The sequence below is a fragment of the Chironomus tepperi genome, unplaced genomic scaffold, assembly GCF_022539635.2.
Source record: "Chironomus tepperi strain 1889 unplaced genomic scaffold, CSIRO-AGI_Ctep_v1 contig_298, whole genome shotgun sequence".
In the NCBI taxonomy this organism is placed as follows: Eukaryota; Metazoa; Arthropoda; class Insecta; order Diptera; family Chironomidae; genus Chironomus; species Chironomus tepperi.
In genome coordinates, this window is record NW_027226420.1 from 275,877 (window position 1) to 384,642 (window position 108,766).

The 108,766-nt window shown below is 31.6% G+C and overlaps 7 protein-coding genes across 13 annotated transcripts; 4 read left to right on the forward strand and 3 right to left on the reverse strand.

Annotated features, from left to right (window-relative positions):
- Nucleotides 1-11,279: 11,279 nt before the first annotated feature.
- Nucleotides 11,280-12,970, reverse strand: Mfap1 (Microfibril-associated protein 1). Its single transcript, XM_070642497.1, has 3 exons — nucleotides 12,832-12,970; nucleotides 12,588-12,765; nucleotides 11,280-12,521 (listed from the first exon to the last, which is right to left on the reverse strand). The coding sequence occupies exons 1-3, from the start codon at nucleotides 12,881-12,883 to the stop codon at nucleotides 11,351-11,353; spliced, it is 1,401 nt and encodes a 466-aa protein (XP_070498598.1). The 5' UTR covers nucleotides 12,884-12,970; the 3' UTR covers nucleotides 11,280-11,350.
- Nucleotides 12,971-13,963: 993 nt separating this feature from the next.
- Nucleotides 13,964-48,905, forward strand: spri (Src homology 2 domain-containing protein sprint). Of its 5 annotated transcripts, none has more exons than XM_070642422.1 (10): nucleotides 13,964-14,121; nucleotides 22,936-23,380; nucleotides 25,232-26,494; nucleotides 26,892-27,084; nucleotides 27,169-28,456; nucleotides 28,538-28,726; nucleotides 37,428-37,876; nucleotides 39,360-39,752; nucleotides 41,791-41,980; nucleotides 42,176-48,905. In XM_070642422.1, the coding sequence occupies exons 2-10, from the start codon at nucleotides 22,941-22,943 to the stop codon at nucleotides 42,289-42,291; spliced, it is 4,521 nt and encodes a 1,506-aa protein (XP_070498523.1). In that variant the 5' UTR covers nucleotides 13,964-14,121; nucleotides 22,936-22,940; the 3' UTR covers nucleotides 42,292-48,905. The 5 variants fall into 5 exon arrangements, with proteins under 5 accessions (XP_070498523.1, XP_070498524.1, XP_070498527.1 ...); XM_070642423.1 differs by having other exon boundaries at nucleotides 27,193-28,456; XM_070642426.1 differs by having other exon boundaries at nucleotides 23,057-23,380.
- Nucleotides 48,906-53,846: 4,941 nt separating this feature from the next.
- On the forward strand, nucleotides 53,847-66,186 carry LOC139092417 (uncharacterized). The gene is made up of 7 exons (XM_070642802.1): nucleotides 53,847-54,127; nucleotides 54,194-54,525; nucleotides 61,940-61,998; nucleotides 62,214-62,337; nucleotides 63,391-63,574; nucleotides 63,687-65,552; nucleotides 65,962-66,186. Exons 1-7 carry the CDS (start codon nucleotides 53,919-53,921, stop codon nucleotides 66,086-66,088), a joined length of 2,901 nt encoding a protein of 966 aa, XP_070498903.1. The 5' UTR covers nucleotides 53,847-53,918; the 3' UTR covers nucleotides 66,089-66,186.
- Nucleotides 66,169-81,096, reverse strand: sdt (MAGUK p55 family member stardust). The gene is made up of 13 exons (XM_070642801.1): nucleotides 80,848-81,096; nucleotides 79,648-79,827; nucleotides 79,533-79,590; nucleotides 76,044-76,174; nucleotides 75,075-75,692; nucleotides 74,234-74,340; nucleotides 73,550-74,139; nucleotides 73,264-73,478; nucleotides 72,925-73,185; nucleotides 71,999-72,863; nucleotides 71,807-71,938; nucleotides 71,481-71,662; nucleotides 66,169-71,371 (listed from the first exon to the last, which is right to left on the reverse strand). The coding sequence occupies exons 1-13, from the start codon at nucleotides 80,887-80,889 to the stop codon at nucleotides 71,192-71,194; spliced, it is 3,561 nt and encodes a 1,186-aa protein (XP_070498902.1). The 5' UTR covers nucleotides 80,890-81,096; the 3' UTR covers nucleotides 66,169-71,191.
- Nucleotides 81,097-81,585: 489 nt separating this feature from the next.
- On the forward strand, nucleotides 81,586-85,634 carry SIDL (SIDL trafficking protein particle complex subunit 10). Its single transcript, XM_070642409.1, has 4 exons — nucleotides 81,586-81,750; nucleotides 81,820-81,871; nucleotides 81,934-82,166; nucleotides 82,229-85,634. The coding sequence occupies exons 2-4, from the start codon at nucleotides 81,844-81,846 to the stop codon at nucleotides 85,346-85,348; spliced, it is 3,381 nt and encodes a 1,126-aa protein (XP_070498510.1). The 5' UTR covers nucleotides 81,586-81,750; nucleotides 81,820-81,843; the 3' UTR covers nucleotides 85,349-85,634.
- Nucleotides 85,397-95,436, reverse strand: slpr (mitogen-activated protein kinase kinase kinase slipper). Of its 3 annotated transcripts, XM_070642410.1 has the most exons (14): nucleotides 94,967-95,436; nucleotides 94,827-94,854; nucleotides 94,569-94,759; nucleotides 94,029-94,505; nucleotides 93,909-93,960; nucleotides 93,679-93,845; nucleotides 93,448-93,623; nucleotides 93,270-93,290; nucleotides 92,835-93,029; nucleotides 92,523-92,679; nucleotides 91,819-92,025; nucleotides 88,629-89,001; nucleotides 88,233-88,543; nucleotides 85,397-88,173 (listed from the first exon to the last, which is right to left on the reverse strand). In XM_070642410.1, the coding sequence occupies exons 1-14, from the start codon at nucleotides 95,055-95,057 to the stop codon at nucleotides 87,245-87,247; spliced, it is 3,375 nt and encodes a 1,124-aa protein (XP_070498511.1). In that variant the 5' UTR covers nucleotides 95,058-95,436; the 3' UTR covers nucleotides 85,397-87,244. The 3 variants fall into 3 exon arrangements, with proteins under 3 accessions (XP_070498511.1, XP_070498514.1, XP_070498512.1); XM_070642413.1 differs by lacking the exon at nucleotides 91,819-92,025; XM_070642411.1 differs by lacking the exon at nucleotides 93,270-93,290 and having other exon boundaries at nucleotides 94,967-95,435.
- A 390-nt stretch (nucleotides 95,437-95,826) lies between these two features.
- Nucleotides 95,827-98,919, forward strand: dpa (disc proliferation abnormal). The gene is made up of 5 exons (XM_070642487.1): nucleotides 95,827-95,979; nucleotides 96,035-97,959; nucleotides 98,072-98,219; nucleotides 98,322-98,626; nucleotides 98,689-98,919. Exons 1-5 carry the CDS (start codon nucleotides 95,940-95,942, stop codon nucleotides 98,779-98,781), a joined length of 2,511 nt encoding a protein of 836 aa, XP_070498588.1. The 5' UTR covers nucleotides 95,827-95,939; the 3' UTR covers nucleotides 98,782-98,919.
- Nucleotides 98,920-108,766: the final 9,847 nt, after the last annotated feature.

Consider the following 108,766-nt stretch of genomic DNA (forward strand, 5'->3'; position numbering starts at 1 on the left):
AATAAAATTATATATTTTTATGTACACATGTCATTTGCAATGCCTTAAAAATAATTTTAATTGTATCTTATTTATGAGTGAATAAGCTTCCATTTTTTAACATAAATAATTTATTGTTGTGGATGTATCAATGTTAAATAATAGAAATATTTACGATTTTTGGTAATAAAATAAGTTAAAATGACGTCAGTAAGCTTTTTATTGAATTTATATTGATTTAAACTTTATGTTAAAGAAGATCAAATTGGATCTAAACGTTCCTAGGATTAAGCTTTTATTGATAATAAACAGAAGACAACCAGTGACAGAGCTAACTTCAGACATCGATTTAGAAAGCCAACTTCAGGCATCAACTAAGTAGAGCCAACTTCAGACATCAACTAAGGGAGCCAACTTCAGACGTCAACCAGGAATCACAGTTGATCTGTACGGCCAGCGAAGTAAGTAACAAAAAGCCTGATGCCATCAGTGCAGCTTCACGTCTTGATACGGCAACTTATCCATGCCCTAACAAACAAATTGTGCTGTTCGGATAACAAATTTGACATTTCTCGAGATTTTCCTCGACGTAAGAAGACATATAACTACAAAATATGCATATTATGCAGCCAAGGATCTCCCGCTCCCTCTCCACTCTGTCAAAATTGTTGCTTACATTAGATCCAAGGTGAATCTTTCATCTCTCATCACTATATGCAACCGAACAAAGGTTCCTTGACTTCTCTAAAACAATGATAAATTGAGAGCATTAACGACATCCATTCTGCAGTAAATTGGAAATCCTTATGCATCAACGATACTACTTGAATGAAGCATACATCCCAGATTACATTACATAACCTCATCTTCAAGATTTTTCATTGTTTGTATATCCAATAAGATGCATTTCCCTTGAATATTCATTTACATCATACATCTCAACTTTCATCCAAAAAAAGGAACTGATGTGTGGCAATTTTTTATTATTATGTTTATATTGGCAAACAATTGCAATTATTTGTGGGATTACAGATAAAAACAGATTCCCTCATGAGCAAATGGCGCCCCTTATTGAATTCGGAAAATTTGTAACTTGAATCGTAAAATTTTATTGGATGAAAATTCTTTTTGATTGCATTAGGATTTTTGGTTGATTTTTCCCCATCGGTGATTTTCCAATATGTACCTGTACATATGGAAATATCGACAGCAAAACATAACATTCACATAATCTTTATATTAAAGAAGATATTTACACGTTCATGACATTAAATCATGATAAACAAAAAATATCTTTGAGGCTTTAAACATTTTTTTTTTTTTGATGGAAATGGAATAAAATTAAACTCATATGTCTAAATTCTTTTCTTTTTTTGATGATTTATGCTGAACATTTTGATGTACGAATTTAGCACAGAAGGAATATGGAAGATGTGAGATTTTTTTTTTCATAAATGTGAAGAAGCTACAGTCAGAGTTGGCAGGGTGTGAAACTGATCAGGAAATGATTGACTATCTGAAAAGCAAGATTCCTCCTCATGTTACGCCATAAAATTGGGTCGAAGAACGTCGACCGTTGAAGTGACGACAATCAAGCGTCTTGCCGTAAACGCTGCATTGCCCTAGCGATCATGATTGTATTATTTTGGTTGATTCCGAACTTTTAGGTTAAGAATGTTCATCTATTGCTTTACCAGGATTAGAATGCTCACTTCCCTTTGACTACATCCTTGTCAATTGTTATGATAATTAAGTGTTGTCCAAACTGTGTGCAACAGCAATTTAGTGCTGTCGAAATTTTTTGATAATGCCATAACCCACATGCCGTGTCCGCTTTCGGTCGTGGTCTATCATCATAATGTGCCGTGGTGAATAAAAGTTTGTACAAGATTGTGTGTTTGGTAGTTAATTTTTAGCTTAATCCAGTGATTAATCAAATTCGAGTGATTTCTTGTAATTTAATGCATAAAACTTGAATTATTATCACAAATTGAGCCAACACTGTTCTCTTTGAGACTGTTGAATTATCTAATCAACAAATAACTATTCATATCACTTGGTTAATTAAATAAATGATTAAGATCTTTATTCTTTGAAAATCCAAAATAAACTAAATGTTTATATGAAGGGGGTTGAAAATATACAAGGAGAAAAAAATCAATTCCAGTTGCAAATACAATTCAAATATTAAACGACAGTTGAAACGACAAAAACATATCGAATGCAGAACTCAAAGTCGACTAAGATTTTATATGGAAAAGTTGACTCAATTTGACTGGACTCTAAGATTCGAGTCAACTTTAAGCTCTGATCGAGTTCAACAAAATCCACCAACTCTGCAATTATTACGCATTTTTCAAATTTTATTATTATTTCCAAAAAAAAGTCTACCCCTTCCTCCATATTCTCTATCTCTCAGATGCTATATGTTTTTTCTTGCGTATTCCTGAGCATGTTCAAGGATATTAGACCTTGATTTATTCATTTTAATATTCTCTTCAAACACTTTCATTCCATTTTTGGATGCTTTCGCTTTTATGAAGCAAAAAAGCAAAAAAAAAAACGAAAAGAACAAACAATAAAATGACATATGTATGTATACAATAAATTATACAATCAGGATAGGAGATGAAATAAATATTATTGTAGAGGCAACAAGCTCTTGTGTATGAATCATAAATCAACATATATCTATTAAAGTAGCACTTAAAATATTTCAACAACTTGTATTGCTGCAGATAAATTTTTATAATACATAACTAAAGATGAGAAAGCTTTTTTTGGTATGCTTGCATGCATAAAACCTACATACTTCGATCTTTACACTGAATTAAATAACGATTTATTGCAATGGAATAAATATTTGAGTATATCATATTTAAATATTATATCTATTGGCTAGAGAAAGTTAAAGGCATTGTGAGAAGCTATAGAGATTGGCTTTTATGGATTCTAATCTAATTATTTCTTGTTTGATTGCTTATAGATACAGTATAGTGTATCTGTCGGAACTTAATTTTGATACTTAATAACTTAAAGTTTGACTTTATAGTCAGAGTGTTATTTAAACTATGTAGAACAGCACATTGGTGTTTTGAAATTGTCATGCCCTGTGTGGCTTTGGGTTAGAACAATAAGCAAGGTATGCCGTGGTACAAAAATGTTTGAACTACACTTGGATAATCAGAAAAATAACAATTTTCCAACAACTTGATCCGAATGGGAATTGAACCCGCGATCTACGACTTCCGGACATTTTTTCTTACCACTGAGTTATCGGAGTTGCTTGAATGCTTGACAAAATGACAATTTAAACTAATATTTTGCTCTGAAGGTTTCTAGACAGGATATAGTTCTGGACTGTTGATGCCATCTTACTTGGAAACTCCATCAATATCTCATTCAAATGATAGAAGGTTTCCCGATCGGCACATATTGAAATGTTGACACCACGGCGACGACTCGGTCGTATACTTAATCCGGTTGTTTTCGCCAAGTGGCAGCCACACCAAGTCAACCAAGTCAGCCACACCGATCGGGTTTGGAATCAATTCCGACGTGACATGAACTCTTGTGCAGCTATAGACTCTCACCGAATAGTACAAGTCAGTTACTTCACTGGTTGTACAGATCAATTGTGATTCATGGCCTCTCTTTGACGTCTTATGAAGCTGACTCTATCGCTAGCTTCCGTCTGTCAATTCCCGAAACCAAATACAATGCTATCCCTATTGACAGCTACTTTCCCTGACGCACAAGTCGGTTAATTGATCCAAAATTCTACACCAGCCCGACATGTTTCTGGTCAATAGATTTAAATCGAATTTGGCATTGAATCCAGCAGAGTCACGTCAGCCTGTTACCGGATCCAAAATTAAACCCAATTCAAGCATGACTCTGACTAACTGATTTAAATCGAGTCCGACATCAATTCAGAATCACGTCACGCAAGAACCGCATTTTCAATCGTTTAACCGATTTGTGTCATTTGACCTCATAATCTGGACACCTAATGGCTAAAATTTCGCATTTTTAAAGAACTATAAAGCCACATCCAGTGTAACACTAAAATATTCATACTCTGCCTGGATAGTGAAATCGGGAGAGAAGAGAGAAAAAAAATCAAATTTCTGCCAACACCACTCGAAAGCTCAAAATACGGTGTAAGCATTCTTCACATACCTTCAATATTAAATTCATATGCGAACGACCCTTTTTAAAACATGATATAAATCATGCATAATTTATTGAAAATTGAATTCCAAAAAAAGAAACTGTACGCAATCGACAACTGCTTGAATGAATATGCGAAGGATGGAGTAGGAGGATGTATAATAAACTTTTAAGGAGGTAAGTATTCAAATGTTTTATATTGCATATATTTATCATTGAATATTTTGCAATATAAATCAATTGCAACATGGTAACCAGCACAAAAAAATATTACATTATAGTACAATCTACAGTAGAATGAATTCTATTATGGTCTGGTGAACATATTCAGCATAAAGAATTGAAGCAATTCTTGAAAGTTCCTTAAAAAAGTCTAATGGAAAATATTTAGCCATTAAAAGTTTGAATTAAGAATTTCAGGATTGAATACAATTTTCCTTCTAGGAAGTCGCACAATTTATTGGCTGTATTGTTGGTCAGAAAGGTCTATGACAGTGGTGGGCAACCTTTTATTTTTCGCGGCACGCTTTGATTCTCCCCTTTTATAATTGATTTTGTTCTTTTGTAGTTGATTCTCCCCTTTCACAATTGATTTTGTCCTATTGTAGTTGATTCTTCCCTTTCATATGTGATTTTGTCCTTTTGTAGTTGATTCTCCCCTTTCAGAGGTTGAACCTCCGCTTTCTTAGTTGGTTTTCCCCTTTCATAGTTGACTCTCCCCTTTCATATGTGATTCTCTGCTTTCTTAGTTGATTCTTCCCTTTCTAAGTTGATTTTCCCCATTCTAAGTTGATTTTCCCCTTGCAAAGTCGATTCTTCACTTTCTAAGTTGATTTTCTCCTTCAATAATTGATTTTTTCCCTTCCTTAGTTGATCTTCCCCTGTTTTTCATTTGTTTACTTCTCATTGAGACTTTAAAGTGTAAACATCTTGTAGAAGACGTGCGGAAATATAAAGTTATTTACATTGAATTAAGCATTTACTTATCATCATCGCGAACAACCGTATAAAAAGGAGGGAGAATATCAACAAGAGAAACTAGCACACGTTCAGATGCTACAGCTCGGGGTAGAATCTTGTTCTTACTTACTTTGCTGGTCGTGCAGATCAACTTTGAACCATGAACTCCCTCAGATGTCTGAAACTGGCCATTTCGCTGGCTACCGCTTGCCAATCTCCACTAGCAAATGCAATCCTGTCTTTCTCAACAGCTTTCTTCTATTCTTGTTCAGCTACTTAAAATCAATACTGGATCATCATTATCATCATATATGATAAATAACCATGTAAGTATGATGAGCAGTTCAACCCCTAAACAATATTTATTTCAAAAATTCTTTCCAAACTTCAGCCAAATTCAATTTATTCTCGAAATCTAAGATAAAATTGCTCCAAATTGAAGGTGATTGTCAGCACTTGAGGAAACTCGATCAATAACTTTCTATACCTATTTTCCTTTTTCAAACACAATTTTCTGAATTTTTTTATTTTATTGACATAAAAAATCTGAATACATGCATTTGCAATAAACTTAAATCAATTTTGAATTGGATGCGATGACATAACACGTAAGTAAATCATATCGAGAGAAGTAAAGTAGATGTAATAGCTGCCATGAAAACGAAAGAAGAATCCGTAAATGTGGATCACATGTTTTAAAGGAAATTTTATTGATTTATTCAATCCAATATTTAAATAAAAGATTCTATATAGATATATAAAATTTGTTATATTTAACTAACAAGAGTCACAGCTGCCATGCTGACAAATACTGGTGAAACCGCAATAGTCTCTATGGTGTCGTTATTCATACATTTTGCAAAACATTTTACATATGCGAAATAATTTGTATTACATTCCATTTATGGTTAAGCACTGATAAAGCTAATTGAAATAAACTTACATAATTAGAGATTCGTTCTTTTTTTTTGGCTTCTTCTTTTGTTAATTAACTAATTTTCTGTTGCTAATATCGGCAAATGTAAATGTGTGTTCAATTTTATACAGAAAATTGGAAATGAATTTTCCGCTTTATTTCATTTTCAGAAATGAAGGTTGGAGAAAAATATTGGAAAGTGAAAAGCTATAATTCAATTTTATGGCGTTACGATAAGGTCATTAAAATATTTTTTTGTGATAAAAATTGTTAACAGTAAATTAAATTTTCTGAGAATCTGGCGAGAGTGGGTCACTGTAATTAACATTTTGACCCGGACAATCTAATAGCTCAATATGTAAACAGAAAATCGTGATCTAATTAGTAATGAAAAGCGTTTGTTTGCCAAAAATGGTAGTAATGATTGAATATCTTCATTTAACCTTGCCATTTGTGAATTATTTGACAATTTTAGTGTTTGTTTAAAAAAACTCGACCTTATAAACATCGTAGAAGGTTCTAGTTTGAAGCATTAGCTCTGTTCTATTAAGTTGTTTCAGTATCGATTGATCCAGAAGCTTAAAATCATCTCTAAGCACTTTTAATTATTAATTTTCACTTCGCATTTCACTTCAAAAATGTCTCGTTTTATACTAAAAAATTACAAAAGTCCTCGTGTTATTGATCGAGGGACTTAAGCGCATTTTTGTCCCAGCGATCAGTAATTGATTAATAAGTCACTTCCAGACCTCAAAAACAAGATCCAGTAGGATTCTGGTCACTTCCTTTCCCACGAAATGAGATCCAGTAGGATCCAGTTTACTTCCTGACCCACAAAACAAGATCTGGTAGGATCTAGGTCACTTCCAGAACTAAAACACAATATCCGGTAAGATCCAGGTCACTTCCAGAACTAAAACACAAGATCCAGTAAGATCCAGTTCACTTCCAGACCTAAAACACAAGATCCAGTAAGATCCAGGTCACTTCCAGACCTAAAAACCAAGATCCAGTAAGATCCAAGTAACTTTCAGATCTTAAAACAAGATCCATATAAAACTTCCACAAATTTAAGAACTTAATCATTTAACGGATTTTCATAATTCAAAACTCATAACGGTCAAAAAAAATTCAAACATTGTTCTGTAAACACTGAAAAAAACATCGACAAACATTGAAAAACACTGTAAAACAATGAAAAAACGTGTTGTTGTTTTTGTTGTTGTTGTATTTGAAAATGAAAAACTGTTAATTATAGTATTTATGCGTTGATTTGAAACTTCTAAATGACCGATAACCCAATAACTTGATAGAACGAAGCTATTAAAACAAACCAGAGCTCTCTACGATGTCTAGTTTTTGAGATCTCGCGTTCCAGCCGACCGAACAGACGAACGAACGAACGAACGAACGAACGAACAAAGTGTCTTATTAAGCTACCTTTTTGAAAAAAATTTCAAAAATGCGCTAAAAATTCCCGACAAAAATTCTCAAAGTTCAAACTTTGAACTTCACCTTTGAATTTTGAACTTTCGTTAATTTTTGAATCCTGAATGACCGTTATCTTATTTTTCCTTTAATTTCAATTTTTAACACAAAAATGCGTTTAAGTTGCTTGACTAGATCCTTTAAAATTTTTTTAAAGATTTATTATCACGTGTCAAAGACATTTTGCCTTCAGATGAGAAGAGATGTAGGTGGAATCTCTTTAAATCTATCATTAAAAGTGAAATTTCATGTTTTCGAAAAAGAACTAATTTTCATTTCTAAGAGTGCTTTTGGGCTCTTCTAAGGTTTCAAAAAGGCTTTTAAATATTTTGAATAAACACTTAAGGATCTTATTAAATTTTGCAAGGTGAATAATATGTATGTTCGAATTTTGGAATAATTAAATTGAGTATTTTGTTGTGAAAGTTTCTCGAAAGTATGTTTTGTATCGTTAAGTGTGATTTGGGATCAATTGTAAGTTATGTATGGGATCTAAGGAGGGGAAAATCCAGTGTTTTACTCTTAAAATTTAGTTAAAAGATTCTAAATAAAGAATTTCGTAATAAAAATCAAGAAAATAGCTGTGCAGCAGTTTCTGAGCAGCACAACGTTGTCATTAGGATGCTGTTACATTGCCACATCGACAATAATACGCAAAGAACCCCTAACAACTGATCCTGGCCCTTTTCTAGCTCGAATAATAGAATTTTCCAAATTGCACTGTTCAGGTAAACAAAACAATGATCCAGTTAAATTTAAGTTTACCAAAATTACAATAAAATCCTATCATTACATCCCATATCGCCATAAAACTCTATTTCTGACATTATTTAACACAATGCATAACGTAATCAACAATAATTTTAATTACTTACCTTATCAGTTTCATCTAAAATGCCTCTCGGAACAGATTTTAAAATCATATGAGAATAAATTAATTTAATATAATCAAACATGTTACAAAAAGTGATTAAAGTAAACCACCAGCATTGTCGAATATTTATATCCATGACTACCATGGGCAATGATATCAAAATTCTGTTAAAAAAAATTATGTATTTACATTTAATAAGCAAATAGAGGCTTAAATTGATTTTACAGAGGACAAAAAAAAAGAGTTTTTTAATCTGCGTATATGCATGTATATGGAATATCTACAAATAAACGATATCGTATGTGCAATAAATATCACCGCAGGTACATTACAATCTGAATGAAATAATGCACACCCGAGAGAGAGGAAAAGGAGTCCTTGTCGAAGAATAATATGTCATATGAATGAGATTTAATGTATAGTGACGCAAATGTGAATGAAAATACTAATTACTGCTTATTGTTCACTTGTAAAGAGCTTAAAAGCCTACATTCTTTAGAGAAAAATTGATTTATTTAGTTACTTTGTGGTGGATTTATAACACCTTTTAAGCGGATTTCTGAAATTCAAATGAACGGAAATGAAATGAACTAAATGAAATAAAATAAGCTGAATTGAAATGAGATTCAAGATTTTCTGAACGAATTTCCTCACTTCAAAAAAGATTTTTTAAATTACGCTTTAATTAAGCAATAATACAGCGAAAGAACTGAGTTTTATGGATTTAAAACATGGCAAGCACCTTCCTCAACAAGCTAATTAAGGTAAACATCTATTTCTAACAGTTTTCTGAAATTCAAATGAAATGAAACAAAATAAAACAAAGTCAACTGAATTGAATTGAACTTCAAAATTTCTGAACGAATTTTCCTCACTTCAAAAAAAGTTTCTCAAATTTCTCTTTAATTGTGCAACATTTTACCAAAAGAACCAAATCATATGGACCTAAAACATAGCAAATACCTTTCTCAACAAGACAAATTAATTAAAAAAGCTCTCATCCAACTGTTATCGCGATGATAATTTGCATCCGGTCAAACAATCAAAGCAATCCGTTTGTTTAGGAGAAGACAAAAAAAAAAAAACGAGAAAAGAAATGCGGTAAATGGATGAATGAGTACGAATAGACGCGATTTCAGAAGACGACGACAATGATAAAGCAGAAAAAAAAATTATTGCTGATAAAACTAATTAACCAGAATTAATCAGGCAAGGAAGAACGGATATGTGAATGAACGAGGCATATAAATCGCTTCATTTGTTGTTAATGTTCGAGCGTCTGATTTAATGTAAATACAGCAAAAAAAAAGGAATATTTTTTTATATCACAGATTTTCCTAGGATGAAAATTTTATTGTGGTGGAATACAGCATAATGTGTTTTTTTGGTGTATATGCTCATACATGCCGTGGGTGCAAGTTAAATTCCATAAATCACGTTTCACAAATTTATGATTTTCTAAAAAATTTTGTATTTTTGGTTTAGATTTTGGACTAAGGTCAATTATGTGATACCGTTCATTATATTGAAAAAAAGTATAACAACTGCTGCAGATTTTTACATCAGCCTTAGCTTGCTGGCACACATTACAATAGAAAAGTCATTAAAAGCATGTGCATATTTTTCATCGAGGAGAATAAAACTTTTTCTTTTATTAAAAATAGCGCCATTCATTATTCACAGAATATATATATAAAAAAAAACTTTATCCGTCTCTCTATTTCCTTTTTATAATGCTCTATGTAATTTTCAAAAACACACTTTGGAGACAAAAAATTCACAATGAATAACTTGTTAGAAAATTTTTGTATGAAAAAATTTTTTTAATATTTTTTATGGGCACCAACTACATCGTGATGTGATTGAGGATTCAATCGCGTGTAATTATAGCGCATTAGAGGAAAAATTGATTTTTAACGGTTTTGAAAAAATTCAAAAAAAACAACGAAAATTTGAAATTTAAACGAATTGAACTGAAATGAAGTGAATTTCTTGTTTAAATTTGAAAAATGTCCGTTGAAATTGTCGACTGAACTGAAATGAATTGAATTACTGAACGACTCCTTTATTAAATTCAAAAAAGTCCGTTAAAATTGTCAACTGATTTGAAATAAATTGACTTACTGAACGATTTCTTGTTTAAATTTGAAAAATGTCCGTTAAAATTGTCGACTGAACTGAAATGAATCAAATTACTGAACGACTTATTGTTTAAGTTTGAAAAAGCCGTTAAAATTGTTGAACTGTCAAAAAATATGAATTGAACTGACTGAAACAAACTGAATTAGTGAACGAATTATTCAATCAAATTTGAATATTTCCGTTAAAAATTATAGGAAATCTAATCCAAAACTTCCAAAATGACATAAAATGACAAAGCAGATGCTTTTAACTACCAAAACATGCTCTCCACAATTTATAATGTTCCTGCATGATTCATGTTCTATCAAAGAATATCTGATAATTTAATATATAAAAAAACGAAGCTTTTGTGAAAGCTTTCAAAAGCATCTTAAAAGCTATTAAAAAATTCATATATTAAAAAAAGAAAATTTCTTCATATTCACAAGAATGGATTTTTCCACTTTAATAAAAATTCAGTCATGTCATTGCTTAAAAGTATTTTTTTGGTCCATAAAATAAAATAACCCAAAAAAAGAGAGAGAAAGAATTAAGCAAGACCAATTCACTGACCTTTCGCTTTCGCTTTCAGCCCCAATTTTTTTGCTCACATAAAGCAAAAATTGTTTTGTATGCAAAATTTATGGAGTCAGCATGCTCCCTATTTCATAATTTATTTCCATTTTTTTTTGGTGTGTGTGTAGCCTCCGGATAGGAAGTAATCCACTCCAAAATAAAAAGCTTTAAATTTAATAATAAAAATGAATATTCAATTTTACAAGATAATATATTATCGGGATTTATTCATAATGCCTAAAAAAATTATTATTAATTATGCCTTAATCCTTTTTCTTTTCACGTCTGTATGTGGGCCGATCAAATGTCTGTTTCATGCCGGCAGCTTTCGATTGAATGAAATTAATATTATTTGATGTTTCCGCCATCCATGGACTGTCAAACTTCGTCGTGTCTTGATCAACCAAATGTGTATATTTCGTACGTCCACAACGACCGAAATTTTTAACTTGCATAACTTTCGGCAATAGAGTTTTATCGAAATGATCCTCAAGTGTTGGTGATGAGAAGTCTTGCCGTAAAACAGTTTCTTCTTTGTCGAGGTAGAATGCACCTCTGTGATAATATTTCTGAAGGAACTTGTACTTTCCTTTTGATGTCTTGTTTGTAATATCTTTTGGATTAGCTTGAAGCTCTTTACGTCGTTCCTCCTCTGTCATATTACGGAGACGTTCAATCTCTTCACGCTCCTTCTCAGCTTGTTCTCTTTCATCACGTTCACGTTTAATGCGTTTTAATTCACGCAATTTCCATGCTTCATATTCCAACTCATCATTTTCATCGTCCGTTTTAACATCATTAATGTGCGGATCCTTTTCAGCCTTTTGACTTTCCATATCATTTTTGATGCTCTCTTCAACCATCTTCAATGTATACCTACGACGCTCTTTTGCCTGCCTTTTTGCTTCTTGCTCCATCTGCTTTTGCTTTATTAAATCTTTTTCCTTTTCAATTATCGTCGTACGATCAGTTTTTCGAACAAATTGAGGCTTTATTCTTGGCTCGTTATCCTCTTCACTTTCTGACTCTTCTTCATATTCGGATGTCTCGTCGCTGGATGATTCCGACTTTTGTTCTTCCTCTTTTGTCAAGACTTCTTCCTCTCGTTTTTGTTGCAATACCTTTTGTCTGAGCATTTGACGACGTCTTTCGATTTCAGAATCACTCGCCTCTGAGTCAGTCTCACTTTCTGACTGGATTGAGAATCGTCGGGTTCTTCTAATCTCATTACTGGAATCGTAATGGATATTGTCATTTCGTTCCTCTTGTTCCTCATTCTCAGACGATGATGAGCTTGAACTGTCTACACGCTGTGGCTTATGAACAAATCGTCGATGTCTTTCCAATCGTTCGTCTGGATCATCATAACGATTTGCTGCCTGTAATCTTCTCAATCTTGGATCATCGATATCTTCTTCGGATTCTTCGTCACTTCTGAATTGCATAAAGTTTAATATTAGTATATACCTAAGGTTAATTAATTAAGTGATTTATACATACTTTTCCTTTTCCTGTTGCTGATTCCCAAAGTCCTTAACTTTATTAATTATAATGGCTTTTTTATTTTCAATAAAATCTTCTTCCTCTGAACTTTCATCGCTAGATCTCTTTTTCGCGTATTGTGGCTTCTTTCCAGATATATATCGATGGACTTTAACTTTCTGCATAGATATTTCACCTAAAATAATTAAAATTTTTAAACGATTATTAATTTTCGATATTTTTGTGGATTTTCTTAACTTACCTTTCTCATTTTTAACTGGAATTGCACCAGCAGTGGACTGTGTTGATAGCATGATGAAAACAATCTGATTTAAGCTGCTTCAAATGTGTAAATTAATTAAAAGTTTAAAATTTTGTGAATTTTTCAAATAGTAAACAAACTGAAGGGAATTTTTTTTGTGTGTGTTAATTCAAATATTTTATGGCCGTTATATTGATTTGAGAATGGTTGAAGTTAAGCATCTAGAATTGATAGGATTGTTTTTTATCATGAATATTAAAAGGTTCATTAGGTAATATTATGATTTAATTGGGAAAGAGCTGATAAAATGGCAATCAAAGTTTAATTTCCGAGATGACTGATTTTAAATTCAAAATTTCCTCAACGAATCCTTTTTTTACGTAAAGAATTTAAATTCTTTTTGACGGTTTATTTTTACGTAAGGATAATTTATTTTTACGTAAGGATATTTTCAATTTACGCAAGGAAGTTTCCGAGAAGAGTGATTTTATTTTTGAATGTCTGGCGGGAAATCCGTTATTTTTTGGAAGTGTGATGATTTGTTTGATGTAATTGGCATACGATTGCCAGCTTTAGAGCCAGATGAATAATGATCCATGGCTTTCTAATTTTTAAAAATACTGTATAAAAGTGTCAAATCTCTAGTTCCGTTCATGCCAAAATAGGTCAAACTTCCTATTTACTTCCTTGATGGGGTACACGTGGGCCCTTAGCGGTGTTGAGAGAAGACTGTCGGCTCTAATTTGGATAGTTCAGAATGTCAAGAACTCAAGCATCATTATCTTCACATCCAGGAAAAACATAAATTATGTAAATTGCACAAGATGTCATAACATTATTTCCATCCACGTGTTTAACGGTTTCTCCCAGAAAATCACAAGAACATCAATGCATGCCAACATGTCGGTACGAGTCGGTACCCAGTCGATAAAGCAGACCGCTGACTTATTACTTACCAACTCTTATTTACCATTTTTATCACAATATCCAAGTCATGAACCATGTCTGTCGTGGGATGATTCGTTGTCTTATAAGAAAAACTGATTCATTCAGTTTTTTATTGGATAAATCCACCGAAAGTCTTGTAAAATCGACAACCTCTATACATTCATTTTATGATTAATCAAGACAATAAGAGTGTTTGTGTATTTAGTATATATTTCGATTTCGTCCTGAAAGGTCCTGTAAAAAATTCATTATCGCGTAACAGACAGGTTGTCTAAAAAATGTGAATGATTTTTTATGTGAATTAAAGTTATAAAAGTGCATCAGAATCTTAAAAAAAATAAAGTAAATATTTTACAAAAAATATATATTAAGGTCTAGAATAAAGTTTCATTGACTTTATAAATTTAGTATTTTGCATGAAGAAATATATAAAAAATTAATAATACTAATGTGGGAGTGTGTGACTGAGAATAATGAATATGAAATTGGAAGCAATTCAATTTAAATTAGATTTAAATAAAATATTTAATTATGGATCTCATATCAAGTGAAAGTTCAAAAAATCATAAAAAAAAGTCTTTAATATTTATATTTATAGCCATTGTAAGCACAAACAAACATGATGTGTGTCTGTAAAATAAATGAAATTGTGCAAGAACCTTGGTGGATTTGCATTGTACACCGTGTGTGAGGTTCCAAAGAAACTACTTGTGATGTTAACATGAGTTCAAGGAGGGATTTGTGCGACTAATATTATTTTTTTGTGTGGTAAAATGTGAACAGTGTAGAATCCAATTAGTAATGACAATTTACTAATCCCGAATGCTTTCATTCATTTATCAGAACATAAAAAAGAAATTATTCATAGAGTTTAGCAAGTTAAAGTCTTTTAAAGCGCAGTTTTTGGATGTTTAGAAAGATTTTGTCTTTTAACGGTATTTTAGAATTTGAATTTTAACCGCTTTTTGAGATTTGAACTTTTCAAAACAGTTATGTTTTGAACTTCGATTGTTTTTGAACTTTTACTGTTTTTAGTGATTTTCTGGAAGTTCTGAAATTTTGTCGGCTTTTGAAATTCAAATTTTAGTTTGGGATTCAAAAATCAAAGTTCAAAAATTTAACAGTTTCTTAAAATTCAAAATTTCAATGATTGCTGAAATTCAAACAATTTCTAACTGTTTTTTTAGAATTCAAATTTTGAACTATTGCTTACAATTCAAAGTTTCAACCGATTTTTAAAGTTTAAAAACCTAACTATTTCTTAATATTTGAACTTGCAACGATTTCTTAAGGTTCAAAGTTTCAACGTTTACACAATGATCTAGAATTGAAAAAAATGTTCACAAATCAAAAGTGCGGTCAATATATATATATGTGGTCATACGAAAAAGTGACCGTTAAATTCTTGAAAATTACCAACACTATTATGTGTATTTTACACGGAGAACAATGGAAAATTGTGATAGTGTTAGTTTTGTTTGGGGCGATTTTGGGGCGAAGTTTGTCTGTATGACCACATATATAAATATTGAGTGCGGTATTTACTTTTGGAAGCATGAAATTTTTAAAAACAAAATAACCGTTATTTTTGTATTTAGAAAATTCGCGATTTTCTTGGTTTTCTAACTATTCTTACTTAACTTCTATTAAAGATAACTAATAGTAAAGCAAAATGTGAACATTTAATGACAAAATTATTGGTAAACGACGTTTATTAACGCTAAAAAATTTGCCTAAAAATTTTTTGAAAAGTAAATTTCATGCAAACTTTGAGACTCAATTTCTCTTTAATGGGCGAATTTGGCATCTTAATATTAAGATCACAGCAATATCAAAGCTCAAACTATGTGTTCTTCCTAGTTTCGCTTGTCTCCCGTTGTATCATAATAAGTTCTTTAAGTTTTTAAAATGCAAATTTTACGAATTTTCAAAAATATTTTTTAAGCATTTTTACTATTATATGCTATGAATTTCTCGTTTAATTATAAACTTTTGATGATTTAAAAGATAATAATCGATTAAAAGTAAGTAAAATAAGTCTAATTAATAGAAATATTTACGATTAAAAATTTCACTGAAATTGTAAACAAAAAAATTAAGAAGTTCAAAATTAATTTACACAAGTTAGACAGCGAATTGAAGCTTCATAAATGGATAAGAGATAGTTTCCAATATCATCTATAATAAGACTTAACGAAGAACTAGTTAATTTTGCATGAAAAAAATCAATTTGTGAACATTTTTTTCAATTCTAGATCATTGTGGTTTATTAAGAATTAAAATTTAATTTCTCAAAGTTCAAAATCTTAACGCCTTTCTTCTTGAACATTAACATATTAAGCCAGACAAATCGTTTTAATTACCAAAACATCCAAAAACTAAGCTAAAAGAGCTAAAGAAGTAAAATGTGAAAGAAAAGAAGTTCCGTAATTTTTTTTTATGTTTGTGTTTATCTTGCTTTATGCTGCTGACTGTTGCCACAACAGAACATTTATTTACTTTAATTCCACAACGTGTAGTATAATTAGATTAAAGTCTTTAAAATGAGAAATTTTCAGCATTTTTTTATATTTTTTGTTTGTTACGAGATGAATTTTCCTTTTTTTTCTTATTTTAATCTCATATTTTGGATTTTTTATTTATCATGTATGATCTTCATTCATCTGTGGTGTAGCTTTATAGCTTCGCTAAATTATAGAGAGATGAAATGAATGATAAAAGACATGCAGGCCACAATATGTGTGTGAGTCATCATTTAACTTAATTGTTTTCTTTCTCTGCATCATCATCATCATCCTAAGTATTCATTCCATACACATATGTGTATTGTTTTTATGCGATGAGTGGAAAAAGTGTTATTTATTATCGTTTGTCGCGACATTTCTTTGCAAAAATATATACGAAATATTAAACGTATTAAATAATACAAGCGAGCGATTTCGTTGCCAATGTCTTTACACTGAAAATGCAAAAAAAAAAAAACAGGAAGAAAAAGAAGAAGAGAGAAAATGAAGGCAAGGAGAAATGCAGTCTGTGCATGTGATTTATGTGGGCGCATTTTTAATGAGACGGGGTTATGCAAGCGAATGTTAATGAATTTTATTGATTTTTCACGGGTTTTGGGATTTTGAATGAGTCTGAACCTATCTGAACTGATCTGAACTGAATCTGAACTGATCTGAACTGATCTGAACTGAATCTGAACTGATCTGAACTGATCTGAACTGATCTGAACTGATTTGAACTGATCTGAACTGATCTGAATGATTTTCGTGATGGAGTCAACAAGTTTTTGAAATTTGAATTGTCTGAACTGAAATGAAATGAAGTCAAAGATTACTGAACAAACGTTTTTCTTTGAAATTTTTAATCTCAATTTTAAAACCTTTTAAGAGCTCATTATGATAGTATTAACTGATGATCTGATGAAGCAGCTTGCATTGTCACTCAACATCATCCATAAAACCTGCAATAAACTGTCTAAATCAAGATAAATCGATTTACAAACTCATATAAACAAATCATCGAAAAAATTCAAATAATTTCCGTTAAATTCTTTTCTCAAAAGAGTCATTGTGTCATAAACCCATTAGAGAATCCTCAAAACGACTAAGACGATTTACATTCGTATAAACTGCGCTAGAAAGAATAAAAAAATAATAAAAAATAAAAGTTTCCTTCCTCATAAGCCCGAAAGGCAAAAAATTTCGTAAGCCTCCAACGTTTTTAATTAAATTATTTGAGAAAGAAAAGAAGAAAAAAACTTTTTCCTTTCCCAAACATAGATAAAATGTGACTGTTATGGTCGAATGGTATACGACAGAGTGAAAAATATTTTTCCGCTTTTCAGAACATTTCCACAATTCGCAATTCCATGAATAAGTTTCTATTGAAGCGTCCACTTTTAATCATTTTGTGGAAGGAAAAAATTCTTGAAAATTAATTGAGTGGAAATCAGATAATTCCATGAATAGCATCAAGAAGTTCATCTTTCATTGGATATGGTCTCAAAAGAAGCGATGTAGAATGAATGATTTAGATCTGTGCAGTTTTTCGCATTTATTTAAATGACTTTGCTCTTATTAAAATAAGCATAATCTTTGTTGTTGCCATTTCTAATGCCTCATCATCATCATCATCATCTTGATTGCTTTCGAATGTTATGACTATTTTTTTTATGCAATAGCTGTTCATTTTCTTCTTATGCTCACATCTACATCGTAGCTCATGCATTCATTCATACTATTTATTTATATTCATTCAATCGTGTATGAATCATAACATTAATTGCTCCTCACTTCGAGGAATGTCCGAATGGAATCTGACTAGTTTGTGTTCTGCCTGTTTCAATGGAAAACGATTCTGAAACATTTTTTTTCTGTCTAAATTGCTTTGTTTTCGCAACAATTACGATATGATTTATTAATATCGCGAAATAAAAAGAAGTTTCGTGTCTTCGTCACTTTGGCTCGCATTCTCACATCACTTATTAAGTAATTAAGCGAGAACCCAAATGATTCAGTCAACATAAAAATTAAGAGTGTGGAAAATGGGGTTTCTTTATCTATGACGTCAATTTTCAATTTATAATTTGAGTATTAAATAAATATTGAGGAATAACGGACTCTAAATATTTAAAAATTTAGCTTCAATAATAATAACGAACATATATAATTTGAAAATTCAGGTTCAATATTGATAACGGTTACTAAATATTTGAAAATTCAAGTTCAATATTGAAAACAGCCTAAATATAATTGAAAATTCAAGTTCAAATTCGATAACGGCCTCAAAATTTTCGAAAATTCAAGTTCAATATTGATACCGGATACAAAATATTTGAAAATTCAAGTTCAATTTTATAACGGTCACAAACAAGCCTCAAAGTATTCAAAAATTCAAGTTCAATTTCATAACGGTAATGAATTTTTTGGAAAAATTTGAACATTGAAAGTTCAAAATATTCAAAAATTAACTTCCAAAATTTCTTATCATCATTTCATCCAATTTGAGCCTTCAACATTTACCCCATAAATTAATTAACATCATTTATAACCAACCCATAGCAAAAATTGGCAAGTTTATGTGAAAACTTTTTTATTTCGTCTCTAACATTTTATGGTATGAGTAACTTTATTTTCATACATGTATTCAATTTAATTTGGTTCCCATACGCTTGTTACTCATTCATTAATGTATCATTAGCATGAAAAAAATGAGCGAAATAAATGTGACACAAATAAAATATTAAGAAATCAACACGAAAATTGACGCTAATACATAATGATGGAAGTGAAAGAAGATGAAGAAAAAGGCATACAAGTGTGATAATTAAATGATTCAACTCCAATGTGTACCATATGTTGAATGTTTTGATAGCATTAAATTCCTATACGATTTTATTTTAATTTATGAAAAGGTCATTATAGATTTCCAACACACATAGTGTCAGTCATATAATTTACAGCACTCAGACTGTGCTGTGTATATCTGCTGTACACTAATGAAATACAGAAAAAGTCGTCAAAAGGTCTTTTTTTTATGTAAAAAGAAATTTTTTTTTTTTGTTTTGAACGAGACGCGATTTTTAAGCTGTAGGCGTTCTTCTTTGATCAAACGACATTCTTTATGTATTTATATATAAAATTTTTTCGTGTAAAATACTTCTATGGGATTATTGTTTAGCGAATATATATATGGATATTAACCTCAGTTTGTCTGCATGTTTTGATATTATCGTCATCATTCTTAAATTAGACAATTTTTATCGCTTTCCATTCAGTCTGTGGATTGTCATTGTTGACAAACTACTTTTTTCATTCAGGTGTTGAATATCGCTTAATCAACGGTTATTTTATATTTAAATCTGTTAGTTCAAACTTCAATTAGTTGATTTTCCCCTTTTAATAGTTGTTTGTCCCCTTCATATAAACATTTAGTTCTATTTTGATCATTGAATAATAAACATTGTTGTTATTTAATACAATCCGTGAGCAGTCTTTAATTAAACTTATTAATAAATAAGCATTGTTGATTTACAGTCCAACAATTATAGCTTATTTGCATCAAGACTTGTTTCATTGGATGTTCTTTGTTTGGAATGTTAAAAATCATTCAGACAAGTTGCTTGAAATTCCAAAATATCCACCAGACCGTTAAATTTCGAGATCATCTGCGTTCCAGACACCAACGCACAAATACTTGCTATAGTTTTTCTACACATGATCAACTGAATAGAAGCCAAAAGGAAAGAAAACGAGAAAATATTCGAATGTTACGGCTTTGCATAATTTCTTCAAATTCTAATGTTTTTCCTTCTTTTTTCTTTTATGTATTATTGTGAGTATTTCACAGAGATTTAGGCTCATATGACTGCATCGACAATGACTTTTGAGAAACAACATCCGTATATGTTGATGTAAATCACATATTATGCAAATCAAGTTCAAGAAAAAATGTATAAACAAAATATAAAATTCTTTTGCGTTTGTCGCACTTCCAGTTTATGTGACTCTGCTTATGATTATGCTGATTTAAAATAAGATATGGCATTTTTCATTTTCATTCATCCCCCCTTTTTTTTTGCATTAACCCGGAAAATACATTCATTATAAAATTGAATCAACCGAGAAGAATGTTATATGTATCCTAAAAGGAATGCTTTTGATAATGCTCGAGGGGATTTGGAGATCCATTAAATTCACTTTGATACAGAGAGCATTTGAGGTTATATTTTTTTGTCTCTGCTTTATTCCTTTAAAATGTAAAATGACTATAGAGGGAAAATATTGCGAAACTTTGTGTTATTGCATTTGGGAATCAAAAATATATAAATTAAACTTACTTTGCTGAGATTTATGGAAGTGAATTTGATTAATCAAAATGATTCATATTTCTTTATCAGATGATTTCATATTTCTTGCTTGTAACTGAGATTTGGTTTAATTGCGTTATTACGCCATCGTAAATCACATTAAATTACGCATAAATCGCATGTTAGCTTCATTTTGCTCCAATTGCATTGAATTTTTCTGCAGTTTATCTTGAAAAGATTCAAAAAATTTACTGTTTAGCTAAATATGGCACAGCTGTGCTGAATTCAGCTTAATGTGGCTAATAATATGCTGAATTCAGCTTAATGTGGCTAATAATATGCTGAATTCAGCTAAATTTTGGGTTGCAATACGCTGAAATTTTGTTGAGCAAAATTTGGCTCAATTGGGCTGAATTCAGCGAAATATGGCTCAATTGTGCTGAATTCAGCTAAATATGACTGAACTGTGCTGAATTAAGCTAAATATGGCTCCTAAAAATGCTGAATTCAGCAAAATTTTCGATTGAAAAATTCTATCATATTAAAGAACTGCTCAAAATTGGGAGGGAAGGAGGGGAATTAACCCCAAAATTCCCCCTGGATACGCTTCTGTATCGAGCTGTAAAGTGTGGAATGAATGACATTAAGCTCTATCCAATTGAACACAACATTCCATTTAATTTTAAGCATCATCAGAATGAAATTCATCAAGCCACTCAACCAACATTCAAGAACAACATCACCACAATGTTGTCGTATCAAGTGCATCTCTTATAATGCACCTCCTACAATGAAATAACTCACCACATTCTCCATATCACTATCGAAAAAAAAAAAATTTGTCACAAAAATCGAAAATGTGGCAAAAATTTTCTCACGAGCAGACCGAGACAGAGAAAGATTAAGTCTAATTGATGATTCACGTACACACATAAATGCATGTGATACAAAACTCAATAGTGTCGTTGACTCTCCCTCCAAAAAAAAAATCAAAAGTGTTTTACCACACGCAATCAAATGAAAATATAATTATACAAAGTATTTCGATTTTCAACCTTACTCTTGGGGCAATTTGAATCACAAATAGGAAAATTTAATTTTAATATTGTCGTTCGAGGGTGATAGTAATGCATAATGAATTGAACTATAGGACATAACGAGAGAATGAAAATATAAATGTATCTAGTGACATGATTAATGATAAAATTCCTATGAAGTTGTTCACTTGTTATGTGACGTGAAAAAATGTATTGAATGCACTCCTTGTCCTTGCTTTCTATTAAGGGTTCCCGATTTTGAGTATGTCCGGGATGGACTGCTCCCGAGACCCGAGTCGGACTACTCTCGAGACCGAGACACGAGTCGGACTACTCCCGATTTGGAGTGCCGAGTCGGACTACTCCCGAGATCGAGATCCGAGTTGGACTACTCTCGAGATCAAGACCCGAGTCAGACTATTCCCGAGATCCGAGTCGGACTCCTTCAGAGATCCGAGTCGGACTACTCTCGAGAACGAGACCCAAGTCGGACTACTCTCAAGATCGAAACCCGAGTCGGACTACTCCTAAGACCGAGACACAAGTCGGACTACTCCCGAGATCGAGACCCGAATCGGACTACTCTCGAGATCGATATCCGAGTCGGACTACTCTCGAGATCGATATCCGAGCCGGCCAATTCTCGAGATCGAGACCAGAGTCGAACTACTCTCGAATCGGTTAATCTCGATCCCGGAGTAGGCTGACTCGATTAATGACTTAGGTAAACCCTAGTGTCTATGAGATCTATCCATTCCCCTTCCATCCCTCCTAATAGCGTTACATAATAAGTGAATGAACCCACAACATATAACATGATAATAAATTTCATCACAAAAACTATTGTTGTAATATGTTGAGCATCCACACATAGTTCAGCTACTGTAGTAAATCTTTACGGGTAGAAATGCTACTCATTGACATCAAACTAGCATTTTCTGTCTCGCTCAGAAATTTATATCTTTTAATTTAATTCCAAAACATTCTTTTTTTTATTTCTATCTTTCTTGCTTCCACTACACTATGCTGTATTTGCCTCTATGCTCTATGTACATATATGGTTTTGGATTTTGTAGAAGCGACTAATTGAAAAACTTACTAAATGAAATGATTTGAATGGAAGATTTGTCTGCATATATTTAAAAAAACAAAACAGAAGAAGAATTAATCCAAGCATCTAACAGTCTGAATGAGAATGGAATATAAATTTGTTTGTTTACGAATCGTGAGCCTATTGAGTTGCGCTGTGTTTGATGCATACAATTAAAATTTCAAATCACATACTAACCAAAAAAATATAAACAGTAAGAATGATTACAAATGACAATCACAAATTAGTTGATAATCAATCAAGTATAAATAATTGCACATCCAATACTAACACAGTAGTTGCTAATTATTGTGAGAATATGAGTTTAAAAATTAGTGAATTTATTGCATCATCCAGGCATGGTTATGTTAAAGATCAACCACCCGCTTCCATTACATCTGCTGCTGTTGTATTAAGCTATAGTGAAGATAGTATCAATAATAATATTACACTGGCTAAATCATCACACGGTGTGGATATTATGTCACATAAAAATTTCACATTGACATTTGATCAACACCAAAATTCATCAACTGTATCATCAACGACATCTCAAATGTTATTAAGCGACAGTGAGACTCTTTTGAGTCCTGCTGAAGCGCCATTTGGTAGACGTTATGCTGAAATATCACAATTTAAAAATCATCCCAATGTAGAATGGTAATTAAGCTTTATGGTTTTTATTATGCTCTATTCATATTCTATTCATGCATCCACCTTTTTATGCAATTTTTTTTTATTTACACACATATATAGGAGGTATGGCAATCGCGTGTGTTTATCCACAAATGTATTTTTTTTTGCAATTTTTCATTCATCCTCTTCTTTTTTTCGTGCACAAACTTTACTTCTGTCTCTCTTTATTTTCATTTTATATTCACACTGTATATTAGGTATGAATAGGTAGATCTATGTATGATTACTTTTTCCTTTTTCGAAGAATTTAAATTGCTTTTTTTTTTTTTACAAAATTGGAAGCTCAATGAATGTTCATGTGTAAATGACTCTCGAGTTACGTCTTTATTTTTTACATACTGGCGCTGGTTCGTTTGAATTTTGAATAATATTAGTTTGGATATTCGCTTTGAGTATGCTGAACCGAGTTAAGTGGAATTTTAAATTATTCGTGACTTTTTTTGGGTACGTTGAACCAGTCTTTGTCGTGCTTATGAATCTCTTTTGAGAAAAACCCACGAAATTATGCTTATCTAAGTTTAAATCAATCTAGAACAATGAGAATAAAATACGTTAATTTTTCAAAAATTTGAATTTTACCGCACTTTTTCTTTTTGTTTGTTTACAAACGTTAAAAAAGAAAAATTGTGTTCAAAAATATAAAAATTGAAAATTTATAGTTTTTAGTCTATTAAAAGCAGTTTATTAATACATAGTGACATCAATTGACACCCATTAAGATGTGGAATGCATCAGAATAGTTCAATAATGTCAAATCTAGTGAAAATCAAAGAAATAAACAGAATTTTTGTCCAAAGATCAATTTTTTCATCGCAGTAAGCAAATCAAAGAAAATTTATCGAGAAAAAGTACGAAAATTTCCCATTTAGATCTAAATTTAGCCTGTGCAAAGTCATAAACATACCTACATGCATTTTATAGTTCAAATATTTTGATTTTTTTGATTGGTGTGAATATGCTTGCAAAAAACACAATATTTTGATTATTGCGTGCTGGCTTTTTGTGTATATGAAACATAAAACATGCTTTTTCACATTTCAAAAACTGGACCTGTTATCTTTTCTCCGGTGCTTTTTACATAGTAAGATCAGAAGGGGATTTGTAATGGAAATTGAAATTTAATGCCATTTTTTTTGTGATCTCTTGAACTGTCTCTTTTTTCAACTGTACCCTATTTCTCCCCTCACAAATGCGGATGAAAATCATCATCATCATCTCGTGTGGATTATGTTTCAAGTAGATTAATTACATAGGAAATAGATGCTATTATTCATAACAGCAACACTTAACTCGCATCATTTGCATTATAATCCCCTTTCATCCCCAAACAAGTTATGGACAACAACTTTTTTTAGGGATCATGAAAAGAATGGCCATTAAACGGGGATGCTGTTCGCTTATGTTGTACAGAATCTTTTATATATACCTTCCTTATATCCACTTTTTTATGATATATGTGCGTTGTTAAAAAATTTGTATACAATTTTTTTACGGACGACGATTCCATAACTCTTGAGTATTTTCCCGATCGGCACATGTTGAGATGCTGTCCATATGGCAGTCAAACGGATGATTCAAGCTCCAATCACTTGACAGTGGCAGTAACTCGATACCAGCGGCTTCTAAACATCCAGCAAGCCACTTGGTTCCAGCGTCCACCAAGCAACTGTCACTGCCAAGCCGACAACATTCCAACTTATGCCGATCGGGCTTATTACTGTTTGTTGTCATGCTACACATTCCACTATAAGAATATAAAAATTTATCAGCATCTTTTCTCTTTCTCTTCATCATTTATTCTTTTCATATGTGTAGGTCGATTGAAGACAACAATAATAGCCAAGAGCCACAAGATCAACATACACCTGAAAGTTTTTATGATGACGTTGAGAACATTAACATTAAGCCAGACGAGTTAGCAATGGACATAAATAAAGAAAAATCAGATGATGAGGAACTGCTTTTATCGAAAGAATTTTTAGAATCGGCGGCCGAAGAGAGCAGTTCAGATGGAGGTGTTTTGGCCGAAGGCGAAACATCAAGCAGTGAATCGGAGAGATCCGGTTCGCCAAGTCCACAATGTGATATAAGTTTAATGGAAAGATTATTACGAACTCATCCCGTTTGGTTTTTACCATCACTACAACGTGGAGGAAGTGTCCATTTATTGCAAGGAAAAGAGATTGGCACGTTCATTGTACGTGGTTCAAGTCAGAAGAATACAATGGCAATATCAGTGAGATTACCAAAGGATGCTGGTCCATACATTGAACATTATTTAATTCAATCGAATAATGGTTTATTAAATCTTGAATCATCGCGTTTTAAATTCGATTCAATTCCTGCACTCGTTGCTCACTACTCGAATTGTTGTGATGAATTGCCCGTACAGTTATCACTTCCGCGATGTCTCAGAGATGCAAAGAATCGACAACGTCTCATGTCATTAGCATTACTAGGACCAGAATTTTGGAGATGTCCAGTTGCATCACCACTTCAGGAAGATGAAACATCATTAAATAGTCAGATTAAGTCACCGACTGATACAAGTGGCATATGTACAATGGCAGAATTCAGCTCAATGAAACAAAAGAACAGTATTTTCACAAATAATAAACTTAATTTCAAAAATAACAATAACAATAATCAGCAAATGTTAGATACACCATCCGATACAGCTAGTCTCGGTAGCTTTCCAGCTAGTGGCGGTGCATCAACAATATTGAGTCCACAATCAGCTGATAATGTCTTTATAGCAAGTCCCAGTTCAGATTTTTGCAATTTAAAAAGCAATAGCAATTCGATTAGCAATCTAAACAGTCCGTCGGGCATTATTGGAAAAACGAGTACGTTTAAAGCTCAAACATTCTCTATGACTTCTTCCTCCACTTCACAGCAACAACTGCCACAACAACAAAAATTACTTCAAAATCGTACGGTCGATACAAATGCAGATTTTCAACACCATATCGTATCGAATGATGCTATAAACAAAAGGGATGACAATCTCAATGAGGAATTTGTTCATCGTACGCGTCCCACTCCTCCAAATACATTAAATTTAGCGATTGCTGGCAGGTAAATATGACAAAAATATGCAATATCAAATTTTTTTTAACAGCGACCATAACGACGAGCATGAAAATATTTGCTCAACAGATTATTAAGGGAATTATGGAATCCTTTTGTCGCATTTTTTCCTCAATCAAGACGCAGCTTCCGATGGTTCATAAAAGAAAGTTAAAGACATTATTTTCAAGGTCAATGACAATATTTTATTAAATTTAGAAGCACTTTATAGCTATAAAGTTTCATATTTTATAAAGGCAAATGCTGTCCCGTACATGAATATGCTGAAATGTCAATCTATCGGGTCTTGTTATTTCGGCGAAATGCGATAAAAAAACATTATATGCTGTCATTTGATCTTATCATATTTTTTTGCATTTTTAACTGAAAAATTGGATATTTACAGAGCACCAGTACCACCAAAGAGATGGCTTAAACCATGTACGCCAACAAGTCCATTTGTTGAGCAAAATACAGTACAGACAAATAATAATTTCACTGTTACTACCACCGTCACATTTAATGTTGCAAAGCAAAAAAGTCAACATAAACAACCACAGCAACATCACACGTCTGAAATTGAAATACCACCGCGAAATGTAAGTAATATTTATTATTATTGTCATTGTTACTACTCATTATACATAACTATTATGTACTGTGCTGATTACATTTTTAAATAGATAATTTATCTCGATACTAAACAGGTTCCAATTATATCTGAGCGTCTATCGCCGGAAGGCGGTGAAAGTAAGACAAACAGTGATTCAAGTTTACAAAAATGGGAAGCTGGCAAGTCATCATCAATAAATCCATTCAAGACCAATGAAAGTATCCGCAGTAAACGGCATAATGGAAGCAGTAGGCGGAAGGAGTCAAAACATTATCAAGAGTCAGATATATTGGAATCACCATCCGTCTACATGGAATATTGTCGTAGTAATTTAGGTGATAAAATTAGTGATTATGAGGATTTATGGACACAAGAGAATAATTCACGCTCGAGTCTACATATTGCATTTGACCAAAATAACCAAAACAATATCGTCAACAATAATACATCAAAGGAATGTGAAGTATCAACGCCTATGGTGATATCTCCACCCCAACAATTTACGCCGACTTCATCTATGACACCAGCATTAATTGGAAGTGAAATTGCCATAACAACAAACAGCTCCACACCACTACAACCAAAAATACCATCAATCTTTGATAGTAATAAAAAGAGTCCCTTCTATTCAGATCCAGTTGATGCTGTACCAGTGTTTCCACAAATTGTTCGACGTGAGCCAAAATTAAATCCACTACCAAGTTTTCATCGATATTCAGAACCACCAAAGGGACAATTTGAAGATTTAAATTTCCATATATCATCATCATCGTCCCCTATGGCACATGAGAAGGGTATTCAACAACAATCGTTTATTGCCGCATCATTAGACCATTTAAAATCAATAAATAAGTCCGTAAATAATCAAAATCATCGTCATCGTTTAGATCCAACATGGACAGTCGATAGCAGTTGGGAGTTTGTTGACAAAAATGATGAGTCATCGGAAAATGGCTCAACAAGAAATTTGAGACAAATAACGCCTCAAAATACTCTACATTATCAAAATACTAACAATAAGCATCTACAACATCAAAAATTCAATACAATTGAACGTAATCAATGTTCAATAACCGTCGATTCATACTTAATGAACAGTAAAAAATCTAATATTTATAAATTGGTTGCTAAAAAATATCCTGATATTAATCTGAAGGGTGGCATGACAACGACTCAATCAAATATACCATCGACATGGCAAACATTCGAAAGCGATGGAAGCAACAAGTTTCAAAGATTATCATCTTATGATAATGTAATCGAGCAGCAGTCAATTTATGGCGGGTCAGAAGATGGAACTTTATTCTCTGAACCATGGGACAGTTCACAATGGGATTCATTCTTTCCGACAACGGAGGGTAAGAAGACATTATTTACATCTTACATTTGTAGCTTTATGCTCATTTATATCTATATCCCTCTCATTTGCACATAATTAGATTCAAGCACCATTCATTTGTCAAAATGTCGACCAGCAATATCTGAGGACGAAACAATTATCGAAGATTCTAGTGCCATTTCAAAAAGCAATGTCAATACAATACAGCGAAATCCACTACTTCAAACACATAAAGTCGCGACTGTCTTAAGACATCGAAGCGGATGCTTTAAAGATCGAGAAATTTTAAGTGAGTAACTTTATTTATAGAATTATTTAAGTTGAATATAATCATGTGCATAATACTCATAACTTGGATGTCTAGCGAAACGAGTCAGCCTGAACAGATTAGATGACTATAAATTCAAGTTTATTGTCTCATATAAATGCAATTACAGGATAAATTTAAATTGAATTATTTCAATAAATTTCACAATATCTTGGCGTAATATTGGAAGCTAAAAGACACAATGTGTTCAGATTTTATTGAAAAGCTGGCAATAATTTAATCTTACTGTCTGCTATGCTCAAATGGTAAATAAATTTGTTTGAAATGTGGCGGTATAGAGTCGCGAGCGTTGTGTGAAAGCTTGTTATGTTGTCAACAAGGTTTCTAATGATTGAGATGTTAGTTTCTAGTGGGAATCGAACTGCCGTCCTAAGAGAAGGGTTTGCAGATTTTCGGTGCCATGCTTAATCACTCGGACGTAGGATCCATACTATAGTCCTGGTAGATTCACCTGCATATCATGCTATACTGTAACATGAGTTACTTTGTTGCGGTATTATCATTGCAAAGTTTGGGGTAGTTCTGGTGCTTGAATTTTGAATTAAGTCGGGCTAACTTTAATCTCTGAATGGCGCCAATCAATTAATTGGTCCAAAATCTGGTCCCCGGCCGCCAGTTCTCTAATCAATCGAATCAATCAAACCGAATCCGACAACAAGTAAGTGTCACGCCAACCTGGGGTCAAATTTGATCGATTAGTTGATTTGTGCTATTCGGGATCAACTTTTTCATACAAAATTCTAATTGACTTTGGGTAATGTTTTAAAGTTCTGTATAATAATAAGCTTAGTGTCGCTAAAGTCCTTAACAATCCGAACTGGTAGAAGTTCTTGAAGGATAGAGCCGGCTTTAGACGTTCTCTCTGCATGGTAATTGACGTGCGCCACATTTAAGGAAGTAAGCACCCTATCAGACAAAGAAAATGCTTTCATATTACAAGACCACTACGGTACCTAAAAGTGGTATATTTGTCTGTTAGGGGTAAATGCCAAGAATCATTCTAAAAATAACCCATATGGATTGGAACAAGCTTCAACTATTAAACCATATGTCTTGTCAAAAACATGATATTTATTGAACTTTCTCCGATATACCAAGCTCATAACATTTCCAAAAATCAACAACAATACATTTCCATGTCTTCTTTACTATGTTTTTTTTATCTTATCTGTATTTTGGCCATATAAATCCATATTGCAACTACAAAACAAATAAATTTTATCGATATTGTGGAAATATAAACAGAAAATACCTAGAAAATTTTATACGTAGATCCTTGTCTATAACTATGATAATAATTCTTCCTCATAATACCCTTAAAATTGGATATTATAATTGACTTAAGAATATACTTTTTTTATTGGGTACCATAATTAATTTAAGCTTTCGATCCGTCCCTTTTCTTGAAAGTTTTAAGACATAAACAGACATAATTAGAATTTATTTGCAATATTATTGTTGTTGCTATAAATATGAAAATTAAGGTACAGCCAATATTAGGTAGCAATTACATCATCCTTTTTTTGCTATTATAGCCAATATTTGCATGTCTGTCTCAATAGACTGTCTCTGTGATTCTCAAAAAATTCTCAAAAAGGATTGTTTATGATGCGTCATAAACTATTTCAGACGGGGTTAGTTTGCAGGTTAGGTAACTGGAAAATTGACATTTTGGACAATCCCCAGCCTTCTCTTGATATCCGGCGTACCCAAAGTTCCATCGACCACCACTCATACCCTCCCTTCCTCCTATGAGTGTTACTTAATAAGTGTACAGTCCCCAAAAACCTTATCATCTCTCATTCTCCCATCCATACTCTCATCGATAAGCTTATTTAGACTAAGTAGACAAAAAAAAGTTTCTAAAAAAAGGAAGAACAATGAGATGAGATTTGTTTTGGGTGCGGGATTTAGGTAGAGACAATGAGATGCATGACAAAAAAAAAATTATAATGAGAAACTTTCATTTAAAAAGACATTCAGTATCGTTTTGGAAATTATTGGATGCAGTTTAGTGCATTTAACCTCTTAAGTGAAAAAAATCGAGTTAGCAAAAAAAAAAAGTTCTACTTTTAGATGATTGAAGATTTCATCATCTGATGGTTTAATTAACGTTTAATATTTGTGTCAATGAGAAATTTTCGATTTAAAAGATTTGTAGAATCCGGTCGAAACCGTAAATCAAATTACCGCGATGTGGTTCAAAAAGTTATTACTAAACAGCGATATCGTCGTGAAGGAAAAAGTCGAAAAGAAGCAACGTTTCAAATGGTTTGGATTAAAAGCAACAGATGAAGACCCAGAGCAGCCTGAATTGAGAAATGAAATTGATGTTGTGCCAAGAACTGAAATTACGGCATCACGCCAAGCTTTAAATAATATCACGCTTGCATTAAACAATGTTTATGGCGAATCATCAGGAGAAAGCACAAGGAAGTGCCGTGATAAGGGTGACATAAAAAGTGGATGTGACAATAAATATTGTTGTGGAAGTCAATGTCATTCACATGGCAAAATTGATGATGATGCAAATGAATCAATTATTGATTCGAATGTAAACAAACGTGGACGAATTAAAGGGAATAAGCTTGACTTTCCCGGTTGGATTTTAGTTCAAGATGATATTGAGGAGACTGTACCAGTTGTTGTGGATATGAAAGAAGTTGATCCAACTGATGATATCAAAGAGATTAAGTCAGTTGAGGATGCAAAAACTGATGGAGATGTGCCTTATTATCCTTTGGTGCTTATGTGTCCACCTCCAATTGATCCTGAATACCTAAAATCGACACTTAATTATCAATATGTTGATATTAAGACTAGATTTTATCAAGTTCAGTCAGCACTTGAGCATTGTTGCTTAAATCCAAATTACAGTATTGAAAATTGCAAGAAATTCAATGAAAATTTACGTGCAAGAAAGAAGCAATTCCCAGAAATTGAACCTGAATGGAAGTTGCAAGACTTTAATGATGACAAAAAGCATACAAAAATGTCCGACGATACTGCAGTAATAGCTGAATTCTTCAAGCTTCAAAATAATGACGGTATAGCTCATACGTACATTGAGATTCTTGAACCCGGTTTCGACCAAACATTCGCTCATGATGACAAAATAGTTAAAAAGCTAAAATACAGCAAAGGAAAGGAAATGAAGGAAAAAAGTGGATTTGTATTTGATCTCAAAATACGCATCAAGGATTTCGTCGACGATATTATCAGAAGGATAAGTAAGTAGAACGAACTTCATGTTTATACATGTCCAGAAATTTCTCTACGGAGTTGGATTCTCTCTCTTTTTTTTTTATCTATCTTCTTCTTTATGATAATTGTTTCTGCTAAATAGCATAATCTTTGAAAATTTATCCTAATTTACATAATACGCAGTCATAAAAACTAATAAGCAGATTCTTGTGCCCTTTTGAGTAATTTTTTTTTTTTTTTTTGTTAAAAAAGTTTTTTTGTGCTTAAATGTGACTCTCTTGGGGATCAAAGCTTATTGCAACATAGAACAACAAGAAAAAAAAGTCGTAAATGCTTCTTCAGCATTTTTTATTTTATTTTATTTGCCACTTCTTCTGCTTTCGTTTTTTTCTCTCGTTTATTAATTTGGTAAAGTGGTAAAGTGCACACGAAAAAGGAAGGACGTCTGCTATGGACATAAATATATTTTTTTTCTGTCTATGGCAAAATTATTGCTACCTTTTACTTTATTTCATTAAAAAAATAAATGTTTATATGTTTTTGAATCTTCTACCTGCACACGTACTATGCTATAAAGCTATTACACTGTTCTTCCTCTTATGGGAATCTAATGGGGAGAACAGAAAGATGGATTTGAGTTGGGAAAAAAAGAGGGAAAAAAATAATTGAGTCATACACATTTGCTTATTAAATGGAAACATTCTAAATGCCGCACTGTGGGACGTTCTGAAGGATTACCTTGTTTAAAGTTCTTCTGTTTAGATCCTTATTTGTACTAGAAACTGGATACGACAAGAAATTTTGAGATTTTTGGGAAGTGATAAGAAAAGTTTTAGTTCCTTCTTTTACGTCATAAAGACTTAATGACTCACAATCTATTTTTGTCTATAATCTATACTTGGCATCCCTTAAGTACTCTGTCTACTGTAAATATCGATGATAAATATTTTAAACCGGAAAAAATCCGGATGTAACAATCACTTGTCGCCCAATGTTATGGTCTATTCTTAGTTTTCAATGAGTAACTGATGTTTGGATGTTTGGCTCTCAATTTTTGCTAAAAATATAATTAATTCTCATGTTAATTGACTTTTATCATCTTAGTTATGATGTTAACTTACATTTAAGCTAATTTGCTGCTAATTAATCTTGCTAGAATTTGATTAAATAATGAATTCAATTATTTTCCACGTTTTTCTAACAAACAAAACAAAACTAAAAGGATAAGTTCAGTTTGTGTTGATGGATTGAAATTTTAAATTTCAAAAAGACGTTAAAAGTTAGAATTTGAGAAACACGTTAAAATTGTTTGTAAATTACAATTTATGCTTTGTTTTTCTGACCCAAACATTCAAAAACAAACAATTGTCCACAAACAATTTATAGTAAAAACAATCGACGAATATTATAACACAACAAATACGTCTTGTTGACTTTTTTATGAGACTAAACGCAACAAGAACTTTTCTATACAATGTCAATGTTTTGCAGTTTATTTTCATATCTCGTTCACAGTCTCTTAGTTTATGTTTTTCAATTGAGATGGGATCACAAAAAAAGGGAAACAAAAACATCAAAAATTGTTGAAGAGCCAGAGAACGAGGAAGCAAGTAAAAGTCGAGAATGGTTGTTGTGGAACTGAGCAAAAAAAAAAGTACTCCACCAACCAGTGTTTTTACGAGCACTTAAACTTTATGTTTTTTGCAATAAAAATATTAAAAAGCATGAAGCAGATAGGGAAGTAAATTTATGCCTCAAACACCATAAATTCAATAGCTTTTCTCAAAGGGGAAGCAAAATAAATAAAAATAAGGAAGGCAAAAGTATCGCGAAAAATTTGAATTATGAGTGCAGTAAATATTTTACCATAAGACACGTACTATATGCCTGTCCTATAAATTTAACATCTTATGAAGAGCTTATACACGTTTAAATGTCTCTTATAACACCTTAAAATAGCAGTTGTTATCTATTCTTTTATGTACTGTATTATTTATAGACAGCTAATAATGATAAAAATCAATTATAAAGTAATTCAAATGCAATTAACGATACTCGAGACTTTGTCGTACTTTATGGTGTTAAAATGCATGGGAGATAAGGGAAAATTTTGTTGACTTCCATGCTTGATGTTGTGCACCTGATCACATTTTTTGGTTTTATATTGTAATTTATTCCAGGTTTAAGGGCTTTTGTTGGATATATTCTGCCGTTTGAGAACTATTGCTAATAGGCATGATGACAATAAAGGCAATAAAAAGTTTAAAATTTCGAACTCATTTTCGAAAATTCGAATTTCGAACTCATTTTTGTTATCGAAAATTTGAAAATTCAAATTTATTTTCAAAACTTCAAATTTCAAACTTAATTTCGAAAATTCGAATTTCAAACTTATTTTCGAAATTTCGAATTTACTTTCAAACTATTCAATCTGAATTGGCTATAGTTGTGCAAACAACACTAAAATTTAACCCAATCCAATAAGTCATAAGGCCACTCCATTTCCCCCACAAAATTTATTGAGCAAATTATTTTAAACCGAAGTCGTTACAAAATTTATTAGGATCGATTTGTGGATGAGTCCATAAAAATTGCAGTCATAAACAAATAAAAACCTCACACCATAGAATCGTGGAAGTTTAAATATAAAGTAATGAAAATTATGAGTGGTTTTACTAAAAGCTTTTAGATCACCATGGAAGTCCTCCTTCTTCTTCTACCTTTCATCATCATTCTTTAAGTTGTGGATAAATAATAAGAGCATAAGCAATTTTCCATGGAGAAAATTATTATAAAATATAAATCCAAATGTGGTATTATAGTAATGCTGCTTGCTGCTGCTGATGCTCAAGGGTAGGAGTGTAAACGACATCATATAGTTACCGAATGCGATGAGTTTTTTTTTTGATGTCATAAAATTAAGAATTTTGAGCAGGTGTTTAAGGAAAACAATGTGCATAAAACACTTTTTGCATAACATAATATTACTTACAATAAGAACATTTGTGCTTTCACAGAGCATTTTGAATATGATTTATTCTCATCTCCATGTGTCTGACACTTACACGAAGTAGTAGAATGGCAATAGCAGCAGCAGTGGTTACATGCAGATGTAAAGCATTCGTCTTATGAATGAAGGAAGTAAAAGGTTGTGAAATTTTTTTCCACATCTTTTTCGCTTCCCCCATCAACGTAGAAGATTCACGATATTCTCAACATTATATGCCTACACAACGAAAAAAGCATTACTTTCAGGCAATGTCTATTGATTTAAGAGCATCGTGCAGGGGTGAACAACCTGGGGGTCGCGGGAAATATTCTTATAAATGCCATGAATCGCATGCCGTGTGCGACTTCAATAAAGCCTTAACATCAAGTTGTCCCTCAAAAAACAAAAGGTTGACCACCCCTGCCATAGTGTATGCTATGGTACAATGTATTTTTAGCGGAGGGAAAAGAAGATGAAAATAATATGTAATAATGGGCAATGATGAAGTCATTTGGAGTGAGTCGTTAAGGGAAAAAGAGCATTTTCAATATAAAAACGGCACCATACATGCTTATGAAGGCAAAAAATAGGGATTAAATCAGAATTAAGACGACCACAATTTTATGGCACTTATATTTTCTCAATAAACAATCTCACCGCAAGATGCTGAGTTTATGTTGAATGAGAAAGAAACATAAAGAGTCATAGCGATGAAAACTTTTAATGTAAAATATAAATCAAACTTAATGAAAGAAGAAGGAAGGAAAATTTGTTTAGCTGAAAATGCTGAAGAAAAAATTCAAAAATCAAGAATTGTCGTTAAATAACGGAAATTATTTGAATTTGAATCATTCAGCATTGAAAAATTGTCGTTAATTAACGGAAACTATTTGAATTTGAATTATTCAGTGCAATTTATTGAAAAATTGTCGTTAAATAACGGAAATTATTTGAATTTGAATTATTCAGCGCAATTCAGCAAAATATTTTTTTCAAAAAATTTTGTAACGGAAATTTCTAAAATTTTCAAAAAATTGAAAAGATTCTTAAAATCGCTTTGTTTGTTGAGATTCAGCATTCTTACTCTTCAGAAAATTCATTAATAAGTTACAAGAAGCAAAAATTCAACAAAGATATAAATATAAATGTTCGTACTGAATGAGAAGACATAAAACTTTCCCATTCTTTTATCATTATTTGTAATGTTGCTTATCACAAAATTCGATTATTGTTTCACAAATTTTTCTCATCTTCAAAATTGTGTATTTTTTTCCGTTCTCTTCCATCCACAATTCCCCAAATTCATTTTTCTTTTCTGTCTTCTTATCGAGTATCAGTGATGAAAAGCAAAATGACTTTTCATCCCTATAAATATTATATTGTGTGTATTAGAAACCAAAATCGTCTGTTAATCAATGGTCAGTAATCTAATACGAGTTGTGTCATTGATGGCAAATAAAAGTTCTAAACTGAGTATGTAATTGAGGATTGTTCACTTGTGATGTCAAACTGCAGCTTTGTAAACTTAAAATAGTTTTCGTAACGGTTTTTTAAAATTCAAAAATCATTGATCAATTTGGTTAAAAAGAGGAAAATGTTATTGATTGGAAAAAAATCTTAAATTAGCTTAAATCCATCCATTTTCATCGATTGAACTCTTTTATCTGGTAGATTTCAATTCATATTATTAGTTCTTACCTTCTTATTAGTTTAATTCCATTGCTTTAATTGATTTTTTAGTGAATTTTCTTTTGATTACTTTCACGAACTGCAATTTTACTTGACAAAATTTCGTTAAAAAATTCAAATTTTAGACCACCGTTAAACATTATTTCGACATTATTGACCAAATTTCGTTAAAATAAATCAAATTTTTGACAACCGTTAAAATTTTTTGAATCAAATAATCATTGAATCACATCATTTATAAACGACCCAATAAATATGTGAACAAGGAATGTTTACTTTATTCGGAGAAATAGATATCATGATCATGGCTTGTCTACACATATTTGTGTAAATACAACATAAATTTCTTCCGGTTGTAAGTACGAAATAGGGAATAAAAAAAAACAAAAAATTCTACGCATAACTAAGACTTTAATTCCACTTACATACTAAGAGAAATTGTTTGCATTTAGACTGAAGTAATATTTAGTAAATAAACAAGTCGTAAAGGAACAAGATGAGAATTTATTCTGTATTTAAGGGTATGGCGAACACGATGATGATAGTAATTACTTTTCTGTGTCATACAGTCAGTCATGTCTTGATATTCATTGAAATAAATTACGTCGCATATTTCTCACATGATTAATATTCAGGCGGGAAGACTCTAATCTCACATCTTAGGTCATATTTACTATTTAAGTGATTGTAATATTGATTTTATTTTGCATTTGTCAACAGATTTCTTTAATGTATGCCTATAAACTCATCTCATCTCTTTAATTAAATTTCTCATTATAGAACATCCACGAAACAAAGCCGAGCACAATGATCCAAGCGGTGCCATCGAGGCATACACATTAGCACTTGCACAGGATGAGACATCGATTTTCGGACAAAATATTCACAACTTTATAGCATGTACACGCGAATCCAAAGAGAAAATACCACAAAAAGTTATGCGTAATATGCGACAATTTATGAATGGAATGAAGAACTTCCTGGCTAAGCATGGCGAAAAGCGATTTGATGAAGAGGTTGAGAATGCACGATTAAGTCTTAAAAAGGATGAATTTTTGAATCTCGATTCCATTCTGGAAGGTGTTATGCATCAGTTAGTTGTTGTGCCATTACGAGAGTATTTAAATGAATTATTTGTGGATTATTATGGTGCCAGCGGTGATATACAATTGATATTTGACAATATGCAATATACTATCAACAAAGAGCCACAAGCATTTGGTATTAGAGTAAGTACATTTTAGAGATTAGTTCCTTTTTTTTGTTTATAAATTTTCATTTCTAAAGATGGTAGACGTGGAGGGGATGAAACTGATGACACAATAGACAGTATGAAAAAAGAATCAGCACATGCTATTGACAGCCATTACATTAATCCTCCCCCATATATTTTTGTTGCCTCTTCCATGTATTGTGCGTAGATCGTATTTGTAAATTGAAATATAGTCGAACCATGCCTTGCTATAAAATAAATCTCGGATCGACTGCTGATGCACAAATATTACAAAAGGGTGGGTCTCAATAAGTATGAGGATGCTGCATGGGGAGCTATTCAATTGAAAATTAAATACACTCATAATAGTGAGGGGAACAAGACGGAAGTAAAACGACAGTAAATCATATTTTTTTCCTATAAATTTCCATATTTCTGCAAAATTCTTTTTCCACTTGATTGTCTCGTAACAGGCAGTAGATAAATCGAGTATAATTTAAAACAATTTCTGTATGTCTTCCTGGTAGTCATTCTGGTGTATCACGTTCCGGAAGCATTGGAGTTAGCTTCCTTTCGTTTCGTTTAACAAATATATTGTGTAGACAAAAAAAATAACATCCAAACGAAGAAGGAAGCGGCAAAAAAAAAATAGGAGAATGATTTTCATTAAATGCTATTATGTGCTTTATGTCGACCGAACGTGCCACACAACAAACATTTTTTTAAGTGCAATTTTCTATGGACATGATGTTATTGAAGGTTATTTTTGGCTACCTGCCTTTAAAACTCTAAAACTCTAAGGATGAAGCATGTAGAGATTTGCAGGATATTGCATTTTATGGCTGCTATTTTGTATAGTAACCTAAAGATTTTGAATGTTGGATATATACTGTCATTAGTTAATTAAAGTAAATTTACTTTTTCAAGTGGAAACATCATTGACGTTGTATAAGTCATTGATTTTGAATTTCAAATAGTCGTTATAAATTTAAATCAAGAAAAATCGTTATTTTCAATGGTTTGCAGATGAATTGGAATCTTTGCATTTAGATCCAGACTTGATTTAGATTCTCTTACTGGATCTTTCTATTACTGTCCAACACATAATTTGATTCCTACTGGATCTTGTTTTTAAGATACAAAATGTTATTTAAACCTTACTGGATCTTAATATTATCATTCAGGATTTACCTTTAACTATCCTGGATCTTTATGTTTTGATCTTAGACGTGATTTTGATCCTGAATTCATCTTTTCTTCATAAATCTATTCCTTAATCTCCGCGGGAAAATGCGCCTGATTCTTCATATTACATCAGTAACTGCCATCTCTACTACCATTTTTTTCACTTTCTGTGTCTCATACTAAGAAGAGAAGAAAAAAATTCTCTTCTTTGGTTTCGTCATGCACGCCTATCAGTAAAATATGTGTCCTGCTTGTCATTTAGCAAATGAGTAATTATTTATAAACGTTTCTTTCCTTTTTTTCTCATTATTTAGAAAAGCATCAAGCCACCACCACAGAATGTTATAAATCGTGTATCATTGCTGTTCGCTAAGCTACAAGAAACTGAATTGCCATTGGAAAAATTGGATATACTTTTGAGTGCTGTTACCGTCATCCTTGATAATACAATTGATATGGAAACGAATCTTACGGATGGAAAACATTTACTTTGTGATGACTTTTTGCCGCTATTTGTGTATGTCATGTGCAGAAGTGGCTTTCATTTTGCGGAAATTGAGGCCGAATATATGTGGGGATTGATGCATCCAACACTTTTGTCCGGACAATCTGGATATTATGTGACTTCATTGTGTAGTGCTGCACTCATCATAAAGGATATTAAATCAAGGATAGATCAAGAGAATGCAGATGGTGGATCTGTTTCTGTAAGAGAAAATGATAATAGCTTTGACTCTGGTTATCAGGGTTATGACTCGATTTAAGAATATTCTTTGTTTTCTATCCATCTTCTTTGCTTCTTATCATTATCATCATTTTTCTTTTCTTTCTTATTTTGATTATAATTTATTACTTTTTATGATTTATTCTATGTTATTAAGTTTGAATATTTATTTTATTACTGGGGAGTCTACGATTTGAATAATACAGCTTGAAAAGAATATTGATAAATTTCCGTTACATTTAAATTCAAATATTTAGGTTCAATCAAGTTCAACATTTTCCGTTACAATTAAATTCAAATATTTCGGTTAAAATCAAGTTCAAATATTTCCGTTGCATTTAAATTCAAATATTTCCGTTACAATTAAGTTCAAAATTTTTCGTTACAAATAAATTCAAATATTTTTGTTAAAATTAAGTTCAAAATTTTCCGTTACAATTAAATTCAAATATTTCCGTAACAATTAAGTTCAAAATTTTCCGTTAAGTTCAATACAATAAAATTCAAATATTTCAGTTGCAATTAAGTTCAAAATTTTTCGTTACAATTAAATTCAAATATTTCAGTTACAATTAAGTTCAAATTTTTCAGTTACAATTAAGTTAAAAATATTCCGTTACTATAAGTTCAATCAAACAAAATTCAAATATTTCCGTTACAACACTATTCAATATTATTCAAATCATGGACCCCCGCATATCTTATGCTAACAAATGAGATTAATTTTGCTCTTTCCATTCTAATTTTTCTTTCTATTATTGACATCACTTTATTCTTGAATATGCTAATAAATTACCATAATATTATATTGTTTTCTTTTTTTGCATGAAACATTATGACTACTGCTGCTCTTACTTATTATTATTTTCACTAACATGCTTTCTTACTAACAAACTTTGAAGATATTATTTTTAATGCTACAATTCAAGTATTCTCTAAAGAAATATAATAGAGTTACCGTGAATGTAATGAAATATTCTTCCTCCCTCACTTCCGTTCAGTTTTCATTCATGAGAATATCAAATTTAAATTAAATTTTATAAAGCTTCCCAACTTTAAGATTCAACAGAATGTCACTTAAATGGAAGAGAGATGAAAATTCTCGCTGAATATCATTTATAATATCATCCTTTTTTCAAGGAAAAATGAATAATGTTCTTTGAAAATGTTTTCATCCTAGACTAGCTCCCCATTTCGACTGCCAGAAGGAATTATGATTCATCTTCAGTCTGTCTTTCGTTTCTTGCCTTGACTTTTCTTTTCATGCTTTCGTGGTTGTACTTTTAATTGGCATTTTGACAACATTCAATGCTTGCTTAATGTTTTTGGGATGTTCATCAATAATGTGTTTGGTTAAGTTAATTTTCAAATAATTATTAACCGTTATTTTTCAAAAAATCAATTTTCGAATTTCTTGTGATCTTAATTTTCAACTTTTCGAAGGTTTTTTTCAAATTTTTTAAGATCGTTAATTTTCATATTTTTCAAATCGGTAATTTTCAAATTCTTAAGTTCTATGCTTTTCAAATTTTTCAAAACCGTTAATTTTCAAATTTTTAAGACTGCTATATTTCAAATTTTTGAAGTCCGTTATTCTTCCAAAATGTGAAAGTGAATTTTCAAATTTTTGAAGTCCGTTATTTTTCCAAAATTTGAAAGTGAATTTTCAAATTTTTTGTGGCCGTTTATTTTTTGAAAAATTATCGAACGTTATTTTTCAAAAACAAATTCTAGTAAGCTACCAAGTCACTTAAGAACTAAGCCCAAAATTTTCAATAAAAATATGACGCAAGCAAGCAGCCCACCTCATACGCTAAAGGTCGCTTCTTTCGTAAATTCATTGAAGCTTTAAAATCATGAATGTTCAGTCAATGAAGCTTTTTCGGAAGTGTTTTAACAGCTAACGCAATTATTGTCGAATGAATGAATTACTGTTGCTCATCCAATATCCTTATTCCTTACTCTTGCTTTTTTGTGGTTGACCGAAAAATTGAAAATTGTGACTTTTTTTCATCCAACAGTCAAATATTCCGCTTGAATGCTCAGTACTTCGAATCATTATACCAGATGAATACAATGGATCTATTCAAACGAAAACGATTCCTGTTCGTCCACATACAACAACACGTGATGTCTGTCGAATAATTGCACACAAGAGTCAAATAACGAATCCAATGGATTATGGCCTATTTAAGTTGATAGATGGAGAAGGTAAATATTTAATTAAGAAATTTTCCTCATGTGCTGTATGAATACCTTTACTCTAGCGTGGATTATTAATGCTTTTCTAATGATTTATTCATTTCTAATACGAAACATTCTTTTTTTGTGTCTATTTCTTTGTTCTAATCATGTTTTTTTCCTGCTTTTCTCTTTTTTATCTTCCCCTATCTATTCTCAATTTAGAAACATTATTGATGGATAATGACTGCCCTCAAGAGATTCGATTGGCATCAGCTGGCCAACATTGCATGCTTGCTTATAAGCGTTTCGATGCCAAAATCGCGTGGCCCAAACAGTAATTAAATATGCATTAAAATGCCTAATCTATCTACAATCAGGAAGAATAAATATAGAAACTGGAATTTTTATAGCTATCGTTTGAGGAAGAAGTAAACTTTTTTTTTGTACATGTAATTTTTTTTGTTCCTTGTTGTGAAGGAATTTTTACCAAAACAAAGAAGATGTATCCACAAAATTGCAAATTACTTAGCTGTAAAGAATGTTTATTGTGGATTTTTATAAAAAAAAAAAGAGAAAAACTTTCTAACCATCCTTATCGGATCTTCATCGTTCTCTATTTTATTTGCAAACAAGTTTTGTGGGGTTAAATGTGTTCCTTAATGCTCAATTTGTCTTTAATTGCTGGGAATTTAACAAGAATTTAGACGGATTTTTTTTTAATTTTTAAGAAAGTAAACTGTTCAGTAAGTTTTGAGTTAATTTGAGTTCAGTTCAATTTTGAACTATGACGATTTGAGTTCCTAAAATCTCAACTTTGAACTTTGACCGTTTAAATTCTGAAAATTCGATAAATTTTCGATCAGAAACTTTTGAGTTCATTTCAGTTCAGTTCAATTTTGAACTTAGATTCGTTAAATTTTCAATCAGTAACTTTTTACTTCTAGTTCAGTTCAATTTTGAACCTTGAAAATTCAAATTCTTAAAATCCGGTAAATTCTCAGTCAGTGAATTCTGAGTTCAGTTCAATTTTAAACTTTATCTGGAATTCATTTCATTTCAGTTTAACTTTGAACTTCAAAATTTGAATTCCATAAATTCGTTAAATTTGCAAATCCACTATTAATGATAAATTAAGCACAAATGCGCATCAACCATCCAATTAACGATACTTAATAGCACTTTTTGTTGCTTATTTACTTACGTACTCCTAACTATTCCATAGAAGTATCCCTTTTTTTGTCGGAGAAACATTAAAAGCAACATAATTTGACCACACATTCTTGCGATGATTAGAGAACATCCACAGTAAATATTGGGGAACCTTTTTTTATTTATTTTGTATGTTTTGTCTCCATCCCCCCGACATACTTTATCGATTCTATATTTTATTTATTAGATACATATAGATATAGAATAGAAAGAACCCACAAGACAATGAGAATAGCGTTAAGAAAAACGAGAATAGAAACATAAAGAACTGCCAAAATTTTTTAGTAAGGAGAAAAGTATAAAAAAACATAAAATTTAATAGAATAAAAACCAGTATTTTGTCTTCATTGTACACACAACTTACGCATGAAAAATATGAAGGAAAAAGAAGGAAAATTTAATAAGATGAAGAGGAAAATTGTATTTTGTAGCGCAACTTTTTATGGAACCAAAAAAGAGAAAGAAAGCATTTAAAGTGAGTAAGGAAAAAGATGGAAAATCCCCAGGATTTTTTTTTATTACGGTATATTATTAAATATTTATATAAATTATACGAAAACGATATACATCTCCTCATATATATACAAGAAAATAGAAATAGATAGATTTTTCTAACTCCTTATATCCATCATTCACATATTATTAAATAAACAAAACTTAAAGGAGGATAAATCAAGACATCAAACAGACATGCAATCAATTTTAAGAACGTAAATTAACATATATTATATTATAGACATATAGAATAACTTCTTTTTGGTACTATTTATTGCGATTTTTTTAATAGAATTGATAACATTATAAGCCACAATTGTACCCATGGCTAATCAATTAATTTCAATTTTCAAAAAAAAGAATAAGATAATTAATTTTGTTTTAATTCATTCGGAACATTTTGACACTTTCCCGAGCGAAACACACAATGTAGGCATTGGAATAGTTACCCTTAACAAGCAAAAAGATCACATTTTGGGACCGAAGTGTTCTTTCTGTATCACGAAGTCATTATCTGTATTCGAGATTTATGCGTCAGGGATGTAGACAGAGCGCCCCTTTGGGTAATAGACAACTCAGGTGACCGGCAACAAAATTAGACCAAAGTTACGAAAATATCTCGTCCTGGTTGAAGGGATTTCTAGGAACTGTAGCAAATTTAAGAATTTTGTTCTAATAGACAGGAGAATGGAAGGATGAAATCCATTTATAATCTTCTTAAGCTCTGAACTCCATTCCTTCATCCGAGTTCCAAACGGTTGCAAAACGGAGCCTTGTGTCATTCAGAATAATCAGCTTCTTGGAAGACTTACAGAGTACGGAATTCATCAGAATTTTGAATAGATTCCTATCCATGCCTTTTGCCACTCGGTCTTTCGACATAGAATGTAAATTCAAATTGATTGCTGTGTCACAAGTGAGTTCTTTGACACGATTTGTATTCCCATGGGGAGTTATGCTTTTGAGCTAAGGGTATTGTCGATGAAGATAGCTACAAATTGATTTGACTGAAGTAATTGGTTTGAGAACTTGTTGCTCTTAGTTGAATCATTGTATTCGGATCAATACAAAGTCTCAATCGACAGTTATTATTTAAATTCGTCTGGAAGCTTTATCTGGATCAGAAATTGAAGTCAACTCAAATTTTTTATGGAGTCGAGTCGACTTTTAAATACAAAATTCGAGTTAACTTCGAGTTCTATTCTGGATGAATTACTTTGCCTATTTTGTGTAGCTCGTGGATCCTTGACACTCAAAAATGTTCTATGAAAGAATTAATCGACTACAATTTTTAATTGTTTAGAATATGCTGTGATTAACCAATTTTTTATTTTTTTTATCTGTTCGATTTTAGTCCATGTTTTTATTTTTTTTATTTTATGTTTGGGAACATTAGAATTTTTAATTATGGAATTTTAAATATATTTTATAAATAAGTAGGTTTATGAATTTACCATGAATTTATAGAATTTATACTAATTTACTTAAATTTAATGGGCAAGGCTTTGGTATTCTAGAAGATTAAACTCAAATCTAATTGAAATTAATGAATTTTGTGTTTTGGAAATTGAAATTATGAAATTTTGTTGTTTTCGTGTAAATTGTCAGACCTGGATTTTTATTATCTCATAGTTAGGCTTATGAACTATCAAAAGATCAATATCTTGACGATTGTATAGCTTACTTTATTCGAAAATTATAAAAAAAATCTCATTTGAATTGTTTGTAAACAAAGACTTAAAAATTCAAAATAAAAGTTAATTTTATGGCATTTAAGACTAAATTAAACAAGATTTTAATTGAATTTCTTCAAAATTGGAACGAGAACAAGCCAAAATGATGAAATCCAGCAATTCACCTCCTCAAAGCATCAAATTACACTCAATTAATCACATTTGGTACTGTAAAAAATTGGATTTAATTAAAATTAATCATAGAACATACCAAAGCCTTGCTGTTTGACAAGCGAAAAAAACCCGAGAAATTAAACCATTAAAGTGTGAAGCCTATGAATAAATTAGAAATGAAATATGAAAAAAATATTGCCAGACATTTAAATAATGATGATGATAATGATGATTATGAATGAAATGGATGAAAAAAATGGCCAATTAAAATTTTTTCTTTGGATTACTACTTACCATTCATAATGGAACGAATGAATCATTTTTAATCATTAAAATCAAGCCGTTATGTATGTATATTTATTAAATTCTAGAGTTTAAATTTGAATGATGTCTCTCTCAGTTCTACATCTATTTTGAACTTAATAATGATTTTCTATCTAAATTTTTGCCCTTTATGCTCTTTATAGAGGACATTCAATAAGATATAAAGTACGTAGTACAGTGGTGGGCAACTTTTTTTGTGTCACGGCACTCTTTAATGGTACAACTTGAAAGAAACAGCACCCGACACGCGGTTCATGGCATTTTCAAAAGAAGGAGACTCACTAGTGTGTCGCGCCACACATGTTGCTCGCCTCTGTCACATTACAGTGGTGGACAACTTTTTTGTGTCACGGCACATCTTGATGGAAACTGAAAAGAAACAGCACATCGCATGCCATGTCATTTCCAAAAGAAGAAGACACACTAGTATGTCGCACCACACATGTTGCTCGTCACTGTCACAATACAGTGATTTTTTTGTGTCACGATGGTAAACCTTGACAGAAACAGCACTCATGTGAGGCATTTATATATGTGGCATTTCTAAAAGAAATTGGCTACCCACTAGTGTACCGAGGCGCACAGGTTGTCTACTACTGACATATAACAGTTGCAGTGAACCTTTTTTGTTTCACGACACATTGATGTCGTCGACAGAAAGACACAAGAAGAAGAAGACACATTTGTAGTGTGCCTCGGCCCATAGGTTGCCCACCACTTCCATAGAATGTGAATAATTGACCATAAAAAATTTAAATTATTAAACCATTGAACGGTAATTGAATTCTTTTTACTAAATTAATTGATTTTTATTGTTGTGAGTGAATTAAATGGCAATCAAATGAAAATTTATATCATTGAAGGGTACATGCTATGCCGCGCGCATTAATCTCCTCCCCCTCAACATGTATTTATGCTCAATAAAAAAAAGAATTTAATTAAATCTATATGCGACACTCATCTATATAGGGCTTCTTAAAATTATCTTCTTATTCTCCCTTCCTTGCTTTATAGACTCTCGTTTCGATCAATTTAATATTTATGTACTTTAGGGAATGAATTTTTAATCTTCTTTAACTAACAAAAAAACGAAATGAAAATTACAGAAAAATTAAATTAAAATTTTATAAATTCAGGCAAATGGCAAATAATCCGTTCCTTTTATTTTGTCATTTCGCACCATAAGCATTTATTTTCCACCCAAAAAGGCACGATTTAAAGGAACAAAAAAATTTATATTATTTTAAAACATTATGAAAACAAGTTCTGAATTTTAAAATGAGCTAGCATTGTTTAATCGTCGTCTGCTGGATAAAAATCATTTAGAATTTTCTCATCTGGATGACGGTGGAATGGATATAAAAAAAAAAGTTACATTTTTCCACAAGCTCATGAACTAACTAAATAATTTTCCTGCAATCAAAAGTTTCTTTGTAGTTTTTTTTGGGTAGCTGAGGAGAATGAATTTAGTTGATTTTAATAGATGATGACATTAGTGAGACAGGGAGGATTGTGTTGGAGGATGTTCTTGTTGAATGGGAATTGATTGCATTGAATTTTGTTGAATTTTAATGTTTAAGGAGCTGAATTAACAGTTTTCAAGATTTTTGTTCTTAAATTGGGCTGAATTCAGCTTAAATTTGCTTAATTCAGCAATGAAAATGTAAAATAAAGCAAAAAATTAGGAAAACTTGGCTGATTATAGCAAAACTTTGTTGAATTCAGCAAAATTGAGCTGAATACAACAAATCTAAGCTAAATTTAGATTTGTTGAACAGAATTAAGCAAAATTCAGTAAAATCCAGCTCCAATCATTTGAGCTAATCTTCTACATCATCCATTCCAACAAAACTAAGCAGAAATAATCATATTTCAGCAAATCAAAGTTCAATTCAGCATCATTAATTTACATATTTTCCAAAAATTCCTCAATTTTCAAATTCCATTCATAAAAGGCTGATTATCATTCAATTTTCAGTCCCCCAAAAGACTTTAAATTTCATCAAACAAAGGAAATTTTCCACTTGAAAACATTGAATCCATCCCCAAAAAAACTCTTTCCAAATGACAAAATAATAATTTTTTCAAAAGAATTGCTTTTAAATATCAATTAACAATGATGGCAGGCAGAATCAGAAAAAGTTGAATCAATATTTTGAAAATTAATTGTTTTACTCTACCTCTTTCATGTGAAATAAATCAAATTAAAACTACGGCGGGTGATGCTTTTGTTCGGATTCACCCCAAAAAAGAAAAATTAGCTTCCATCCAACAATTTCGTATTTACTCGCAAATATTAACAGAATCAACCCTATGAGTTTAACTTAATTTCCAATAATTTCATGGTCTTTAAAAAAAGTGAAGCTAAAATTTGCTTTTTGGACGGAAAAATAATGACATAAAAAATTAATTTTTCGAGATTTTTCATGCTTTTGTGTAGGAAAAATCTTTTTCAACAATGCGCTCTCGTATTTCATTTTTGGTTGCTGTAAGAGGAACTAAAAGGAAGGGAAGAAAAATTCTCATTCAATGTTTCATCCATTCATGCAATGAACAACGGTTTTTTTCCTTCCCTTTTAAATTATATTTTACGATGATGTTATTTAGAAGTTCAAGACTATAAAAAGGATGAGGAAGCAAAAGTTTCAGTGAAATTCTTTCGTAAGATCTTGATGGTGATAGAGGTTCCGGACAAAAAAAAAAAAAAGAATCTAAAAAATTCAGTTTATATAACTGCTTGAAAAACTTCCATAAAACTTTCATCTTAGAACGTGAACCTGCAATTGATATCATCTGTAAATTGCGATGTTCTATCTCTGCTCTTTCGAGCATATTTGATGAAGGAAGTGACATTCACTTTGTGTGATTCTTTTTATTACTTTTAAGATTACGGGAAGATTTCGGGATTTGAAAAGGTTACTTGCAGTAGTTCTTTGGATTTGATTTATTGAGTTTTGAAAGTTTGGGATTTGATGATTTATTTTCAATTTGATAATTTCTTGAGTTTGCTATGATCAAGTTTAAGGATTAGATTGCTAAAATGCAATTTTGGATGAACAATGTTCAAATTTTGAACTTTACAGATTCAAATCTTGAGAATCAAAATTTGAACTTTACAAATTCAATCGTTGAACTTTTAAAATTCAAATTTTGAACTTTACAATTCAAATTTTGAACTTTACAATTCAAATTTTAAAACGTTGAACTTTGCAATTTCAAATTTTGAACTTTAAAAATTCAAACTTGAATTTTACGAATTCAATTTTTAAAAATTTGAACTTTGCAAATTTGAACTTTTAAATTTTGAACTTTTCAAATTGAAATTTAAAACTTTTCAAATTAAAATTTCAAACTTTTAAAATTCGAATTTTCATATTTTAAACTTTACAAATTCAAATGTTCATATTTTGAACTTCCTAAATTCAAAATTAGAACTTTAAAAATTTGAATTTTCACATTTTGAAAAATAAAAATTCAAATCTTGAAAATCAATTAAATTTCAAGTTCAAAAATCAGTTCATATCATGTGAGAAAATGCGTCCTAATTCAATAATAACATCAACCAACATCTACCCTGATTCTCGTTTGCCGTATTTACAAGAAGAATGAGAATGAAAAAATAAGGATAGAAAATTGTTTAGTACTTTGTCATTGTGTAACATGGAATGTGAAGAACTTTTTTTTTTATTTAATACAATATAATGCTATATTATTAGTACATGTGTACGAAAGCAATTGTGAGAAAAGCTAATTTTTCAAATGCATTATTACATTTATAACAATTTTTCGCAATCTTTTTTTTATATATTCTCATACCCCACAACATCCTCTACTTTCCTTTATTACATTGCTCACATTTTTTGTATCCTGTATATAATCTCACAACCGTCATACATTAAATTTGCTGACAACAATAAAGAAAATGGCATATTGTTCATGGAACGAATGTGCGACATAAAGTCGTAGTGTGTAAGCATAACAAATTGAAATCTATTTGCTCATTAATCTGAATTAATCAACAAACACCTCCTTTTTATATAATCAATCAACATTTTCTTATTTCATATAAACAAAACAAAAAAGTTTTTTCATCTTAATGTTCATCGTATGTTTGATATACATAAGTACATTGCATTAATTTATTTATGGTCCTTTAAGAACTTTAAACAAAAAAAAAATTTGTATTTTTAAAAAAATGACACAAAAATATTGAAAAAAAAAAAACGAAAAAAAAAGAATAAAATTCTTTTCATTATTACTTAAATCCTGTAGTTTTAATTGCTTTTGTACTTAAAAATTTTTGACATCAATTTGAACATCAAGCTGGGTTTATTGCAACCTCAAAAAATCCTGAATCTGGCAATTTGGTTTGTGGATGGACTTTTTTTACTGTGCAAATTTTATATTTTCATTTTTTATTGCATAGTGAATTTTTCAGCAAGTACATTAAAGTGTCTAGCTATCATAAATTGAAAAGCATGGACTATTATTTTTCAGCTACTTTGGGATATACTGAGCTACTATTGCATATACTGGTTATGTTTGTGTATTATAGACTAAAGTTTGGTAAGTACAGTAAAGTTGGACAATAGTAAAGTAGGTTTAATGCTTAAAATTTAACAAATTTTATTAAAAACTGTCATAACGGTCTTTTGAATAATATTGATTCAAATAATATTGATTGCACAAACTTGAAAGCCCCTTTTTCATCCAAAACTTCAAAGTTCAAAATTTGAACTCCGAAGAATAAACAACAAGAATATAAATTTCAATTCATATAAAATTCTTAATTACTAACTATTAACTTCCTTAAAACGAACTCCTAAATGTCCTAGTTACTAAAGTAGGCCATCAATTAAAGCTCAATGTCAATTGACATGAATTTTACATGAAGTTGCCTCGGCTTTTTCATTATATCCTCAAAGAAAGTCTTGTTTACTTCAATTTATATCCAAATCGGTAAGAGTTCTTTGATGATATAACAGCCTGTAGTTCACAACGGTAGCATATGACCGAAAAAAAATACTAAAAATACTCAAGTTCCTTCCTGTAATCGATTCCCTTTATTTTTGTAATTCCGATTACATTTTTATCGTTTTATAAGATCATATTTTGTAGTCGGTTGATTGATTAATTTTCCAGCTCATTTCTTATTTAATAAGGCATGAAAGGAAGTTTGCCCTGGAATATTACTCAGGATAAGATTTCCTTTCCTTTTTCCTTTCGTTTTATTACCGGACGAAAATTTTCAGGTTAATGTGTATTATGTTACTATAAACATCATCATGATTACTACATGGATGGAGCATAGCCATTACAAATATTACATTAAACTATAAACGTTTATTACCATAAACCACACACAAAACAAAAAAAAATATTTTATTGCCCGGGAATGTAGGGAAGAAAATATAGAAATTGTTTCGTTACAGCACAAAAGGCACTTGACAGTTAACAAGTGTAATTAATATTATGTATAATACAAAGCAATACGCGATAAATTATAAATGAATGTGGAATGAAACACACATATAAAGAAGATAAACATAACAACGATTAAATGAGGGTTCTTTGGGGTTTTTATCCAGAACATTATAGGGATGAACTTTTTTTATAGGTCGACTATTAACGCAATTCTGACCATTTATCGTGGTTGGGGGGATGTTTGGAAGTTAGGTAATGCTTAGGATATAGGAATGTGGTGGGGTAGTAATTACGATACGCTTAGAAGTGGAGGGGAGGGGGGTACCATGGATGAAGGGGTACGAAGGATTAAGGGGTACAAAGGTGGAGGGGGTACAAACGATTAAGGGGTACGAAGGTGAGTACAATTTTCATGCCGAATACAAACTCTGGTTCATGATTTTGTTCCAAAGCGTTACAATTGAAGCTTTGGACGGTGCGGTCTATAGTGACGTAACTGCCGAACATCCCCCTAAGCAAGCCATCTAATATCTCAAAAAAATGAAATGCTTTTGCCAAAAATTTTGGGATCGTTTAAAGTTTTCACTTTTGTGTCTCTTTTTCATCCATCCTTCGGTTTATAAATTGCGTACGTAAAATACCCGCAAATAATCATATACGGCACCCCATAAATTAAACACATCACACAGCTTTTCATTTGTGTTAAGAAAAAAAAAAAAAGTGTAATAATAATTTAAATTATCATCGCCATTATTTCGACTATAAATCATATCGTGAGCCATAAGAAAAATGCTATAGAGAAACCGACAGAGATAGATAGACATCAAATAAATGAAAGTGTTTTCGACATCAACAAAAGAATAACATAAAAAAATATTATTACATTTTCATGAATAAAACTTAAGGATGGAAATTTGTGGAAAACTATAAGACAATAAAAGAAGAAAAAAGCATGAAAAAAATGAGAAATAAGAAGTGTCATAGTATTTTATGTATTCTGTCATTTCAACACTTGCTCTTTTCATGCAATACATTGGAATTTATCATCAGTTATGATTCATAAAATAGTTCTTTCACACATACACACAAAAAGGATGGAAAATCATGAACATATAAAAAGCTAAAAATATTCAAAAAGAGACAATAAGATATTTGTTTCCTTGTTTTCGGTCTTCTACTTGATCACTATGAAAAGAAATAGCTTTAGCATTTTGAGGTTTGAATTTATTTTGGGTATATCCACTTAGAAACAAGGCTCATTCACTTGAATTTCAGCAAAACTGAAAATAACGGAAAATTGATATTTGAATGAAACGGAAAATTGAAATTCAAAAAACATTTGAAGAGTTTTCAAGACAATTGTAGAGTTTTAAATCATCAGTAAACAAAGAAAGTAATGAAAAGCAATTTCAATTGAAATACTGTAATTAAAATAGAAGTAATTAAAGTAGCAATTAAATTTGAACATTTTCTATTCCCTGAATTGTTTTTTAACTGCATTAAAATTACATTTGTGTACATAAATTAATGCAAATTGCTTTAATCATAAAAAATAAGCAAAAAATCATTAAGGAACAAAGAAGTAAGTCATTTTTCTTGGAATTGTCTCATCAGTAATTAAAGCAGTCGATGTTTAGGAAGTAATTAAGAAAATTTTCAAGTAATTAAACAAGATTATCTATAATGTGGTATTTAAAAGTCCTTAAAACAACATCAGAAGCAATTGCATGCGAATGAAATTTACACTTATCACGTAACAAGTGTAAACGCCTAGTCAGCAACACGATATAGAAAAGAAAAAGAAGAAAAAATCCTTGCGAAACAATATTAGCTTTTAGCTTAAACAAACAAAAAGGATGAAGAAGCATCATCATCATCATAATATACAATACGAATAAAATAAAATGTGTAGTATGAACAACCACATGATTGTCACACAAACCCTCATTCTTTCAAGAAATAATCATAATCATAATAAATATGAATGGAAAAAAAGGCACCAAACAATTGAGCGCCCTGAAGAAGAATAAGAATCACAACAACGATGGAGACAGAAAGATTTGATGAAGTCAGAATTATTGGATGGATGAAAACATGAACAGCAAAGGGAGAATCATATTTATAAATAAATATACATCAAGGAACATTGCATGATATTAAAGTAAGGCGATATAAATAAATGTAAATAGTATTTCTCTTCCCACCCATTAATAGCTGGGAAATGGAAAAGCAAAGAATGAAAATTTATACAAATGCTTTCCATATTTTTCCTTTTTATTTCCACAACAGCATTTTCATTTACTATTCTATGGCACAATATCTATAATAATACCATATAGAATGTCATGTCAGACGAAAGCACACCAGAAATTTTACTATGCACATACAGAGGTTGTAAGTCGATGGCAAGGAAAGGCAAAAAATATTTTCGTACCGTGAAATTATCAACACACAAAAGCAGTAGTTGTTGAAACTTGAAGCGCAGCGGTTAAACTTGATAAACTTTTCGCGTACCGATTTTTTATTATTATTATTCCTTATTCCTTTTTTTGTATTGCATACTCTTGCTCTTTAGTGCTCTATCCAATTAAGTTAATATTAAATTTTATAAGTATTCATACCACACAAGTGCATTTGATAGGATTAATATAGAATAGTTTGCGGATATGAGTGGAGATAACTTGTTCTATGTATCGCGGGCTAATATATTCTCGATTTATCCAAATATTCTAAAGAAAATAGTCGCAGTAGACGATGAAAATTATAGTCCAGATAAAATAACAGCAACACTACCAAGTGATTTCGAATGGCAACTAAAATGCTACTTTCGTCTCCTCGAGCAACAGAAGAAGCTTAATTCACTCGAAAATAAATCGTAAATATCATCATTAATATTTCATTTCCATCAGAATTAGTTTTTGTGTCTAATTGTCTATGGCAGGATACTTGAATTATCACAAATTGAACGTTCAGCATCACTACAACAACAGCATACCACGGAAAATGAAGAAATAAAAGATCGTGATGGAGTTGTATATACGCCTATATATTCACCCATATCCCCAAATGCCGATAGAAGTTTGATTAAACCATTAGGATATTGTGAACAAGAATTTCGTCTAAGTGTCTCCCACGAGACAAATAATGTGATTTGGGATTTAAGTGAATTTGCTAAAGCCGGAAAACTTCTCAAAACTCAACCAATGGATGTTGAATTTTATGACGAATATGAAATGAGAAAAGTTTATTCACTCATCTACGATGTTTTTCGATGTAAGTACTTACTAATCTTTGTCATTTTGAGATGCTTTTAAGTTAATTGATTTGACAACGCATCTCTCGTCTGTCACATCCGACAATTTTTTTTTTTTTTTTTTTGAGATTTTTTATTGGAAAACTTTAAGAAACCAGAAAGAACAAAAAAAAAGTTCCCTTCCGCTTTCCCACAAACATCTTATCTTGTTATTCCGTTTCTATTTTGAGCATAGCTTATAAAATATTGATTGAATTTAAGAATAGTGAAGAACAACAACTTGTGGGGTTGTTTAGTTAGTATGTCACACGTATAATCGACTATCTGAGTTTACCCGACCCAAACCCTCCCTGCAAGCTCTTCATTGTTCGAGGAATGACATAACCTCAACCCTCTCCTCCCAACCTTCTCTGAAAGTGTTACGTAATAACCGACCATCCCCTTATTTTGTCCATAAATACATCACATTCCAAACAACACATGAAAATTCCTTAAAGTCTAGTCAGCCTTCATATCATACCATACATACATTTATAAAATTCCATTCCTGCTTTAGATTCTTACGGTGTATGTCTTGTTCCTTTTTGAACAACAACATCAAAAACAGAAGTAATAAGAATGGAAAGAAATACCCGAGCGACACAGTGTGTTTGATGGTACTTACTTAGTTTGCTGGTTAGACTACGTACAGATTAGCTGTGATCCATGGCTTCTTTCAGTTGATGGCTTTAAATGACATTTTCAAGGGAGAGGGTCGCCACCAAACCGGCTAAAACCTTGCCACGAAGTTGCCCTGACACCCCTATGACACATGTTGTGCGACACCTCATCGCACTGTGACGCTCGGGAAACAATATCGCAGACTTAAAAATAGAAAGGAAATTTTCAGCTTTAATGCGACAACAATCGATAAACGATTTATTTTACATGAATTTTGGAATCGACAATAGAATAATATTACATTCTGCACAACGTCATGAATCAGAATTCAGTCTATATACTTTGTGCCACATTGTGATAATATACAAAAATACGAAAATAACAATATCAATCAATAGAAAGGCAATAAAAATTTGATTTTTTGGCTGTGACACAAAAAAAACAAAACAACAAGTTGGATTCGATGCGTCCCCCGGCTTTCATTACATCACGTGCGCGTATGATAATAAAGTATTAAATATTGTGAGTTATGCTTTGTCCTAAATTCATCTAATCAATATATCGAAACGCAACAATGATGTACGTGGATTGTCAATTTCATTACTTGATGACATAAACACAGAAATATTAAAGGGAATCGGATATGCTGATAATTGGGAAAATTTTACAAGTCTCTTGGGAATTAGCTGGGTGGCTTTATGGAATTATACGTGGGAATTTCGCAGCAGTCGTTAATGTTGTGAGGATTTTTAATGCTTTTCCTCACTTTTAGTATGGATCAGTAAATATTTACTGTGTAGTTGGGAGAGATGAGGAAGTAAATTAAGTTGTTGATGTTGTTGTTGAGTTATTCACATAAGCAATGATTCAATGAACAGCACTAATGCTTTAACATGTTATTTAGGGGTTGTGAAAGTAATCAGTATCGCTTTTGGAGTTAGTTTTGGTACAATTCTTATGAATTCTCAATATTTCATTAAGCTGGAAGATTTTTGAGACTCAAAACAAGATCGGGCAAAACTTTTCTGAAATTTCCCGGTCCTGATATCGTCAAAGTAAATACTGTTGACCAAATTACGTGATATACAAATCATCCCTCAACGTGCTTTGCACCTTATTGGTTATTTTATGAATTTTAAATTCTTTTGACGACTTTATGACTGTTCAGAAGTTATTCAATTTTCCATTTCCTTATCAACGATATGAAAAGTATGAAATAAGCCCGGTCAGCACAAGTTTATATAAAAATTATGTTGATGTAACAGGAAAAGTATAGTTCCGATTAACAGGATTGCGAGTGGGACTCGAACCCACGTCCTAAGATTTTCGGTTGCATGCTCCTGTCAATGAGCTATCGTGGGTTTATTTGACCATATGGATAAATGCCATATTACTTGCTTAATTCGCTGGTTGTACAGATCATCTTTGAACCATGGCCTTTTTCATTAAGGTTCTAAACTTGGCTCTTTCGCTGGCTGTTTTTTGCCAATTACCAATACTAAATGCTTCAATGTCTCTATCAACAGCTGCTCTTCAAGAGTTTTTTTGTCGCCCTCGTCGGCCAAGACGACGCTATATTTAGATTCAAGATGTGTCCGCTTGGCATTGACAGCCATTTTGTGCACATTGGCAGTTAGCCGCTGTTAAGTTCAAATTAAACTGTCCACTTTGCAGTTGCTTTGACAAATTTTTAGTTCTCAAGGTGGAAACCATGGATTCTCTAGAGGAAGCCATGAATCACAATTGATCTGTACTGACCAGCGAATTAAGTAAGTAAACAAGGTAGAGAGGAGTTCTAATTTTCCCGGTTATTGTCTCCAACTTAAGATTTTGTCCAAATCTAGATATCCAGGAACTCTTATGGACAACATTTAAAAGTGAGTCGACCGGGTTCCCTTGATGCTGGACGGCCATAAAACGAGTAACATCAAAATTAATTAAAATTTCCTCAAGAAAACCCATCCTAAAATTGACATCAAAAATTTCCATAAAACCACCATCAATGGAAATTAGAAATAAAATCCATCATAAACTTTGTCATTCTCTCTCCTCGATTTCCTGCGATAACATGATAATTCCTTTATTTTTTTTGATGAGACATGATGAAGTTTTATGCTAATTCAGGGAAATTTTCTCACTTATCGGAGGGGTGACAAGAATTATTTGTTCCAAAAGTTTGAAGAGTTTTACATTACCTGAAGATATTTTTTTCAATGCCTGCTCTTTCTGTTGTCATTTCTTGTTTTCATCAAATGCAATAAAAAAAGTACTTTATCATTCATCATATCACGCCCCCAAGTCATCCGGGTAATATTTATTTTCAATGGATAAAAATTGTAAAGTGACTTTACTTCCATTTCTCAAAAGTTAATGGCTAATTTATTATATTTTTTCAATAATAATAAGCCGCAATATCCTTCAGTCATAACCTTATATGCCATTTTATTTGAATGACACAGTTTTCCTGTTTTTCTTACTTCCCCTCAATGTTCTCCCCTTCTGTATATATACAGTAATGTGCATGCATAGGAAAATTTTACAATGTGGAGGTGAACATGAAAAATAATGCTAACGAGGAGAGGTATAAAAAGTTTTGAGTTTATGGCAAAGTAATAGCTGAAATCGATGGATCATATTAATTTGTAATTTAACTTGTAAAAAGGATTTTGATTGTTGTTGCTGTGATTACTGGTTGAAGAATGGATTTATTAGATTTATTTTTTGGAATTTTTATTGGCAATTTTGAGGAAATTTGATATTGATGAGACTAAATCAGGACTAACAGCAGGTTGACTTTGACTAAGGAAATCACTTACTAAAGAGATTGTTTCTTCCTTATTAGGAGACAGACAGACCCTCACACACTTAAAGTTGGTCAAATATAAATCTCTAATCAGCTGATTCTGTGCCAGAAATCTGAGCAATCTTCAATCTTGGAACCAAATCCTTGAGAATATCACTTATAAGATTCGACAGTTCTAACAAAGTCTAGGAGCTGATTTATCCGATAATGATTTGGTACGGTATAACTTTACCATACTAGCCATAACCATATCAGGCTATTCCATTAGAGTTGTTATACTGCACGGTACTAAAACAGTATCGTCTCGTACTCGGTCGCAATACTGGAGCTATCAATGATTATGATGGATATACAATCAAAGTTAGGCAAACTATTGTAGAACAGCGAAAAAGCACTTGAATTTGACTTGATGATTCTTGGGATAAATGCCATCCCAAACTTTGCCAAGTATCCCAAAGCAGCCATAAGAAGTAGAGTTGTTACAAAGGCGCCTATGACCACATCAAAGACAACCTGGATTTTCCTCTGACTTGACATTACTTATGCCTTGATTTTCCTTTTTAGAGGCAGGTTCTTGGTTTCAAAATCCAGGCAAAATCCTTTTCCAAATGGTCTGCTACATGAACCCTTATGTCGTCCGTCTGACCCCCACACCACTACCTTACAACCCCTCTTTCTATAGCTATCAAATGCAGACTAGATTCCACTACGTGAACTAATTTTATAAATATGCAAAACGACATCCTGTAACTTCACAGGAAATGACATAATTGCATTGAATCTTCAAAGCAATTGGCATACGTGAACTCAGCATTATGCTAAATAATGAAGACATGTAAGTAAATGTTTTCCCAATAAAATCCATAACAAGCAAACGTAAATTTTGCCATCCTTCGAGCACAGAAAAGTTGTAAACAAAAATTTACGTGCTTCATATCCATTTCATTCATATTTTTCCCTCAATTTGCATACACAAATGACTCTCCCTACCATCCCCAAGTTCATGCTTCCTTACGTACATTTCGGCTTATAAGTCTAAATTTAAATATTAAACATGAAGCATAATTGAGAACATAATCCCGGTAAATATCTAATTAAGAGACTTCATGTCATGTTTGTCTGATAATCTTTAATATTTTTTTCATGCTTAAGTGTTTTAGAGCGTCGAGTGAAATTATTAAGGAAGCAAAAAAAGTTTTTCATGTCTTTTTTTTCTTACCTCCATCCAAATTTACTTCTTCACATTCCATTTCCTCCTTGTTCGTGTTTCACGACGTTTAAAAAAACTTTTCCTCATTTTCTTAAGTATCGTCGACTTTTTTTTCTATCATGTCAACCTTTTCCTAGGAAAACTACTAAGTTGTGAGTTGTCTTGATCTGTCTGGGAGGAATGTATGGATGACTTGGGTTGAACTTTATGTCTTCTTAGTTCTTTTGATGATAAATTTCATTAAGGGTTGTTAACCAGGCTGATAGACTTATGGATAGACGTATGGCTTCATGTAGTAGTGTAGGGGGCGTATTCAGGGACTCAGGGGGGACAGGTGCCGTCCGGGTGTAATGGGATTGCGTCGATGCAGTCAATAGTCCTTACATGGGACAGAATGTGGAGTAATAAGACTACAAAAAGGTCTGGCATTCCTACATACATCCCAAGAATCCCTTCCAGGGTATTCAGGGACTCAGGAGGAGTGTTATGGCGTCAAACCTGTCAGTAGCCGCTAGTTGCATCAGGATTCGGAGCAATAAGGCTACAAAAAAGGTCTAATACATCTCAAGAATCTATCCCAATTCCCATAGTACATCCAAATGCTCTTCCTGCCCCATCCAACCCAAAATCCTCATCCAAACTCACAAAAAATTTTCTTAACTACTGTCAAAAGCATAATGCTCCTTTAAATTCAATTGTGTATGTCAAGTAGTTTCACAATGAAGCGACAACTTTTTTTGAATGGCATCATGTAATAATTTGGAATGACTCCTATAATCTTTGAGGATAATCATGAAAACAAACACAATTTTAGTTCGTATAGTAATTTGTCAAGTTTTTAGTGTAATGGGAAGTGTCGTTTGAGTTAGGTATGAAGAAGTGGAAGAATGGATGGGTGTTAAAATTAAGTATGAGGATGTAATAGAGGATGAGTTAGAGTGATATAGAGGAAATATTTGAAAGTAGGAGGTTTTGAGTGAGTGATGTTGAAATTTGTGATTTAGTTGCTTGTTCTGCATGTGAACTATGAAGACATAACCTTCAGAGAATTAGTCATTTCTCATACAATGTGAATTTTAACAACTCTTTCTGTTTTTGACAGGAAGTGCTGCGATGATGTCTGTGTTAAGAACCTTACTATTTCTAAGATTCCAGAGAAAAAACATTAATCTCCCCCTAAAACATATCCCGAGTGGGACTCGAACCCACGTCCTAAGATTCCCAATCGTACGCTCGTACCTTTGAGCTTCCGGGGTCTATTAGGGGGCGTGACATAAAGCACACTTAAACCTTCATTCTTTATCCAGTGCTCATTACACAGCACCCTGTGTAGTATACAATTCAGAATATAGTCCTGACTATTGATGGTTTAAGTTGAAATTCTGTCAAGCATCTTAGCAACCAACGGTAGCTCAGTGGTTAAAGTATGTGCCTGTGAACCTTAAGGATTCGGGTTCGAATCCCAGTTTGAGCAATTTTTCAAGAATTTTCTGAAACTCCTAAAGCATCAATATCACATATCACATAACTGACAACAATGAACACCCAGAAGTCCTCCAACTCCCTAACCCTAACAAACATCCAAAAACCATTGTAAACATGAATCGAAAAAGTAAAACATTTCTTATCCTTAATTCATCGACAACAGCTGGTAATGAGAACATTTAGTCTCGAATATTAATTTCTACTGTTGCGTGCTAAAGGGCCATTCCTTATTATAAAACATAATGTGAGCTTTTTATAAGCACATTTCACTTAAATTGCTAACACTTTATGTTCCCTCCCCCTATTTCAACTTTCTTTTCATTTATTGTTGTTTCTTTTTTTTTCACACAACATAACAAATAAAGTAATATAATCGTATATAAGCATACGTAGATAGAAAGGGAAATTGAAAACGCGTGGAATAGAAGGGAAAAAAAAGTTTTGTGGAAGTAAAAGGAACTTTCTTTTTTCACTGAGGAGGCTGTTCAATTGTTACGTAACGCTTTGCAGAAGAAGTGGAGGGGGTGGGGGGCGAGGGAGTGAAGATCGGGATGGAGTGGAGGGAATGAAGGGGGAGGGAGTAAGTGTTGAGATTTGGCATGGGGATTTTGATACGGAGGGCGTGGATCCAGTCCTGTTTTGCCTTATATTGCTTTCTTTATACAAGTTGATTTCGGAAATAATTACTAACTTACTTCACTGGATCTGGCCGTAGAAATCAACTGTGATCTATGGCCTCCCTCAGATGACACATAAAGCTCTATCGCTTGCTTCCGTCTGCTAAATACGAAAATGGTCGGTTGAAATCCTCACCATACCTAGTCTGATTATGGGGCAGCAACCCTTCAGACGAGGTGATTTGAAAAGTCATTTACTCCATCCTTTAACGTACTTATAGTCTGGCACATAGCTCGGACTCCAGCGGTGTATTTAGTGATATCAGAGGACACCAGTAGTATGCACTTGTCATTTGGTCAGTTCAGAGTCAGACTTGGGCTTTCGAGCGTGTCACGTGGAGGTACGACGTACGTGGTACGTAGGGTCAAACAGTCGGTTTTCCTCGTTACGTAACATATGAACGGCCCCTCACCAACCCCTTATTCGCACATTTTTTTTAAGAATGACAGTGTTGTGGAAGTGTCGGTATAATAATTTAAGCTTCTCATGCTAATTTTTAATATGCAAATTAATTAATTCAATATCCTTTACACCCCTTGATGATATATAACCGCATTTACAACTACTTCCATTTTTCTTCTTCTTCTCTTTTTTTCAGTTAAATTAGTGTTAAATAAAACACTTGAGTCGATTGAATTTTTTAACATATTTCCCGAGGTAATTTTGTTGTGTATGGATACAAGATTATTTATTGCGTGTAATGTGAGGATTTATTTGATTTTCTATCCATCCATTACTGAGTAAATGTTAAAAACATAAAAAAGGGGTTGAATATGTTAATTAAGATCACTTTCAATTTCATTTTCATGCACACCCATCCCCATCCTCAAACAACACCACGCAATACGTGATTTTTGTACAAATAAAAACAGTTAAAGGAGGATTTACCCCGAGTATGGTTGCTCCTTTACGACTTATATTTGCGAACATTTTCAAAACGTAAACCGGAATTGTTGGCGTTGAAAGACAAGCTATTCAAGGAATCGGAAATGTTATGTAAGTTTTTGCTCTCGAAGTCAGCGAGGAAGGATGAATATTTTCATCAGGGAAATTAAGAATGGAACATGAAAAATTTAAATAATTTTATTAGCAATAATTTGGGATGTTGAAGGAGTTAAGAAATGTCGTTTTGGATCAGATGCTGGATGTTTTGTTGAGGAATCAATCAGAATGGAATATCTAAGTTCAAGGGCGTATCCTGAGGGGGATTGATCATCTTGATCAGTGGTGGTAATCTTTTTGGGGCCAAGGCACACCTTGGTAGTAAGCTTTGACCAAAACCACACACTGTATGTGGTTCTAGGTATTTTCCTAGAACATTGGCAACATGCATGTTGCCTATCACTGATCTAGAAGTAATGATAGTAGCCTGAGTGACGCAATGTGGAAAATTTCATGTTTTACCGTAAAAATGATCCAAAATCAACAGTAATAATGGCATCAAGGCTCCGACGTATCCTGTCATAAACATAGCGACGAAAAGATGCCCTAGTGACTACGGTGTAGTGTCCAGGTAGTTAACATTTGTTGCTTGTGTAAGAAACGTCTTTTAAAAATTATTGACCTAAATAGGAAGTCAATAAGTAATAACTCTGGCCAATATACCTGAATTTGCAGAGAATCGAACCCGAGCTTCCAATATTAGCGATTATTAAACCCCTCAGACCAAGATTACTTCCATTCAGACACTTACCTTAGTCTGGCTATATTCTATACATATCTAACCAGCTTCCATTCTATTCATATGATCATAAAATGATTCTTTATCCATAGCTCCACATGTTTTTACATGCATCGCATATTTGATCTCCCAGTTTCCTCTCACCAGTACTCTGCATCCATTAATGACTTTTTTACTTAACTCCTTTACATCATCGTCTTCAATATTCAGTAATTTCCAGTTTTTTTTTTTCCTCTTTTCATTTCTTCTTCAACTTCCATTACATTCGCTATACACAACTTCTCCTATCATTTCATAATGTTGATGATGATGTTGCTTACTGGAACCGGGGGGTTGAATGAAATTTTCCCCATCATCCTTAAATAAAGATATCGAGACGTGCTTAGACAAAATGAAAACTAAATTGGCAGCATCCATTACTAAAATTAGAATTGAGAAGCAAGCTTTAAATTTACAATATTTACTTCCATCACATCTTCGTGATGAGAAAGTTGCAAGAGCGGTTACGAATCCAATCATCACGGGATGGTTTAATAAATTTAAGAAGAACTTGTAAGTGCCTACGTTGTATTCATATTAAATATCTTAATTAAGTCATAACATTTTCCTTCCTTTTTTGTGTATATTCATCGTCCATGGACTAAACAAATTGAATTATAAGCAGAACGAAAAGAGATATCACAAAGAAATTGATTAGTATGGGCTTCAAAGAGCTTGAAGGATGCGATTCAAAGTCATTTCCAAAATCATTTCGTTACGATAAAGTTTGTCCAAACTTTTTCTTCCTTTGGTATCCAAGAGATAAAAGTGAATTCCTACAAGATGCAATGATAAAGGAAAATGAGGTAATTCTTCAAAATAAGGCATTTACCGTTGGACCAGCAATATTTGCAAAGCTTGTAAATTATTTTGAGATTGCCGGTGACATATTGCAAACTCATATTTTATCACCACGTAGTACTGCCTATCTTGCAACATTACTGCTTAGAAATCGATTTGTTGGAAAGTTTCGTGTATTTGGTGCCGGACGGAACTATAAAGAATATAAAGCATATTTTGATAAGATTGGTGCAACAAACATTCAACTATACGAGGAAGGATTTTTTGGTATTTCACGTCACTTACTCGAAAAGACAGTTGCAATTTATTGCACCCCACCATCATCATTCAGCAGCATACTCGATCCAATTGAATTAATATGTTCACGTGGTGGTGATTTAAAGATGCTACAATTTTTAAGCGAGTCTGAAATGACAGACGATGGACAAACGCGAGCAACAAAAATACTAAGAGAACAAAGAGAGACATTGAAAAGCTCAATGTCTAAGCCACAAATTCAATTTATTTTATATGAGACACATTCAATTGTTGAAGCTGAGAACGAGGATATGGTACAACATGCAATGGAATATGTTAATAGGAAAGCATATGATAAACATTTGATTAAAGCACAAAAGGAACGGGAAAGACTTGAGCAGCTGGAGAGAGAAAAAGAAAATATGCCCGGAATTCCGACAGCACATCGTGAACGTGAGCCAAAAAAAGATGCAAAAGGAAAGAAGACAAAGGGAAATGAGCAGCAGTCAACATCTGTGAAAATAAATACAAATAAGACTGGTATGAAGCAAGGCGACAGTACGGAAAGCATTGATGTTATTGATCCCGTTGCTGAGGAAGCAAAGTTAAAGAAAGACGAACCATTGGTTGTGAATGTGCCACTTACGGATCTGTTTGAGGTGCAAAAATTACCCGACTTTTGTGTCAATCGTGATAATTGTGTATTGAGACGATCTGAAGGATGCTTCTTGTCACTCCTTAAACGTAAAGAGATTATCCGTATGGATTCAAAGTATCTTATTCAAATTGCCGAACTTCGTGGGATATTCGGTGATAAGGATCGACCAAAAAAGTCAAAAAGTAAGGCACAAATGAGAGCGGAGAAGAAGCAAGAAGCAGCAATGAAGGCAGCACGTGAGGCATTAGAAAGGCAGAAAATTGAAAAGACAAATCCAAGTAATATCGATAAAGTAGTTGAACGCTTACTGAAGCCTACACAAGCTACGATAATCAGAATAACTCGTGATGAGATTTGGCGTCGAAAATATCACATAATGACTCTACGTTATAGTCAATTATTTCCACCAAGATGTGCCCGATGTGATTATTACTCACAAAATTATTACTTCTTATCTGATAAGTTTGTTGCCGTAAAGCAGTTTGATGACACAATATCATTAAGATTCGAAGAACAATCGACATTCCAAGAGGCCATAACAAAGCGTCGTGCTGAAAAGTGGTGGGATGATTTATTAAAGCATATTAAACAGATAAGAATCTTGTCTGAAGTAAGTGGCGTAGAATTTAACTTTGATTCGCTTGATAAGAGCATCGTTCCACCGCTTAAATTGTCACGATTCCCTCAAGGATATATAGCACCGCCGCCAAAAAAGAAAGTTTCGAAAGAAGTTCGACAGCAGTATTCGTTATCTATAACTCTTTTGGATATTGATCAGCCTAAGAGTCAGAAGTTGTACGTAATATTCATTGTTTTGTCACAGTGGTGGGCAACCTGTGTGTCGCGGCACTCTAATGTGATGCTGAAATTGTTTGAAAGTGTCACGAAAGGTTTGTCATGTACGGTTTTGGTCGAGGCTTTTCATCATGGTGTGCCGCGATTAATATGAGGTTGCCCACCACTGTCTTATCTGATTAAAATGCTAGGGGGGTAACATGCTTGAAAATTCAGATTTTGAGGTTAATTTGATGAAAATTTATGTAAAATTTTTGATTTCAATTATTTTTAAAGTCAATGCTTACTGTTTTATACTTAAAATTACAATTTTCATCAAGGAGAACTTTTTATTAAAATTTCAAACCATCTTACCCCCCTGAAATTCAAATTTAAGAATAATCTAAATAAATAATCAAAAATCTTCCAGAATCAATCTCCGTACTCGTTCCATCACACCTCGAATGACAACATATAGAACCTACAACAAATGCCTGATGTGTCTGCATGAATATTTACGAATAACAAGCGGATATGACCAAAAATATATGAGATAAAAGACAAACTTTTTTTTTTATTGGAATGAATATTTTTTATTTGTTAAATTTTTCATCATTTTTTAACACATATATAATAAAAATTATATTTTATAATAATCGGGGTAAATTTACATATACGTTTCAACAAAATAAAAAATATCAAAAATTTAATTATGTCCTTTTTTATAAATTTACTATAATATTAAATTTCCTTCATACTTTTTTTTTTTTAGCAAAAAACCCAAGGAAAATAGTTGATTTTTAAATTTTATTTAGTTATATCTTCCCATATTTTCCCACTTTAAGGTATTTTTTTCTTTTTTATTTTCAGTTTTGTCTTTCTATTCAACACGTTTTGCCACTTTTTTTTATTTAAATTTTAGATTTTTTGGTTAGGAGTCGATCATAAATGATGTCAAATGTTAAGAGAAGGAAATGGTGGTCAATTCATATCATAAATCTTGGATTTGATATAATTGGCAGAGAATAGTCTAAACTTGGTCATCACTAGAGTCTCCAGTATTGGTATTGAAACCGTAACTAAACACTATCCTTACTTTGAGCATAACCTAGAGCATACTCCCCTAAATGAGTATATTTATGAGTAAGCTCAATCAAAATAATTGAGTATAATCTAGAGTTGGTTCAAAAATGCAGGGTTGCAGACGAAAAACGCAGACCTGTAGACTTGGATGAACTATGAAGGACAGCCCAATACTACAATATGCATTCAGTACTGATAGTCTACTCCATGTAAAATTCAAGTTAGCTATGAACTCTGATCAGCACTATGGAGTAGGAAGCGCCAAAATCAAGATCACCTGTAGCGCATACTCAGCCTAGTTTCCTGCTAGATATAAATATCTAGTAGATATAGCTAGTTAATGTTCAGTAGTAGACAAACTTCTGCATATACATACAGAATCATAGACCAGGAGTGTAAAGATTGAGCTGTTAAGAATGACCCTAACCTAACTTCTCTTTCCCAAAAGACATCATTTACAATCGACCCCCAATAGGGTTATCAAATTTTTCTTTTTTGATCAATAATCAAGGTAGTTATGCCTGGAAACCTTGTTTTGTTTTATCATTTTTTTTTTTTTTTAAATAGTTAACATCATCGTAATATTCTTAAAAGAAAATTGCACGTAGCTATATCTCTTCTCATCAACATCATTTCGCCTAAAGTTTTTTCTTTTCATTTCATAGAGTATTCGTAAACGGCTTTACTTCTTCTTTAAGAGTTTTTTGTTATTGCATTCATCTCTATTGAACTAAATACTGCTTTAAACCACTTGATTTTTTTATTATTTTTTTTTATATTTTTTAGGGTTTTTTTTTTGTTCTATGATCGCTAAACTAATAATAATGAGTGAAGTATAGCTGTATTTTTTATTAATATTTTCATCATAAATGTAGGTATCTTAATTTCTTCATCTTTTACTTTTGTAATACGCTTGATGCAGAATTGTGTATATTTTTTTATGTTGTTTAGAGCAAAGTTGTTTTTGGGGTTTTGGCTGAGCCCAGATAATCTCTATCTGAGCATTGATAACACTGACTCAGCAAAATATTCCACACCTACATGGCAGAGCTGGATGTCTTTATTAAGATTATGGATGGATTAGTCGACTCGACTTCTTATTGTTATTCGTGCTCTGCTCAATTGCTTTGGATTATGTGAAATTTTTATTTTTGGAACGAGTCCAAATGAACTTTTGCTTTGATTTCTGTGTGGGATTATTGGATGTTGACTCCAGTAAAGTCAATTATTACTGAGATTGAGAATGACTCAAAGCAAATTTCGCAATAATTCATCAATATTTAGAAAATGGAATATTTCACTGAATCAGTCACCTTAATGATCAAATGATGATTGTAATTGGCAGTTCCTGTTGAGTTAAAACATTCTACTTCATAACAAATGCTGGAAAAATCTCAGTAAACTTTGATTGTTTGAATTCCCAAAAAAATTGCACTAAAAACTGTAAACAAAGGGTGTGCAACTACGAAAAAGTTGTCAAAATTCAAACTTAATTCAACCGTTAAAATATTCTCAACGAAAATGTCATTTTAAATCACAATTTGACCACTAAGAACGACGAAGTTTGTAGCAACTTTGGAAATAATTTAATTAGAAAATAAAGCTGACGGTAACAATCATGGAAGGAATAAAATTGCAACGAAACAGAACGTCTAATTTATCCATTTTTCTCGTTATATCCAAAAAACGTTTAATACTTTTTTAAACGTAATTTATAAATTCAAATTTACAATTTTTTTAATCATGAAGATCAGTTGACCGTATGTTATGGTTTAATATGAATCTCATGGCGGCTAGGTGGCAGTATACTTAGAAGCACATGACAGACACATGGTTTTAAGTGGCATCCACATGATTCTAAGTGGTTGTCACATGGTTCTAAGTGGCAACCACATGACAACATTTCAATATGTGCCGATCAGGTCGAACATTAACGGTCAATGATCCCCACTTGTTTGGGGTTTTAAATGAATGGCACTCAAAAATTTATGAACAAAATTTTCTTCTTTTAAGCAACGTGAATTTTTATAAAAATTCTAAAAAAAAATGCAAATTTTGCATTTATCAAAAATAAATTTTCATCATCCACGATTTCTCACAAATTGAATATCCCGAAAAAAGTATCTCTCGTAAGAACTGCAATAACCGATTTATTGCAGCACAATAAAATAAGAATGGAATTGGAATCACGTGCGAAAGAATTATGATTTTGTGGAAAACACTCGTCTTAGTAGGGTAATAATCATAACATTGAATCAAACACGATAAATCAGAACTTAATGAATTTTTTATACTTTATCCCGCGAACATTTTCTCTATGCCAGTGGTGCACTATGATCTAGATTTGAAAATTTTGTTCAAAAATTCACTTTTTTTGTGTATTATTTACTATCATGTTTGATGATCAATCAAAAATACAACGAAGGCTGCATCATTTCCCAAAATATCAGACTTCAAATCATAGTCTAACTCTAGAAAATTGACTCCAAAGTATGGTATTTTTTGTTTACATTTTTCAACCCAAAATATTTCTCTTAAATTCTCGTTATTTATACATTAAAATTAATCAGTTTATCTATCTTTGGCAATTTTAAAGTTGCTATTTACGATTTGACCGTCGAAATACATCAAAAAATACCTTTAAAGTTGTTAAAAGTATGATTGAAAATGTCCTAATTTTCAAATTTTTAATCGTAGATAAGTTAAAAATCTCATCGGATCTCATCGCGAGATATAGATGAATCGAAAGATCGAATAGAGATTTACCTTATGTAGTAATGCCACTATGCCGATCGACGCCGATTTTGAGATATTTGATGTTGAAAATTGTATAATTTTGGCTTTTTCACTCTTGTCGTGCAACATAATTTGGTGTAAACTTCAAAACTTTTCACATTATTAACGTTATTTGACCATTTTTTCAGCTGATATTTTATTTGTTAATTAGGGACTATGATTTTAATTTAAGTTAAAGCATTTAAAAGTGCTTAAAATACCAAAAAAATGCAAATTTACTCATCATCAGAAAAAACGGTCATTTGGATTTTGAAAATTTTAGGTTTCTTCCGAAAAATACTGCACGTTGAATTTTTGAACAAAATTTTCAAATCTAGATCATTGTGTGGTGGGGAACCTTCTGTTATTCGTGACACCATGTATGTGTGTAAATCAACCAAAACAACACACGTCATATGGTGGCAACCACACTATTGTGTTGTGGCACACTTGTTGTTTGCACTAGGGTGTCGCGACACATAAGTTGTCCAAAATAGTGTGTCGCGTCACAAAGATTGTCTACACTGGTGTGTCGCGACACATAAGTTGTCCACACTATTGTATCGCAGCACACAAGTTGCCCGCCACTGTTCTATGTCTTATCTTTATTATTAAATAATTAGAACATGTTCCGTTCAATTATACATGTGTTAATGGTCGATATAGAAGAGACTTGATAAACAAGACGAAAAAAAATGAGTTTCTGTGTAAAAATTAGAGAACTATCTTTTTTTTCCTTGCCTTATTTTTTTTTGTTTTTATGAATTATGCTATGTATTTATTATGTTGTGTTATGTATAACATTATTTTTATGGTCTAATACTCAGTCCCGGAAATGTAAATTGTATTCTTCTTTTTTTTTATCTATATACCATCAAGAATCGGAAGTTAACTTTTTTTTTGAATCATACAAAAAGTATTATAAGTGACGTAATACATAAACGACTCTCAAAAAATACTGTTGCATTATAATTATGATTTACTCTCTTTTCATCAATAATATCAAAGTGTTTTCTCTCAATTATTTGAAATCGGGAGGCTGACAAGGTTGAAATTTGTTTGAAATTAAGATTGGTTTGATTAAAATTTCTTTTTGTCGCTGTTACACGATGTTGCAACTGTGCCGCGACATGATCTTGTTGTCTATCTAAAATCTACCCTTGACCTGTGACATGTAACTGTGTCATGACACTATCTTATGTGTCGCAACACAATGTCAAGTGCGTCGCGACACATTGAGCATACAAAACTTGGAAACAATACAAAAAAGTCACTAAAGCACCGTTGCGACACCCTGTTAGTACCTTGATGGTAACACATGGAGGTGTCCTGATGTCACCGTGACGGTTGCTGTCACAAAAAATTGTCAATTTTAATCAAATCATGCTTAATTCACATTAACTTCAACCTTATTAGACTCCCTTCCTCAAATACTTCTTCATATCAGCAAAACGCGAATTCTTATAAATTAATGTAGTAGATAAACCTCATATTTCCGGTCTATATAAGTGAATTACTTCGGAATGCACTATTTTTAACGCTCAATCAATTTTCTCTTTTTTTGATTATTGCTAAATGCCATTTAACCGGTTTTTGGAATAATAAATCTTTTTTTTATATGTAATTTAACATGAAAATTATATAAAAATTTTTACTATAGCTGATTTCGTTTATCAAAGTTAATTAATCAATAATAAATAAATTGTGTCGAAAAAAAAATGAAAATCAAGTCGATAAATTTATGTACCGGTTAATTAAGTGAATTATATTTTTTGTCGTGTCTCTTTTCCGCACATACATACTTAACTTTTATTGTTCAACTTTTCTACCCACTGTGGTTCTCGTTCAAGTGAATTTATTTCGGCCAATAACTGATGATACGCTCGCTCTGTATCATTATTAATAATTATCATATCGAATAAATGTCCCCATCGTGCTTCCATATCTCGAGCTGTTGCAATTATTTCTTTCAGTTCTTCTTCCTATTGATATTTCCATACAAAGTTGTTTACATGTTGCGTGAGTAAAAAAAAATAAAAATAAAGTTTAAGTAACGAGGAAATAAATCTATAATAAGTATGCAGTATGTACCTTATAAGGTTCACCAGCTCTAATTTTCTTTTGACGTAATTTTTCTAAACTTGGAGGCGCGACTAAAACTGTATACGGTTTTAAGTCTGATTGCCGTAATATTTTCAAACTTTGAGGATGTAAGTTAAGTACACAAATCTTTCCGCTCTCGACTACGGCTCGGATTGCTTCCAATGATGTGCCTGTTTTGGACATAGAATGTGTTATAAAATGTTCAAGTATTTCATGTTCTACTTCAGAGTTATCTGAACTGTTTTAAGACACTGCACACAACAGTTGTACGGTCCATGTTTCATGGTTTAGACAACACTGCTCTATACACTTACCATAATATGCTTTCTCATATTCACCATGCTCCACAAATTTACGAGCTAAAATGTCGGCTTCGAATTGCTGACGAGAAATGAAATGATAATCCACGCCGGGTACTTCGCCCTCACGACGGGGCCTTGATGTATCTAAAATTGAACACATTTTGTTAATTAATGGATATACAATAATCATATGAATAGCCTTACGTGGAACGGCAGCAGCAAAACGATCTGAATCTCCCATTAATCTTTGCCTTAACTCATGTCTTCCGATATTCGGTGGACCGATTAGCACAATAGGTCGTTTATGTGATGCACGTGGATAATATAATGTTACTTCCTCATATGTCAGAATTTCTGGCTCAGGTTCATCATGTGTTGTCGTAGCATAAAGCGGATAACCATGCTCATTATTAGCCTTCTTCCTTTTCCTCCTCCCTTTACGAGCACATAACAATGTGGACGTGGCACTTTTAGTCTCACGATTTTTCACTCGATTGCCGAGTTCACCAGCTATCGCTAATTTCATTGATTCTCGTTGATGTTGGAACGATTGACTTGGAATCAAACCAGCGAGCGTTTGATCTTCTTCACCTTCACGATAGGCTTGCCACCAGTTTGGATCTTCACGTGAAATGACATGAAGTACGTCACCTTTTTGAAAACTAAGTCCGAGTTCACGGCAAGGAATGTACAAATCATCTTCTGGATCATAATCGAAATGAGCACGAACATGAAGAACTGGTGGATCACGACCACCACCAATTGCTGGTATTCTATTTGCAGGAACGACCAAAAATGTCAATGTACCCGTCATTCCACTTAGTATTGAACAAACATCGTTGACTGACTTTCCACGCATTTCTATTCCATTTACTTCTAATATTTCATCGCCCTCATGCAATAATCCAGACTTATCAGCAGCACCACCTCTAACTACACGACCTATCACTACTGCCTCGCCCTCATTACGAATTGTTGCACCTAATGGTTCCGAAGACTTTTCGATTTGAATTATTCTAATGTGATCCTGACTGCCATCACGTAAAACACCGAAAGGAATGGGTTCAGGCTGCTTAAACAAAGAAGACTCAATTATTAATCTGTTTACTCTAGACTAATGTCTTAATTACCTTCTTAATGTCCTCAGTAGAACTGCTATATCCTTTACTCTCAGGTTGTTTAAGGTTTGTAGTGGAATTCGTGTGATGTACAGGAATTTTTGGTGGCACTGTATTAATATTAATGTTAGACGACGGTGAACAATAAGCACGATCCGTCAAGGAAGCAATACTGTCATGAGCCTGCAGTAATCCTTCCATTTCATAAGATGTTAATAGGTCACATAATTCATTAGCTAAATGTGAATTTGATTCCGATAATGCTTCAACGCACTAAAAAGAAATGAAAAAGAAAGTGAATGTGTTAATTAAATTTAAGCGAGACTTATGGCATTAAGTTATTTAATTTACATCTTTTGTTAATTTCTGTGCATTATAGGAAATTGGATTTTGAACTCGTGGAAAACGTCTTTGTAGAAGTTGAATTCGTGTGTCTAATGCCTTTGCAACTACGGATTTAAGTAATAAATTTTGAGCAATATTTAAACGACTGGCCAGTGCATGCATTCCATGCTTTTTGAAATTTGTTTGAAGTCTTTGCATTGTTGCTACCATTTCATCATAATCTAAAAAAAAGTAAGTATATAATAATAATCAGTGAGCTTATTAGCATGTTAAGGTAATTAGCTGTACATACCAATTAAGTTCAGTTTGTTAACGTCATCATCATCATCTACAATATAAGCTTCATTGTCGAATGAAGGTGGCGGAGGAATGTGATCAGCCTTTAATGCATTAAGCTTTGCAGAACCTCGCACACTATTACGTAAAAATTCATTTGTGGCTGCAATTCTCTCCTCTTTTTCGCGTCTCTGTCGCAATTGATCTTGATACTTTTTAATACTATCCATTTGATCGGAAGTTGGCTCCAAAATTTGTCCAATTTTACCCGCTTGTTTACTTGATTGAAAGGTTGGCTGTTGTTGAATCACATCACTACGAATGTGATCTCGAGGCGGTGGTACAGGCCGAACATCATTTAGTGGCTTTGATGATGGCACCGATGGTAATGTTTGATTATTTAATGTTCTTGGTGGAGGATATCTAGGTTGGGTTTTATTGTGAGCAATAAACGATTCTGGCACATCGACGGCCATCTCACGATGTTGTCCATTCTCAATTGAATGCATATCGGCTGGATTATGGCTTATAAAGTTTCCACTCGATAATTGTTTCAATGAATCATCGCCCAGCACTAAAATGCTTGAACGTGATGGTCTACGCGTTCTAAAATAAATGCAGGATTGCGATTATTAGTTATTTACATTACATGACATTCAATAATTATGCAAGCAATAACAAAATATGAGGAAAAATTTACCTATTTTCGTTTTTCGAAAGCGGGTCACCAAGAAGTACTTCAGTTCCGCCTATTGATATGCTATTGCCTTCGAAATTATCTTCTTGAGCTATATCAGATTCTAAATACTGTTGAGATATAAAAAATGATATATTGTTAGTAACATGTATCATGTAACTGTTGATGAATTTACAATGTAAAAAATATACAATTTTTTTATTACTCCATTCAATGCAAAAAAAGAAGAAATTCTCACATAAATATTTTAAATCAACTCGACAGACTGCTTCAATATATGTATACACATCTATCATCACTCCTTTATCATTTAAATGGAAATGTTATACTGTGCTTTTCATTGGAAAGTGATTGTGTTTTGTTTTGATCATATTGGCCGTTACTTTTTGTAATTTGAAACTGTTCAGTAGTTCAGAGTTCAGTTTCGTTCAGTTCAATTCTTTGAATGAATTTCAAATTTTAGAAAACCGTTATAATATTATTGAAAATTTTGAAAACCGTTTGAACAAATTTCAAATTTTTGAAAAGTCGTTAATATAAAATTCAAATTTTTGAAAACCGTTAAAATTCTAAGTTCAAGATTTAAAACCATTTGATAAGTCAAATGCGTTCAACACAAACTCATCTGCCTCAATGTGAGAATATCTTCTATTTTGAATACTCTGTTCATCATATTTTTAATTAAATTCGCCGAAAAGTGGGCGTAAAAATGAAAATGAACAAAATTAGAGTATAAAATTAATGAAAACTAGAGAAAAGAAGTGAAAGAGTCGGAACTAAAGAGCAAAAAAAAAAACTTTGTTAGTGAGTTAGTAAATAAACATTCATTCATCAGAATTGGTACCTCAGTGCGATTATTTGAATAATAACTAGTGCAACTCTCGTTGGGATCAAAGTCTAAATTATTTGGCAACAGACTACTGGCATTGTTGAGCACATTAATGTTATTGTTTAAATTAGCACTATGTATGATTAAATCACTACTAGGATCGTTTAATATTGGTATTGCTGTTAATGTTCCGTGGGCTGACGATGTCGATATGCCCGCCTGTTTGATTTGTTGTGCCGTTGAATTATTGGAAGTAAAGGATGTAGGATTAGATACAGACGCAATATAATTAATATTATTCTGATTCGTCTTATTAATATTGTCAAATGTAGAGGAGGTGATTGGTTTTCGAATTATCGAAGTGGTTAGTAATTGATTGCTCGTGCTATTAGTCTGATGTAAATCTGGATGATGTATTATATTACCGACTGTGTCACTAAGTGGATTACTGATACTTTTCACAGTTGGACTCTTTACTGACGGTTGAATTATCGATATTTTGGCTGTCGATATTGCTGCACTTGTTACTGTACTGCTATTATTTGACAATGATGTCACGTATATTGGCGATGAATCTTTCAAAAAACTATAATCTTGTGTCGTTGTTGCTCCTTTTGGATTTTGTTGATTTAACTGAAATATTAACAAGTCAAAAAATTAATTATTGGAAGATCCAGCACGCAAATAATTCACAGTCACACAGAATAAAACAACAAAAACAAGCCGATTCTCTCCTAACTCATTAACATAAAAATCTAGGTGTGTCGTCCGTCGATTGTCGTCTCACTGCGTCACATGCGGGGTTTTTACATTCGATAAGCTTATGAACATAAAGCAGTGATGGGCAACCTGTTGTGACGCGGGATGGAAATTCCATGAACCGTATATCCTGTACGGTGTCTGTCATAACTTACCATCAAGTTGTCCCGCCAAAAGTCAAAGGTTGCTCATCACTGGACATGAAGTTTTAATTCTAGCACATACCTTTATTGATAGCTGACTTATATCAACTGGTGTGATTCTTTTGAGAGCTGACAATCGTTGTAGACGTTCTCTAGCTTGCTGTTCGACAGCAATGAGAAATGCATCCTGTACTGTATTACACAATTCACCAGCTGTAATTAGAAAATGGAATTTATTACTTAATTTATGATTGAACAGGCATTAGAGTCAAATATTTAAAGCAATTGGAATGTGTTTTTGTGTGCTGCAGCGCATTTCTTACTAATTTTATGTCATTTGGGGATTTCTTTGAATAATTTAAGTATAAATTTTATCTGTCAACATATGAGTGTATGTATGTATGGCTGTACTAAGTGCTTTGTTTACTTTATATTTTTATGAGTGAGCCAGTGTCACGACAATTATTTAATAAATTATTTATGAACTGAAAATCGATGGAATTTTCTTTTTTTATTACATGGGAACTGAAGCATTAATTGAGTTTTATGTCAATTGACATTTTTTTATGCTTGGGTCTGTGTCGAGTAACACATTTGACAATCGCAATGGACAGTGTTATCTTGATTGAGTGAGCTATTAGCTTGTTATGACTAGTCTGTCTTGTTTAATTTTAATGATAAATCATCAACGGCCTTCAGGAATTTAAATTTTTCTCACATCTTTAGTAATTTGTAAACAAATGAAATTATGAAATTAAAATTCATCAAAAATCTTGTTTTAATCTTCAAAGATGTAATGTTGATGATTTATAGCTAGTAATAACTGTCATATTCTTTATGATAAATGCATAAAAGTTGAGAATTTTAATCTAATTAAAGAAATTTTCAACAAAAAAGAAAATTATGAAATTTCAGTGTATTCAGTAACAAAAAATTTGAGAAAAATTCAAATTTTAAAAGATCGTTGATTAGACAAAGATCCAGAAGCTAAATAAGCAGCATTCAATGTCATAACAACACGAGCAGAAGCTGCTTATTTCCCACCTAATTAGGTAAAAAATAACAAAAATTTCTCACAGAATTTTTAATCACAAATTGATAATAATCATTTAATTGAAGTCTGTACGTCACTTTATATGAAAATTGTACACGAGATTCCATTTGATGGAAGTGATTTAACACAACTGAGTATAATTGTTCTTAAAAAAAAACACAACGTAACTGGCAATCGAGTGGAACTGAAAGTATGAAACATGATTTTTTTTTTTTTCTTTAATCCCAACTTCATGCACTTCTTATATACATACTTGATATATGTAAGTCTCTGGAATGAGCACAACAACTTTAAGTCACTTAGAGTGAATAGTAACAAAGTTATAAAAATAAGTCAGCAACAAAAATCAATTCACAGTTAAATAATAAGCAGTCAGATAAATTGAATTCTTTCTATCCCGTACCCAAACGTTATGTCTTCTTCTTCCTTATTGTTTAGCGAAATATAATCTATATGAATATATATGTTGTTGAAGAAGAAATAATAAAAAAAAAATGAAGATTAAAGCCCTGAACTGTTCGTCTTTGGAATTTTTTACACCACGACTGGCTTAAGTCTCTCGGTAAACTATTCTAACTTGATTCCGCATCGCGATATGTCCGAAACACAAAATATTTCTCTTTTTTTTTCGGTTTATTTATTTTATTTTATTTTATTTTTTTTGTTAATGCTTTTGTGGATATTGCGACACTAATGAATGGAAATGATTTTTTTCAGAATTTGGTATGTGGACGGTCGTCGAGAATATACCAAAATTATTTTTTGTTAATGTTCTATGAGCCATCAAAAAAAAAAATACACAAAAGACCTTTTGTACAACACTTATATATAGGCACATCCGATATGGTGGATCTGATATAGATGCAAGTAAATCACAACAATTATTATTAATGGTACCGTCGGAAACTTTACATTAATTTTTAAAGGAAAGTAATAATTATAAAAAAAATTATTTAATTTCAACACATTCAGTGATTGCAATTTGCAGTCAAGGGAGGCACAAAATATCTCGTTTTGAAGGTATATGGAATGAGTCACTACACCAAGTTTAGTTTTGCTTTCTCGTAATACTTATTAATATAAAAAAACTTACATTTTTGCTGTATTTAACTACTTTTATGACTTATTTTTTAATATCTTACGATACTTTATTGACTAATGGAAGGATTTGAGTACTTTTTTGTGACTTTACTATAATTTTACTACAAAAATTTCACCGAATTCTTGGCACGAAAACACCTTTTCCATCTATTTCGCTTAATTAAATTTACTTCAAAAAAAAAATACTAACACGATGACAAATATCAAGTGAACAGTGGTAATGTAAGGTGAAAAGAGAGAGAGAGAGAGAGAAATAATACTGTGGATACGATGACGAAAACAATACTTTAATGTTTGTGTTGTACGATGTATGGCAATACCAAAATAAAATATATTTTTTAAGCTATACATTGCTATACATATGTAGCAATGTTGTTGAAGAATACATGAAGTAAAGAAGGTATGAAGAATAAAGAGATAAAGAATACATTCTTAAGCATTTCTTTTACTTTAACATTTTAAAAAAAAAGAGCGAAAAAAGGATCAGGTAGATGTACAAGTGAATATGTATTATGTCAAAAGGACTTTATGGGAATGTTTGAAATTGTTTGGATATTAATGGCTTAGACGCACTTCATTTTTTTAAATTTTAAAGGTTTTTTGGAATTTTAAAATTTTAACGGTTTTGTAGAATTTGAATGTTTTACGGGTTTTGTAAAATTCAAAAATATCTTCAATTTTGTAGAATTTTAAAATTTCAACGGTTTTGTAAAATTCAAAAACTCTTACAATTTTGAAGAATTCAAAAATTCTAGCAGTTTTTTAAAATTTAAATGAACTCAAATGAGTTGAACTCAAGCATTACTGAACGAAAATTTTTGTTTACATATGAAATAATCCAAAACTTTCTCAATTTTCTCTCTAATTAATCCACACAAGAGTGCCTTAGATAAACCATAACAATCTATCACTCAAACTGTCCATCACAAGTTCATTCATACATAGAAACTGTGCTTAAAATAGGGGAAATTTTCAAAAAATATACAAAATAAATCACTTTGAACTTTGAAATCTTCCGGATGAATGACTACCGTAAAAAAATAACTACAGAACAATTAATTAAATTAAACATTAACCCATAATGCATAACATGTACCATCTAACCCACATAATTTTCTTAATGTCAGTTCCATCAAAGATGAATAAAAAAATGTTTAAAAAGAAAATATTTTAATAAATTTTTTGCATTTAAAAAAAGCGAGAATTTCGTCTTTTGTGCGGCATTTACATCCGAAAGTACATGAATGTGTATTTTTTATGTATGTTTTTGTTCACTAAGTTAACAGCACCTGAGTAAACACGACGGAAAGTAAAAAAAAATCGCATTCATTGCTTTCACAGGTTTGTGTTCAGCACGGGTGTATTTTGAAATTTTTAAGCCGTTATGAATAATTGATAGACTTTTAAGCTACTCACCAAGTCTTGAATCACTCCTTCGTTTCACTCTCAATTTAATCATGCATGATTGTATGCACTAAAATGAACAGATTTAATATGTAAACAGGAATAGCTTAATATAAGTCCTTATTACCTCATGTATATGCTTAATTACAAGTGCACGTGGAACATCATCAAGCTTACGTTCATTGACATCAAGTATCTCATCAGCAACTTCTAAACCATCACGATCAGCCGGACTGCCATATAATTTTATTTTACCATCTCGTCCCTCCACAAGAATAATGACATAGCCCTCCAACTCAACCACTTGCTGTAAATGTTTTTGTAATGAGATGAATATAAAATAAAAAAAAGGTATATCCATGTGTATGGAATGAGACACAAACAGAATAAAGAGAATGTAGTAAGTATACATTTTTAAATTATTAATTTTGTCATTTCTTAGTGCAGATAAGGATTGATGATGACTGTTTACTAATTCATAAATAATTATATATACAATGCTCTTTGGATGCTCTCATCGCGTGGGATGAGATGAGGAGGTAATGATGATAAAATAATAAAGAATCTTGTATTTTTGAAAAGAATTTTTATGTCCTATGTTACACACACTTTTCGGGGGAGTCGTTTGGTTGTGATGTCTATTTTGACTATGCAGCACTACCTATTATATCTGCAGATTAAGGTAGATTAGAACTGTCAGCAGTTAATGCAATCTTTGCTTTTTTGGTCAAGGATAAGTTCAGTTGAATAAATCTACTCATTGTAGATCAAATTGATTCAAATTCACAAAATACGTTAAAATTTGAATCTTAAAAGTTCGTTAAAATTTACATATCAAAATTACATCATAATTTACATGTCATAAATACGTTAAATTTGAATCTTGGTTTTGTAAAAATTTGAATTTAATTGATACTTTAAAATTTAAATCTCAAAAAATACGTTAAAATTTACAAACTTTACAAAAATGGGTTAAATTTGCAACTAAATTAATTGAAATTTGAATCTCAAATATACGTTAAAATTCAAATCTAAAAAATACGTTAGATTTTCAAGTTCTACATTTTCACTTTCATCATATCACAGAACTTTAAAATCCTTAATCCCACCCTTGCACCTTAGTTTGTAACTTAATTTATGAACATCCCCCATTTCATCTCCTCATTTCTCTCATTTCGTTGATGAATTTTTTGTGTCTTATTTCACGTATAAATGGAATGTCTTTCAAATGAGCCACTTCTAAGCATTAATTGGGACACACACATAACATTTTCATCCTTTTCTGCACACACAGTATCAATGACATCCAAATGATATATCGCATTACCTTTGATGAGTTTTGAGGTGTTAATGCAGGTTTACTATTCATGATTTAATGCGTTTAATGTTGAGTTGCTGCTTATGAATAAATCCCCTAAATTCTTGGAAGATTTTTTCTGCTTTTTTTTTGTGCAATTTTTTTTTTCTTCTCTCGTATCACCAATCCCTAAACGTATCCATTATTCTACATATTTTATGTTTGGCATGTAAGTTTGCATTGCATTGAATTTATTTTTTTTGACACTTGGTTTCATAACTTCAACTATGAAGTAATTTTAGACTTAATATTTTCATTTTATTTATTTTATTTTTTTTTTAATAAAAAAATTTTTCTTATCGAAGTTTTTTTTTCTCTCGTTTTTCTTCCTAAATTGAAGTTTTTCTTTTAAAAAAGAGGAAAAGAAAATCTTGAGCTGAGAATTATCGTAAAAAAAGGCTTTATTATTTGTGCACTATTTAATGTTTGAAACGCTAACACTTAGATGTATACTATTAATTTGATTCTAAATATATTTTTTACACTGAAAATTATGCTTTTTTATTTTATGAATGAAGAGGATCCTTTAGTTAGAAAAAGGATTTTTGCATCAATTAACTGCGCATAATCAGAAAAGTGCATAATTTTATAAATCACTAAGTAACGGTCAAAAATTATTCAAATTCATTGCAATATTTTCAACGGTCGAGAATATTTTGAATTGAACTGAAATGATATGAACTTTTGAACTACTGAATAGTGCTTATCAATTCTAAAGAATTTTGACTCCAAATCCGCCTTTAATTAATGAAACTTGTTGAGATGATTTTATACTCTACTAGTTCAATGTAGTGCAATTTTCATATCTCCATCTGGCTTCGTTTTTAAAGCACCATAACGGCTGTTTAAAATTTGAATCGTTGGAAAAAAATTGTAAACAGAAAAAATTGCAAATTGCTATCTTTAATTATTATTTGCGTAATTTCTCAATTATTCCTTTAGATATAGACCAACAAATATACGATAATGATGAACCTCAAGCCACTAATCAGCTGTAAGTAGAAATTTACTTGTATATTAACGATATCTAATAGATTTTCTCCAAATTTATATTAGATTCTGGCGATAATATTTTATTCAAGTCAATCCAGACAAGAATAGAACAAGCACTTCCGACTGATAAAATTGAATGGAAGCGATCATATGGACGTGGCACAGCTAAAAACATCAAATTAGAGGCTAATTTTAAGACATTTGAGAGCTGTAAGGCACAATTAGAAAGTTATAATTCACAGAATTTCGACATACTTAAAGATCCAAGCCTGCATATATACATCTCTGAATGCAATGTAAGAGACATTATTGTTTTGTTATATTATTCTTTATTAATCGATTTATTTCATTTAAATAGGATGTTGAGACATATAAAGGATCACTTAAAGAAGAAATTGATTCGTGGCTTAAACAGCTTACAACGTACGGAATTTCTGATTGGATGATTCTTATTGTGGAAACAATTGATATGAAAAAGACAAAAAATATTCTTCCTAGACAAAGCGTCCTCGACAAAATTCGACTAGACTTTGGTGCTAAAAATGCTGACAGATGTGTCTCAATCTTAAATCCATTAAAATTCGAAAATAAGGCAACAGAGTCATTCCGATCAATGATCCAACGAATAAGACATTTAATCCTATCAGCATATAATAAGAATATTATTAAATTTGAGGAGATAATAAGAGCAAGACGAGAAGAGAGAAATAATGAAGATTGGAATTTCATTACGTACTTTCTACTGCAAGAGAAGCTCGCATTCGTACTAGAGATGCTTACACTATATTCAGATGCTTTAGTTCAATATGATGAACTTGATGCGATGCTTAATCTTTTTATTATGAATACAATGTATGGAGAGAAGCCTAAATGGATGAGTACATTTGAAAAGCCATTAAATAATCTTCGGGGAATCACAATGTGCAAGAAGGACATAAAAGAGACAAGACAAAAAATTATAGACAATTCCATCACAATAATTGAATTAAGGAATTATGTCTTTCAAAGACAATGTACGTTACTAAATTCGATGGAACATCAATGGGAAATAGCACAACGACTCTTTCCATTCCTATTCTCAACTTTAAGGGAAATCGATGCACTAAGATTGGAAACTTTTATGGGCACATTGTCATGCTGGCAATTTATAAACTGTTTGGAAGTCCTCAACTTGTGTGATTGTGTTGTTGGTACAGAAAATATAATTAAATGTTCACAACATACAGCATCAATATGGAATCTGGCAAAAGATAAATTATATGAATTAGGCAAGCTCTGTGGTTTATTGCCAGGTTCAGAATCTACGTCCGAACAGTTGCACATTGTTGTTCAATTATCGTCATCAATTGGCGAGAGTCCTGAAAGAGATGAGCTAGAAAAGAAGGAACTGGAAATAAGAAGGTCACATTCACCAAGCAGAAAAGTCCAAAAACCAGGTTGTGAAAGATTGAGGGAAGCTCTGCAGTCAAATGTGTCATTCCAAAAATTGTATTTAGAGTTGTGTGAATTAGCAATAAGCACTTACAAGCATGTGTCAAGATTACGATCAGCTAGATACGTTGGAAGAGATTTAGGCAACTTTTACTGCGCACTCAATGAGCCTCATAAAGCTATTGTATTCTTTACAGACCTGCTACGTGAATTAAAATCTGAAAAATGGAATGCATTAGCATCTCAGACATTACTGGAACTAGCAAATTGCTATAAGAAACTTGATGATTCATTGAGCTATACAAAAGTTTGTGCAGCTATATCCTGCTGTGTTGATTTGGAAATACTCGTCCGTACTTTTTATTTTGATGACTTCCTCAAGTCACTCAAATCCATTCAACCAATTTTGACACAATCTGATAAGGAATCAAATAATTTCATTCAGCTTGAGGATCATTTTAAAGTTATTGATGTGCACCTAGTGAACAGCAGCCCAATCATTCAAGACAGTTTACTAACATTGGAACTAAGAATTGATTCAAATTTTCCCAGAGAAGTTCTATGTGAAACAGTCTCAATCAGCTTTGAGCTTCTTGGAAAAAATTCGGAAGCAATTGTACCTCCAAATGAATTTGACATACTTCCGTTTTCAATCGAGACAGATTTAAAGCAAGATAATACAATAAATATGGTGTCGGTGATTTGTGAAAGTAAAGCAAAAGTACGAAGAACTAGCAGTGGAAAGAATGACAACTTGCCAGTCACCGAATCTAATTTCAAGCATTCTGCGTCAGCTAAAAATATTCTCGTTCATCCAGGAGTTAATGTGATTGTACTTGAAACAAAGGCACTGGAAGTTGGTACCTGGATACTCAAGCAAATTGCCATCCATTTTCAGAAACTCAAATTCTTATCCAAGTCAATTAATGTTAAGAACAAGCCATTTGAAATTAGCACAAAATCAAGTTCTGCATCGTTGCACTTTTCTGACTTAGTAGCTGGATTGGATCAAAGTATAAAGCTTTTCATATCCGGTGGCTCATATAATTTCCCAAAGGAATCGTCCATCCAACTAAAATGCTCGAAAGGATTGAGACTGAAGAAGAATGGCGAAACTGATTATCAAAAGACATTAAATATAAAATTAACAGACTTTAAATTGTTCGAGGAACGAACAGTGGAACTAACTGCTCTCTGTGAATTGCCATGTCGTCGTGACGAGACATTAATTGATCAAAAAGTCTTACTTCATTGTCCATGGAGTGAAGGTGAAATTCAAATTCCTTTAAAATTCTTACCTATCCTGACTGCATCATGTCGTTTACACTCATCTGGATCTAAAAAGTTCCTTCAAGTCATCGTCAAGAGTTTGTATGAAAAGACTTTGATATTAACTGATGCTGTAATGAAGTGCTTGGTTAATAATGTGATGATTACTGACTTGAATCCAAAATCACAAAGTCGAGTGACAATTATGAAGAATATATCCATCAGCTACTTATATGAGATTGAAGTTGAGCCATTAAAGACAATAAATGAACTTCCAGTGATCAGTATTGAGTTCAATGCGATGTATGCTGAAGAAGATCATCCAGATGTCATTCGACGATACATTTGTCCATTTGATGTAACTGATTACAATACATTGTTCCATTTGACAGTCAAAATTGTTACTGAGCCACAAGAAATTTGTCGTGTTGGAACTGTCTGTCATCTCCACTTGACAATCAAGAAATTAACAGAACAGAATCAATGTAATGACTTGATGTATGAAGTTTTATTTGATCAAAATATGTGGGCACTTTATGGACGTTCAGCAGGTGTTGTAACAATGGCTGATGACGTGATGGAAACGACAATTACACTCGATGTATTTCCACTCATTCCTGGATTCCTGCCACTTCCAAACATACGATTAAGCAAATATATTGCAAATAAAACAAATAAAACGGACAATCCAAAATTGGTTCCATTTGCACCAACACAAGTGTACAATTCAACAAAAAGTTTGCAAATTCACGTGTTAAATAATGTGGAACAGCAATGAAACGTACTTAGTAAAGTGCAAAAGACACAAATTTAGTAAAGCTTATAAGTTATCAATCTCATTTATTTCTGGGTTCTTTTACTTCCTTCTCTTTTTTTTGTATTGTTATCGTCTCATAAAATATCAATTTTCTATTTATTCCAATTGTTAATTCTGACTTAATGCTTAGAAATAAATGTAAGTTTAATTTTTGTTTTTTGTTAATTAAATTAAATTTAAAGGAATGATAAATAATTTACTCAGAAAAAAAGGAAATGAAAATCGTGTCAACACAAAAAGAAAAAAGATTAATTAAAATATATATATATCAATATTATTATATGTTTATCGACTAGAAATTGAAAGAAAAATGTCTTTTTTTACTTCCATTCTTAAATTATTTATAAAGTCTTTCATGCCATGCACGAAAGTTACTTTTACATGCACATCTCTTTTATTTTTTCAGGAAAATTAAAGTCATTCGTTTTTGAGCAATTCTCAGTAATAGAAGAGAAGAAATTTAGTAAGGATATAGACATAGGTATTTCATTATCGAATTGCACAATTTAATTAATGCATTTTTATCGTGAACTGTTTTTTTTTTTTACAAAATTAGTTTAATTTTTTATGTGCGAATAAATAGAAATTGAGCTGTTGACTGGAGAAAGTCGTGTCTGTGCATTTAATTGAGATTATTTGAATCATCCAGTACGAATGTATCAACAGATTTAAAATAAATCTGGGATTTAAATATAATCCATCGGATTAAATTCATTGGATTAGTAAAGAAGCAACGCTTCATTCCAGTTGTTCAAAGTTTGAAGTTTACATATACGTTAAAAATTTCAAATTTTACAAAACCGTCGAAAATTTTGAATTTTACAAAACCGTTACATTTTTTGAATTTTACAAAATCGTTAAAAAATCCTAAGAACAGCACACAACTCTTTCCAGCCAGCAGCTCAAAATTGAAATATTACTTCTTATACATGCTTTTTTTTGAAACTCCTTTATAAGTATATAATATCATTCAACTATGAAATTATTAGTACTTTAAATAGTTGCATATAAATATTTCAAAAGTTTTAGTAAATATCTCGAATTGAAAAGGATTATAAGCTTAAATCTACATGTGTACATGTTAAATTTTTATTCATTTCGCGTCACACAATAGAAAAATGAATTAGGATAAGCAGCGTTAAAGCACAAAAGCACGTTAGGTGTAAAAAAAAGTTTGGAAAGAAGCTCGAAAATCGAATATTTTTTTAGTTTTTAATTTTTTTATATCAATGCTAAAATATATAGGCAATGTTTCTCATATCATGTTTATCAAATATCAAATTTTTTAATGTCTTGAAGCATGTCTCTTTTCGTCTTATAATTGCTTACATTGAAACGCAGGTACATTAATGTCCGAAATTAAAAAGAATCTCTTCTTTTTTGCTTTAATTTTGTCAGCAAAATACGATAAATAATGTCATAAATATTGCAAAATTACGCACTGGTTAATATCGATTAATGGTATCATTTTTTTTTAATAATTTTAATCAAAACTTGCATTTCTCAATAAAAATGACAAATTTAACGGTTTTTTGAAATTTGAATTTTATGCAAAACAAAAAAATAATAATTTGAATTTTGAAAAACCGTTATTTTTTGAAAATCAAAAAACCGTTAAAAATTATTAATTTTGCATTCATTGGAAGCTTCATGACACGTGTCGCAAAAAACATCACATTACCATAAAATATCAAATTCAATCCTTTTGCAACCCCTTTTTTTCAAATATCAACCTTATATTGAATACAAAATGACTTTGTTTTTTGGCTAATGGTTAGTGTGCATTAAAAATGAATGTAGCACCGAAATCAATTTCATTTTATACATACTGTTATTGTTATGATCATTATATAGTTTCTATGATTTCTCATTATCATCAACTTCAATTGCCCGTCTCACAATTGATCGTTGGATATTTGTGGTATTCATACGAACACCGGTCGATCCATTGAAATTATTTATATTTTCATTAAGAAAATTATCGGGACTGAAACGTGCTAAAGCACTTAAATATGAACTATCATCACTAAAGCTATCTTGCGGAGTGGAATGAGTTGGAGTAACTCCTGTACTATTAATTTTTGTCGAATTAACAATATTATTAATATTTGATTCACTGACAAGAATTTGATCACAATTTTGGTTTTGAGACTTTGAGACATTATCAACAGTGTCTGTCGCAAAGAACATTTTCCTTTTTTCAGCATTCGACATCGCAATCGGTGATTTATATTGTTCATGATGTCCATTTCCATCATTTCGTATTGATTTGATTGGCGTTTGACAATGAGATGCAGGTAGTGATGATGATGCTTGAAAATTATTTTGAAAATGACTTATATTCTCATATAATCGCATACGATTTGGTATTTCATTAGGTATTACTGTATCGGCATAATTACATGTATATGGCACTGAATGAAATTGTAATGGTTCGGGATTTATGGCACCGCCAGCAATATTAAAGTTTTGAAAACGATAATCCAAATGTGTATCCATTGGATCCATTTGAAAATTACGATTACTTAAATTATTTGACGACGTATTCGAAAGTGTACGACGATGTATTGTTTTAGTTCCCATCACTGGCGTTCGGATTGGTGTTTTTGGAGGAAGTTGAGGTGGAATTTGTGAATCAACATAATTTACTTGTCTATAGCTATCACTGTCATTATATTGATTACTTATTTCAATAAAGCTTGTCGGACCAGAATTCATGTACATTGTTGGATTCTTTTGAAATGGATTCATATTGGAATGTTGATGCTGTTGTGTAATGTAATATTCTGTTGATAATAAACGGAAATTAGTTATAGATTATATTTGGATATAGCATTACACTTACCAGATTCTAAACTAGCCATCATCGGAGGGGATATAAATCTAGGATTTTCGCCTTCAGGTATAAATAAATATTCATCCGTTGCGAGATCACTTTCTAGGAACGACGACGATGTTCCAACATTTGGATGCATTTTCATACGTTGAAGCTTATTTTCACTAACTAAACTACTCATCGATGACGAATCTATTGGATCTGTTGTATACGATGTAAAATTTGACCCTAAACCGCTTGTTGTTGTTAACGTTGTTGACTGCATGTAATTATTAGGAATTCGATTATTTTGAAATCCCGCAAGCTGATTTAGCGATACTCTGTGAATGGAGAGGAAAATAGGATTTTAATCGGATGGATTTAATTTTAATCCTAGGATTAATTTAATCCCGAGATTATCATTACCTCATTTTCTGTTTCGTCGGTCCATGATACGTATCAAGTCCATATAATTTATTTAAATGCGGGTTTCCTACATTCAGTATATCTTTCTCGTGTGGATAAATGCCTTTATACAACGGACTATGATGCATATCGAATTCACTTTGCGGAATCGGTTGTGCACTTTGTAGTCGTGGATGGTTAACTGGTTGAGGTTGAAGATTTGAGATTCTTATGTCGAATCCAGTAGCAAAACTAGCCAAAAATGAAGCCATATTATACATTACACTGTCAACAATTCCTTTCTTTCGATCGCGCTCAACTAATGGCTGAAAACACAACGGCAAGCTTGAAATCCTGTACTCATCTTGTGTCCATTCCTCTGAATTGCTATCGTCTAAAGTTGTGTATGAATTTTAATTTTAATCACTTATGAAAAATGTCTTTAACTTTGTTAATGTATTTTAATGTTTTGTCGTTGCCATTAAACAATAAAAAAAGGAAATTAAAACATAAAAGAACCACAACCAATTTATGGCATAAAAAAGTAATTAAAAATAAATTAAATTGCTCGTTTTTTATCTGAAACTCCTTATTTATTAATTTAAAATAATAATTTAATGAAATTAGGAAAATTAAAAGAAATTTTTAAATTTTTTCATTTTCGTACAAAAAAAAATTACAATTCTAAACTAAATAAACAAAGAGACAAACTTAATAAAAGACCAAAAAGAAGCGATTACTTTACAATTTTCTAAATTTCACACTTAAACTTTTTTTTTTGCTTCCACCATTTTTTGGGAAAATTTCAATTTTAAAAAATACAGATTTTTTGGAGAGATTAAATCACATTGTCATAAGATCATATCAGCATATGAGCATGTTAAAAAAAATTTGTGTATGTTAACCAAATTATGCTTGTCATCATTATTAATTTATTTTAAGTGTTGCTAACTATCATCATACGTTCTGTGTTAAGGTTTATGTTTAAGTAGCACGGAAAGGTAATTATTTTTTTTAAAGTTATTGCTCATTTTGATTCAAAGAGTGTGAATTTAGATGATTGTGACTTGATAACTTAATAATGAATTAAATTAAATGATTGAATTACTGAATTTTGAATTTAACCGTTAGAAATGAGTTTGAATTTGATTATTCAGCAATTTAAATTTGAATCGATTTGAATTCTACAAAACCGTTAGAAAGTTTGAACCGTTTCAAACATTTTGAATTGTACAAAGCAGTTGAAAATTTTTGATTTTTGCAAGATCGTTAAAAACTCAAATTTTACAAAACCGTTAAAATTTGAATTTAACAAACCAATCGAAAATTTGAATTTTATAAAACCGTTAAAAATTTCCTTAATTATTTAAATAGAACTTATTTTAAAAATAGGAACTAATTAATCACAATCAGCTCAAAATTCATCCCCTTTGCAAATATTTCATTCAACACGAAAATTTCATATGAGCTCATATGCGTATACTGATTTAAGGGTATGTACTACAGTGTTTTTATTGCCTTTGTGTATTCACTTTTTTCTTCTTTATAAAACAATAAACTAGAAAAAAATACGATAATGCCAATAATTCTTTACATCTATTACATTAAATGTAGCAATAAACATAAAAACTTTACAATAAATCAAATCATTTGTATTCGTTATAAATCTAAACATATAAACGGAAGAACGATAAAGTCATCAAATGATAAAGGAATAAAGAAAAATTTGTGGCAACATACATAACTTAATTCAAGGTTGTTTCATCAAAAGTATTCTTTTAAGTTGATCTTTTAAGAACTTAGGATTAATAAAAACTTAAATTAACTACATTTCATGTGCGTCATGCAATAAAAATATCAAAAGTGTGAACATAATACGAGATACAAGTTTTAAGGGATTTACAGCATAAATAACGGTTTTTCAAATTTCAAACAATACACTTGAAGTTGGTTGCAAATCAAAAACATTTAAAAATTCAAATTAAAAACCGTTAAATATGCTACAAAAAGAAAGGATTTTACATGTTATGTGAAAAAAAGACTGACTTTTTACAATAATTTTTTTTTGTATATAATGTCTTGCCTATTGAAGGGTAAATGCACAACTAGTATATTAATTAATTAATTACGACAGAAAAGAATTGTTTTTGTTGTTTTAAACTGAACAAGCATCAAAAATTATGCAAAAAAAAAATTAATTAAAGTATCCTCTCGAACCCCCATAGCAACATAAATAATAAAATTAACAGTAATTTCATTGTAATTGTCTATGTCAGTAAAAAAAATTATCCAGGATCTCACTGAACTTTGTTAAACGACAATGAAAGGAGAAAATTTTAATACTGAGTATGAGGCCAAGAGCTTTTTCGTACGGTCGATGATTCTTGTGACGACTCACTGTCTCGATTGGCATTTCCATTTCTAGTCGTACCATTTTTAAAGAAACATTGTCGTGTAAATTGTGAACCACCTCTATACCATTGATAATCACTTCCAGTTGACAAATCATCAATTGATTTCGAGTAAACTTTTTCATCACGATCGTCATCAACGTCAAATGAGTCAATTGCATCGAGACTCTTTTGTAGTCTCATTGCTAATTTATTTTTATTTGGTTTAGTTCGCATATAAAGGATATCCTCCTCACTCAAGTCGTGAGAGCCAACAGCATCTAAACTTTGTTCAAATCTTTTATAAAACATTAAATCAACATTAAATTGTGCTTTTGGCGTCGTAAATTCCTCAAATTGAATTTTTTTCTTTGGATCAGTACTATTTTTACGTGAATTTGAGCCTTTTGTCTTTCTCTCAGTTGTCGTGTTTGTCGACAATGATGACGATAACAATTGACGATTGTCTAGATCGGATGTCGTATGGGATTTTCTAAACATTTTATAACGACTTTTAGACTTTTTAGCCTCACTTGATGATGAGTTATTTCCAACAAATGAAAAACATCCTATCGAGACATTTTGTGAGACAGAATCATCACTATCATACTCAAAACTTTCATTTGAATGATTATGTGAACTAACTGATGTCATGCTTGTCTGCTTCTTTTCATCATCGTTATTATTATCATTAGATTTCGTGAGATCCCGTTCATAAAAGATTGAATGATAATTTGTGTTAGTGTAATTATGGCTATTATTCACAGACGTTGTACTTTTAACAACAGTCATTCGGTCAGATAAATTGTCAGCTCTGTTACCTAAAAGTATATTATCTGTCGATGATGATGAGCGCGATTTATTATCAAGATTTGGTGCAGATTTAACTAAATTGTGTGAGCGCTCTTGTGGAAATGCTGGTAAAAATCCACGCTCTCTTTGATGTGACATTGATGATGGACCCCAGGTTTTGCCTTTGGTTGTTGTTGATGACAGCGTATCATCATCATCATCATCATCGGATCGAACTTGGGGAAATAATTTTATTTTTTATTTTTATTATAATACAAAATATATTTAATTGATTTAAAATTTAATTTTGTTTTATTATTTTGCTTAGTCACTTTCTCATGATAATATATAGTCTAAAGCTTAAATTAAGGATAGAGCTAAGAGAACTGAGTTTCTTTGTCAGAGATAACGCGATTATTCACATATAAATGGACATTTTAAAAAGGATGAATTCTCATAAATAATTGGAAATGTTCAAAAAACACATGCAGATGACATAAAAGGTCAAAAAAACATTTGCAAGCTATACTCAAACTTGTGTCAAAAACAGAAAAAATTTGCAGGAAAAAAATGTTCAACAAAATCAATGATGAGAACTAGAAAAATGGAAAATATTCATGGAAAAATCAAATAAACTAAAACGGATGGATATACTACCGAAGAACGAAAAAAAAAACGGATCTACTTGAATATTCTATGGCTCTAATACGGGAATTGAAAAGTTAATACTCACGAGCTATTGCTCTTAATCGTGTGGGTGCTGGTGAATTAGGGGGAGGAGTTTCTGCTTGTTGTGAATTCGATTCGTCCGCAGATCCTGTATGCATTACAGTTATTTTATGTTTAAAATCTAATGGAAAGGATATTTGAAATGGAGTTTTCTTCAGAAGCTGAAATGAGAAGTAAAATTGTTGATTAGTGTTGAATTAAGACAAGAAATAGTTTTAAAAAATAACGGTTCAAAAATATTTGAATTGTAACGATCTACAAATATTTGAAAAATTTCAAATATGAAAAAACCGTTACTACAGAATCAACTTCTCACCTTTAGTTTGGAAGTTCCAATTTTATTTTTTCTCTTCAACGGCGTCGGTGCATTGTTCATGATAATTTTTAACTCTCGTCCCAGCAGATCTAATTCACGATTCTTTAATTCCTGTGCTAATTTCATTAAATTTTCTTGCTCCTTCTTCTGTTGTTGCTGAACTCTCGTAAGTTCCTCTTCCTTGCAACGTAATTCCTATAAAAAGTAAAACAAACATCATGTAAATAAATAAGCCATAAAGAGCCTTAGTGTCATTATCATAGTAATAAAAAAAGAAATAAGAACAAAAAGGAAATGGCAACTAAATTAAAAGAAAATCAAACAAAACGCGAAAAATCAAAAGCTAAAGGGAACATAAACAGTTGGAACTCAAAAGATATCGTCACACGCAAAACCATGTAAGGAAATGAATTTGATTCCAAGCGATTTTCTTACCTCTTCAAAATTTTTAAATGCCTTTTTGTACATAAAGGAAAAAGTTACACAATAATGAAAGAAGACAAATTGAAATAAAAATATGTATAGCTTAGAAATGGGATTATCTTTAGCTTCTATTATATTTTTTTATATGTACTCTAATGTTTATTAAATTAGCCGTGGCTATATTACTTACTTTTTCCTTCAAACGCAACTCGTGAAGAACTTCAGCAATTTCCTTCTTCCAGCAGTCTTGCATGTTGTGAAATGACTCGTGTGGAGTCTGTTTAAATCCTGATTCAGCTATTATTTCAAGATCCCTTAATATTGCTTTAAATTGAGGCCTTTTGTGCGAATCAATATCCCAACATCCTGTAATAGTCAAAGGTCATTAACTTATTCATTGACTCAAGTGTGAATCAATTACCTTTCATTAAATTTCCCCAAGCTTCTGGACATGTTTTAGGAATTGGAAGTGTAAGCGTGTTGATTGCAACTCCGTAAGCCACCGAGAGTGAATCGAATCCTTTATATGGAATTTCACCCGTTAAAAGTTCCCATAAAAGAACGCCATAAGACCAAACATCGGATGCTCTATAAAAAGTAATAATGCATCATAAAAATGTTGTAGTTTTTGTTATCAGTGAGAATATTTACTTTGAATAGGTTCCTGCCTTTATAACTTCTGGTGGCATCCATGCATAAGTGCCTGTAAAAATAAAAAAAATTGCAATAAATGTGCCATAAAGTGTCTAGTAATAAAAGGTTTTTATTTACCTGCTGCAGACATTCGTGTTGTATTATAAGCTTCTCTAGCCAATCCAAAATCTGTAATTTTTAAGGTTCTACCTCTTAAATCGCCTTCATCAATTGGTTCACTAATAAGAACATTTGAACTTTTTAAATCACGATGAATGACCGAAATCGGTGCACCATTATGTAGATAACACATTCCTCTTGCTATTTGTATTGCCCAATCAATAAGAACATCAGGTGGAATTCTCCGACTACTTGATAAAATCCTATTGAGGGAACCTCCTTTAGCATATTCCATAACTAAGCAAAATTTTGGTGGTAAAATGCAAACACCACGAAGAGAAACAATATTTGGATGTTTTAATGACCAAAAAAGCTTGGCTTCTTGCAATACATTTTTTCGTGTCACATTATAGTCGAGTTCTGGATTGTGACGAGCCTCTTTCACTGCAACGACTTCATTTCCTAAAAATGCTCTCTTCACTTCCCCAAATCCACCTATAATTCACATTAATTAACGTCACTAAATGCACAATATGCTGATGAGTAGTATTGACTTACCAGCACCAATCACTTCTTTAACATCTAAATCCTCGTACTTGATTTCATTAGGGTGAGCATCTTCGAGCTTCATATCGTCATTTGTGACATAGTTTGCAGGAAATATTCCCACTTTATCGCCAATCTTGCCTGTCCACCATCCATAATCACCGGAAATTGACTCGTCTTTCGACAAAACCCAAACAATTTGCCTGAAAATGCGTAAAAATAATATAAATTCAAGTATTTTTATATCACTTATTTTTTTCATGTTCTTACCCAACTCGCAAATCCAGTTCATCTTCACCTACAATATAAAATTATACACAAACAATTAAAATACGGAAACAGAGAATGAAAAAATTGAAATTAGATTTTCATAAACTTATTTATAGTCATATCAATCGACATGAATTTACCTAAAGCATTGTAGTCATATTTAGCTGTATAAAGAGGCGATTCTTGCTGATTGTCAAGGAGTGAATAATTTCCATAAGCTAGTTCAGACATTTTGCAATTCTAAACAAATCATTGATAAACTTTATTTTTGCTTCTCTGTCTACTGTTTTAGGCACTCTTTTGCAACTTTCATTTGGAATATTGTATTAATTATAGAAAAAAATTCTGTTTGAATGAATACAAGTGATTGTTATGAGGATTTACAGATATTTTTAATTTTCTTTTCTACCAACTTATGTTTTTCTCTTTAATTTTAATGTAAACGAAAGTATAACTGAAGTTTCAAGTAATATTGAGTTAAATAGTTATCCTTAACTACGATTTATTTACATTATACGTCGTTTATGCTCTCTTAACTAGTTAAAATATTTATTTGTATCAATACAATTTCTCAAATTCACGACTAAAATAATATACGTCGGGTGACTAGATTGACTTTTTGGATATCAACTTTATTACCAATTTCATACCTTCCTGTTCACTTCTTCTTGTGTTTTTAGTCCTTAATTTGTTCCATGACAGTTTATAGCTTGTGATTTTCAGTGTTACAGGACATTTTCAAACAAATTTGAAGTCATGTCCTCAAAGATATCAACCAGATAGCCAGCCGTTGCTTAAATTTGAGCAACTAACAAATTATACTATTCAACTGCTTTGAATACACATTTTCAGCACTAATTAGACTAATAAACAGCTTTATTTAATTAATTAATCTAGAATTTCAATTAATTCTGATAATTTTTTTGAAAAAAACTCAGTAAACAAAAGGTGTAGGAAAAATTCAAAAAATAATTGACAGTTAATTCAAAATCGGTTGTTTTTCCCGCCAAAAGTCAAGAGCAACATTGCACTAAACATATTTTCATAATTTATTGTTAATTGTATTAATAAACCATTATTTGACTTAATTTGTTTACCTAATCGTAGTTCAACATGTCAGATCCAAGTGCTACACCAAGACGTGATGAAAATGGTAAGTTTTATTAATTAATTTCTTTGAACAAAAAATAAAACAAAACTTTTCTTAGAAACTCAACCAAGTTCGGTGGATACGCCAATGAGAAATCCGCCATCGATTTCTTCAGCAAGAACACCATTAAATGAGGGATCAGCAACTCCTCATCATATGAATGCTTCTGAATTTGATCTAAACTCGCCACTTAATTATGGAACACCAAGTTCAATTGGATCAATTCGCACTCCACATTCTGGTATCCAAAATACGCCATTAAAAGTACGTCCTGATATTCGCATTGATAAGCGAATTAGAACCGTAAATGTTGGTGGATTAGATACAATATCGGAAGTAGATTCTCAATCAGAAAGTGGAGCAACAAATACACAATCAGCACAGCTACTTGTATGGGGTACGAATGTCGTCATCAGTGAATGCAAGTCAAAGTTCAAGAACTTTTTGATGAGATATATTGATCCAGAAATTGAACAGGATGAAGTTGAGGAAGGAATGAATTTGAATGAGCCACTATATTTGCAGAAATTGGATGAAGTTAATTCCCTTGAGGAACCCTTTTTGAATGTCAATTGTGCTCATTTAAAAATGTTCGATGAGCAATTGTACAATCAACTTATTTGCTATCCACAAGAAGTCATTCCGGCATTTGATATGGCAACGAATGAAATCTTCTTTGAGAAATATCCGGCAGCTGTTTTAGAGCATCAAATACAAGTTCGTCCATTTAATGCGGAGAAGACACGCAATATGAGAGCATTAAATCCTGAAGATATTGACCAATTGATTTCTATAAGTGGAATGGTCATTCGTTGCTCTAATATCATTCCTGAAATGCGTGAAGCATTTTTCAAGTGTATTGTCTGTTCATTTACAACATCTGTTGAGATTGATCGAGGTCGTATTCAAGAGCCAAGTTTATGTACACATTGTAATACTAATCATTGTTTCCAATTGATTCATAATCGATCACATTTTACTGATAAACAACTTATTAAACTTCAAGAATCTCAAGAAGACATGGCAGCCGGTCAAACGCCACATAATATCCTTTTATTCGCTTACAACGATTTAGTTGACAAAGTACAGCCTGGTGACCGTATCACAGTTACGGGAATTTATAGAGCAATTCCAATTCAAGAAAATCCTCGCATGAGAACAGTATCATCAGTTTACAAGACACACATTGACGTTGTACACTTTCGTAAATTGGATAAGAAACGTTTGTATGAGTCGGAGGAAGGCAAAGAACATTTATTTTCGCCGGAAAGAATTGAGCTTATGCACACATTATCACAAAAGCCGGATGTTTATGAGAGATTAGCACGGACCATTGCGCCGTCGATTTATGAGAATATTGATATTAAAAAGGGTATTTTATTGCAACTTTTTGGCGGAACAAAAAAGAAACATTCGGTTGGTGGACGACAAAGCTTCCGTTCTGAAATTCATATTTTGTTGTGCGGAGATCCTGGTACATCGAAAAGTCAATTGCTTCAATATGTATTCAATTTAATTCCACGTTCACAATATACATCAGGTAAGGGATCGTCTGCTGTTGGTTTGACTGCTTACGTTACACGCGATCCTGACACTCGTCAATTAACTCTTCAAACTGGATCTCTTGTTTTGGCTGACAATGGTATTTGTTGTATTGATGAGTTTGATAAAATGAGTGATTCAACGAGAAGCGTATTACATGAAGTTATGGAACAATCAACGTTAAGCATTGCAAAAGCTGGTATTATTTGCCAGTTGAATGCACGTACATCTATTTTAGCATCATGTAATCCTTCTGAATCTCAATGGAACAAGAACAAAACCATCATCGAAAATGTCAACTTACCTCATACGTTGATGAGTCGTTTTGACTTGATATTTTTAATTCTGGATCCACAAGATGAACTTTTTGATAAACGTCTCGCCACGCATTTGGTTTCGTTATATTATGCTGGCAACAAGGAAGATGAAGATACATTATTCGTAAGTTTTTTTTACCCTTCTTTATTTCATTTTAATAGAATTTTTTTAAATTGAAAAAAAAAAAAGAGTTTTGAGAGACAAAAAAATTAAAAAAAAAATCGATAATCCACAGGATATGGGAGTATTAAGAGATTATATCGCGTATGCACGTGAGCATGTTCATCCAAAATTGACAGATGAAGCACAACAGAAATTAATTCAATGCTATGTGGATATGCGTAAAATTGGATCAGGACGAGGACAAATTTCAGCCTATCCTCGTAAGTATTCTTAAGTCAATTTAAATGCATACTTAAATTAGTGAGAAGTAGATTTATTTTTTTATAACTTTTTAATAATACAGATAATATTAATTTCTCTAGGTCAACTTGAAAGTTTGATTCGTTTGGCGGAAGCTCATGCAAAAATTCGATTAAGTCAAAAAGTCGAAATGGTTGATGTTGAAGAATCGTGGAGATTATATCGAGAAGCTTTGAAACAGTCAGCAACTGATCCACATTCTGGTAAAATTGATGTTGGTATTTTAACCACTGGCTTATCAACAACAGCAAGAAAGAAGCGTGCAGAATTAATCGCATTTATCAAGGATACGCTGAAGAAAAAGAACAAAACTAAGACCATTCCATATCAAAAATTCTTTACAGATATTAAGGAATCTTCTCAAGTAGTAAGTCAATTCTGTTGCATTGTGTATAGATTTCATATTAAAATTAATTTTTTACTCAACAGTTGATCACACGCGAACAGTTCGAAGATGCTCTCAAAGAATTGCAAGACGACGGTGTAGTAACCGTTATGGGAAATACAATTCGTGTTTGTTAAAGTTCAAATTTAATATTAAGTTTATTCAATAATTCATTGTTAAGTTAATAATCATTTTTTTTCTTTTACATCATTCTCAACCATAAAAAATTCAATAAATCACGCATGAAATTTCATGCATTCATATGATCCATTATAAAAACCAAAGTAATAAAAGAAGATTATTCAAGATTTTTCAAATCAAAAGACTTATCGTCAATTTAGCATGAGTGAATGGAATTAGGAATGTAACAAGCTAGAACGTGAGTATTGTAAGAATTCGTTTAACGTTAACGCAAGGACAGCATACTTGTTGCATATCCTCTCATAAAAAAGCTCCTTCCTCTCTGAGAGAAAAGTAACAACATTCTCCGTGAGCATAATTATGTGAAAATAATGTACATCTTCAGTATTTGTTGCCAAATATATAATAATTTTTTTGTTCATCTTTTCTTCTTCGTCCTTGGCAACATACTTATTTTTTTATCGGGGCATTTTTTTCCGCTTTTCTTTTATTCATCGATGAAGGACATATTGCTCAAAAAAGTTAATAAACACACAAATAAAAAAATATGTGCTGAAGATTTTTGAGAGTGGCAAATACGAAAAAATTGCTGTTTATTGTTCGTGACAAAAACAAGAAGCAGGTTTTCTGATTATCCAATAGATAACAATCGGAGTTGTTTGCCTAAAGCTATATTGACCTTTTAATTATCCTCACCATTCGTTTGTTTTTATAGTCATTTTGCTATACATGACCCTTATTTCTTTCATTCAACACGTAATTCGTTTTAAGATAAAAGAAGGAGATACTGAAGTGGATTACTGAAGCTTAAGTGATAATGGTGATTGATGGACTCACTATTTTTATGTGTACTAAAATGCGACAAATAGGCCTGAATTGTAATTTCTTTATTGAGATCTATTGATACGTTCTTGGAAATTAATAAGTGAGATTTATATAATTAGCACACGCATTTTTTCTTGTAAGATTCATCAGCATGTAAATGACCTAGCCAGAGGCTTAAATTTAGATTTTATTTATACATAATTGATACAGATTACGAAGTTTGTTGTTGCCTTTTTGAAGACAATATATTCTTAATTCTACACATTGCATGATCCAGGATACATTAGTTCAATGTACCTAACCACACAATTCGTGTGTCGTGGATACAGCAGAGCTCTAAGTCGAGTCGACTCAAGTCGAATTTTCCCTTCAAAATCTGAATAGACTTCGAGACATGAATGCAAACACCGAGCTGACATGTCTAGAACAGCGACGAAGCTCTCAACATCCAATTATATATTCCTTAGGATTGAACCTACGGTAGGCCAAAGAACTCATGGAAAGAAGCTGTCGATTGATATTGGTAATTGGTAGCCAGCGATAGAGCTTGCTTCAAGTCCCAACTGAAGGAGACCATGGATCACACTTGATCCGTACGACCATCAAAGTTAGTAAATAAGTAGAACTGAATCCATGTTGCAAGCCTTGTCGTTAGGATCAATTAACAGGCACTCTAACCACTACACCACAAATTCTTAAAATTGCTACACAATTGTAATATTTACGACTTCTCACCGACACTTTGAAACATTTAAATTCTAATTGAAGTAATACAAATTTATGGCTAGAACACATTAGTCAGATCTTGACGTGTTAAACGAATAAAAAAAAAGTTGCAGTTTATGTTACATACATTTTTCTGCTAGCATGCTGAATGAATTCATACATATTTAATACAAAACAGCACACAAATTTGTGTTCATCTAATATAAAACCCCCCATAATGCTATGGGTCGTTTTATTAATGACATTAATGTTTATTTGCATGCAATTCAAGCATTTTTAAATGCTCAAACGAATACAAAATTAACTCCTGTGGAGGCAATAACAATAATAATGATAATCGAAATGTTAATGGATATTTAATGGTAAAAAATGAGGTAATAAATCTGCAACAATAGTAAATTTTTTTTTGCATTGACGGCTGAAAAGTGAATTTCATTCAAAATAAACAATTGTATCGATGAATTCTGGAACCGAAAGTTATGCTGTATATAAAAAATTACAAAAGTCCTCGTGTTATTAATCGAGGGACTTAAGCGCATTTTTGTCCCAGCGATCAATAATTGATTAATAAATCACTTCCAGACCTCAAAACCAAAATCTAGTAGGATTCAGGGCACTTCCTAGCCCACGAAACGAGATCCAGTAGGATCTCCAGAACTTCCAGAACTTCAAAACGAGATCCAGGAGGATCCAGATCTAAATACCAAGATCCACTAAGATCCAGGTCAATTCCAGACCTAAAAACCAAGATCCAGTAAGATCCAGGTCACTTCCAGGCCAAAAAAACAAGATCCATATATATCTTCCACAAATTTAAGAACTTCATCCCTTAACGGATTTTCATAATTCAAACCTCATAACGGTCAAAAAAAATTCAAACATTATTCAGTAAACACTGTTAAAACATCGAAAAACATTGAAGAACACTGGAAAACAATGAAAAAACGTGTTGTTGTTTTTGTTATTGTTGTATATGAAAATGAAAAATTGTTAATTATAGCATTTATGTGTTGATTTGAAACTTCTAAATGACCGATAACCCAATAACTCGATGGAACTGAACTATTAAAACAATCTTGAGCTTTCTACGATGTCTAGTTTTCGAGATCTCGATCACAGCCGACCGAACGAACAAAGTGTCTTATTAAGCTACCTTTTTGAAAAAAATTTCAAAAATGCGCTAAAAAATTTATGCTCAACATTTTCCTCTCTCACGACTATTTTCCGCTTTGCCGAGAGCTTTTTTCTCTCATCATTTTCGACAAAAACATTTTCTATCAGCTTTAGTATTTCTCGGGTTTTCATTATAAACGGTAGCAAAAAAATAAAAGCATAAAGTGGAAAATAAAAACTGTTCATAAATCATTTCAGCATAGAAAAGGAGGAGAAAAGTTATCTAACAAAAAAAGCATCAAATATTAAAAATTTATAAGAAATAATAAGGCTGATAAAAAGTTAATAATAAATTTAGTATATCCAAAAGAAGTGTTGAAAGTGAAATTAAATAAAAAATAAAAAATTATCAATCAAGTTGAAAACTTTTTCTCAAAAGTACGTTCCCAGAGTGAATCTTGACAAAAAGCTGCTATTTTTATGCTTCTCTGTGTACACATTTTTCTCTTGAATTTTTATTTTTTTAATATTTATATTTGGATTTATCGCAAATTCAAACTTGACAACCTTAAGTCACAAGTCTCTTAGCTGGAAAAATAATAATTCATCTCCTTATTCACGATTCCGTTTATGAATGAATAGGCATGAAAAATGATACATCAAAAATCTATTACGATTGATGGATTTCCTTTTGACTCCTAATTGAAATTAATTAAATCTTAATTTAATTAATGTCAACATCATAATAACGAAAAAATTTTCACAATCTCTGAAAAAATCATCAACCAACGTCTCGGTCGTAAAGTTTTCTTGACAAAACATTAACTTTAAGTGGTTGTGTGGAGCGTCTTTAACAAAGATATAAAGAAAATACCATGATAAGACTAGGTTGAGAGTAATTAAATTTCTGCCATCCGCATTTGATATTTTTTCACGTCCTCCGTCTCAATTAGTTACATTAGGAATCGTTTACTTGTTAGGTTACAGAAAGAATTTTCTCAAAAATGAACAAAGGAATTCTCGGAATTTTCGAAAATGAACAGTGATTGAATTCTTGGAAATTTTATTGTTTGAATCAGTGTTGTTCTTACTGTGTGCTGCGACACACTAGTGTCGATTAGTGTATTAGCGACTCTACAGTCGCATTTTAGAAAAAAATTCTAAAATCTCCAAAAATGTGTTGTTTTTTTGCTAACAAAGTTCAATTAAAGTGTCAAAAACTTAAAATCATAATGAGTAGTTTTAATGCTTTGGACTGACTCAAGTCCGGAAGGCACACGATGTAGAAATGGTCAAAATCTTGCCCCAGAATAGCATAGCCCTTGCAAATAATTGGGTTGAAACGTGTTGTCTGGGTGTCATCAGAGCAACTTTTCGTCCCCTAACAGACAAAGAGCATGCTTTCATGGTACAGAAACATTACTACGGTACCTAAAAGCTGTCTATTTGCCTGTTAGGAGTTATACAATTAATACAGCGATGTAGCGCCCTAGTGAACACTTAGTGCTGTTCGGATTAGTGTGCTCCCGAGTAGACAAAAAACCGTTAGAACCAGTTACTAACTGGACATTTCCTTGCCTTTAACTAGCTTTAACGTATTTTTGTCAACTTGAAGCTGTATTATATTTCCCGATCATCCAACGTCCTAAACGTAATAAGTGATCTGACCCCTTATATATTGTTATTCTGCCAATATCCATAAAGGATTAGCGAGATTGAAAAGCACATAATGAAAATTTATTCATTTGTTGATGTAACGTAAAGAAAGGAGGATGTTGTATTTAATGGAGCATCGAATGTATGATAGCAAAAAATTTCAACTTGTTGCTTCGAGACATTCTTTAAAACACCCAAAAAATAAAAAAATATAAGAACGAGTGAAAAAAAAGAATCCAATTTTATACGAAAAGTTAGGGATTGTTGCTATTTATTTTATGTTATCGACTGTAAACCATACCGGAAAATTTTCTGAACCTTTAACAAATTTTTTTTTTGCTGATGGGTGATTCTCTGGATAAGTCAAATTCGTCTAATTCGTGTCTCAAAAACTACAAAATTTGCTTCATAGAAAAATACTACTTTAAATTATTAAACAAATTAACTAATTGTTAATTTCATTATAATATTAATTATAATATTTCAATCTGTCTTTATTTTGTATTGTTAGTCTATAATTCCTGCAAAAACATAAAATCAAAAAATGAATTTTCTCACGGATTAGGAAAAAAGTTTCTCGGAATCACTAAAATTTCAATTTTTCTCTTTAATTAAGGATTTTTGCAGCGTTTAAAGAGCAACAAACGATAGTTTTAGGTGTAATACACTCGAAATATCAACTCAACCATAGTGACAAGTAGAATAAAGTGCAAAAAATTCATGTTGAAAGTCGGAATTTGATATTTTGATTCCGAGAAACCGGCATAAAAATTGAAATATTTAATTAAATAAAGCATGACGGTAAAAAATAATTGTACATAAATAAAGATCTGCACAAATCCCGTAAGTGTATATAGAGAATGGAGCTATAAAATTGCCAGATTATGAGAAAAATTGATTCAAAGTCGAAAATTTTGAAAAAATTTATTCAAAGAAACACCCTGATATAAAATAAATATAATAATAAAAATCTTATTTTTTTGTGCTTTTAAAAGAATATCCATCTGCACAATTACATCCTTCAATTGGGCACTTTACAATTCTAAAGCAAACTAATATTCCTATTTTTTTCATAAAATTTTACGCCTGTTGAGGATATAAAAAAAATTGTATATATTCGCAAGTTGTTCGCTTTTTATGTGGAAGAAGGAGAAAATATATATTTTATTCATACTTAATATCAAGTATTTGAAGAATTTGCGGTCGGGTCTCTTCATTCTTTTCATATGGAATATTTAAGTGAATTTCTGATTTACTTTTTCTAATGTTACCAAAACTTTGAATATTTGTGCGATGCAAAATTGACATCCAAATTTTTTGTTTAAAGTCAGCAATTCAGTCTTTAAAAATCTATTTGTAGCTCCTTTTATAAGCTTTTCTTTTAAACCAATTGAAACACGATCTGAATCTGAATTGGCACATTTTACATTTTCTGAATGAAATATATCGTACATAAACAAGATTTAAACATTTGAATGAAAATACTTTTTAATCCAGACTTAGTGGCCAGATCAGAACATGAGCATCTAAGTAGTTGTTTACCTCATGGAATGACTTACATTTATGAACTAGTTCAGTTGTTTACTTTTATCTCACAGATATATTTTTGAAAATCTTGTCACTTATAAATTTGTGCTTTTTTCAGAAGTTTAGAAACTTCGACTATTTAAAGGAAAGATTGCCCGAAGTCTGGTTTTTGACAAATTCTCGAGATTATAAAGGAATCGCCTGAAGTCTCGAAAAATTGAGATGAGTCTTAATCTTTAGTTTCAGACTTAATCTCGGTATCGAGAATCCTTACTTATTGTTCAAGATTTAGGGGAAATTTGAGTTATACATAATGCTAGATTAGGAAACTGGCCTGAAACTTGATGTCTAGCATTGAAAATTGGAAAAAGACTAAGAATTTTTATTAAAAAAAATGTGCAATTGATAGAACGAACTTGAAAGTATCACTTAATGTCGATAGAAGGTTGAAACGAGATCCTAAATTTATTCGAAACCTGGATTTGAAGCTTGTACTCATGATCTTGCATGGATATAGATTGACAAGCATTGAAATTGTAACAATATCTATAAATTTGATTTTATAAAATTCCTTCAATCTTATACAGATCTTTTAGTTGCCATGTGATACCTAACCTAGTCAAACTACTCAGAATATACTGTTAAACCTCACATTCACACTCTTCTGTTATAGTGTTGATCTAAATATGACAATGATTGATGTTCATTGTTAATCCCAATTCTTAAAATTGTGCCTTTTCATAGAATTTCTTGATAAAGTTTTTTGTTAAAAGAATTTTGGGTTTAATTTGATGCTGTAAATTTCCAAGCAAATCAACCTTGAAGATCTCAAATTGAACCTTCTCATTAAATTCTTTCTCAATTTATAGTCTGTAGATGAAATAAACTTTTATTTAAAGTTTTAATTCTTAAGAATTTTCATCATTGGATCTTCGGAACTTTATTTTATTTGAATTTTTCCCAGAAGTACACGTTTAAATTTAAAAAATATATAAAAAGTTTCTCCTTACAACAGTTTGTTATGAATTTTTATCATGAAAAAAATGAGAATGAATCCCAGAAGAAAAGTTCCATCAAAAAAAGAATTTTTGTTGAAAGAAAGTTGGCAGTATACAAATTAAAACTTTATGTAATGCAATCTAAAATCAATGAAAAATTATGATGTAATTGAGTTATTGTTGATAAACTTTATCATGAGTTTTGTGGTAAGGAAATAATGAGAATGACAGAAATAGGTATGAAGTTGCACGATGAATGTCGATAAACGAAATAAATGTTGCATTAATTATATGAAGCAAGACATGGAATTGATAGCGAAAAAAAACATGAAAATGTAATTTGAGATTAATGCTGTGAAAGTATGGGCGGAAATGAGAAGAATAAAAGTTTTTGGGAGAAAAATGCTAACCTTTTTTAATAATTAAACTTATTTTCTCTTTCTGTTGTTTGGTCTGATAGGAATATATAGACATAATATATCAAAGTGACTAATTTATGGGGATAAATCAGTTAACCAAGAGCATACATCTCAAAATTTCAAAGAAAATCCATTAGCTAATTACTTTCATTTGAATGAAATTTAATCAACACTTGAAAAATTATTGATTTATAATCAGTTCAATTAGGGAGCCTTTTTCTAATGTAACTTCGCGTTGCATTCATTCTTATTAAATATTCATTTGAATTACATGTTCCGCAGAATTTCATGTACGAATGAAACGCAATCTACAATGTGGAATGCTCGTAAATTAAGCATATTTGTTATCTATCCTATGTATTTTTAACATTCTTTTTACATCATAATACAAACATGTACTTTTTCCCCAAATAGGGAAAATAAGAAGATATAAAAAATTGGAATAAAAGGCAAATAATGTGAAGGCAAAAACTCAAAAGATGTAAATACTTGAAAGTTTAATTGAATAAAATTGAATGAAACGAAGAACTGTTGATGAAGCGTTTCAAACAAGACTTTAGACTTTAGTCTTATAAAGCTAATATGGAGAATGGTTGAGAATAAAAAGTCTATTATACTCATACTGTAAGCATATAATGAGAAGTGAATATAATTCTCAAGTTGAGTATATGAAAATTAAATAAAAGCTTACAATTAGCACGAAAGTTTTCTTTTATCCTACAAAAGCTCTCTTCGGAGTCTCTTAAGTATTCAAGAAACCCTTCTCATAAACATTGGAATACATATTATGGATGATAAACAGCAAACAAAATGTCAAAAACTTTTCAAACAATTAACAATTTTGTGTATCTCTTGAGTACTCAAATGAATTTTCCACAAGCGACCCAAAAAATGTGATATATGTAAAATAATAAGCCGCACATAGTTTGTGAAATATCAATGATAATTAATTACTTTCTCTGAATATTAGAATTAATTTTCATGAATTTTCAAATTATTTTAAATATTTATTGAATGTGTTTCAAATTTAATTCGAGAGCTTTTTAGTGGTTTTGGAAAAGATCCTTGAAAAAGGTGTTTAGTTGCAAAAATTCCCATCTAAAGTTTCATTTTACGCTTCCTTTGATTTAACTTTTTTTGACTAATTTGTAATTCAAAATTGTAAATTAAATAAAACCTTTTCTATTGAAATTTTAATTAATTAAATTCAAATAATAATCAGTTAAGCATCAACATCAATGGTATTAAATCGTTGGTTAACCTTGTGACAACAGTGGATGCAAAGTTTATATTCTTGAATATTAATTTTAATGTTTTATGCAGCAAATTAGTGTTAAAAAACCACAAAATAGGATTTAAAATATTAAAACTAATCTAAACTTCCAAAAAATATCATTTCATGACCAAAAATTAAACACGTCGTACAGAAAAACCCATAAAAATAATCGAACTTGTAAAAGCAATATGTGTGCGACACAAAATAAAAAAAATTTGCAAAACTTTTTTCCAAGGCCACACACAATACTTTCTAGATAAAATTTTCTCTCGGGATGGCGTTATAAAACTGTGATGGTAATACGCTATGCTGTCATAAAAAGCTTGATTTTTCTATATATTCATCCTCAATGCAATAAATGTATAGCTACAGATTGCTCGTACCAGGTTTCTACAATTCAAGGGGAAATGTATCGTTGATGCAGAGTGAAAAATTTTTTTTTTTCCTTTATGATGGGGATGTAACAGGTTTCTTATTGGAGTTAATATATTTCAATTATTATTCTGTTGAAGAGAATTTGAATAAAAACTTATTCATAGTTAAAGAGCGTGTTCATCTTATATGAAAAGTTTCAATATTTAAAACTTTTTAGTTTTTAAAAGAATTCAGTTTTCGTGGTTAACAATGGCAGAATAAATTCCATTCGGATGGTATAAATGAAAAGTTTATAAAAATATTTAGTGAGGTATTGTTCAAAGTTAACAGCTCCGAGCAGCACATCGTGGTTGTTAGAATCGGTAGCTACGTCACCAAGATGACGGCAATACCTGAAGTTGCTTTGACTGCTGATTTAGGACCATTTTGACTGCGAATTGACCGCCATTTTGCTTGTTCTTTCTAAAATTCTTGAGAAAGATTTAAATCTAGATTAGAAGTAACCTCAGGACGTACTTAAATTTCCCTCAAAATACTGTTCAGGAGCTTAACTAATAAGCTAGCTCCCTTTCACCTCATATTTCATTCATAAGCAAAAAAATATAAAATTTTAATTCTTTTCCGCACAACAGATCAATTAATAATTGTGATTTAAGGGACAAAAGCCTTCCGCCAAACTTGTTTCACAATATCGCCTTAAGATATTTATTGTTCATGCTAGAATTCACTTTATGCATTGTTGGCAAGAGCTTGTGCATTAACCTTAATCGAGAAAGGTCATATAACAATGTTGGTAGCTCAAGTGTTATTTTTATAAATTGAAATATCTCGTGAATGAATATTTCATTTAATATTGTTGTGAAGAAAGTTTAACTTTAAAGTGAAGTAATGAATAAAAGGATTTTGTGGCATTTACTTACTGTGGACTGAAAGTGTTTTAACGTTCATTGTAGATTTGAATAATATTTATTGTACATAATTGAAAACCCCTTTATATACAAAGTATTTTGAACTCTGAAGAATAAACATCACTGAATAATTAAATCTGTATGGAAGTTGTTTAATT

Bases quoted from the DNA above. Each gene is read 5' to 3' on its own strand.
- dpa (XM_070642487.1), top strand. From the start codon at position 95,940: ATGTCAGATCCAAGTGCTACACCAAGACGTGATGAAAATG. The intron at 95,980-96,034 runs GTAAGTTTTATT...AACTTTTCTTAG, and splicing joins ACCAAGACGTGATGAAAATG to AAACTCAACCAAGTTCGGTG. The intron at 97,960-98,071 runs GTAAGTTTTTTT...GATAATCCACAG, and splicing joins AAGATGAAGATACATTATTC to GATATGGGAGTATTAAGAGA.
- LOC139092417 (XM_070642802.1), top strand. From the start codon at position 53,919: ATGAGTGGAGATAACTTGTTCTATGTATCGCGGGCTAATATATTCTCG. The intron at 54,128-54,193 runs GTAAATATCATC...TGTCTATGGCAG, and splicing joins AATTCACTCGAAAATAAATC to GATACTTGAATTATCACAAA. The intron at 62,338-63,390 runs GTAAGTTTTTGC...CCTTAAATAAAG, and splicing joins CAAGGAATCGGAAATGTTAT to ATATCGAGACGTGCTTAGAC.
- slpr (XM_070642410.1), bottom strand. From the start codon at position 95,057: ATGTCTGAACTAGCTTATGGAAATTATTCACTCCTTGACAATCAGCAA. The intron at 94,760-94,826 runs GTAAGAACATGA...ACGCATTTTCAG, and splicing joins GAACTGGATTTGCGAGTTGG to GCAAATTGTTTGGGTTTTGT. The intron at 89,002-91,818 runs GTAACAGAGCTG...ACACAACTTTAG, and splicing joins GACAGATAATATACTTTTAG to ACGATAGCAATTCAGAGGAA.
- SIDL (XM_070642409.1), top strand. From the start codon at position 81,844: ATGATGAACCTCAAGCCACTAATCAGCT. The intron at 81,872-81,933 runs GTAAGTAGAAAT...AATTTATATTAG, and splicing joins CCTCAAGCCACTAATCAGCT to ATTCTGGCGATAATATTTTA. The intron at 82,167-82,228 runs GTAAGAGACATT...TCATTTAAATAG, and splicing joins TATACATCTCTGAATGCAAT to GATGTTGAGACATATAAAGG.
- spri (XM_070642422.1), top strand. From the start codon at position 22,941: ATGATTACAAATGACAATCACAAATTAGTTGATAATCAATCAAGTATA. The intron at 27,085-27,168 runs GTAAGTAATATT...ATTTTTAAATAG, and splicing joins TTGAAATACCACCGCGAAAT to ATAATTTATCTCGATACTAA. The intron at 28,727-37,427 runs GTGAGTAACTTT...TTCTCATTATAG, and splicing joins TAAAGATCGAGAAATTTTAA to AACATCCACGAAACAAAGCC.
- sdt (XM_070642801.1), bottom strand. From the start codon at position 80,889: ATGAATAGTAAACCTGCATTAACACCTCAAAACTCATCAAAG. The intron at 79,828-80,847 runs GTAATGCGATAT...AAACATTTACAG, and splicing joins CACCTCAAAACTCATCAAAG to CAAGTGGTTGAGTTGGAGGG. The intron at 71,939-71,998 runs GTAAGGCTATTC...GTTCAATTTTAG, and splicing joins TTTTGCTGCTGCCGTTCCAC to ATACATCAAGGCCCCGTCGT.
- Mfap1 (XM_070642497.1), bottom strand. From the start codon at position 12,883: ATGCTATCAACACAGTCCACTGCTGGTGCAATTCCAGTTAAAAATGAG. The intron at 12,766-12,831 runs GTAAGTTAAGAA...TAATTATTTTAG, and splicing joins TCCAGTTAAAAATGAGAAAG to GTGAAATATCTATGCAGAAA. The intron at 12,522-12,587 runs GTATGTATAAAT...TATGCAATTCAG, and splicing joins CAGCAACAGGAAAAGGAAAA to AAGTGACGAAGAATCCGAAG.